Genomic DNA, 114,609 nt, shown 5'->3' on the forward strand with positions numbered 1-114,609 from the left:
CGCTCAAACATGGTCCGAAATCACAATGGATTTCATCACACACCTGCTACCATCCAATGGGAAAACAGTAATTTGGGTCATTGTCGACCGGTTATCCAAATTTGCCCACTTCATACCGTTATCGAATAACTTCACAACCACCACTCTTGCAGCTATCTTCCTAAAGGATATATACCGCCTTCATGGCCTACCCAAATCCATCACATCAGATAGAGATCCATTGTTTTTGAGTCAATTTTGGACACAACTATTCAAACAGCTTGGTACAAAACTCCAACACTCGAGTGCATACCACCCGCAAACCGACGGTCAAACGGAAGTAGTTAACAGGTGTCTCGAATCCTATTTCCGCGCATTCGTCCATGATGAACCGCGTACATGGCAACGATACTTGTATCTAGCAGAGTTTTGGTACAATACCAGTTTCCATTCGGCAATTCAAATGACACCTTTCAAAGCAATGTATGGAAGAGATGCCACGCAAATCCATGATTATACACCGGGATCAAACCTCATAGCCTCCATTGATTCTTCCCTATTGGAAGATCAACAAGTGCTCGATCTGTTGAAAGAATCTTTACAACAAGCACAAAACAGGATGATGAAGCAAGCTAACAAAAAACAGATAGACAAGCAATTTGAAGTTGGTGACTTGGTATACCTACGCTTACGTAACTACAGACAACATTCTGTCACGGCACGGGATAACCAAAAGCTATCTAAACGTTTTTTTTGGACCTTACAAGATCTTGGAACGAATTGGTCCCGTCGCTTACCGCTTGCAACTTCCACCATCTTCTCGTGTCCACCTGGTCTTCCATGTCTCATTACTAAAAGCTAGCCATGAGCAAACAGTGTCAGAAGAATTCCCAAATGAATGGCTATCCGACGCAACCATCAAAACACCAAGTCCAGAAAGCATTCTCCAACATCGACAGATGAATGGTTGCACACAACTTCTGGTCAAATGGGCCAACCAATCCATATCGGAAGCAACCTGGGAAGACGAACAGGAGCTCACACTACGTTTTCCTGAATTCAATATAAGACTCGAGGACGAGTCTAATTTCAACAGGGAGGGAATTGATACAGCCCAGCAATTACCAGTCCAAGCGACAGCCCAACTTCCCCAAGCAGGAATACTCAATCGACCCAAAAGACCCATCAAGAAGCCTATCCGATTTCGGGAGTGAATCAGCTTTGTTTACCAAGTCAAGGCAGTTAGCTAGGATGCTCTTTCTTTATTCTATTTAGCATGTGTTCCTAATAATTGGGTTCCACTTCCAGGAGTAACCCACGTCTAGAGTAGTTGCTCTTCTTTTTCTTTCCAGTAGTATTTAAGTAATGTAACCATGGTTTTAATGATATTCAGAAATTTGCTCCAGTTATTGTTTCAGTTTCTAATTTCTTGGAGGTTGACCACCTCGAATACGGTTCATACCAAACATGCAATACGATCTTTTAGACTTAGTCAATGGTTGATATTTCATCAAGTGGAGCCATTACTCAACTACACAAGTAACCGACATAGCAAGCATATTGTCTTCGCCGGGTCTTCAATCATATGATGTATACTTAAAATTACAAATTCGGGTCTTCAATCATATGATGTATACTTAAAATTACAAATTATTTGGTGAATAAGTGATTGAACAATAATATTTTTAGTTTACAAATTGTTTGGTGATGTATATTGTATATCAAGCATATTATATAACAATATGTTTATCTATAGTTTAACAACATGTAACATCCGATTTTGAGGTATGCTTTATTTTAATTTAAGATTTAATTTTGGGGAGTCACCACGACGTGGGAAGGATGGCTACGATGTGGTGAGACATTTTCCAGTCGTGGGTCTTTTTGACTCCCAATGACGTGGCAAGGAGGGCCACGGCGTCGCTGCCGTTGACATCTTAAACCCTAATTTTTTAGGTTTTGCACATATTTAAAGAAATGAGGAAGCTAGGGTTTGCTCACCTCAACATTTAACACCCTCTTAAACTCAGAAGAAACCCTAACTTATTTTCCATCATTGTTGAAGCTTTCTTGAGAGCTTTTGAGAGGTCTTGAAGGAAGAAGAACGAAGAAGTAAGCCAATGATCAACAAAAGAGTTCCTATCCCCCCCCCCCCCCCCCGCCAAAAAAAAAAACTCAATTTTGGACCCTTGTAAGTGTTCAAGGTCCTGCTTTTATATTATATAGTACTAGATCTTGTATTTTGTACCATTTTCTTCTTGATATTGTTAGATGAGATGGTGAGATTTCATAAATGTTGCAACTTTATGAATCTATGGATCATTTGGAGTAGTTCATGATTTGGATCTGAAGTTTGGTGGGTTGTTTGAGCCATGCATAAGATTTTGGCCATCAACCCCCATTTTGACCTAAGTTGAGTCCAAGACATGCATTAAACATACATGTCTAAAAAGCACCAATCTCTAGGATGGTTTTAATGTCATCAGCCCTTCTGGAGAAAATAGGCTTGAGACTTAAGGGATTAAGTGCTTCTTGATTAAGTCAATGCCATAGTTATACTTTATAGACTATATAGACTTGGGATCTAGACCTCTTGGTGGGTTTTAAGGTGTCACACCCCCAAACCAGAACGACAGAAACGTTCGGGGCGGAGGACGTCATGTACAGTGTAACATCCCGTTTAAAATAAGATAATTAAATAATGAACCCGGAACCCCGAGAAGAAATGTTTATTACTATTTAATATTATTATAATCCAAAACCAAATAATAATTAGTTGGGAGTTAGTTTCGGGAAGCCAAATGAATCTCCAAGGGTTAAAGTGTAATTTTGGCACTTAATTTGTAAAGATTTTCATAAGTCAAGGGGTGTTTGGTATTATTTGGACTTAATATGTAAGGATTTATGGAAGCGGGGACTAAAGAGTAAATTCTAGACCTTTGTTGAAAAGGATTTGTGGAGGGAGGGTTGTTGGGTAAATTACGGATTGGACTTGAAAGGGATTTTTGAAGCTAGTGTAGAAATGGAAAATTTGGGATCGAAATTGAAAGAAAAAGAAGGAGGAGGGACCAGATGTGTAGTTATGGGGTCGGGGTATATAAACTCGTCACCCTCTAAACCCTAACCCTAATGGATGTTGCAGCCGCCAACTTCACTTTCACGCTCTTTCAACTTCGGCGCCGCACCACCCTATTGCCTCCCTTCACCACCGATGATGCCACCATGTTGTTGCCGATCGACGGACGACCACCAGAAGCTGCCATTCTCCTTCTTCTCTTTCTCCAGCCGCCATCACAAAGCCTCACCTGCTATCACCATGTCTCTTGCCGATTTTATCATCGAAACACCGCCATCACTACGTCGTTGGACGTCTTGTGTGGCCAGAAAATCACCGGGACTGCTGCCCTGTTGCACTTAAACGGTGAAGACATAACTGTCGCCGCCCATTTTCGTTGAAGATCAAGTTATCGCCGGAGATGCTCTTCTGCCACCGTGAAATGGTGGTTGAGATCGGGGACTCGTGAAGCGGATGCGTTGTGTGGCTGTAGCAGGGAAGAAACGCCTACGTGGGCGGCTGCCAAACGTCATGACCGTCGTTATGTTGTTGCTGCCAGAAAACCCTAGAAAGAAGACCATGGTTGTCGGCTGCAGCCATGGTGTATGCCGCCTCAAGGACAGCCATGACGGTGTGTATGCTACTGTATGGTGTTAATTTCGTGTGTGTGTGTCGTGTGTGGGTGGATGTCTTAGCCAGAAACACAATAGGGCCACCACCACCACTGTGAGGTGGTGGCTCGCACCTAAGAACACCGCCTGCCGCCACAGACTGGCTATGTGTGTGTGTTTTATTAGTGTGTGTGTGTGTTATTTGGATTATGTTGTAATGTATTATAATCGGCCGAAATAATAATAATAAGCTTATAACCACCACGGGCCGCCCTGTTGGGTGGCGATGTGCCTCGTTTGTGTTTTGACTCGTTTTGGGATGCTTGGATAAAATGGGCCCAATGAAACCCTAGTGGGCCCAATGAAAGCCCTAATTGACCTAAAAGCCCAAACATTGGCTAATATTGAGTTGGAAACCCTAATTAGGGTTTGGAAAACCCTAATGTCATGAAACCCTAAGTTTGGGATTGATCGGGACCGCACGGGAACTATTTATTAAACCTAAAATAATAATTAATAATCATGTGCAAATTAACCTAAGGCAATATTAGACTTAATGGATTAACTGCTTAATAGGTTATGTAGGAACACTTAACCCTAATCATCATTTCATGTAAACCCCATATTTTCACTTGTGCCTTGAGTTGGGCCTTCCTATTGGGCTTTGGTGATTGGACTATTGATGGGCTATCCAAAAACAAGTAAATAGACCAAAATTATTAGATTGCTTTAGGATAAGGCCCATGTGAAGGACTTGCACCCATTTTAGAAAATTGGGCCATAGGTGGGCCATAATTGGACCTTAATGATTATGTGATATTGGGCCATGGGAATACCAAGAGTTTGGACTAGAATAATTGGATGGGCTTTAAGGTAAGACCATGTAGAGGTTTGGGGCCACTTTGGAAAATTGGGCCATATGTTGGGCTTTGGCCCCATTACTTGACTTTTGGGCATTTGGGATGTGAGTTAGACCTTGGGCTTAGAACCTAATTATTAATTGGGTATTGTTTGATGTTGGCAGTTCGGGAATATGTCAACCAGCAGTTGGAGTTTCATCCGCACGACTTCAGCAGTGCCAGGTGAGTTCTCCTCACTATACTAACAGGGTCGAAGGCACCAATGTCGGCCCTTATCGGATTTGCATTCGGGTTTATTGCATGATATGTTTATTGATTTACATCCTGGTAGTTAGGATGGTTGTTATGTTAGAGATCGGTTAGATCAGTATCCTAGATATAGGATGGTTGATATGTTAGTGATCGGTTAGATCGGTATCCTGGTAGTAGGATGGTTGCCATGATTAGTGATCGGTTAGATCTGCATGTTTACTTGTTTATATGTATGTGCACATGTTTGTTGGTTTGTGAAAGGGTTGAGGCAGGTCCTACTGTGTGCAGTAGGCCAAGACACCATGGGCTGATCGGGTAGACTACAGGCCCGGGCCGAGAAAATCTAGTCAGACTGTAGGCCCAACGAATGGTCTGGATAGGCTGAAGGCCCCGAAGAGGCCAGTCCAGATGTGTCGAAGGCTCGCAGAGCAGTCTAGATAGACTGAGGACCGGGAGTCGGTCCAGTCAGACTGATGGATCATTATGCATGCTGTTTGCTTATATGTTTATATGATATGGTTATATCTGTATGGCGTTGTTATTTTGGGGGTAACTCACTAAGCCTTCGAGCTTACATTTATCGATTATTGTTTCTGGTACTTATGATGATTGCGGGAAGGCGAAGGCGTGATTGTGCACCTCCTTATATTTTCATGATTGATTTTGTGGATACTCTGATGTTTAAATTATTTTGAAAATAAACTGTAATAACTTAATGGTTTTAAATGTTTTAAAAAGTTTTAAATTGGCATGAATTTTATGGGTGTTACAAGTTGGTATCAGAGCCCTGGTTTGAGTGAATTGGATAAACACTTATGTGAATCCAATCTCAAATTAGGATTTGAGAGTTTTTGCAAAATGTTTTTAAAAAAGAAATCATAATAAAAGAGTTGGGTTAAGGGCATGGGCTCGATCTCTTGTCATGTTCTTGTTTGATTGTTGGTTTGGGATCGGGAACGTGGACCTTGACTTAACTTTGACTTTTAAGGAGTATGCAAGTGTACGATCAGTCGGAGCTCACGGATAGACCCCAAAATACCTTACAGATTATTTGATTTATCTGATATGTTAGAACATTATACTAGTACTAGTCTAGGGATCTTCAGGAATCGCATGATAGAAATGCCTGATTATATGATGTCTGGTAGGGTTTTTCCTTGTATGAAATTGACATCATTATTGTAGTTGCTTAGTGTATGCATCACGGTTGTACATAATTAAGATCTTATAGCCTGAGAATGTTTGGTTTGGCCTTTTTTCCTGTTCTTGTTTGATGAAGGGATTAGGTTAGGATCGGGTATTTGAAAGTCTATAGGGTCCAACGTTATGTATGGATAGCATACACAAGTGTTATAGGGTTGGTGGAAGTTTCATGGGTGGGTTGTGAGAGGCTAGGAGGCCAGTTATGATATATTTAGCATTCCTCTAGTTGTGAGGATTGAGTGCTAGTTATGTTTATGTATATTGTTAGGGTGTTGTGGTGACATTTAAGAAAAATATGGGTAGGTGTGGAAGGTAGTATAGGCCCGTACTACTAAAAGCACACAGGACCCATACGCGTAGCAAGGAAGTTACAACCCCTGGGGTTTAGTTGGCAGTTGGTTCCCTGTTATTGTATGGATTATCAGAGATCTCTCTGGTGTATTATCAGAATGGTGGTTACGAGACATCTTGAGACTAGATTCGGGTTAGGATCGGGAGTTGGCAGCTAGGATAGGCCAGTATTGTTAGAGGATCGTGTGAGTGAGATCATCCAGGAGGAGGTGATCGAGATTTCCCGAGGAAATTTTCAGAGATGTTTAGGTCTATTAAGATGGCCATGGTTGAGTATTTCGATGAGCGTTATGCAGCCATTGTTGAGATAGTTGTCGCAGCAGCTACATCAGTTGTAACGACGACAACGGGAGGAGCTGGTCGAGCTTTCTAATACCGGGACTTGTTACTGGGACATATTCTGATGAGCAAAGGGTTGTAGTTATTTGTGATCACAGATATGTTCTGTAGTCATTAAATTCCATTGGATGAGCGGGAAAGGCTAGCATAGGAGTTTCTGGATTTGAGGCTTCGAGGGTTTTGCTCGAGGTCGGAATGCGAGACGCAGGGACTCTGGAAGGGAGTGATGATTATGTGCAGCTAGAAGTAGAATGGTTAATTGATGGAGTGGATTGTTATTTTATAGGGCAAGGATTGTACCCTTTCAGTTTTCGAACTCGAAGGAGTGAGTAGGCTTGTGACCCCAGGGTCAGGTTGTATTCCAGCTCGGGGTCAGTTGGTCGCCGAGATTGGCGACAGTAGTTCAGGGCTGGTGAGCGCGGGTGGGTCGATGTGACATAAGTATTTTGTGAGGTCCAGTTCGCCTTGGATCTCTTATATTAGGCGGTAAGGATTGATTATGCGATTTATTGCACTTTTGGGATTGTAGACTATGTCTTGGGAGTAGTTGTAGCCCGGTTTAGGGCAGAGATTGCTTCAGCTACTACAGTTCAGTTGTGAATGATTGAGTTGGTGAGTGAGTCAGGGTGTGAACTTGTAGGATTATGAGCATAACATCATCCAATAGAGTACATGCAACCCTAATTACTTTGATCTAGGTTTTTCTAAGTAAACATACAACACTGAATACCAAAGTAACAAACCCTAATTGACTAGCATACAAATCTGAAAAATTACATATGAATAGGGCTAGAAATATTATATTGATTGTTATGTAGCAATAACAATCACAATCCTTCTTGATCCTGACTTCTGAAAGCTTAGTGTCCCAAGTGTTGCACCTCTAATAGAGTCACAAACACCATTAGCAACAATATGACTTATGAGAGGGAGGAGGAGGCACAAAATTCCTCCAAGGGCTCTCTTAGAGGGTTAGGGACGAATTTAGTGGCCTACATGGTTCCTTTTATAGTTAGGCTTCTAGGGTTATCAACTTGGAAACCCTAATCCAGTTGCTTAGTCCTTAAGCAGCCCAATGGATCCTTCTGGAAGTCCCTTGGACGATTTCTATATGGACTCTCATCTAGAATTCGTCCATTTCATCCTTTTGGATCCTATGCCTAACTTTGTAACTATTTTATAATTACAGTATCGCTCCCCTTTATTTAATTAATCTCTTTTGACCACAAAATCAATTCTAACTTAATTCTTGATCAATATTAATTAAACAATGTGATTTCTCCTTTAATATATTATTCACATAATATATTCATAAATTATAATTAATCCTCGTTCTCCTTAATTCATCCTATCAGTTGCTATGGTGAATGCAACTCAAAAGGACCATGCTCATAATCAGGTCAAGTACATACTAAAATAATTATCAGCTTACACACCTAATCCAATAGAACCTTGAATGAAATGATTTCTAGAGCCTGAGAGCGGGAGACTTGTTTGGAGCATCTTAGGAAGAAGGGTATTATGTGGGAGGTCTGCGAACAGGGTCCCACATGATGGTTATTCAGCATTATCAGATTCAGTGGTTTTACTAACCGTTATTGATTGGTGGATGAGGCACCAAAGGAAGTAGCTCCTTGTTGAGGTATTAGTTGGACCATCTATCCTTTGGTTTTCAATATTGAGTGTGGGATCATTCAAGCATTAGAGATTGTTGGTTTCACTAGTCTTGACTCACATACTTATGTGAGCAAGTAATTAGTTTTAATTTCCTAAGTACCAAGATTTCCATACATCACATGATTCAAATCATATGATTCCAAGCTTCTGTCCATTTGAAACTTGGGCAATGGGAATCTTTCCTTACTTAGAAATTACGACACTACCATAAATAACATGACTAAGAATCACATCCACTTAATATTGCTTACAATAGAAACACATAAACATCAATTTTCACAAATGACATTGTAAGGAGATATAAATAAGACAAAACTCAAAATTTATTTTATTTATAAAAAGGTGTGGAAAACTTATCCTTACAATGCAAATTCAAATGAAAACTATGCTATTACATATTCCTAAGCAATCTATCATAACTCTAAGCAGCAACTCAAAAATCCGATCATCGAATCATGCGATCGAAATCCATTTCGTCATGATCATACTCAGCTCACTTCTTCTTTTAAGCTTCCTTTCTTTTCTTCGATCCTACAACAATCAAAATGCAATTTTATCACATCATGTATTAAGAATCTCCAAATAGGAACTTAATAGAGTTAGATAGTGGATTTACCTGAAGCAGAGTCATACATCTTGACTCTCCCGTCTTCGTGATCTCTCGGGTAAATCTGGCAGCTTCGCATCCAATGCCCCTTCTCTTGGCAATAGAAACAAATGGATTCTTTTGGAATGGTACACGGGAAAATCTCAGACTTAGCCTTTCTTTTGCGTAGAGAAAACTTTTCTGGACTTCCAATGTTGCCATTGTCCATGGAAGTATGGGAGGTTGATTAACCAAACAAATTTGCTTGACCAGTGAGCCAAATCATTGTTGATTCAGCGACAATAAGAAAATATGTAAGATCAATGAGGGTCACATAATGGTCCATCATATAGTACTCTCTAATTAACTCACTATATGATTCGCGAAGTGGTTGAAGAACCAAGTCAACAGCCAACTTCCTTGAGACAATGACACCCAACATTCCCAACTTGTCAATATGTGGCTTCATCACCAAGACGTGTGCACACATAGAATTTCCATTTTCGTGTTTACTTGCCAATAGGGCTTGAGTGATCTTGAACTTTTCAAGTCTTTGAACTTGTGGGTCAAGGATAATAATTGGAGGAGGTGGAGGAAGTGAAGTTCCACTTAACCATAAACAAGGGATTGATCTTTCACCTTGATCATTACGTAGACTTCCATTTTTATGAGGAAAACATTTTCCAAAGGATTTGGGAAGACCATAGTTGTCATAACTAGACATCTACAAGATGGGAGAAAATTTAAGTTAGTTGATTGAGTCCTTAATAAAACACTCAAATGAGATATTAAGGCTATGATCCAACACAATGTTCTACAACTCGGAAGAGGGATGTCGTAATCCAACTGCAGAATATTTGAAGGTAGGTAAATGACGATTTACCAATTTCCACCATGAAAAACAAAAATTGAAAACTAGGTTTTAAATGAATTGAAATTCCTAGATCTTTTGAGATTCATTGAACTTTTCAATGGCATGTTTAATCTCGATTATGCCCTTCATGTTTGCAACTGAGATGCCGAGGATCACAAGGTGTGGGTAACCATGCAAATTAGCTTAGAACTCTCAAAGATGTCCATCACCTAATTAATGTGTTGGTTAACCACACACGCTCCATTCATCTATAATAGTCTACGAGCTACCCATTTTCATCCTTCATTGGTCCCATATTAGTGTGTCGGTTAACTACACATGCTCCAGTAACGACCAACAAGGTGCAATGTGTAATTTCATGGATTAGCACCAATTCCACATTTTTCCCAAAGTAACTAAGATTTGGGAATTTGTAAAAGTGTTTAGTTACTTTGTATTTCATTATACTTATAATGGAAGGTTGTGTCCTATCCTACCCGTTCGGCTAACGACCCTCCATTAGTCAAGAGTGCGGTGGGTAAGAGTGGATACACATTCAATCGCCATTTTATAGAAAATTTCCTTAAACACCCCTTATAGACCAGCTTCGTGAAAGAGGCCTACTAACGGTAAGACTGACTCTTTACTCATACATATACAATATTAGACTTTTAATTTTATATAGTATAAAGATGTATTTTACACTTTAAAATAATATGTGGTATAATTTAATAAAACTACACTTTTAATTTAATTAAATATAAACCATATCATTATAGAGTCATTAAGTCTCTTTTAATTATACACTTAATTAATTTAATAAAACCATAAGGGTGTAATTTGAACTTTTCAAAATACCAGGGTTTTAAAATTTAATATTTCAAAATTAAAACCTTTTAATTAAATTTTAAATTCCAAAACTTGAGGACAAACATAAAAAAAATGATTTTAGGCAAGAAAAATGAGTTTTGGAAGTAATCCTCAACAAAATCTAGCAAGAAAATCGAAATTCTCGACACAAGAACCTAGGACTCGTCAAGTACACTATGGAAATCGTCGTGTAGGACCTACTCGTCGAGTCCATATATAGACTTGGCGAGTCAGCCAGTCAGAAGGCAAAAAAATCAATTTTCTTGAACTTTAGCAAATCACTTTTGCATCTATTCACTAGAAAAACGGCCTAGACTCTGATACCACTGTGGGATTATGAGCATAACATCAATCCTATGGTGTACATGCAACCCTAATTACTTTGATCTAGGTTTTTCTAAGTAAATATACAACATTGAATACCAAAATAACAAACCTTAATTGACTAGCATACAAATCTGAAAAATTACATATGAATAGAGTTTGGAATTTTATCTTGATTGTCATGTAGCAATAACAATCACAAACTTTCTTGATATTGACTTCTGAAAGCTTAGTGCCCCAAGTATTGCACCTATAATGGATTCACTAACACCATTAGCAACAAAATGACTTAGGAGAGGGAGGAGGAGGCACAAATTTTGTCCAAGGGCTCTCTTAGAGAGTTAGGGATGAATTTGGTGGCCTAGAGGTTTCCTTTTATAGTTAGTTTTCTAGGGTTATCAACTAGGAAACCCTAATCCAGTTGCTTAGTCCTTAAGAAGCCTAATAGATTCTTCTGGAAGTCCCTTGGACGATTTCTATATGGACTCTCATATAGAATTCGTCCATTGGATCCTTATGGATCCTAAGCCCAACTTTGTAACTATCTTATAATTACAGTATCGATCCCCATTATTTAATTAATCTCTTTTGACCACAAAATAAATTCTAAATTAATTCTTGATCAATATTAATTAAAAAAAAATGATTTCCCCTTTAATATATTATTCACATAATATATTAATAAATCATAATTAATCCTCTTTCTCCTTAATTCCTCCTATCAGTTGTTATGGTGAAGGCAACCCAAAAAGACCATGCGCACAATCGGGTCAAGTACATACCAAAATAGTTATGGGCTTAGACACCTAATCCAACAGAACCTTGAATGAAATAATTTCTAGAGAGGGTGGGCGATCAACAAGAGGTCTAGAGTTATGCAGAGATCATAGTCCACAGATTGGATCAGGAGTTCGAAACCCCAATTGGCGGAGAACTGGCTATACGGGAAAGGGCACCAGGACGGGCCCAAATTTATGCACAACAGACTTAGAGCGGTCTAGATACACTGAAAGCCAACGGGGCATACCAATCAGGCCGAAGGCTCAGAGAACGATTGACAGGCTGAAGGCCCGAAGAGGCAGTCCAGACATGTTGAAGGTTCTGAGAGTGGTCTAGACAGATTGAAGGCCCGGCGAGGTCGTCCTGTCTTGCTGAAGACTTTCTATGTAATCCGTTAGATCTAGCGGTCACATAGTATGGGAAGTGTTATAAGACTGTGGGGTTAGTCGTAGCATTCACAAGCGATTAGATAGTGTGGGAAGTGATGTAAGACAACGGGATGATTCGTAGCATTCACAAATTCTATCAGATCATTAAGCCAAGGTGGGCTAGTTCGTAAGTTGTGGGTAGACCACAACATGATTGGAATCAGGAAACGATAGGTCGTTGAGGACCGGGCATGATGCAAGACTACAATATTCCAGTAGCGTTCACTTTTCATATTTGATTCAATGGCGACAGGTTGTCAGACTATCATGGTCGGATAGAATAGAAGGATTGATGGGGGCATGAGTGGCGATATAGCTAGGGCAGTTATTGTTAGTCGAAGCTTCCTTCGGGAATCGCGTGGAGTGACTGTAACGCTCGTTGGTTCAGCAACCGGGAAGGAATCCGGTATTTCGGATAAATTTCTGTCAAGTATGAGTGTATTGCATGGAAATTTGGTCAGTGACTCTGTCTTCTAGTAGGAACCTCAGGTTATCAGAAGTTGAGTAGCCAATTAAGAGATAAGTGCAATGAATTCGGCAATGACTCGGTGTGGGCGATCTGTCAGGGACAAGACCATCTCGATACTTCAGATTTCAGAGTGAGTAAATGTGATCATATCGTAAGGAATTCATTTATCTTCATGTTTTAGAACCCTACGAGGGTTGGTTACAGTTGCCTTGGAAAGGCTAGGGTTATGCTTGTAGTTGTGGGTGTGTTGTCCAAGTTTTCTGCCATGTAAGGAATGATGGGAAATGATTTCGAGGACGAAATCAAATTTAAGTGGGGGAGAGTTGTAACATCCCGTTTAAAATAAGATAATTAAATAATGAACCTGGAACCCTAAGAAGTAATTATTATTATTATTATTATTATTATTATTATTATTATTATTATTATTATTATTATTATTATTATAATCCAAAACCAAATAATATTCAACTGAGAGTTGGTTTTGGGAAGCCAAATGACACGATTTGAATCTCCAGGGGTTAAAGTGTAATTTTGGGACCTAATTTGTAAATATTTTCATAAGTTAAGGGGTGTTTGGTATTGTTTGGACTTATTATTGTGTGTGTTTTTTTATTAGTGTGTGTGTGTGTTATTTGGATTGTGTTGTAATGTATTGTAATCGACCAGAATAATAATAATAAGCTTATAACCACCACCAGCCGTCGTGTTGGGTGGAGGTGTGCCTCGTTTGTGTTTGACTCGTTTGGGGATGATTAGACAGAATGGGCCCAATAAAACCCTAATGGGCTGATTCAGCAGGTACGTGACCGGTTGCGGGTCGTGCAGAGCCGTCACAAAAGTTATGCTGACTGACGACGATCAGATATTGAGTTTCAGGTGGGGGATTTTGTGTTGCAGAAGGTGTCTCCCTTGAAGGGAATTATCAAGTTTTGGAAGAGGGGCAAGCTAGGGCCTCGGTTTATAGGCCCGTTCAAGATCACTGCCCGGGTGGGCAAGGTGGCATATCGCTTGGATCTGTCGGAGGAGCTTATCCATATTCACAACACATTCCACGTGTCTCAGCTTCGAAAGTGTGTCACTAACGAGTCCGCAGTCATTTCATTGGACAACATTCAGGTGGATGAGGGCCTGAACTATGTCGAGTAGTCGGTTGTCATATTAGATAGGAAGATAAAGGGTCTCCGGAACAAGGAGGTGAAGCTGGTAAACGTGAAATGGCAGCACCGAAGAGGCTCCGAATGGACTTGGGAGCCGGAGGAAGAGATGCGGGAGCATTATCCCGATCTATTCACAATTACGGACTTCGAGGATGAATTCTAGTTCAAGTGGGGGAGAGTTGTAACACTCTAAATCAGGTATTACTTTGAAACCATTGAAGAAACCTAATTTTAGCATATTAGTCCCTTAAGTACGTTGGGCGTACTTATGAGTACGCTTAGCGTACTACACATGGTTGATCGCATAGGGGCAACACGTATGCTGGGCGTATGTGTCGGATGACCAAACCCTAATTTTCAGACATGAGGCCTATTTAAACATCCTTAAGTCCCTCAGAGGCCTCTACAACCTTAAAATGACCTTCTACTATAGAGAAAACTTGTGAGATCATTTTTTGAGCTTAGAAAGGGTGTTGGTGGCCATTTTTAGTGACATTCAAGAAGGATAAGTTGTCAAGGATGCTTGGAGTGTCATTGAGGTTCAAGAATCCGCATATAGATCACCTTGAGGAGCTTTTGGAGGTATAAAGCTTGTACCCTTACAATTTAATCACTAGATCTAGCTAGGATTTTCTAGTTTTGTACCATTTGTTGATTTTGGATCTCCTTTTGTGAGTTGAACAACTCCAGAGGATGGAAATGACAGATCTAAGGTCCTTTGGTCCGTTTGCAACATTAAAATGGAGTCTTGGTGGGTGTTTTGACCTCATGCATGGGTTAAGAACCTTAAAAGGCTCTTAATGGGGGTGTTGGGAGCATATGAGACATGCAAAGGCATAAAGTTTCCAACTTTATGCCCTAGATCGTCTTAATAAGCTTAGATCTAACCTTTGGACATAAAGGAATCGAGTATTAAGCACTTGATGGAGAAAGTGATTAATCTGTTAGTATGTTGGGCATAACCTAGCATACGTTGCGCGTAAGTCCCAGAGACCCAACACGCTGCGCGTACCAGAGTAGTACGCTAAGTGTTCGCACCATAGATGGGCTTGTATCTATTTTGGGCCTTGAATGTTGGGCCTCAATGGCTTATTGAATATGGTTATATTTTGGGGATAGTGGGCCATTTTATCTGTTATGATTGGGCTCTATTAGGCCATGAGGCCCATTAATGATTTATGAACATGGACTTTCGGCCCATTAGTAAGGAAAAGAATAGTTGGGCCTTGTGGAGGGACTTGAGGTTTGGGTTTCCCATTGAACGTGTTAAATTCTAACATTGGGTAATGTTATTGTTTAGTGCGGGTGGTTACAGACTGTCAGGAGAGCAACTTTCAGATTCGTCAAACAAAAGGTGAGTCTTCTCACCATACCAATGGGTCTAAGGCACCAAGGTCGGCCCATTTTAGGTTATGTGGATTGTTGATTGATTATGTGTTATGATAGCATGGCATTTGCATGGAAGACCACATGGGGGTTCCCATGACATTTGGTATAATACCTAGGAGGGTTTCCAGGGTTCCCTAGTATATCTGCTTGTATTGTTTGCATTATGTCTTGTTTGGTAGTGAAGATCTTGTGGGGGTTCCCAACGCAGGAAGACCTTGTGGGGTTCCCAAGGAAGGATGACCATGTGGGGGTTCCCATGACAGATAAGACCACGTGGGGGTTCCCATGGCACTAGGTCCTGGAGGGTTTCCAGGGCTTCCTTATATGTTGTAGGCATGACTTATGTAATATATGTAGCCTCTATAGCTAATATGATATGTGATATATGGACTGTGTAAGCGTGGTATGCTCTGGGAAACTCACTAAACATTAGCTTACAGGTTGTGGATTTATTTCAGGTACTTCAGATCCCAAGGGCAAGGGCAAGGCGTGATGGCGTGACTTGCATTCTCTCTCAGGCGTTTTCACGGGACACTCTGATGTTTGGAATAAAAGTTGTATTTTACTAATGTTTTGAAACAATTATAACTAGATTTCTTAATGCATGGAAATATGTTTGATTATTCAAAAAATGAAAAAAATTTCTTTGTAAAATTGGGTCGTTATAGCTTTAGGATAAGGCCCGTGTGAAGGACTTGGGCCCAATTTGGAAAATTAAGCCATAGGTGGGGCATAATAAGACCTTGATGATTATGTGATATTAGGTCATGGGAATACCAATAGTTTGGACTAGAATAATTGGATGGGCCTTAAGGTAAGACCATGTAGAGGTTTGGGCCCAATTTGGGAAATTGGGCCATGTGTTGGGCTTTGGCCCCATTACTTGACTTTTTGGCATTTGGGGTGTGAGTTGGACCTTGTGCTTAGAACCCAATTATTAATTAGGTATTGTTTGATGTTGGTAGTTCGGGAATCTGTCAACCAGCAGCTGAAGTTTTATTCGCAGGACTTCAGCAGTACCAGGTGAGTTCACCTCACTATACTAACAGGGTCGAAGGCACCAGTGTCGGCCCTTATTAGAATTGCATTCGGGTTTATTGCATGATATGTTTATTGATTTACATCCTGGTAGTTAGGACGGTTGCTATGTTAGAGATCGGTTAGATCAGTATCCTTGTTATAGGATGGTTGTTATGTTAGTGATCGGTTAGATCAGTATCCTGGTTGTAGGATGGTTTCCATGATTAGTGATCGGTTAGATCTACATGTTTACTTGTTTATATTTATGTGCACATGTTTGTTGGTTTGTGAAAGGGTTGAGGCAGGTCATGATGTGTGCAGTAGGACAAGATACCCTGGGCGGATCGGGTAGACTACAGGATCGAGCCGGGAAAATCTAGTCAGGCTGAAGGCCCAAAGAACGGTCTGGATATGCTGAAGGCCCCGAAGAGGGAGGTCCAGATGTTTCGAAGGCTCGAAGAGCGGTCTAGATAGACTGAGGACCGAGAGTCGGTCCAGTCAGACTGATAGCTCATTATGCATGTTGTTTGCTTATGTGTTTACATGATATGGTTATATCTGTATGACGTTGGTATTTTGGGGGTAACTCACTAGGCCTTTGAGCTTACATTTATCGATTATTGTATCAGGTTCTTTTGATGATCGCGGGAAGGAGAAGGCGTGATCGTGCACCTCCTTATATTTTCATGATTGATTTTGGGGATACTCTGATGTTTAAAAATAAATTATTTTGAAAGTAAATTGTAATAACTTAATGATTTTAAATGTTTTAAAAAGTTATAAATTGGCTTGAATTCTATGGGTGTTACATACAATATCACAACAATTGTATAATAGTAATCAAAGCAAACACAACCATTACATTGATAAAGTGAAATATTTACATTTGTTCGATACATATTTTGTATGACATCAAAATATATAACAAAAGTATAAAAAAACGCGACTCTAGAAGCCCCGTCTTCTCAAAACTTGCAGGTGTACCTGTCTACCGGGTCCCTAAGAATACAAGTAGTTTTGAAAGTGTATCAACATTTAAGTTGGTGAGTTCATAAGTATGTTTTTGAAATGGAAAATATTGTCTTTGTTCCTTGAAAATGTTATAATGTACTTCCAGAAAATCCAATATGTTTTAGTGAATGTAATGTAGTCTCATAAATAGATAAACCTATTTATTGTATGTTCCTTATAATTGTATGTTGTATTAGTGTACTCAGTACTGGAAAATAGTATACTGTAACTGTACTTGTATGAAAACCTTTGTATGTATGCCTGGATACCACCAGTTGCAGTGTAAAATAGTGTACTTTAGTAGTGTTTGTATGAAAACCTTTATATGTATGCCTGGATACCACCAACTGTAGTGTAAAATAGTGTACTTTAGTAGTGTTTGTATGAAAACCTTTGTATGTATGCCTGGATACCACCAGTTGTAGTGTAAAATAGTATATTGTAGTAGTGTTTGTATGAAAACCTTTGTATGCATGCCTGGATACAACCAACTGTAGTGTAAAATAGTGTACCGTAATAGTGTTTGTATGAAAACCTTTGTTTGAATGCCTGGATACCACCAACTGTAGTGTAAAGTGGTGTACTGTAGTTTTATTAAATAAAATAAAATAAAACCCTTGAAGTAGTGTTAATCCCGTAAACAAATGTTTTAGTAATATGGTTGTGAGTTTCATATAACCATGATGTCCTAAATAGTGGCATTTGCGACGTTCTTAAAGCGTCAGAATGTAATGAAGTTTGTCACCCCACTCATGTCGGCCTAACTGTAGCTAACAGTTTATGTGCGGGGTTTTCAATCCCCTATAGTTCTACACACAAAGTCACGCTCTCCCTCCAGGAGACTTTGGCTATACTTTATAGGACTTAGACATATACCCCGATGGGTACAATTGAAGTAGTGCCTCACAACCCTGTATTTACTAGTTTACATGTAGTGTTGTAGTGCTTTATTGTACTTGAAAAATATATGTATTACTTTGTAGTAGTGTACTTTATAAATGTAAAATAATTAAACTTAAATAATCATTTAGTACTGTATCCTTGAAACAATGTATTAGAGTAGTGTTTCCCAAACTATACCTATTATAGTTTTAATGTATGTTCTTGTATCGTTTCTTGTACTTAGTAAAATAGTGTAGTAGTTCACAAACTATACCAGTTATAGTTTAAATGTAATGTTCTATAATGCACTACAAACTATACCAATTATAGTTTAAATGTAATGTTCTATAATGCATTGAAAACCTTTGCAATTCAACTGTGTGTATGAAGTAGTGAAAAGTACCATTTTGCTCGACATGTTACAAAATGGTTAAAATATACATAAATATATTCTTAAAAATTGTAGTGGTAAATCAATTTAAATCAACTGCAAAAAGGTTTTGAAATCATTCGAAAGTTAACACATGAGTCCTTGTGTTTTACTTGTATTCCCCACTAAAACATTAAAAATAGTGAAAATGTAGGGGTATGAACTCACATCTTTTACGTGTTCGAGTTGAATAGCGAGACTGAAAAGATGACCCTTGGGCTAGCGGCGGTGGAATGAACAATATCCTAATATTATTTAAGCACGTAATCATATTTAAATTAGCAAAATAATGAATTAAAGTGTTAGACAAAACTTGATTTATGCATGGAATTTCTTGAAGGAATTACCGAAAATTGTATTGAAGTGTTGAGGAGGGTTTTTGGTAAAAGCTCTACCGAAATCCTTGATTTTGGTTAGGGGTGAGCAAAAACCGAACCGACTAAAGAAAAATCGACAAAACCGTAATAAACCGCAACCGAAAAACCGAAACCGATGCAAAAACCAACGGTGTAGATTTAATTTTTGCAAAAACCAAAGGTCAACGGTGCGGTGCGGTTTCTATCCTAAAAACCGGTCCACCAAAACCGAACCGCACCGCAAGCGTGTATACTAATAAATCAATCAATATATATTATATACATGCTATTTAAAATAGTTATAAACAATAATATATTTATTATATGTTTATTTTGTGTTTGTATAAGACTATATGAGGTGCAACAGAAACGTTCTATTGTTAGCCAAACGTACTAATCGATTACATGTAATAAGCTTGTAACAAATTAAATCAAAATCAACCAACCTTCAATTATTAATTAGTTTGTGAGAGTGGTCACAAGTTGTATTTTAAGCGACTTACAATTTTTGGTTATGTAATTTTATTTTGAGCTGAAAATTAATGTATTAAAAAAACAGCACAATACAAGCTTATATGCACATGGTTTTCAGTTCTTACAGTTTTAAAAAACCGCACCAAAAAACATAAAAAAAACTGCACCAAATTCTTAACACGGTTTAAAAACCGAAACCGCACCGATACAAACCGAAACCGCATTTAAAAACCGAAAAACCGAACCATTGCAAAACCGCACCCAACGGTTTTAAGAATGCAAAAACCGCACCATGCGGTTTGCGGTTCGGTTTGGTTTGAAAACCGCACCAAACCGCACCATGCTCACCCCTATTTTTGGTCCTAATTCCTCAACCGAGATCCAGGTTCTCGGTTCTAAGGTGTTCTCGGTCTTAAATGTGTTCTCGGTCCAAGGTGTTTTCAGCTAGCTTGAAGATTTGAAGATTGTTCTTGGTGTTCTTTGTGAAAATTATGAAGATTTGAAGAATTAGCAGTTAATTTCGGTTGGTGGTTTTACAACCACTTTTAGAAGCCTATAAATGAAGCATTTGAGATAGAATTTGGTGGCCAATAAACACACACACATTTTCTCTCAAAAAATCGTTCTTTATAAAAAAGGATCATGGTAAATTTCGACAGATTCAAGATATGTTCTTGAATTGGTTGTTGTATCCTTAAGACAGACTATTCCAAGGAAATTTTTGCCTTAGGACACTGCAGAAGCAGACTTCAATCTGTACAATTTCGTGATTATATTTTTTGTGTGGTCTATATTCAAATATGTTTTCTGTAAACTGATTCTTGTATATTACATATATTTGAATTTCATTTGTTTTAGTTCTATTGGTTTTGTTGATTGTATACTTCTGTCATAACTATCTCTCTCTCTCTCTCTCTCTCTATATATATATATATATATATATATATATATATATATATATATATATATATATATATATATATATATATATATATATATATATATATCATAAACCTCCACTTATAATTTTTTTAACATGATAATTTTTTTACTAAAAAATTAACAATATATTGTATATATCAAATCATAGAATAACTGCAATAACAATAACATATTAATGGTTGATTCGTTGATAGAAATGCATCTAATATCAGCAAACAAGTTAGAGTTACTCTATTTGGCTAACAAAGTGTTTAATAAGATGTTTTTAACAAGATAATCACGATTTCCATCCCATTTATATCCTAACTTGTCGTTCTAAAAAAATACTATTGGCAAATTGTCATTTTTAAATTTACTTTTCAACCACCATTATATATATATATTAATTACCAAAATTGGTTTGTGAGGCATTTTACTATTCATTTCAACTTTCTTTTTTATCCGTCCATTCTGCTATGCTGTCCTTTATTTAGTCTATGATCTTGCCACGTTACATATTTCTTTTTTTTAATTCCAAATCCAAATTTACTAAAAGCAAATCATGTTATATATTATCAAGCATTGAATATTAAAGGTAAAACAACATTCTTTTTGTTAATAGTCATTTAAATTCTGGTCATAAATTTTTTTTATATTTACACTTTTCACCTTCAATTAATTTTTATTTAACAATTTTCACCCTTATAATTTTAAAATTAAATTATTAATATTTTATACATTACGATTTACTCATTTATTATATTTTGACCATTGACATACATTTTCAATAATCCTTTTTCGAAACACACTTTTAAGTCTTATTTCCGTCCGCCTCCTATATACTAGGAATTCCGCAGCATCGCGCGGACGTTCCAAACCCTAGTTAAATATTAACAAACAATGATAAAAAAAATATATTTACTATTATTAGCATTATCATAAATAAATCTATGATGCTGATTTCTCTTATTAGATAAACATGCAATTTCTTTTATAGATCAAGATGATATGAATCTATGATACTGATCATTCGGAATTAAAATATTTTACAATGAAGTGATCAATGTTCAAATCTTACAATCTATTGATTCAAGTTTACAAGTTCTAAAATATGTCATACACAAAAGTATCTTATGAATTTAATTTATAGTCAAATATATTATTACAGCATATAATAATTTAATAGTTGTACGTTTCAAGAAGAATGATGGGGCATTTTGGTTGCTGGGATATTTTAAGAGGGCATTTGATACACTTAATACTTTTAAAGTTGGAATTTTACAGAACTAAAATTTAAATGAATAAAATTTCAAAGAGATTAGAATTTATGATTTATTTGGTTGACATAAATTGTTTGGAATTTTGATTTGTTCTTTGTTTGAGTTAATTTTATTAAATAAAAGATGAAATGTTACTGTATTGTATAAGACTTTTGTGGTATAATTTTATTAAATAAAGTTAATATAAGACTACGTGGAAAAAAAATTAGAACAAAGATATTTTATTAAGCTATTAAGGAGCTAAGCTAAACAAAAACAATTACATCAAGAAAATAAACTCTATCTATCTAATTTTTTCAAACATATTATCTTTAATTTGTTGATTTTTAAGTAAAAATCATACTTGATGTTAATTTCATTTTAATATGATATATAGTTTTAAAAATAAAGGACAATAAATTTATTATATGATTGTAATGTTTATTTGATTATGTTGACTTCAGTGTCTTTAATAGATTATATATATATATATGAGTAAATTACACGAATGATCCCTATGGTTTGGGGTACTTTGCGCGTTTGGTCCCTAACTTATTTTTTTAACTCGGAAGGTCCCTATTATTTGTTTTTGTTACACACTTGGTCCCTAATGTTTGTTTTTGTTATGCGTTTGGTCCCTGTCTTACCTAAAACGACCATTATTTAAATATGAAAAAATGGTGGGGTAGGTAAGGTAAGGTGAGAGGTGGAGTTGGGGGTGTGTTTATTTAAAAAAATCAAGGGCAAAATAGTCTTTTTAGGTAAGACAGAGACCAAGCGCGTAACAAAAACAAACAGTAGGGACCTTCCAAGTTAAAAAAATAAGTTAGGGACCAAACGCATAAATTACCCTAAACCATAAGGACCATTCGTGTAATTTACTCTATATATATATAATTTTTTATTTTACATATAAAATAAAATAAATGGCCTAGTCAAAAATAATTAATAATTAGATTTGTATTACTATTAAGAGGGAAACAAATTATTATTAAAAAAGGGGATAAAATATATAAATAAAATAGACGATCAAATGGTTAGGAAAAAATAAATGGTTGGCTAAAGCTTCAAAGATGATATACTAAAATGATAATGATTGTATCAAAGTATTTTAAATAGTAAAAAAACTATAAAAATAACTTCTATAAGAGCCTTTACACTATTTTGACAATTTTAATAACCGTCACCAAATTATATATAGAAAAATTAAATTAAATTTCATTTATTTTCTATCAATAAAACACACAACACATTTCTGTTTTTCTTTTTGTTCCTTTTTTCTTTTTAATTTGATTATCTTCAAAAGCAATTTTGAACCACATATTTTTCTGAGTGTTGTATATTTCGTTAAAGTATATAATATCTTTTTTTGGAAAGAACCCAAGTCCTCGACAGAAAAGTATATAATATCTTATTGAACCAAATATATGAATAACCAACTAACTTATAATTATTAATTATCCCACCACTAGAAACAATCGACATATCATCAATTGACATCATAACCGATTAATATACATAAAGACGAGAGATAGCAAAAAAAATAAATAAAAAGATAGGACATGCTAAGTCGAAATAAACTCCATACAAAAATTCATCTCATATGCAAAATGTCTCGAATAATGATAATAATAATAAAAAATATTAAAGAGATCAATATATATTTTTTTCTTTTGTTAAGATTGAAGGTAAGTCTCGTATGAGGCATAAGGTGGAATTAGAAATAGCTAGAAGTAAATTATATTTGAGCGTTAAAAAAATAATAAAAAATCATAGATGAAAACATTATTATTACTTAATTGTTTCAAATCAACCGTTATGAAAAAAAGAACAAAATTTATAAGAAAAGTTACAAATAAAAATGTTATATTCAAAAGTTGTATTAAGATTACAGATAAAATATTACTATCATTGTGTGCTGTGTTAATGAAGGAAGGTAAAGTATGGGGGTTTTAAGGAAGTCAAATAAGGAATGTGGAATGTGGAATGTGGATGTATGTATTTTAGTTACAGTGAGTGGAGATACAGCAAGGATCCATCAACGAACACCGTCCAATTGAAAATAACACTCTTTCTTCCCTTTCTTTCTTTATGCCCTAAAAATGTAAAAGCTGCTGATTATGATTCGCAATATCCCCCATTGGACTCAATTTATATACGTCGGTAATATTCTCATTTTCAGTAAAACTTCAATTCACATTTCGATTCTTCAACCCACTTGATCCTATTATTATATCCCCACTTCATGATCTGCTGTTTTTCACACTTCTTTGATATCTTCACTCAACACCGGTCGTCAAATCAGAATCAGTCCCTGTGTTGTACCTCTCTATTAATTGCTCCGGTGCCGGCTCCGTTGAGGTCTGGTCTGGAGTGAGATGAGAGTGTGAGCTGCTTTCCATTATAAAAGTATAAACACACTCTCTTTTGTATTTGACAATCGGAAAGCCCACAGAAAGTCGGTTTTTTGTATTTTTCTGTTAGGGTTTTGATCAATTTAAATCTTTTAAATTCAGAATTCTCTCTCTTCCTCTCTCTCTTGTGTTTGTTTGTGTCTGCCTGTCTATATAGAGATAATCACGCAGAGGAGAGGAAGAATACAAACAAGCTGAGAGGAGAGAGAGATTTGAAGGTTTTGTTGTTCATAGAGGATGAGGGTGTTGTTTGTCTTCATTTGCTAATTTCCTGCTATTGCTTTGGTCTCTTTCTTTACAAAACCCCCATCTGTAAGAATCAGCGCCACATGGTAAAATGCTCTTGCCACGATTTGAAAGCTATCTCACTATTAAACTACTCACTGTATCATCGTTTTGATTCCAATTGCAATTTCAATTGATGATTCCTACGAAACTCATGGGTTCTGACAAGGATTTGAAGGTCTTAGAGAACAGTGCAACCGTGTTCAATTTGGCGTTGGTGGTTTTATCTCTTCTGATTGTATTGGTGAGGAAGATTGCGGTTTATACTTGGCACACTAGAGTTACAAAGGAGGAAGCTGATGAGATTGGGAGTAGGGTTTCTGCAGTAGAAACTCAATTTCTCAATGTCGAAATCGGTAAAGTTTATAAAGCATCAGTCTGTTGTTGCTTTTATGTTCTCCTTCTACAGGCTGTGGTTTTATGTTATGATGGTGTTTGTTTAATTACAAAATCTGCACAAGGGGAAAAGGGTGTGAGCTTGGAACCTCTGTTCTTGCCCGCATCACAGTTTTTCGCTTGGTTCGTTTTGAGTTTTTCAACACTTAGTTGTAAGGTTAAGAGCCTTGAAAGACTTCCATTACTTATAAGGGTATGGTGGGTTACCTCTTTTATGATCAGTTTACTTACCCTTTATCTTGATGGGAAAGAATTTGCAATTGAAGGGCTTGAACGCTTGAAAAACTCCCATCTTCTAGCTAATCTTGCAGCAAGCCCAGCTTTGGGATTCCTGTTTCTTCTTGGTCTGAGAGGCGCTACTGGCATACACATCATTAGAGGTTCGGGTCTTCAAGAACCATTGCTGGTTGAAGAAGATGCAGGGTGTCTGAAAGTGACACCATATAGTGAGGCTGGTATCTTCAGTTTAGCCACATTATCATGGCTAAATAATCTTCTTTCGATTGGTGTAAAGAGGCCACTCGAGCTTAGAGACATCCCACTTCTTGCTCCTGAAGATCGCTCTAAGTTCAATTACAAGATCTTGAACATAAATTGGGAACGTTTAAAGGCTGAAAATCAAGCTTCATTAGCTTGGGCTCTTCTTCGATCATTCTGGAAAGAAGCTGCCAAGAACGCGATTTTTGCAGGGTTATACACACTTGTCTCATACGTAGGCCCTTATATGATATCCGATTTTGTTGATTACTTGGGTGGAATTGAGCATTACCCTCACGAAGGGTATATCCTTGCTGGTGTCTTCTTTGTAGCAAAACTGATTGAAACTTTAACCACACGCCAGTGGTACCTTGGTGTTGATATTTTGGGAATGCATGTGAGATCAGCTCTCACAGCCATGGTTTACAGAAAGGGACTCAGGCTTTCAAGTTCAGCTAGGCAAAGTCACACCAGTGGTGAAATCGTAAATTACATGGCTGTTGATGTACAAAGGGTAGGTGATTATGCGTGGTATCTCCATGACATATGGATGTTACCAATGCAGATCATTCTTGCCCTTGCAATTCTTTACAAGAGTGTTGGTATTGCCTGTATTGCAACCTTAATTGCAACCATCTTATCTATAGTTATAACCATCCCTCTAGCACAAGTCCAAGAGCTCTACCAAGATAAATTAATGGCTGCAAAAGATGACAGAATGAGGAAAACATCCGAATGCCTTAGAAACATGAGGATTCTGAAATCACAAGCATGGGAAGATAGGTATAAGGTGAGGCTGGAAGAAATGCGAAGTGTTGAGTTTAAGTGGCTCAAGAAGGCTTTATATTCTCAGGCTTTTATCACTTTCTTTTTCTGGAGCTCACCTATCTTTGTAGCTGCGGTTACTTTTGGAACATCAATCTTGATTGGTGGACAGCTTACAGCTGGTGGTGTTCTTTCAGCTTTAGCCACATTCCGGATTCTTCAAGAACCTCTTAGAAATTTCCCTGATTTGGTTTCCATGATGGCTCAGACGAAAGTCTCGCTTGATAGAATCACAGGGTTTTTACAGGAGGAAGAGTTACAAGAAGATGCAACAATTGTATTGCAACGAGGCATGTCAAATGTGGCAATAGAAATCAAGGATGGTGAATTCCAGTGGGACTCATCTTCTCCAAGGCCCACATTGTCTGGTATTCAGATGAAGGTGGAGAGAGGGATGCGTGTGGCGGTTTGTGGCAGTGTTGGGTCTGGGAAATCAAGCTTTCTTTCTTGTATTCTTGGTGAAATCCCAAAAACAACCGGTGAAGTAAGTCCCTCCCAACTTTGTATATTCTTAAAGTTGAAGTATTTTTTGCATTCGTATTAATATTAACATCTTTCTTTGTGGTTTTTTCTGTTTTGATTCAGGTTAGAATATGTGGATCTGCAGCTTATGTATCTCAGTCAGCATGGATACAATCAGGAAATATAGAAGAAAATGTGTTATTTGGTAATCCAATGGATAAGGTCAAGTACAAGAGGGTACTTCATGCGTGTTCATTGAAAAAAGATTTGGAGCTTTTCTCACATGGAGATCAAACCATCATTGGTGATCGAGGTATAAACTTGAGTGGTGGTCAGAAACAAAGGGTGCAGCTAGCAAGGGCGCTTTATCAAGATGCTGACATTTATCTACTTGATGATCCATTCAGTGCTGTTGATGCACACACGGGTTCAGAACTTTTCAAGGTTTGAATCATTAAAAAGAGTATCAACAGTCTATATGTTGTTATTCAAAGTTTTGAGAGTGATCTAACACTGGAATTTGGTTTTCCAGGAGTACATACTGACAGCATTAGCTACTAAAACAGTAGTTTTTGTGACTCACCAAATTGAATTTCTGCCAGCTGCTGACTTGATTCTGGTAAAACCTTCTTCTTTTTCTATCTTTAATGCATTTGGTAACTATGCATGTGGATCTTGAGGGTTAAGAAATGTAGATGAAAATGGCTAACCCTAGTCACCTTTATACAAATGTTTCCCCTTGCATTTTTCACCTTAGGGTTTGTTTCTGCAACTCAAAACCATGAACGTTCAATCAAAGAGGAATAAACTATATAGCGTTAACTGTTTTCATGGGGTGAAATGCATAATACTTGTTTGTAATATTCTTGGTTACATCATAAATATTCAGGCTAATCTTTTGTTTGAATGATGATTTGATTTTGATGGTATACATTTGCAGGTTCTTAAAGAAGGTCAAATCATTCAGGCTGGAAAATACGATGAACTTCTGCAAGCAGGAACCGATTTTAACACATTGGTTTCAGCCCACCAGGAAGCAATTGAAGCTATGGATATCTACAATCACTCAGACGATGAGTCAGATGATAACCATGGTTTGATTAAGAACTGTGAGTCAGTTGTAAGCAGCATAGACACTACTACAGCAATGGTTCCAAACGAAAGCACATCCGCTTCAGACAAAAAAGCCATCAAAGAAAAAAAGAAAGCAAAACGTTCACGAAAAAAACAACTGGTTCAAGAAGAGGAAAGAGAACGAGGGAAAATCAGCATGAAAATTTACCTCTCGTATATGGCTGCAGCCTACAAAGGCTTATTAATCCCACTTATCATCATTGCGCAAACTCTATTTCAAGTCCTTCAGATTGCTAGTAACTGGTGGATGGCTTGGGCTAATCCCCAAACAGAAGGGGACACAGCTAGGGTTAGTAATTTGGTCCTTATCGCGGTTTATATGGCCCTTGCTTTTGGGAGCTCCTGGTTCATATTTGTTAGGGCTGTTTTAGTAGCTACATTCGGTCTAGCTGCTGCACAGAAACTGTTTATGAAAATGCTTACGAATGTGTTCAGGGCACCCATGTCATTCTTTGACTCAACTCCAGCTGGACGTATACTAAATCGGGTACAAATGAATCATGATTTATCGATTTAATTTTCGGTTTTCTTTCATTGGTTAATAATGTTTTATGTAATTTTCAGGTGTCTGTTGATCAAAGCGTTGTGGATCTTGACATTCCCTTCAGACTTGGTGGATTTGCTTCAACAACAATCCAGCTTCTTGGTATAGTCGGGGTGATGACTCAGGTGACATGGCAAGTGTTGCTTCTAATTGTCCCAATGGCAATTGCTTGCTTATGGATGCAGAAGTATTACATGGCTTCATCGAGGGAGTTGGTGAGGATTGTTAGCATACAGAAATCTCCAATTATTAATCTTTTTGGAGAATCGATTGCTGGAGCAGCCACAATTCGGGGTTTTGGACAAGAAAAAAGGTTCATGAAGAGGAATCTTTATCTTCTTGACTGCTTTGCTCGCCCCTTCTTCTGTAGTATTGCAGCTATTGAATGGCTTTGCTTACGCATGGAGTTGATTTCAACATTTGTATTTGCTTTCTGTCTTGTTTTGTTAGTCAGTTTTCCACGTAAAGCTATAGATCCCAGTAAGTTCTTCCTTCCATTTCCATAATTCTTGTTGTGTTTGATCATTGATGTGCAAGTGCAACTTGTTCTTATTTCATGTTTACTTGTTAATCAGGTATGGCTGGGTTGGCTGTGACTTATGGGCTTCAATTGAATGCACGTTTATCAAGGTGGATACTTAGCTTTTGCAAGCTTGAAAACAAGATTATTTCCATTGAAAGGATTCATCAATATTGCCACATTCCAAGTGAAGCTCCCCCAATCATTGAAGGAAACCGTCCCCCGCCCTCATGGCCTGTCGAAGGAAAAATTGAAATCATAGATTTGAAGGTATTTTTTTTACAGTTATTGGCATGCTAAATAAATAGAAAAAAACGAACTTTTTTTTTTATTTTTTATTTTGATATGGTTTTAAAGGGTAATTTTGTAATTTTTAGGTCCGTTACAAGGAGAGTTTGCCAGTGGTGCTGCGGGGAGTGACATGCGAATTCCCGGGAGGGAAAAAGATCGGGATCGTTGGACGTACGGGAAGCGGTAAATCAACTTTGATTCAGGCGCTATTTCGACTGATTGAACCAGAAAGCGGGAGAATTATTATCGATAATATTGATATTTCCACTATTGGCCTTCATGATCTACGAGGCAGACTTAGTATCATACCACAAGATCCTACCTTGTTTGAAGGCACCATTAGGGGTAACCTTGATCCCCTTGAAGAACACACAGATCAAGAAGTTTGGGAGGTTAGATATATATCATAGATATCTACTTTCACCTTCAAGTTGAACATGTTAATTTAGTTGTTTGTAATGGCATCATGTAATATTTTTATTATTTTGTTATATGAACAGGCACTTGATAAATCTCAACTTGGAGATACGGTTCGTGAGAAGGAGCAAAAGCTTGATGCACCAGGTATTTATTTATTTTGTACCAAAAAAAAAATAAAAAATAAAAGGAGGAATGTTTGGTAATTGGTATGTGGTGATGAAATTGTTGCAGTTCTTGAAAATGGTGATAATTGGAGTGTGGGTCAGAGACAGCTTGTGTCACTGGGGAGGGCTTTGCTAAAACAGGCACGCATCCTGGTGCTTGATGAAGCAACTGCTTCTGTGGATTCAGCAACTGATAATTTAATACAGAAAATCATCCGAATGGAATTTAAAGACTGTACTGTTTGTACAATTGCTCATCGCATCCCCACTGTAATCGATAGTGATCTTGTCCTTGTTCTTAGCGATGGTATGTTCATTTCCATTTCCATCATGCGTTTTTCTGTCTTTTATGCTTTTAAAAAAGTTGCTTTTTTTAAAATGTTGATGTAAGATTTTGTAATTGATATTGGTTTTTCCTTTTTTATAGGGCAAGTTGCAGAGTTTGATTCGCCAATCCGGCTATTAGAAGATAAATCATCAATGTTTTATAAGTTGGTAACAGAATACTCATCTAGATCAAATGGTATCCCAGACTATTCATAATCATACAAATGTCAACTTGGAAAGGAATATACACACCCTTTGACACAAATCAAATGGGGGACCATGGACCATGGCACGTGCACGGGCCCACCTCAAGCTTATGTTGACCAAAGTCAAATCAATGAGGTACCCCGTGCCCGTGCCAAAATGGTACATTCTAAAGAGCCGAGTCTATGAATCTTGTGAGTGATTCGCATGTTGTTGACATAATTTTGTAACATAAAATAAACCTGGACTAGAAACAAAGTTGGAATTTTTTTCGGTAATAATAATTAGTGAAAAGAAGCATTTAGCAACGATCTATTTTTGTTATATTACTAATGATTTTGCTGACCTTTTGACTTTTAAGTCCAAAATCTAATTTAAGGGATATTCATATGCCTTTAAACTTAATAGAACCTGTAACAGCAATTGGGTAGGGTTTGTTAGAATTTGGAAATGCCAATAGTCAAGACTTCATTTGAATAGTAGCATGGTCATAGTACATAAGGATGAGGTTTTACAAAGCAAACAACATTGGACTTGCAATGTGGTGTTGATTTGGGTCATGGAAATTTCTGGCATCTCTTGTTCATTATAATTTTGCATAATTATTTAATATATTTTAGAGTAGTTTCTTCATTCATGTTCGTATATTTGGTATTTTATAGAAAGATGCTCCATTTTTTTTGGTGGGTTTGGGAACATATTCAAAACATAATTCATGGTGGATGGAAAAAAAAATACTTAAGTTAGAGAATTGATGGAAAGAAATTTTAGATTTCATCAATCATGATAGTTAATGTTAATAACCTGTGTCGACATAAAAACTTGTCACGTTTAACAATACATGTTGCTATGGAAATTGATTATTTTCTTATTCTTATTAACGTCACTTTTTGTAAAAGGTTGTTAAAGATACTTGGTTTTGTTTTTTAAGATAATTAATTTTAATAACCCTGTGTCGACATGAAAACTTGTCACGTTTAACAATACATGTTGCTATAGAAATTGATTATTTTCTTAAAACGTCACTTTTTGTAAAAGGTTGTTAAAGAAACTTGGTTTTATTTTATAAGATAATTAATTTTAATAACCCTGTGTCGACATAAAAACTTGTCACGTTTAACAATACATTTTGCTATGGAAATTGATTATTTTCTTAAAAACGTCAATTTTTGTAAAAGGTTATTAAAGAAACTTGGTTTTATTTTTTAAGATAAAGAAACTTTGTTTTATTTTTTAAGATAATTAATTTTAATAACCCTATGTCGACATAAAAACTTGTCACGTTTAACAATACATGTTGCTATGGAAATTGATTATTTTCTTAAGAATGTCAATTTTTGTAAAAGGTTGTTAATGAATTTAGAAAAGTAATCTTTAAGTTTCAATTTTGGACCAAGGTTATCTTATCTATTGGTAGGACTGTCTCGGATTAATACGGTATAAAGAAAATTCGAGTTAAGATGATATTTATTCTCATATAAAATCTAACATTTCCGTTTCATTTACATCAACAATGGTGAAAAGAATTAGGAAATCACACGAGTCAAATAATTATGTTTTATGGTTAAATCATAAAAAGAAACTTTTATGATTTTATCTTAGATTTGACAATGGAACATGTTTTGAATGAATCAACCTTGATCCAAACATTTTTACCAAATTTTAAAATTTGATCCAAACTCATTCCATTACCCGTAAGATCTTAAATAATCAAACTCATATCCTTATTCAAGTAATAAAACTCTCGAATGAATGGAAACTTTGAGAAGGCAACCAAACAAGATTCCTATGATATCCACCAATATAATCTCTCCAAAACAGGACTGGCCCTTAGGAGTTTAGGTGGGTTCTTATGGCCCAAAAAATTTAGGTGACCATGATTATATTTATATATCTAACATATAAATACATAAATTTCTTAGTTATAAAAAAAAGCCGTAATACCAAAATATTATGTGAATAAAAAAGCCCAATTATTAAATTCATAAACACAATCAAGAAGCAGTGCATGTAAGCACCACTTTTATTCCAACTTGAAACACATTTCAATAGTCATTATTCCGACTCTTCGAAGTTGGCGAGTTGACGTTAATCAAACTCTTTTTGTGAGTGTATGTGTATGTAATATGACTGAATGGTCAAAAGACGATTACAAAGAATGATTCGTAAACAAACTGTCCTAACGATAACATGATTATTCTATGGTTATCTAGTATTATGAAAGCAGTGATCGTAAATGTTAAACCTATAAATCATTTTAATTTTCCAATCGAAATCAGCCATCACTATCTTTCATGCATTTTCCAATTGTAAATGTTAAACATATGCCCATGCATGGATCAATGTATCATGTATCAGAGGACCTGAGGACCAGCGTGAACGAAAGTGTATCATTTTTCTTGAAACAAAATCACCCAGTCGTTCCTCAACAAAATGAGTCAAGGTTGTTACCGAAACAAAGATCAAATCTACACCCACGAACAAGTGGTGGTAGAGTTTGGCGTTGTGCTTGGTAAAGTGAGATGTGGGGTGCTAAACAATGCTCTTGCAATTTTCCATGAAGAAAAAAAACAAACTTTTTTAGTATGTAGAGCGCATTGACAAGTTGTCAAGTGGTGTGCAAAATGATGTCGATATGTAAATTGAATTGTTTTTATGTTTCATGTTTTTTTTATTATTCATTTATTTTTTTAATTTCAAGTGTCTTATCTTTTATTATCATGTAATTGTCTTTTTAGTTTGATGAAAATATAAGTTTTATATTAATTAAATTGTTTTAAATTATAATTAAAAAATATATTGTTTGGAAAACCCCCTCAAATGACAAGAAATTGAAATGGTGTGGCAAAAATGAGGTCATATATATGGCAGCAAATACAATATGACTATGATATGGATGAACACCACTCCCCTACTCCTATGTTATATGCCACTTTGCAAAATGAATTTGAAGCTTTTAAGAAGGGGTTACCAATTTTCTTGGAAAAGATTTATTATTGGGTCAAATGAGTGAGCTACCTACACTTATATACAACTTCAAGATTGCGGTGAAGCAAGTTGTTGGAGTACACCAAGAAGGTGGAAAACAAAGTGATTATTGGGTATTTCAATGTATGCTTTTATAGATGTTGGTTAGTGGTAGGATATTGGTTAGAGGTGCTATTGATAATATAATCGCTATGATGTTTCATAGTCGATTAGTGAAAGGGATATCTTCAGAAAAGTTCCGATGTTTTGGGCAAATTTTTAATAAAGTTCTAATTTTATTTTTTGAATAAAAAAGTAATGACTTTTTCACATTTTGAATAGAAAAGCCCAAGAAACCGGTTAATTTATTCACTTTAGTTTTTTTTGACCTGTTCAGCAGGTCATGGGACCAAATTGTTAATTTTTCGAAAATAAAGGGATTTTTTTGCAGATTTCATCAAAATTTTTATATAATGTATAAACATATTTTTTACATATCTATATCTATTTTTACGTATTTTTGTATTTTTTATATTTTTATAAGTATATATTTATGTATTTTTATGTATTTTAAATGTATAAATGTATTTTTTACTTATTTATATGTATTTTTTTTAACCATTTTACATATTTTTTATGTATTTTTATGTGTTATTTTTTTTATATATTATGTATTTATATGTATTTTTATATATTTTTTTTACGTATTTATGTATTTTTTAAAGCTTTTTATATAGATGTTTATGTATTTTAAGTGTATAAACGTAGTTTTTACGTATTTATATCTATTTTTAAGTATTTTACATATCTTTTATGTATTAAGTATTTATATATTTTTTTAAAGTTTTTTATATAAATGTTTTTGTATATTTATGTATTTTAAATGTATAAACGTATTGTTTTACGTATTTATATGTATTTTTTAAGTTTTACATATATTTTTTGTGTGTTTTTATGTGTTTTTTTATGTATTATGTATTTATATATATTTTTGCGTATTTATGTATTCTTTTAGTTTTCTTATATAGATGTTTATGTACTTTTATGTACATTAAATGTTAAAGTGTATTATTTTTACGTAAAAAATATATAAACACGTAAAAATAATACAATTAAACATTTAATATACATAAAAATACATAAAAATCTATATAAGAAAACTAAAAGAATACATAAATACACAAAAATACATATAAATACATAATACATAAAAAACACAAAAAATATGTAAAATAGTTAAAAAAATACATATAAATACGTAAAACAATATGTCTATACATTTAAAATACATAAATATACAAAAATATCTATATAAAACACTTAAAAGTATACATAAATATGTAATACATAAAAAATATGTAAAATACTAAAAAATAGATGTAAATACGTAAAAAATACTTTTATACATTTAAAATACATAAACATCTATATAAAAAGCTTAAAAAATACATAAATACGTAAAAATACATAATACATATAAATACATAATACATAAAAAATTACACATAAAAATACATAAAAAAATATGTAAAATTGTTTAAAATACATATAAATAAGTAAAAAATACATTTATACATTTAAAATACATAAAAATACGTAAATATATACATATAAAAACATAATAAATACACAAATACGTAAAACTTGATATAGATATGTAAAAAAATATGTTTATACATTATATAAAATTTTTGACGAAATCTGCAAAAAAGTCCCGTTATTTTCGAAAGATTAACAATTTGGTCACATGACCTACTGAACAGGTCAAAAAGGGCTAAAATGAATAAATTAGCCGGTTTCTTGGGTTTTTCTATTCAAAAGGTGAAAAAGTTAGGACTTTTTTATTCAAAAAATAAACTTTAGGATTTTATTAAAAATTTACCAAAAATATCAGGACTTTTATGGAGATATCCCATTAATGAAAATTTATTAGGGGTTTTGGGAGAATAGGACATAGACATTTTTCTTTGCATTTTATTTTCAAATAATTTGAAAGACTTTTTTGTCTTTGTATTTTATTTATTGAAAGCTTATATTATTGCAATAGGTGTTACATTAATTAGTAAATAACCATATAATAATTGATTTAATTATTAGGATTTTGGAAAATTATAATGGATATAATGATTTTTAACCAGCAAAAAGATTTTTTTTTTAATATTTATTTCCAATAATACTTTTTATATGATTTTGTTCTGAAACAATTTTATCATAAATCCATTTTCCCATAATTTTATTTATTTATTAATATTAATAACCTATATTTTTAGGATCTCTAATATGGGAGCATCTCTACATGCTTTAATTACTGATATCGTTATGAGTTTGTTCTAAGTGCATTAATTACTCAACATCATTCCAAGTCTCCCCATTGGTCTTTTTCATCTTTTTTCATAGATTGGAAAATACAATCGAACATCATAGACGAAAATAGTCTACTACAATAGAAGTATGATGAGTTAAGAATGAAACAATGATATTTTTCGTATTCACAATGATAATAACCACATTTGTATGTATTGAATGATGTTTCAACTGATTCATTTTCTTGGACTTGTTGGATGACCTAATGGACATTTTCTTGATAACAAAGAGATATGAAGTGATTATCTGTATGAATTATGTTTTATTTTAATTTTTTTTTTATAGTAATGGGATAAGGTGTTAGGTAAAACATATAATACCAATTTTAGATGAAGAGTTAATAACAATATTAAAATTGAATTGAAAAAAAAAGCAAGTTAGGTGACATAGGGTGAGAGAATTTAGAATTATTGTTGTTTTATTTTTTCTTAAAAAAAAATCTAACGCCTCGTTCCCGAGTTTAACAAAAGAAAAGAAAGTCATGAGAGAAAAGAAGAGAAAGAAAATGAAAACAAAATTTTCTTTTGTGTTCCCGAGTTGGAGAGAAACGGAAAGAAAATGAATAATTTTGTTATTTTTTTTTCCAAATCCTCCCAAATCGGAAGAAAAATCAGGAGGGAAAGTGATCCTTTCATTTCACTCCAATTTCTTCCAATTATCTTTTTTAATGAAACTCGGGAACACCAATTTCTTTTATTTTATTTTCATTTCCTTTTCTTTCTCTCAACTTGGAAACGGAGTGTAAATATCCCATTTGTTGCAAAACCCATTAGACAATATTTCACTATTTTGCAAGGTCCATTGTGAAATGACCAAACTAATATCCTTTTGGGAGATTTGGTGTCATCAGGATTCCGGAGGGTTTGACATAAAATCCATGAGTATTGATTGGCGTAATTTGTTAAATATAAGATAATTTTATAGAATATTTAATAAAAATAGATATTTCTGTCATTTTTTTCTAGTGAAAAACTCAAAAGTTTTTTTTATCTTAAACTTGTAAAAGTCAAAATTAACCTCAAATTTTTTGTAGTGAAAATTACAAAGATTTTGTTAGTTTTGACTTGTAAAAGTCAAAATTAACCTCAAAATTTAGGGTAATACCGTAATAGAGTACTGATAATAAGATTTAGAAATTAGAACCTCGAATTGAAAAGTGGCTTTTTATACACACTCAGGCGCAAGTTAGAAGAGGCCTCTGTTGGGTTTTTCATCGTATCACGAATCTCTTCCCCTTTGGAGTTTCTCTGGATTGGAACGATGCAGACGATCTCGAGAAGATTAGCTCGTGAATCCTTCCCTCGGCCGGCGATTTACTCTCTCAAATCGCTTTACCCTATTTCTGATCAGTGTAATTTGTTTTCTATCGGTTTATTTCTAGGGTTCATTTAACTGTTTTCTAACGGATTTTGTTTAAATTTAATTCAACTGATGTAATGCAGATTATGGTGCTTATGACCGGCGGTACGCGTCTACGCTTGCTACCAAAGGCGTCGGACATTTGGTCCGAAAGGGTACCGGTGGAAGATCATCCGTTAGGTATTTCTGTTTCTGTATTTATTCATTGAAATTTGAAAGCTTTAATCTCATTAGTTCATGAGCTTGGTGTATTCGTTTTTGGATTTAGAGGAGTTCGAAAATTTGTAAATCTTCAGTTTTAAATTTGGGACAGCAGCTCAATTTGCTTTAGCTGCCCGTAATTGGTTTAACAGTATAAAAAGCTACTCTATCTTTAGTGCCTTTTTGGCTCAGCAGCTCGATCTTAATTAGTAGCCCATAATTTTTTTAACAGTATGAAATTGTTAATAGATGTCAAATCCAGTAGTTGAAATTGTAAATAGATGTCAAATCCAGTAGTTGACAAATTCAAAATGTTAGTACCAATCTTATTATGAATGTAATACTCTTTGAAATGATAGGGTAAGACACACTTAGCAAGCATTTTTATTGAACGGCTTACAATCAAATCATATTTGAAGTTGAAACCTAATACATTTGACATTCAAGTCAAACTGCATCTTCTTTCTTGAAACTATACTAGTAACAATCGTTTTCTTCTTTTTAAAGTCTAATATGATTTGTATTTATTTATTTTGTTGGCAGTGGCATAGTTGCTACAGTTTTTGGAGCTACTGGTTTCCTTGGGCGTTACTTGGTGCAAGAGCTTGGTTAGTGGAATGCTGAACTTAGTTTACTTCTTTAAAAGATTATAAGATCATATTACAGATAATGCAATAAACCAGTATATCATAGAAACTTGCAACATTCTATATTGAACTGAATATACTTTGATAAAATTGTGTACTGATATTGAATTTGTATTTATTTGCAGCTAAAATGGGATCTCAAGTGCTTGTACCTTTTAGAGGTTCTGAGGATGCACCTCGTCATCTCAAACTGATGGGTGATTTGGGACAGGTAATTTATAATAACATTAGTTGTTTTGTTAGAATCTGTGATTGGTTGCTTACTCTTTTTAACTCACACAGATTGTTCCCATGAAATATAACCCAAGAGATGAAGACTCTATTAAGGCAGTTATGGCCAAGGCAAATGTTGTTATCAATCTAATAGGTGCATACATGTTTAAGAATCTTGTTTTTTATTGGGTTTCCCTTGATTACTTGTCTGACATTTAAAACTGTTTTTATTTTTTATTTTCTTACAGGAAGGGAATATGAAACTAGAAATTATAGTTTTGAGGTGGTGAACCATCATATGGCTGAACAACTTGCAAAGGTATGTTTTTGCATCTCCCTTTTGTTTATAATAATAATAAATTAATAATAATGTATTCATGCTTTTAGATGGTTATATGGTATATGCAGATTTCTAAAGAACATGGTGGAATCATGAGATTTATACAACTTTCTTGCTTAGGAGCCTCTGAATCATCTCCCTCCAGAATGCTCCAAGCTAAAGCTGCTGCAGAAGAATCCATCCTACGTGAATTGCCTGAGGTGTGATTTTAGCAGAAATATATGATATGAGACATTTAAGTGCATTCTTAAAGAATAAGCAAAGTAATTAATTAATTAATTAATTAATGATTTGTTTATGTTCAGGCCACAATACTGAGACCTGCAGTGATGCTTGGCACAGAGGATCGGCTCTTGAATCCATGGGCTCAATTTGCAAAAAAATATAACTTTCTTCCACTTATTGGGAATGGATCCACCAAGTATACGACTTAATTCTCTTCCCTCTACTTGATAAGATGAATTATTTTTCTCAACAGTTTGGTAAATATTTGTTTTTTTGTACAGGATTCAGCCTGTGTATGTTGCTGATGTGGCATCTGCAGTTGTTGCAGCCTTGAAAGATGATGGTAGCAGCATGGGAAAAGTATATGAACTTGGTGGGCCAGATGTGTATACATTGCATCAATTGGTGATTGATTCTCATCATTTCTTTTCTCCTGTTCAAAATTCAAATTAAGTTTTGACTCATCATAATTTTTATCTTTATTATTTTTACAGGCTGAACTTATGTACGAAGTGATTCGAGAATGGCCTCATTATGTTAATGTCCCTTTCCCAATTGCTAAGGTATGAAATAGCAACACACTTCCATTTATTTGTGTATTATATAATATATAGCATCCTAATTCTGTTTTGTTTATGTTATATTATGACACACAGGCAATCTCAAGTCCTCGTGAGTTGTTGCTAAATAAAGTTCCTTTCCCATTGCCAACACCATCAATCTTCAATCTGGATTTGATTCATGCTCTTTCCTCGGATAAACTCGTCTCACAAGATGGTTTGTGTTTCAACTTTAAAATTCGATTCTTGATTTTATTAAGATTATTTAACTGATAATTCTGGTGTGTTTTGCAGCTCTAACATTCAATGATCTTGGGATTGTGCCACATAAAGTGAAGGGATATCCTATTGAGTTCCTTATTCAGTACAGAAAGGGTGGGCCCAATTATGGTTCTACAGTCAGCGAAAGAGTCACTCCAGAATCATATCCTTAAGTGGAGTTGAGTTTGCTTCCATCTTTTTGATGTATTTCTTTTCCCCAATACAAACAAGGGAGGAATAAAAAGATTTCATGTCTCATTTCTTGAAGCATTTGAATCATTTGTATAATTGAGATTTTCTTTTTTACACCCTCCTGTTATGTTAATTTTAGAAAGAAGCCAACTGAAATTGTTTTTGGCACCTCATCCTTCTTGAGAATAACATGCATATGTTTTTATCCTGAATATTATTTATGTGAATGTATGTTGCCTTTGCGACAAATCTTTATGTGCTAGAGACTATTTTATGTCAAACTAAAAACTTAGGATTTATTGTCTTAATCTTTGCTGATGACACATGTCTATTTTGTGAAAAAGTTATCTAATTTGTCTATGTGCTAAACTAATCCAAGATGAAGTTCTTTGTGCTTAATCAAACAAATATATGATTGTTGAAGCTAATTGATATTTGTCAAGTTGGGAGAAATTGTTTGCTTAAGTTTATTTGCATGAATGATCTTAATATCCATCGCTTTCAATCGGTTGTTAATTGAATTGGATCTATTTGAATAAGGTTAGATTGACCGAGTCAAAAACAACTTTGTATTATACCGAGTAAAAAACATATTAGAGAAGACATGACGAGTTAAAGGTTTTTAAATTTGTATTAATAAATGAATTTTTTTGTTATATGTCAATCTCTTATTGATTTGTTACATTTTGGTTATTTTTAATTAAATTTTTTCCATGACATTTTATGAGTTTTATTTATTTATTTATTATTGATTTTTATTGTTTATGTTATAATAATAATTTTCTTTCAATTTATTCGCTTTCCTTAACAATTGACTTATTTTTCTTATAAAATTCAAAATTCTCAAATTCAAAGAAATCCTTAGAAAGTTTTGATTCGTGACAATTCTTTAAAATATGTCAATAATTTTTTTTTATTTATATAGATTAAAGTACTTATTTATAATGTTTAATGTTTACATCTTTATATTTAATATTTTTTAATCAATCCATATAGTATATAAGTCGTATAACTAGTATGACATCAAACAATTTAAATCTAACTAAATCATATTTAATCTCTTCTTACCATACTCAATAAGAAACATATAAAACAACCTTATTTTTAAAATAATGTTATGATAACTTTTATTATTTGTGTCTTATATTACTTGCAACTGGACATTTATTCTATTTGGTCAATTCATTGGTTATATGTTGTGATAACTTGTCAATTTGAATGCCAAAACGTTTAGAATATTTTGGGACAAAATTGCAAAAATTGTTCCTGTGGTTTGTCAATTTCTTTGGGTAAAGTTCAAAAAAAAATTTATTAGCAAAAAATGTCCTTATTTGATGGTTTAGCTGTGGTTGGTCTATATTTCGTTAAAACTTTAACATTTAGCCGTTAACTTTTTTTAAAATGATAATTCTATCTTTAGGGACCATTTTTGCATTTATCTCTTTTTAGCAAATTACAAGGACCATTTATACAATTCTTCTTTTTAAGTTTATTCAATTATTATATATTAATTCTTCTTTCTTTTAACTTTATTGAACTATTATACATTAATTTTTTTTAATTTTATTTTTATTGGATTAATTTTTTTTATATGATTATTATATATCAGTTAATTTTATTTTTAATATATAAAATTTATCTATTAAAAAATATTATATTATTATTTTCTTTTAACAATTTTTTTTTAAAAAAAATTTATTGGTTATTTTTTAAAAAAATTGTTAGATTTTTTATTGGAATATTACATTTAATTTATTATATTCTATATATAATAAATAATATTTTAGGGGATCATTAATTTTTATGTATAATATTAATTCTTTTTAGATTGTTGGTTTTATCACAAAGACTTTGAAATACGCAAAAACACCGCATCCCATTCTCGAAAATCTTCGAGACCGCCGCTAATCACTTTCATCGAAGGTTCGATGGAAAAACTACCAACATGTTTCATCCAACGCCGCTATCCTGTAGCCACCTGAGATAACATCTTCACAATTCGTCGGAATCCTTTATGTTTGCCACTAAGCCGATCATATTCCACTAGAATTATCACTATTTGAACCACCAAGAAGTCCAACCCAAATACCCCAGTCAGTTCCTCCATTTGTTGGCTTTTACCAGCTTACACCACAAAATCATACTACCTGTTCAGCTCCTCCATTCGTTGCCTTCCACAATCCATGCACAACCTTATATCATTGAAATTTTAAGTCTACACTACGTGAAACTGAAAAGATCTAGCGGCGGATCTGGTGGTTTGAAAACCTTATATCGAACATTGTCGCCATTGACGACAATATGGGTAGTCAATTGGTGTAGTTTTGGTTGAGAATGACAGATTGTAGGCAATGATTGATAATCTCGAATAAGATGATGTGGCGGTGCAAGGTGGTAGAAAGCAACGAATGGAGGAACTGACCAAGGGTGTTTTGATCGGACCTTCTGGTGGTTAACACAATATTAGTTGTAACTGGAAAATGAACGACTTAGTGGAAAATCTGGAGGATTCCGACGAAATGTGAAAAGGTTGTTGTCGGTGGCTGCTTGCAACGTTGTGTGGAACAAGAATCCAGTTTGCCACTAAGTTGGTCGTTTCTGTTACAACCAATATTGTGTTAACCAGGAGGTCCGATCCAAACACCCCTGGTTAGTTCCTCTATTCGTTGCTTTCTACCACCTTGCGCCGCTACATAATCTTATTGAAAATCTTTGATCGTTCTCTACAATCTGTCATTCTCAACCAAAACTACACCAATTGACTACCCACACTTCCGTCAATGGCGACAATGTTATAAGGTTCTGCATAGATTGTGGAAGACAATGAATGGAGGAACTGATCAGGTAGTATGATTTTGTGGCGTAAGCTGCTAAAAGGCAACAAATGGAGGAACTGACAGGGGTGTTTGGGTTAGACTTCTTAGTGGTTCAAATAGTGTTGGTTCTAGTAAAAAACGATCGACTTAGTGGCAAATATAAAGGATTCTAACGGATTGTGAAGAGATTGTTGCAAGTGGCTACTGGATGGCGTATTTAGGTGAAACAGGTTGGTAGTGTTTCCGTTGGACCTACGATGAAGGAGATTAGCGGTGGTCCCCGACTATTTTCGACAATGGGATGCGGTGCTTTTGTGTATTCCGAAGACTTTGTTGTAAAACCAATAAATTAAAAAGAATTAATATTATACATTTAAATAAATTAATGATCCACTAAAATATTATTTACTATATATAGAATATAATAAATTAAATGTAATAATCCAATAAAAAATCTAACAGTTTAAAAAAAAATCCAATAAAAAATTTAAAAAATAGTGAAAAGAAAATCTTAATATAATATTTATTAATATATAAATATTATATATTAAAAATAAAATTAATTGATATATAATAATCAGACAAAAAAATTAATCCAATAAAAATAAAAGTAAAAAAGAATTCATGTATAATAGTTCAATAAAATTAAAAAGAAAGAAGGATTAATATATAATAATTCAATAAATTTAAAAAGAAGAGTCGCATAAATGGTCCTTGTAATTTGGTAAAAAGAGATAACTGCAAAAATGATCTCTGAGAGTAAAATTATCATTTTATAAAAATTTAAAGTTAACGAAATATGAACCAAAACTACAACTAAACCATCAAATAAGGATTTTTTTTTGTTAGTAAATTTTTTTTTGGATTTTACCCAAAGAAATTGGCAAATCACATGACCATTTTGCAATTTTGTCATATTTTGGTAGAAATTTATATGTTTATTACTTGTCTTACGTGATAGATACAACTTGCTTGCTTATGTGTAGTTTCTTAGTAATTGTTAGTTGGGTATGTAATGTTCTACAACTACAATTTGGTATGTAATTAATTTAATTGTCGTACGACTAAATATTAATTTTGTATCTTGATTTGTATTTGTTAATTTACGTGATAAAGTCAAAATTTACCAATTATGTGAAAATGTACGTGCTCATCCACCAGCCATTTGAATGCATTGTCTCGTAAGAAATATTAATATTTAAAGACAAACAATATCAAGTGTTTGTAGTTGAACACACAAAACAGCGGGGGGTCTACATCTTAATGTGAATTGTGAAGAGAAGACATGAAGTGCATTAAACTATCAATATCTATAGTAATGCTTGGATCATGATTAAACCATACAATATTATTAAAACTGAATTTAACTTCGACTAAATGGACATTAATATTTAACAAGTTAGAGTATTTTCATAATATTATAATTATTACAATTATATTTAACATATTAGTGGTCTACAAAAAATGAAAAAATAAAATAAAATAAACACAACGTATCAAAAACATATTAATGTCATTTTAACTCCTACCTGAGGCAACAGAAAAATTAAGGCTCCTTAAAAACCTAAATTTTACAAAAATCCACTAATATATGAAAAATATTTTATTATAATATTTTTAGATGCCATGAAAATATTTAGACAAATTACATAAACAAACTTGGAAAATGTAATCAAATTTGTGAGGTAAAACAAACAAAATTCACAAGATCGAATCCCTCTCACCTAATTGAAGCTGAGATGTGAGAATTTGGATCATGATTCAACTATAAAAAAACATTCATTTAATTCCGTTATGATCTTATGGACGAACGATCTTCAAAAGGATGCACTATTCTTCCATAGTGTGACAAGGAGACGTTTTGATTTCCCATTTTGATAGTAGCTCCTGCCTCTTTTGTTTTTTCAACTTCTAAGTTTTGGTGTTATACATTCCTTCTCCTGTTCTTAATTTCCGTGTTTATGATCCAATTCTCCCAAACATCAAAATTGATATCATACAGTACAATATACAATTATTTGGGTTTAGGAAGCTAATTTCTTAAATGAAGAAGATTAATCAAATAATAATATGAGTGTATAATATGGACTAAAAGTTTTGGGCTCCTATGAACAATATGCCTAGGACAGTCGTCCATGTTATCCACCATCTGGAAATGGCATGCACAAAACTAACATGATATTATTCACGAAAATATATTACCTAAAATTAGTTATTGGTTTATGCATTTAGCCTTATTTTTTAAATCTCATTACCATCATCAAAAAAACAAAATTATAATATCTTAGTATGACCAATAATCCAATATACTGTATTAATAAACAAACTACTACAAAGTTATCAAAAAGTTATCCCATGTTTAATAATAACGAATGCAAGCATAATGTAATTTTTGTTTCAAAAGACAAGTATTTTCGTTTATATGAATATTGTATTCTATCAATTTTTTAAGGTAAACGTCATTTTAATTTTACAATCATTCGGACAAGATATAGAGTTTTATTACACAAAAATCATTATTAATAGAACTAGTTTACAATGTTATTTTATTCTATATAAAATGACAAATATATATTTTTTAGTATATTACAATGATTGAGAGATGCTAGGTGATATAATCTAAAATATATTAGTATTACGTTTCTAACTTATATTTTACGGTAACCGACACTATGCGGGGAAATAGGCATGAAGCACCCGTCACGCTAACTTATACCATTATACTAACCTACGCCTCTCAGGTTCTTCTTCTTTGGACTTTTGCACAGCCTCACCCTAACTTACGCCTACGATGATAACTTACGCTCCTCCGGTTCTTCTTGGACTGACTGCACGCAATTGATGCAGTAAAACCAAAGTGCATATATTAATATGCAAATCCCTCGTCGGTCATCATCACCTACACTTGAATCTTCTCTTTCTCTCTTTCTCAATAGATTTATATTTCTCTCTCTATAATTGGATCCTCAAGTAAGTATCATCAATCACTTCGTGTTTGATTCTGTTTTCATGACCTCGATCTGCTGTCATTGACTTGTTGATTTCAATCAAGAGCGAACTGCATTCACTTGAAAAATTTTCCGTCAATTATAGCAATGTTGCTAATCTGATCTTACTCTGGTTTCATTCTGTGCTTCGATTTTCGTTTTGTCAGGTTTAGTTTTCCTTTTTTTTTTTCTTTCACTTTGTTTTAGATTCATTCTCTTGATTCATTGATTGTTTTTTATTGTTATGTATGTGTTTATGATTTTGTTGATTTGAAACCTAATGAGACGCCGTTCACCGGTGACTCCTTCAACGGATCATATGGAAAAGGGGACTAATAAGTCCCAACAGTCTCGTCTCTGTGTATTAGGGTTACTCTGTGCCTTCTTTTGGGGTTTCTTATTGTACTTCCATTTTGTTATTATTGGTGGTAGATCTTTTCAAGTTAATCCCATTTCATCTGAGTCTAGGACTCTTGAACCTATCCCCGTTAGTCGTCCAATTCCGGAGGTTGATATCGACCATGTAGAGAATTATGATAAATCTGAGAGTAGAGATTTGGTTGTAGCTCAACTGAAAACACCCAAACCAGAGCCTGTAATTGAACCAAAAACTGATGATCTTGATAAGCCAGAAGTTTTTCATTCCGATACACCTCAGCCTAAAATCACCCAACCAGACCCTGTAACTGAACAGAAAAACGATGATCTTAACAAGCCGAAAGTTTTCCCTTTTGTGAAGGCATTGAAAACCACGGAAAACAAAAGTGATCCATGTGGTGGGAGATATGTATATGTTCATGATCTTCCTCCAAGATTCAATGAGGATATGCTTAAGCAGTGTAGAAGTCTTAGCAAATGGACCAACATGTGTAAGTTCACTACGAATGCTGGACTTGGACCTCCATTAGAGAACACTGAAGGGGTGTTTTCAGATAACGGATGGTATGCCACAAATCAGTTTGCAGTGGATGTTATTTTCAGTAACAGGATGAAACAGTACGAGTGCTTGACTAAAGATTCATCCCTTGCTGCTGCCATCTTTGTGCCTTTCTATGCAGGTTTTGATATTGCAAGATATCTTTGGGGATACAATATATCAACCAGAGATGCTGCTTCTCTTGATCTTGTCGATTGGTTACAGAAGAGACCTGAGTGGAGCATAATGGGTGGAAAAGATCATTTTCTTGTTGCGGGTCGGATCACATGGGATTTCAGGAGATTAAGTGAAGAAGAAACCGATTGGGGGAATAAGCTTTTGTTTTTACCAGCTGCTAAAAACATGTCAATGCTTGTGGTAGAATCAAGTCCATGGAATGCGAATGATTTTGCAATTCCTTATCCCACCTACTTTCATCCATCAAAGGATTCTGAAGTGTTTGCATGGCAGGATCGGATGATGAATCTGGATAGGAAATGGCTCTTCTGTTTTGCTGGTGCACCACGCCCTGATAATCCTAAATCCATTAGAGGTCAGATTATCGATCAGTGCAAGAATTCAAATGTTGGGAAGCTTTTAGAATGTGATCTTGGAGAGAGCAAATGCCATTCCCCTAGTAGTATAATGCAGATGTTTCAGAGCTCGGTTTTTTGTCTGCAACCTCAAGGCGATTCTTACACAAGAAGATCAGCTTTTGACTCCATGTTGGCTGGTTGTATTCCTGTTTTCTTTCATCCTGGTTCTGCATACACACAGTACACTTGGCATCTTCCCAAAAATTACACAAAGTATTCGGTTTTCATCCCTGAGGATGATCTTCGTAAGAAGAATATCAGTTTAGAGGAACGACTGGGTCAAATCCCTGTTGACCAGGTCAAGATGATGAGAGAAGAGGTCATAAACTTGATCCCAAGGCTGATATACGCAGACCCACGTTCAAAGCTAGAGTCTCATAAAGATGCTTTTGATGTATCTGTTCAAGCGATTATCAACAAGGTGACACGATTGAGGAAAGATATGATTGATGGGCGCACTGATGATGATTTCATTGAAGAACTTAGTTGGAAGTATGCATTGCTAGATGAAGGTGAGTATGTGGGTGTTCATGAATGGGATCCCTTTTTCTCTAAACCAAAACCGAATGATGGAAACACCGATTCAGACGGGTCTTCAGCTGAAGTAGCAAAGAATTCTTGGAAAAACGAGCAAAGAGATCACTCATGAGTCATGAACAACTTTGTTCAGAAGCATAGAGATGTAATGGATTGGAGGAGAGTTATGTTTGGTTAAATGTCGTTTATACATGTCATATTAGAGGTTACAATCTAATCTATTGTCTATTCGTTCAGTTGTTGAAGCAGGATAAACTATAATTTTGCTACTAATATATAGTTTGTCATTTTATCAGGTTTGTGATTCTTTGTAATGATAATATATACACATACAACATGGTATTGCATGAATTATTGTTTCTTTTTCAATACCATTTAAACAAGAATGCCCAAGTTTACCTCTGTTTATCTTTATCTAGTATGCCCAAGTCTACCTAAAGTGTATTTAGATATTTACGACCTTCTAATTTATATTTTTATTTATTTTATTTTAGTAGTATAGATGTTGTATCCATATGTCGTAAAGAGAAAAGGTGTTGAAAGGTTAAACTCACCATCCATATATAAAAGTCAGTCAATTGTACACATGGCAGTTTTGGGGAGGTTGAGGTTTTAGACAGACTAGTGTATGTATGTTGTAGGGAAGAAAGTAGAAAGGTCATCTCCAGGCTGTAAACGTGTTTAGCACCAGTATATTGGTATTGGTGTATGCAATTAATTGTACACATGGCAGTTTTTGGGAGATTGAGGAAGGGAGGTTTTTGACTATGTTGAGGGAATCTCCGGTCTCCAGGTTGTAAACGTGTTTAGCACCACTCATTGATATTTGTTGAATAAAAAACATAAAATTCCAATTCAGAAGTGGTGATTAGGGGGAATGGGGGATTTGAACTTGGGGAGTGCTTACCATGTTATCCTCCACAACCACTTTATTGTTCAGGCCCCATTGTTTTGTAGAGTTGAACAGACCAGCCCAATATTGGGCGATCTTTTTTGGTCTGGATTTGGTCTACATCAGTTTGGTTCCGCTTTTTGCATTTGTATTTGCATTTTTTGGATCAGATTTAGGTTTCTTTGGTTTGATTTCGGGTTTTTTCTCCACATGGTCTTTTTGGGAGGTTTTATCTCGTAACATTAACTTATAAAAGTTCAATATTTCCTTAATATAAAAACTTAGATATTAACTTATAAAAGTTCATTACATAATTTGGAAAATAAAAAGCATATCATCCAAACAACATATCTATACGGAATTTTCAAAAATTGTAGATGTTGCTATATGGATAATCTTGCTCGGGGTTGCAATATTCTTGGTTGGTGGTGGTTTTAGACAGGGTCCTTTCAAACATAAAGGTTGTTCGAAGATGAAAGTGTCTCATGAAACATAATAAAAATCCATTATTTTTTTATATATACTTCTTCAACAACAAAACTTAATAAAAGTCAACTAATTTTTTATATATATTTTTTTGACTTTCAGATATAAAATTACAAATGATATATCAAGATCAACATTGAAAAACGAATAAGCATGATCGTCTTAGATGATTTCCCTTTTACTAAATGTCTTCATCATATTTTGTTAATTGATATTTATAATTACATGCCTTACAAAGACAAAGAATGCCTTTATATGTTTCTTGTCAACCTCTACTATAAACATAGTATCATCAAGAGAAAGGATGCACCATAATATATAAATGTTTGTCCTTTTCAATTCAATGGGCAAACAAAATTTGTGATTTTAGAAGGAACTCAAAACTAATGATATCATTTAAAACTTGCATGCTTACCATACATATTTAGGGACTATAAATGAACCAAACGTCCGATGAATTGTTCGTGAACCGTAAGGCAGAAAGTTCGTTTATTTAATAAATGAACGAACATGAACACAAGTTCTCGTTCATTTAGTTAAACGAACGAACATGAACAATGATCTCATTCTTTGAATTATGTTTGTCAACGTTCGTTTATATTATTCGTTTATTTAAATTCATTTTATGTTCATACATGTTCAATTGTCTTTGATTACATTACTATATTATATGTTTGGGGTAATCTGCGTGGTTGGTCCCTAGAAAGAATTTTTAACTCGGGTCATCCCTACAATTTGTTTTTGTTTCAAATTTAGTCCTTTTTTGACTTGAAATGACCACATTACCCTTCTTGATATTTTTAATTAGATTTTATTATTAAATTATATTTAAAAAACATTAATAAAATAAGAACCCCATCCCACCATCTCAATAGTCACTCCACCTGGTCATCGCCGGCACCTGCAACACAGTCACCGCTTTCGGTATCCTCTACTACCACCACTACCGGTCTCCTCCACCGCTACTACCCAACTTATAGCGACCGTCTCTGAAAAAAATTGAAACCAGAAATTTGTGTTTTTCTTTCATTGACATCAAAAGTTTTTGCCCTTGTATCTTGTAATCACTCGAGCAAACACCCACAAGCTCCTATTTAGCTGTCATACATCAGTTCTTGTTAGCAAAACCAACAAAACAATATTTAGATACCATATAAAGCTAAACAATGATTCTGATTCCCGATTCATATACAACCCCTTTCCGATTTCTAATTTCCACATACAAAACCCTAATTCGCAACCCTATAAACCATATTATCATCTACCAAATTCCTGATTCGATAGTATTTGCTCCACCCACCACCAAATTCTAGTTTGCAAAAACTCACCTAGAAATTCATTACTTTTACTCCAAATTCTCCATATTGCATACTTGCTGAAGTCGTTTTTGGCAATCAAGAATATGTGATCTCTAAAAACCAGATACGACACCAAAGCTTCATTTTAAACCGAAGATAAAACATATGCAAAGCTGATTTTGCAACTAAAGGGAACTTATCTCAGGCCATCCACAGAACCTGAAACCAAATCAGTACATAAACATTGACAATCAATTTGTCAATAGCAAGATTATCGAATAACCAGTAATTAATACTCGATTATTGCAAATTAACCATCGATGTTTGTTTACTAGCGAAATAGAGAGGGGCAGAGTACATCGACGGAGTAGAGAGAGGTCGATGGACGATTTTTGGACAATAGTGGTTGGTGGATGCTGCTTGACGTTGACGATGGGGCAGGCGGGCAACAATATTGTGGTGAATCGCAGGCTTGCATTGATATTTAGGTCACAAAGGGGTTATTTTGGGGTTCCATCACCGATAAAGTGAGAGGAATCAGAGGCAGCTTGCCAGTGAAGATATGAGAGGGAGGAGTTTAAGTCGTCGGTAAGGAGGGTCAGGGAGGCAAACTCGATAGTGAGGAGGTGAGGATATGAGATGCAAGGTGCATATTCCCAATATGAATTGTTTTAACAAATACCTTTTCTAAATAAAAAATTAAAAGTAAAAATCTGAATATTAAATTGAAAGGGTAAAATTATCTTTTATGTTTAATAGGGACAAAACGTGTGATAAAAACATATAATATGAAATTATGGATGGTACGAGTTAAAAATTCTATCTAGGGACCAACCACACAGATTACCCCAAACCATAAGGACCATTCATGTAATTTACCATATGTTCAATTATGTTTGTTTATCTCCGTTGTTTATGCTCGTTTAGCATGTTCACGAACATGAACAATTTAATTTGTTAAACGAACGAACATGAAAAAAAGACAACTCGGTCGTTTATCCGTTCGTGTTCGTTTATTTGTTCGGCTAACTTAAACAAACAAACATTAACAAACACGTGTTCGTGTTCGTTCAATTCGTTTACAACTCTATACATATCTAATATTTTAATTTGATAAACCAATTCATCAGAATGGTTTGATAAGCATGGGGTTATTTGTGTTGAATCATGACAAAAACATGTTAGTATCAAAAAGCACATGCTTATTAATAAACTTAAGCTCATAAAAGGTATAATGATGAATAATACATATTGTGAGTGACTCGTATGCCATAGTCTTAAATATATATATCATTCATAATTATGAATTTCGTCTCTACGCTTAAGATAAAAAGGAAGTTAGAATGTTATAAATCACTTAGGTTGCGTTTAGTTGCGGAAGAATAAGCTGTTTTTCGTAAAAATTTCCAAGAAAAATGAAAATTTTGAAAACGCTTTTAGTTTGTTTATTTTTCTAAAATTTTCACGGGAAATGATTTTTTTTTCTAAAATTACAAAGTTGGAAATTTTTGAAAAACAGATAATCATTGTTTTCCACATTTTTTCTAATTTCAAAAATTTTCTACAATATAAACACATCTATTCCCACCCCACCCACCTCTACCTACCCCACCTTAACACCCCCAACCCACCACAACCCTACCTACCACTCCCAAGCCTACCCACATCCCTACAAAAACACCCCCACCCATACATTCCACCCCCATAAACACCCATACAAACACACCCTCAACACCACCCCCCCCCTCCACACACACACACACACACACCCAACCACCCACCTACCCACCCCCACAAACACACACCCACCTCTAACCCCGACAAACACACACACATGCACACACATACCCACCCTACCCCACAAACACACATCCATACATACACACACGCACACTCCCACCCAACACCACTACCATAATCACCGACCTACCATCACCATCACCACCACCACTACCTCATCACCAACACCAGCACCACCGCCGCCGCCATCACCATCACCGCCACCTCATCACCAACACCAACACCACCGCCACCCCCATCTTGGGATGTTTGAACTTTTGAACGTTTTGATTGAGAATAATGTTCAATCCATGAGATCCTAATACTAATATGATACAAGCTCACTGGAGAAGGGAAATCTCCCAAAGAAGACAAGAGAATGAAACAATTTTCTGGTGTTTTTCACTCAAGTACCAAGAACGACACTTACAAACAATTTAAATATGCATGCAACTACGGGAAACTAGGGATAAACTGGTCATGGACATTGTGGAAAATAAACATGCTGCTGACTCATGCAAGTGACTCTAAAATCAAGGATCGACTAATTCAACTAAGAGATTTCTCCTGCCCATGTGCTCTTTGTTATTCTCTGAACCTTGCAGGCCTTCGAGTGCTCCTTTTGGGCCTTGCATAGTCACCTGATGGTTTGGTAGTTTGTGGGCCTACATCCTCCTGGTATGGGTTCGTATCATCATATCTCGTGTCTTTATTGGAGTCTTCATTATATATATATATATATATATATATATATATATATATATATATATATATATATATATATATATATATATATATATATATATATATATATATATATATATATATATATATATATATATATATATGTGTGTGTGTGTGTGTGTGTGTTTTGATAGTAATCAAACCCAAAATGAGAGTGTGCATCAACCATTAGGCTAGACCAAACATGAATAGACCGGCTCAAATATATATCAGATTAACACTTCATTAAAATATCCATGATCAAACTGTCAACAATCATGTATAATAAAAACAATAAGTTAGTTACAATATAAATTGACTAATTTGTGAAAGATAAATATTTATTTAATGTGAGATTAATCCATTTGGTAGAGATTTTGCCTTTTAGATTAAATATCCTGGGTTTTAATCCGGACCTTTGATGATTTCTTTTAATTTTATGATACTAGTTTGTAACCACTAGCCAAGGTTTAATAATAATAATAATAATAATAATAATATCAGATCAACATGATTTAATGTCTTCCTGAAGTAAAATGGCCAATCCATATAATATTTTCTTATGACATTAATAATATAAAGTAATTGGTTAGCAACTTAATTTTTAGCAAACATATATCTATAGATGCTATACTACAAAAATAGTCGATAAGAGAGATACACCCTAACTTCTATAATTCTTAAAATATGTCATCATACTTGATAAATGATTAATTATAGTATCAAACCACAAAGTTTTGTATTACATTTTTTTTACAAACCATATAAACAGTAGAAGGAATATCATAACAAGTGTGCCAAGTATTTTTTGGACCTTAAAATCAAATTGGTATTATACTTTTTTTTTTTTTTTCCTAATCGTTCAACAATTATTGGATAAAAATTTCATAGTTAAACTTAAACCTTATGTACGTCACACTTCTCACTTTGTAGAGTTTTGTTTGTTTAATCTCTCAAAACTCAAAAACGTGCTTTGCCACACTTTTCACTTTATAGTCCAAATAAAGCTCGATGCAAGAAACGTGGTAGGGTAATATCTCACAGAAGAACAAAACTCTCCTCCATATGCCCAAAAATGTGCATTTGCTTGAAAAAGACTATTGAAGACAATGCTGATGAGATACAAAATATTTCACCCCTTAGCAAAAGCCGAAAAACAAATACAAAAAGAAGAAAATAACACATATAATTGCTTCTAACATTTCATTTAAAAGTCCAAAAACCAAAAACAGTTTCTTTTTTTTTTATATGAAAAAACTAAAGAAAAGAATTGATGCTGGTTTAATTTATCGTTTTTCTGAATCTGAAGTCTGAACCCAGCCAGAACCACTCGTAGTCGTAACTTACTAGCCCAATTCTGGCCAATTCTACTTTTTTAGGAAAAAAATACTCTGGAGGGAGCCTGACGAGAAATAAATGTACAACAATAAATATGATGGAGCCATTTTCCTCATTAATAACTACTGTACTACACATATGTCTCTCACCACTAACCAAACAAACATCCTTCCTTAAACCCTACTAGCCTACTACACTTATTGCATATCCTTTTATGTTAAAGATACATGCTAAATCACCAAAATAACCTTAATCCTTACCCAAATTTTGGTTCTAAGGGTCGGGTAATTAAGTATTAAGTATTAAGTATTAAGTAAACCAAAAAAAATCTCGTGAAAACCAAGCTCCTGCAAGACACCCCCACTCTCTCTCTCTCTCTCTCTCTCTCTCTCTCTCTCTCTCTCTCTCTCTCTCTCTCTCCATGCAACAAAAGATCCTCGTGATGAAGAGCTCTTAATTTTCACGAGTTTTATCTTTCTTTCTCAGAGCCTTCAAACATTTGAATTCTCTTCTTCAGTTTCAATTCCATTCTATTCCTCCTAGTCCAACACATAACATAAATGATAAATACCCCCCAAATCCACCATTTTCTTTTCTACACATTCCACACCTTCTTCAATGGCAACATTCAAAACCACCTTCCTTTTCTATTATTCCATTCTATTACTATCCTCCATCTTTTCCACCCAAACCACCTCCTCCCCTGATCACCAACCCCTCAAAACCTACATCATCCAACTCCACCCACAAGCCATGTCATTATCACCCTCTCTTTTCAAATCCAAACTCCATTTCCACCTCTCCTTTCTCCAAAAAATCATCAATGACCCTCCTTCCTCCCGTCTCTTATACTCATATCGATCCGCCATGGACGGTTTTGCAGCCCAGCTCTCAGACTCTGAGCTGCACTCCATGCAAAAACTCCACCACGTTATCGCAATTCGACCCGACCGAGTCCACAAACTCCACACCACCTACTCCTACAAGTTCCTGGGCCTAAGCCCAACGATAAAAACCGGTGCTTGGGTCAAATCCGGGTTTGGACGCGGGTCCATCATCGGGGTACTCGACACCGGGGTATGGCCCGAAAGCCCGAGCTTCAACGACCAAGGAATGCCACCTGTCCCCACCAAATGGCGAGGCCTTTGCCAACCTGGAGACAGCTTTAACACTTCCAATTGCAACAAAAAACTAATTGGGGCGAGGTTTTTCAGTAAAGGTCATCGGGTCGCTTCAGTGACTCCAACCGAAAACGAAGTGTCCGAATATTTATCTGCCCGAGACTCCCATGGGCACGGGACCCACACTGCGTCAACCGCAGCGGGGTCCGCGGTCCCGATGGCGAGTGTCCTCGGGAACGGGGCGGGTGAGGCGAGAGGCATGGCACCCGGGTCGCATATCGCGATATACAAAGTGTGTTGGTTTAGCGGGTGTTACAGTTCGGATATTTTAGCAGCAATGGATGAGGCAATTAGAGACGGGGTTGACATTCTTTCGTTATCTCTCGGTGGGTTTCCGATTCCGCTTTATGATGACAGCATTGCAATCGGAAGTTTCCGGGCCATGGAGCATAAGATTTCCGTCATATGTGCCGCCGGGAACAACGGGCCCATTGCAAACTCGGTGGCCAATGTGGCTCCGTGGGTTGCAACCGTTGGTGCTAGCACACTTGACCGGCGGTTTCCGGCGGTGGTTCGTATGGGCGATGGAAGGTTTTTGTATGGTGAGTCTATGTACCCCGGGAACCTACACCCGGGTTCCGAGAAGGTTCTAGAAGTTGTTTACTTAAATGGCGGAGACAGAGGAAGTAATTATTGCTTTAAAGATTCTCTTCCGAGAGATAAAGTCGCCGGGAAAATGGTGGTTTGTGACCGGGGTGTCAACGGGCGGGCGGAGAAAGGGCAAGTTGTGAAGGAGTCTGGTGGTGCCGCCATGATTCTGGCCAACACCGAGATAAACATGGAGGAAGACTCCATTGACGCCCATGTTTTACCCGCGACATTGATCGGGTTCACAGAATCGGTTCATTTGAAGAATTATATAAACTCTACAAAAAGACCAACGGCTCGGATTATATTCGGTGGGACCGAAATCGGGAAAACCAGAGCCCCTTCGGTGGCTCAGTTTTCATCACGGGGTCCAAGTTTCATGGACCCCGTGATACCTAAACCCGATATCATTGCCCCAGGTGTTAATATTCTAGCGGCATGGCCACAAAACCTAGGGCCATCGGGGCTTCCGGAAGATTCTAGAAGGGTCAACTTCACGGTGATGTCGGGGACATCTATGTCATGCCCTCATGTCGGCGGGCTTGCAGCTTTGATACGGGCCGCACATCCGAAATGGAGCCCGGCCGCCATTAAATCCGCACTTATGACAACAGCCGACACGACAGATCATTATGGGAAACCTATCATGGATGGAAACAAACCGGCTGGGATTCTTGCTATGGGGTCTGGACATGTGAATCCGGAAAGAGCTATACAACCTGGATTGATATATGACATCAGTCCAAATGATTACATCGTTCATTTATGTGGCATCGGGTATACAAAATCACAGATTTTCACCATTACTCATAGGAACGTGAGTTGTCATGATATGATGAAGAAGAACAGGGGTTTCAGCCTCAATTACCCTTCCATTTCTGTGGTTTTTGGATCCGGGATGAACAGTAAGATGATCAAAAGACGTGTGACAAACGTGGGAGACCCCAACTCGGTTTACACAATCAAAGTGGTTCCACCAGAAGGAGTCAAAGTACGTGTGAGACCAAGGAGGTTGACATTCTCACGTTTGAATCAGAGTTTGAGTTACAGAGTTTGGTTGATTTTAAGAAAATCATCAGGGTCAAAAAGAGGGAAGTTTGGTCAAGGGCAGTTGACATGGATGAATTTGAAGGATGACAAAATCAAGATCCGAAGTCCTATTCTAGTCACAAGGTCATCTAACAAGAACAAGAATCATATGTAGTAGTAGCAGCCTTAGCCTAGGCAAATTTTATTTTAAAGTATTGCTAGATTCTTTATCATTTGATAAAGATCCACAACATTCGATATAAGGAATGTATTGTTCCATCATCCATGCCAATATATTCAAAACCCCATGAATGATATAATATATAATATAATATCTCGAAAGAATTGAATTTCAAACTTTATCCGTAGATTGTACTCATAATATCTCAAATGTGTCACATTTCGGATGACCTAATTACAGTAAAGGAAAACACAGGGGTAGGGTAAGGTAGGATATATACATTGCCTTTAGCTTTTGATGAACTGCAACCCATTGACATTGGCATAACGCTCCATGAACCTCATGAACCTGTCCCAATCTCGTGGAGTCCGCATCACGTACTTGGCTTCGATCCCTGCGGGTCTTCCATTAACGAATTTGGCACTGACATCAACTGACTGGAGTGTCCCTTCATCATCAATCATGAAAAAACCAGTAATATCTCCAACTTCACCAGATGAGTCAAACACAGATGGTTGGTCAAACTTGAAAATCGCCATACCATTAGTCCCATCCCTTGATTTCGTTAGCTTTACGTCTGGTATCGTCTGTTCATCTTTACCTGGTATGAACTGGATTGATGGTTTCACCATCTGTATAGTGAGTGTAAATGTGCGACAGTTGTTCAATCTGTTGGGATTTTGCCTTGAAATCGGTATGCTCAATGCTTGACCGGTGAATGCAGATCGCGAACTGTGACAAACAACTCCTGATATCATTCCTGTGCACAAACAACAGAAAATGTATCAGCTACAATACAAAATCGAGTTTTACCACTATTTTTCATCAACAAACAAGAGAAAATCTACAATTTACAGATTCGTGTTAACCCTAGTTGATTAATCAAAATTAAACGCATTACAATATACAAAGACGAGTGAGCTAAATGGAAGCGCCATTGGAGGTAAGAAGTACCTGGAAGAAATTGAGGTTTTTGACAACAATGAGAGACCGGTGATGAGAACGCCATAGTTTGCAGAGTCGCCATTGTTGCAGATGCCAGAGAACCAAAGGTGGTTTTATGGTAGTGCAATTGTGGGTGTGTTCAAATGGTAGCCATTCAGTTGAAGGGATAAGGGAACTGCTTCTTCAAAAGGAAAATCAAGTCGAGTGAAGAGTAGCTATGCATCGTTAATGTGTACGTAACGCATATACAGTTGTATCTTGTTTTGGATACTAATTAACTTTGAGATATTGTAAAGTCGTTAATAATGTTTAATCTTGTATACCAAATCTAACAAATTTTTCCTTAATTTGACCACAATAATAAGCTTTTTGATTTTGATTTTTTTTGTTGATATCTAGAGAAAACAAAATAACATATATGTTAAATTATACATTTAAATACACGCCAAATACAAATTTCTTTGAATAATGTCTAACACTCTAACCTAAAACATTAGTACAAACGATGGATAAATAAAGATATCAAAAAGTTCAAGTTCTTTTATAAAAAATAGAAACTAAACAAATTGATATAGAGTTGTGTTGCATTATAAATAAATAAATGATTATTATTATTATTATTATTATTGTTATTATTAAATAAACCTAGTTCTCATAGTACAACGAGTAAAAAGACAAACAGACAACAAGCTACGTCGCAAAACCTTTTTGTATGATAAATCCAAATTTTTTGAGTACATGAGTAAATAAGTTATGTGTATAATACTAGTAGTAGTATTTTCGTTCCTTGCGGTGGAAAATTTATGTATACATAAAAAGTTAATTAGAAACTATTTATATTATCTTTTTTGTTTGAAATTGCTATCAAAATATGTCTAGAACTTTTTTTTTTTTTTTTCAAATGCTATCAAAATGCTATTTTTTTTTCAAAATATATGTTAGTTAAGAGAAAAAAGTTGGTTTGAAAAAAATTAAAACTTGTGATCAAATATATGTTGCGAAAAATATAGCATGTATAACAAACAAGACATAACTTTCGGTAGGATTACAATTAATTATAACATAAAAATGCTTTCATTAAGATGTATTTTTGATTTTTAGAACGAATATCTAAACAAATACAAAAGAAATCTTAAAATATATGTATAAAAGCGAAAATGCAAATTTTTCTATAAAATATTAATTTTGTGAAACGATTTGATAAAATAGAATGCATAAATTATTTTTTGTAAAGTATAAAAAACAAATTAAAAAATAGTCTGTAAAAAAGAATATCTTTAGAAAAAAATACATAAAACACATATAAAAGAAAATATTTGTAAACAAATAAAAAATGATTTCATATAAAAAGAAAGTTATAAAAACATTCTAAAAGAAATTTGGAATACATTTGTAATACAATCTAAAAACTATGTCAAAATGTAAAATGGCATAATAAAAAATAAAAAGTTTGGGTTAAAACAGTAAAAGTCAAAAATTAGGGTGTTAATCATAAATATAAATGTTTTATTTGTTAGTATCTTAATTTAGAAAGTAGTTAATTTTGGAAAGGTTTTATAAAAGAGTCGTTTGAGTTGGGAAGTCAAAAGGGTTGAGTTGATGTATTGACGCGTAAAATATACCTTTCTTCACTCTTCTCTTATTCCTTCATCCCGTTGCTCTATCCAAACACTGTTCTATGTCGGAGACATGTTTCTTTGAAGAAGAAGAAGAGGCTTTTATTTGGAGGGGACATCTTTCACACCATCTTCTTCTCTTTTTCTTCTAAGGACACCACCATTTTTCTTTCTTTCATTCCCCGCGTTCAAGAATCCTCTGTGTTTCGCTCTTCGTCTCTTAGGTAACGTTCTTGATTTTTTTGTGTGTTTTATTGATTTTGTTAGGTATATTTAATTAGGACGAGATTCTTCTGTCTCTCTTCATTTCATTACTAGATTTATCGAGTTACTTACTAGATTTATCGAGTTACTGGGTTGTACTTTTATGCTTTGTAGTTGTATGACGTCTGGTTGCGGTGTCAGTTTGGTTCACCGTCATCATTGATCAAGAAAAAGAGTAAATAACTACAAATCTTTCCCTTTGATCTCTAGGTAGTGTGTTTAATTGTATATTTTCAATAATGACGTGTTTCAGGCCAAGTGTGTGGTAAATATTTATAACCTCTCTAGGTTTTTTCTCTTTCCCCTCACTTTTTTGTTCGCTTTTTGAAACAGGTAACCTAACCGTAAGCATCCATCAAACGAAGATGATTGTTCAACAATTGGTGATGTCAATAAATGTAAATAGTTTTGAATTCCAAAAAGGTATTGTTTAGTTGTAGTCTTGTAATTTGTTCTTGTGTGCAATATTGATGATTTTAACGTCACCATGTCATTTTATGTAATTGGAATTAATAAATAAGCCAACAAGATTCATAATTTGTACTTTAATATATGTATGGGTATGTACAGAGTGAGGCATGTATAAGATCCAATTAAAAGTCGGTTCGACGACAAGTTAGGGTCCAGGAGCAGCATCCCTGGGTCCGGGGTTTCCAAAGGGGCAAACTTAGAGCTGCATTTAGAGACAGAAGAGTTACCCTTTTTAGGCTCCAAAGCGAGTCTCTTAGGGTTTGCATACGTTCATAAGAATCATGTCGATAGGAATGCTCAAGTCTCTGCCATACTTCAGATGCAGTTGCGAGTCCAATAGTTTCCGCCATGGCTATTTCAGCTGTCAAGGATGAGTGAATGATAAGGAACACACATTGATCATCTTCAATCCATTTGGCATAGGCCGGATTAGGAACCGGAGGAGTGGCAGCAGCGGAGACGATTGTCTTGGCAGGGCAGGAGGGGTGTCAAGGATGTGACCTGAGAGTTTTTGGTAGGCAAGAAGGGGGATGAGTTGATTGCGCACTATCAGGTAATTTGAGGGGGAAAGTTTTACAGTGATTATGTGGAGTATTGTGTGTTGAGAGAGAGAGAGAGAGAGATAGATAGATAGATAGATAGAGAGAGAGAGAGTAGTATCGGAAGAGGAGCCGCCTGTCATGATTAGGGATGAAGAGAAGGGAACGTAACCTTAAGCTGATACCATATAAGGGTTACCCTAATTCACCTCAATAAGGTGATTGTGTATATATGATGTATATATAGTACAATGAATAACAAATACACACTAAAATACATGGACAATCTTATCTAAAACTATACATCATAATATTTGAATATTATGTGATCTTATCGCTAATAGGGGTCTAGGGGAACGCCCCTAGCGAGGTCCAAGGGGCAGAACCCCTGGCTGGGTTTCGTAATTCTTGTGGGTGATTATGGTAAAACCGACGAAATCGCCAGTTTTGGAAATCATTGATTTCTTCATTAAATTCCGGATTTTCCTGACTTGCTTCTAAAGCAACCCATGACGGAAAACCCTAAATCTTGTTTATTATGTAAACGACTCTTTTCTTTGAGAAGAGGCACGCAATCATTAGTTCTTTTTTTTCTTCAAACAAACATAGAATCCTTCTAGCAATTTGGCTTACGATTTCTATGCCTAGATTCGTAAGTGTCCACTTGGATTATCTTTGGTTGAATTTCTTGCAACCCAAACATAAGGTAAAAATATCAGTTCGGAAAGTGTTCACACGATCTAAGGGGTATCCAAATCTCCAACATAAACCCTAATTCCTCCAAAATGCACTTTGGGTGTTTGATGAAATGTCTTAATTAAGTTAAAGAGCATTTTTGCTTTGTTTTGAGGATGAAAATGTTCTTGGGTTAAATTATGTAGAGAAAAGTAAATAATCACCAACAAAATTAAAATATCAAACAACTTATTGAGTTATTAGAGATTCAATTAGGAATAGAAGTGCACTTTTGTTCTAACCAGAAGTCGCATGTAAAGTTGTGTGTTTCTGTTTAATTAAGTTAAGATGAATTTGTTGTGTTGATTGTTAAACAAATACTGTATAATTTACATATTTGAAACAATTTTTGATTGTCATTACTACAAAATATCTAGACTTATGTTTGTAATTTTCTTACTACAGGATTTTAGAGATTGAAATTTGATTTTTGGGGGCATGTTTATATCATCACCTCTCCTCTTATTTCTAAGATTCTAAGATCAAAGAATTATTTATTTACTTTCTCCTGCAGATTCTCAACCTGATATTGTAACAACACGGCATCAGTTTTTCGATAAAGAACTTTTATCCTTTGCAGAACATGAAGCCTTTGATCACCCTGTTACATGTAAGTTTTTAAAGTGTATTGTTTCCATCTTTTCAAAAATAAAACTTGAATGAATTGGATTTTTGACAGATGTTTAATGTTTCTCCTGGTTAGCATCTTGTCTCTTTACTCAACAAACAGGATGTGGATGAGGTTCTTTCTGAAAAAAAAAACTATATTCAGTAGTTTCTTATATCAAGATATTCTACTTTAATTTTAGCATTATACCTTTAGTTATAGTGTTACATTTTCAAGAATGAACTTATTAAGAAATTATACTTCTTATCTTTCCAAACCCAACTTATTAAAAAACAGTTGAGAGCACCTAGAAATATGGAGAAAAGCTAAATGACTGACCATTATATGATGCCAAGGTAAGAAACCAAACTATACATTGTTGAGTACTTAGGCTATGTTTGGCGTACTAGCTGAAAAGTTAGTTGTTAGCTGAAAAGCTAGCTAATGGCTGAAAAGTTAGTTGTTAAATAAAAAGCTAGTTGATAGCTGAAAAGCTAGCTGATAAAAAAATATGTTTGGTAAAACTAGCTGAAAAACTAGCTGAAATATATAAAATTATATAAAAGGACATGTAAGAATATGTGTTTCTATAATTAATTAAGGAGTGTATTTGATAAATTTAAAAAAAAACTCCTAAAAAGCTAGTCTAAGTAGCTTTTCAAAAAGCTAGATTATAAGCTAATTTTTGGTTTACCAAACACGACAACATAAAAAAGCTCGAAAAATAAGCTAGCTTATCAACTAGCCGTGGTGCGCCAAACACAACCTTAATATACATGCAACTTTCTTGACTTTTGCTATCAACTGTGACAATTATACTCTCAATACTACTTAATACTACTGGTGCACAAGGACTTGATTAATAGAGGGATACAAGAGCTTGTTAAAGAATTTGAATAAGAAAGCAAAACATCTGTAAAAAAATATGTTTTTAACCCCCTCCAGTTAAAAGTGGTTATATTATATCATATGCATGTGTTACATTTTCTTCGCCAAAGAAAGAAAGACACGACACAAGAACGAAAGAAAGAAAAGTATTTTCATTTCAAACTATTTTCTGAGATGAAACTTTTTTTCACTGTAAATGCCTTGCTAGGTCATCATATTAATATACTTTTGATGGTGTTGTGATGATATCAGCAGATATCAAGTTGTCAAAGTCTATCATTATAATTTTTTTTAATTTCCTAACATCATGTTTATATTTTATTGATAATCTAATATGAATTTTCTTCCCGTTTCATAATGTAGTAGGAGCTTATGGTACTGAAAAGTTTATAAATCATGATTTTAAGGAAACCATTTAGAAGTAAAACACTATTCTTGGATAAGTGTTTTTAATAAATTTCCATAATAAGAAAAAAGTTGAAAGTACGATATGTCATACATGTGTAAAATGAAGATTAGCAGTAGGAAATGTGAGGTGGGAGATGGATATGTCATACATGTGTAAAATGAAGATTAGCAGTAGGAAATGTGAGGTGGGAGATGTCAGGAAAATTGTAGCAAACTAGAGTCATTTGGTGTTGAAAATATATACATTCATACATAAGTACAAAATACATAAAATAGCATCCTCCTTATGCTAATATTGTTTGGTACCAAAATATTTTTATTATAAAGTGGAGAATTAAATAAAAAAATAATTTTAATTGTAAGATTTTTTTTTACAATTATCAAAATTTATTATTGACTATCATTATACACTTATTATAGTGGCAATGTACTTCCGTTGGTTTGTTTATTTTAGCATTGGACTTTTTAGTTCTTGCTACATGATTTAGTATTGTCGTTCAAGTACTAACGAAGTATGATGTTATAATATAAAAATAACTCAAAGTTGATTGCCAATTCTTATGTTTAGCCCTTACTCGATCTTTCTAATTATTTTTGTTTCCCTTGCATCATGGCATTCATGTATTACATCGGTAGCCCTTACTCGGTCTTTCTAATTATTTTTGTTTCCGTTGAATCATGGCATTCATGTATTACATCGGTGGCCCGGTTATTCTTTTAAAACACAAAATTCATATCATCAATTATAATCACAACATTCAGGTTATACATTCTATTTATCATTCTCTTTATATTATTTTACATATTTCACACATCCGTAATTTAAGTTAATTTATGATTAATTGTATTTATTTTTGTATCAGAGTTAGAATTATGAGTTTTTCTAGTCTAGAAATGAGTAAATAAGAATTTTTTTTTTCCCGTAAAACAATAAAAGAAGCTAAAAATCTTCTTTCTTTTTTAGAAACAGATTTTAACACATCGATACCTAATAGCATATATAATATTAAAGCAATACTTATAGTAAACAATAGTATAAATTGACAACAAGAACAAATAAAAAATCTTGAAGATCAAATAACAAAATTAATCTATTAAATATGTCTCAGTAAATAAAAAATTCACCAATAATTATTAATAATAAAGAAAACAAATCTGGATATACTTTCGAAGCCCTCATTAATAAAAACAAAATTAACAAAGATGCTATACGAAAAACAAACTTTACATTATCAGAAAAACATAATTTGAAATATAACACTTTAAAAAACTTATTTTATAGAAAAAATAGGGAAAATAACATAAATGTCCTACAAACTTTTTAGGGTTTACCCATTTAGCCCCTAAAGTTTTTGTCGGGCATTATGGGTCCCTAAACTAGGATATGACCTACTCTTTTAGTCCATGTCAACTTGTAATAGCCGGTTCAATGAACTTTTAGACAAAAAAAAAAAAAAAACTCACATTGTGCCCCTATAAAGCCAAAAAAAATAAGTTTGGGGATCAATTCGTACCAAAAAACATTCATTCTTTTCTCTAAAGCCGATTCACACTGAATTTTGTACCTTCCCAAGAAATCGATCGTTGCTCTTTTTTCCGTCTTCACCCTCAATCGTCACACCCAGTCACCGAATATCACATTCCTCTTCCCTTTTCAAAAAATCAATTAACAGGAAACATTCCCAACATTTTTGATGAAATGAGAGATCTCGAATCTTTGGATTTGTATGTGAACCATCTTGATGGAAAGATTCCTTTGAGCTTGGCTGGGTTAATTGCGAGTTTGTTGAACGTATCATACAACCATCTTACAGGAACAATCCCGATAGGACGTCAACTTCAAACCTTCAATGAATTTAGTTTATCGGAAATCATGCACTTTGTGAGGCTCCTTTTCCAGGCGGACGACAAAAAACTAATGATACCAAGGGAGCTAATGACGATCATGGCGAACCTGATGGCACTGATTAAATCCTAGTGATATGTATGATCGTTGGATTGGCTGTTGGTTTATGGATCACGATTGGCACGTTGATTGTCAGCAAACGATGTAGAGATGCATATTATCATTTTCTAGACGAAATGAGGATCAAGCTCACAAATTTCATTCTTCTCGTATCCATGTGCGTAAGTCATATCCCATAATTGTAGTTTTTCACTTGAATTCATTGTTACAATTACGAGTAAAATTATTGGTTACTTTATAGGTTTTGAAATACAAACAAAAGTAAATGTATACTCTCAAAGATTATATCTGTATATTTCTTAAAATTTTATTCATCTAAATTTGATGAAAATAGAAGTTTAGAAACTTTACACATAAAAGTGTTTTGGTAGGAATAAACCGGAAGAAAAAAGAAAGATTTAGCCATATTTATATAAGATTTTTCATAAAGTTATCAAATATTTCCACTTTTTATAACACAACCATCACTTAAATCATTATTTGTTACGAATTGATTCCTGAACTTATTTTTTTTTGGCTTTATAGGGACACAATGTGAGTTTTTTTTGTCCTAAAGGGTCACTGAACCGACTATTACGGGTTGACATGGACTAAAAGAGCAGGTCATATCCTAGTTTAGGGACCCATAAAGCCCGAAAAAAAACTTTAGAAGCTAAATGGGTAAACCCTCGAAAGTTTGTAGGGCATTTATGTCATTTTCTCAAAAAAAAAAATATTATATATTATGGAAAATTTATAAGAGAAGAACATATACCTATAGAATCAACTCAATGAAATATTATTATACCTATAATAAATAAACAACAAATAAAAAATCGATTATCTAATATTAAAGAAATAGCCAGATTAAAAAACAAATATGTTCATATATCAACAATTCAAGTAATTTTAAAAAGTACTTTTAGTGATTTAGATACTCCACTAAAATTAGAAATAAGAGACGATCATATAATTAATAATCAAGAAAGTATTATTGCAAACGGAAAATGTAATTTAATAGAATGAAAAATAAAACTTAATATCAATAAAATTTAATATAGCTCAACATAAAAAATTACTTGAAAAACATCTAAAAATAAAAACTAACAAAGAAGAGTCACTTACTATTAAATCACCTTTAACATAGTAAAATGAAAAATAAATAATAATTATGAGCAATAAAACTCAAATATACTAATTCCGATAACAATTATAAAGTTAATTTATTTAAAAAATTATGAAAAGATTTAAAGTTAATTTATTTAAAAAATTATGAAAAGATTTAAACTGTTCAACATAAAACTCAAAAGAAAAAGAATCAGCAGTAAACAAATTAATGTCTAAAAATCTAAACCGAATTGCATCTCAACTAATTAAAATCGGAAAACTAAGAATTGAAATTAATCATTTAAGAATAGTAATAAAATTATTTACGTTCCTAACAAATTCGGATATTCTTTTTATTTATTATGATCAAAATCCCGAAGCTAAAATTCAAGAATGGAGTAATAAAATGGGAATTCAAATTCAATTAACCGATGAATTATGAAATTCACATCCAAAAGGTTTTCTAAATTATATTATTCATAAAACACAAGGAAATGTGTATAGTTTCCTCTCATCTCTCGATGAAAACAAAACGTTGATGATAGCTACTACAGACGTTATGGAAACATTTAAAAATGTGCTAAATTTCCTTATTCAAGAATTTATAGGAAAACAAATAGAAGATAAAGCATCCCAATAAGCCTTTCAATAAGAATCAACTAATTTACGAATTTGTACCATGTGTTATTTATATCCCTTCATATGTAAATATTCTGAACGTTACTACAATCTAGATTCCACTAGGAAAAATATTACATTAGATATGTTTTATAAAAAATTACCATCATTAGTAAGTCAAAGTGTACTAAAAGATTTTGAAGAAGATTTAAAAGAAAATAAAATAGCAGATACTTTGGGAGCACGAATTAAGTAACTAAAAGCATGGATGCAAAAGAAATGTTTAAAACAAAAAACAAAGCAAGATGAAAACATTAATTTATGTTGTGAAAATCTTTCTATAAAGTTAATCAATATGGTTGTAAAACACTAAGCGTTGACGATATAAAAAGAAGATTTGGAAAACACAAACTTATAAACCTACGTATAAACAATATTACAAACACGGTGAACGAAAATATTTTCGTAACAGAAACAGTGTAAGCAAAAATATAAACCTAAAACAAATTATTGCCAATCTAAAAAGAAAAATTATAAACGATATGTCAAGAAGACGGATGTAAAGCTTTTGAATGCCCAATAAGGAATAAAATGGAACGGGAAACCAATTTAAAATTGCTTATGATCTAAGATATGAACCTATAGAAGATTCAGATGTAGACTCAGATATAGAAATCTATGCATACACAACTGACTTTAATGTTTTGAAACAGATACAAATGAATGAATAAAAGAAAACGAATATTAATCCTAATAACACATTTATTACAACTAAAATACAAAATAAAGAATTAATCTCATATATAGATACAGAAACTACTTTATGTTTTGGAAGAAAAAAGATATTAAAACATTGGGAAAATTAGACGTTCAAAATTACAATTGCTGACAAGTCAATACACAAAATTTGGTTTGTAGGAAGAAACATAGACATAATAATTGAGAAAACACCATTTAAAACCCCCACAATATATCAACATGATTTAGGAATATATTTAGTAATAGGAAATAATTTCCTTAAATTATATCAACCATTTATACAAACAAACAATCATATAAATCTTAATCACACTATAAAAGGTGTTATGAAACATTATGATCTTATAAAAATAATAAAACAAGAAGTTGGTTTTCAACTACAAATATTACTAACATTAGCAAAATAAATTGCTGAAAAACAACTAGAAGAAGTATTCAGTGAAAACCCTCTAGATCATTTAAAAAATAGAAATAATCAAGAAATAGTAATATTATTAAAAAATCCTAATGATGAAATTAATGTCCCAAACAAAATTTCATATAGTATAAGAGATGTAACTGAAAAAGAAGAATATATCCAATTATTAGAAAAAAGAATCATTCGATCTAGTACAAGTCCTCATTCAGCACCAACATTCTATGTAGAAAATAATAATAATTATAAAAAAAATGAATGACGCTACTATCGGAGACTCTTATAAATTACCTCGAAAAGAATATATTTTAGAAAAATTAAAAGGAAATACACATTTTAGTACATTCGATTCAAAATTGGGATATTGGCAACTACATTTACATGAAAATACAAAACCACTAACTGTTTTCTCATGTCCTCCTCAGAAACATTATGAATGAAATGTCCTTATATTCTGTTTAAAGTAGGCACCAACAATATATCAACGATTCATGGATACAATCTTAAATGGTGTAGATAATATTTGACTTGCATACATTGATGATATAATTGTTTTCACAAATGGAAATGAACAAACACATATAGATGCAGTTATCAAAGTTTTACAAAGAATAAAAGAGAAAGGTTTAGTTTTATTAAAAAAGAAATCAAAACTTTTACAGACTACAGTTGAATGTTTAGGTTTAAAAATTGGAGAAAATGGTCAATTATCTTTAACAAACAATATACAATAAAAATTGAATATGTTTCCTAATAAGCTTAAAAATAGAAAACAAATACAAGCATTCTTGTGTTTAAATTATATTGCAGAACAAGGATTTTTAAAAAATTTAACAAATGAAAGAAGAGTTAAAAAAAAATAAAATATCAAAAAAATACCTTGGTCTTGGATCGATACAGATACTTCTTTAGTACAAAATATAAAACAAAAAAAAATCCAGGTTCTCCCAGCATTATATAGTTCAAAAACAGGAGATTTTTTTTATTATGGAAATAGATGCATCAGAAGATACATGGGCAGGTTGCCTAAAGCAATTATACATGGAAAAACATTAATGGGACTAGATAATGAGGGACATCTCATATATTACCCATCAAAAGCATACAATGATATGGATATATCATCAAAAGTATTAAAAACAGACAAATATGAGCAAAAATTATGTATGTATATATCGGGAACATTTTCCCAAACAGAGCAAAATTATAGTACACATGAACAAGAAACACTAGCTTGTCTTCGAACACTGAAGAAATATAAGGTCGAACTTTTACAAATAACATTCGAATTACGAACATATTCCAAATACCTACTAGGATTTTGGTGTAACATCCCCAATTTCACGGCCGGAAAAGACCGGTTTGTTTATGCTTTGTTTTAAAATCAGAGTAATCTTTTAAAGAAAACAGTTGCGGAATTTGTTCCCAAAACAAAAGATGATAAGAACTTATCAAAACATTTATTTAAATAAATGTATTTTCATTAAATAACAAAATCTCGGGATGTCATGTTCTGATACAAACCAAAAGCATAAACAGTATAAAATAGACCTTACAACAGTTATGTATAACTACTGATCTATAATCCAAAATCTCTCGTCAAGTCCACCAACTTATACTCTTGTGCCATTACCTGTAATGCAAAGAAAATTGAGTGGGGTCAGGCTTGGGATGAGCATATAGGGTTTTCAACCCACAATAATATATTTATTATATTCAATCATCAAACAATCAACCCAATTACCCATCCTCATTATCTTCTTTATTTTTTAAGGTTTTACCCTAAGAATCGACTAGCATTCCTTCATTCATTCCTAAGGATTTACCTAAGGAATTGGCACGAAGTCCATTGCTGCAAAAGTTTATCTATTAGGTACTAAATCCATAGCTATCAGGCGCTAACTCCATAGTCACCAAGGTTCACTTAACAGGTGCTAACTCCATAGTCACCAAGGTTCACTTTAAGAGGCTCTAACTCCATAGTCACCAAGGTTCACTTTAACATGCGCTAACTCCATAGTCACCAAGGATCACTTTAACGGGCACGAAGTCACATCGTCTCCCGGGTTTATCTAATAGGCACTACGTCTCATAGTCACTAGGGTTTACTCATACCATCTCTCATCACACACCAACTATTCCATCTACCCATGTTCTACCCAACATTTTTGTAGATATAAATTACATATATAGTTTAAGTCATATACAAACCTGTATAAAACATTCATCCAACATCCATCTCAAATAAACAAACAATATATAAACACATAACACGTATTTCATAGCAAATACTTCATATCTATGTGTTAGAAGAAAGTAACTACACACTCACACCAAACATATACTTAATACATTCAAACAATACTTGTATTAAAATCATGTTTATGAAAGGGACTATACACTCACATGATTAGATGATGCTCGGACATCACTATGGCTTGTAAAAGTAGTATTCTTCGGTAGATCTGGATGATCTTCACAAAAACCGGCTTCTCGCAAGCAGAGCTTCGGCTCAGAAACTCTTTTCTTCTCGGGATCTTCGGGCTTCGGGACTTGCTTCGGGTCTCGGGATGATATCGGGGCTTCGGGGGGTTAAAATAGGGCTTAGAGAGAGTATCGGGAGTGGGAGAGTAAGAGATGAGCAACCAAACTCGACTGCCCCTTGAATTCTATTTGTAGGGCAAAAATGTTAGGTTCACCTCGTGAGCTACATATGCTCACCTCGTGAGCTACATATGCTCACCTTGTGAGCTCGATACGTCATTGCGTTCATCATGGCCACTTGCCCTGGAAGATGTCCATCATCTGTTCACCTCATGAGCCTTTAATGCTCACCTCGTGAGCTTTGACACAACCTTGGGGTTCACGCCCCAAACTTCAGAAATTCATAACTTTCGCATACGAGCTCCGTTTTCGACGTTCTTTATATTCACGTGTAGGTGAGATTATTCTTTACAACTCTCGTTTAGACTCCGTTAGCTAATTTTGACTTTATTTTTATTATAGTATTTTTAGTAGGCCGGGACAGGAAAACTCCGTTCGAAATTCATAACTCCTTCATTTGAACTTCATTTTCGTCTGTCTTTTCTCCGTTGGGCTACTTTCAACGATATCTTCAATTCTCGTTTAGATTATTTCGGCTAAATATCGCCTAATCTCAAATTCGAACTTCGGGCTGTACATTGCTAAGCCGAAACTTCGAAAAATCATAACTTCCTTATACGAAGTCAGATTTGGGCGTTCTTTTCATGCACGCTCTCGGTTTAACGTATTCTACGACTTTCATTTAGATCGCTAAGGCCAAATATTGCTCTCATGTAAATTCACTATTTACGTCGCGCTGTGTTGTGTCGGTTCTGTCGCGAAACTTCGACATGTCATAACATCTTCGTTATAACTCGGATTTCGGCATTCTTTATATGCATGGAAACCTTGTGACATATACTAAAACTTGGTTATGATTATTCATTCTAAATGATCTTCTATCAAAAAGTCATTTTTAACGCTTATCGTCTCTAAATTGACTAGCTCGGATCTACGGGCATTACATTTTGTGATATAAATTACAAGAAGATTATTGCCGAGGAAGATTGTTTCATTAGCAATTACAATTACATTAGTTTCATCCTTATCTCAGGTACATAAAAAGCAAAAAGAATCACATAGCATACACATTAACGAGAGAATGGAAGCCATCATGAAACAAGTTCAACATCAACTAAAACAGAAGCAAAAACAAAAGGTGTCTCTACTCAGACAGCTCAAAACAGTAAGACAAGAAGAAGACCAAGTACAACAAACACTTCAAGTATTATCATCATACTCAACAGCTAAGGAAGAAGCAACCAGTAGCTCAACCACAAAGCACCTAAAAGAAGACATACAAGATATATAATCCGATAACTGTCAACCACAAGAAAAAATTCAACAAGACAACAGAAAAAACATCCACTCCATCAATTCCAAAAGACTTTCCAAAAATTCAAACCGAAAACAAAGACGCAAAAAAGTGATATGTAATATTCAACGGTCCAAACAAAGGCATATACGAAGACTGGGGAATAGCTAACTCATACATCCTCGGATAAAATGTTATCCATAAAAGTTACAAAATAAAGTCTGAAGTAGAAACAACCTATAAGGAATCATACAAAGCAGTCACTATGGATCACGTTCAATATTCCTCTAAAACATTTCTCCTTAACCCACAAAAACCAACGCCCATCCCAAAATTGTTAAATCAACTAAATGCAAAAGTATCTCTTGATGCAATTCTATCCACCAAAGAAAAAGAAGCCATAAAAAACCTACATCCCAAAAGTTTGCTAAACTATAGGATATCCTAATATCATACACCGAAGTCCATTCTTTGATGCGCTTTTACCCAGTAGCCAGGCGTCTAGGCCCAAAAGTAGTATTTCTAGTAGATCTAACCGATCCCATGACTTTATGGGACTACTTTTTACATGGGTTTATAGATATTATATACTTAGAAGGAACTAATTTACATTACATTAGTGAATTTCCATCACCCGTTCAATCCATAATCCGAAGCTACAAAACAAGGTTTGCTAAAACAGAGCGGGGATTATTTATTAAAATGTATTCTAGTTATCCAATCTTTGATGAAGACTCTCAATTACTTGTCCCAAGTATAATATTTGCAAACATGGGAATAAGCAATGGTTCTAAACCAACAACAAAAGATGAATTTCCACATGAATCACCTACACACGACCATTTAATTTTTGCATTGGCATGTGTTTATCTTTCATCGTCCCGAATAGGCAATGGAAAAGATCAAAGATCACGATTCAGAATAAATTATGCAAGAAAAACATTCCTTATCTATTCGTTAATTGATAATGAAATGACTCTAGACACGTTGAAAGCATTAGAAACTTTCGAGAAGGAAGCCCTCCTCACAACCATCAACCTAGGCTCCTAAAACCCTAGAGTCTGAACTACGAGGACGCACTATAGGTTACTAATGCTACCAAAACTAGGATGATTCAAAAATAAATCCAACAGCTGATAATGACCCCAAATGCAATGTAACACCCTGTTTCGAATTGTTCCCAGTTTGAATTGGTGATCGGAGGGCTGGGTATTATCAGGCTTTGGAACCTTGAGGGTTCAAGTTTTGGACCTATTTGGAGTTAGAGAATGTATCTTGATTGCTCAGGTATTCAGTTGGAGCTTTTGGACCAAAGGGTATTTCGGTAATTTATCAGCTCGAACTTTTATGGAAAGTGGATTTTAGTTCAGGATATTTTACGGCAGGAAGGAATAGATAATAGTGTTGAGTGTCTCGATACCTTTCTATGGATATATGAATGGTTGGAATCGGAGTTCTATCGAGTGAGTTATAGCCTTCGGAAGAATTAGGGTTTTAGGAAAAGTCCAAGTACGCGGGGCGTACCAAGGTGGTACACAAGGCGTACCGAAGAGAAGGAACTACGCGATGTGTAGTTAGGAGGACCGTGTAGCGTATATGCGAGGTTGGATTTGGGTGCGCGACCTCGTATGCGAGGCGTACTAGGGTCAGATTGAAAACCCTAATTCAGGGTTGTACCTTATACAAGCATAATGTTAAGCCTCCTTCTTCATTCTAAGTCAGCCCCCACCCTCTAAAACCCCAGAAATCATCCTTAATCACTCATGGTGGCATTTTGAGATAGTGGAGTCTATTTTTTGAGTGTTTGGTCCATTTCCAAGAAGGTAGAGTTTGATGAAAAGATGGGGATCAAGGAGAAGCTTATGGATCTGGATTTTGTGACTCATTTTCAGCTTGATGAAGGTATAAAGCTTTGAACTTGATCATTGATGTCTTAGATCTACCATTTATGGGTTTTGGTTCATTTTGGTCCCAAGTATAAGATCTAGTTGTCTTGATTTCATTCCAGGAGCTTTGTGTTGCCCCTTTTAGTGTTTCTGAGGTTCAAGGTCTATAAAGTTGGCACCTTTAGAGTTTAAGACCATCTATGTTGGATTTTGAGTCATTTCCATGAAAGTAGAATGCTATTTGGTCTTTTTAGGGCATGCAAAGTCACCAAGTCAGTAACTTTATGGGTTTAGACGTTATTTAGGACTCAAATCTGTGGTTTGGACTAATGGTTTAAGCATTAAGTGCTTAATGGAAAAAGTGAGATTAAGAGGGAAGTACGCTGGGCGTATAAGCTAGTACGTGCATCGTACAAGCCATTAAGTGAGTACGCACAATGTCTAACTGAGTACGCCCTACGTACTCAGTCAGATTGGACTTCGCGTTTGCAGGCCTCAGGTTGGGCTATTTCTTGGACTAAGCTACTGTGGGCTTTCGTGGGCCAATTGGGAACAGGTTTATGGACTAAGGAAATTATTGGGCTTTAGGATAAGGATTGGGCCCAAATTTCCAAATTGGGCCATAAGTGGGCCATAATTGGGCTTTGATGATTATGAGATATTGGACCATCGAAATGCCAAGTGTTTGGACTATAATGAATGGTTAGGACTTAAGGTAAGACCATGTAGAGGTTTGGGCCGAATTTGGAAAATTATATCATATGTTGGGCCTTGGTTGATTATTTGGCTTTTGGGCCTTCGTTTTTAACCAAGATAGGTTAGGGGTAAAATGGTCCTTTTACCCCAAGTGTGAATTTATGGTTATGCATTGAAACCCAAATGGTTAATTGGGTGTTGTTTAGATATTGACAATCTGGGGATTTGTCTGCCAGCAGCTAGAGTTTTATCCGCGGGACTTCGGTAGTGTGAGGTAAGTCTCCTCACCATACCAATGGGTCGAAGGCACCAATTCCGGCCCATTATGTGATTTGTAGTATGCTAGTTGATTATGTGATGTGTGTATGCTAGTTGTTTATGTGATATGTGATATGCTAGTTGTCTTTATGATACTTGCATGAAAGACCCTGCGGGAGCCCGTGGCACTTGGATATAAGACCATGTGGGGGAGCCCATCACATTCCAGGTAAAGACCATAGGGGAGCCCATGACACTTAGATATTAGACCATGTGGGGGAGCCCATGGAATTCCAAGTAAGACCATGGGGGAGCCCATGACACATAGGTATAAGACCCTATGGGGAGCCCATGACATCCTGGAGTAAGACCATGGAGGGAGTCCACGACATCCTTATATGTTTATATGCATGACTTATGTGATTGATATGGTTTATGTGATTATGTGGATTATGTGGGGTATGCTCTGGGGAATTCACTAAGCTTCGTTCTTACAGTTTTGTTTATGGTTTTAGGTATCATCGGCTTGGAAAGGAAGGGCCCGACTTGATCGCAACGCACACACCTGTCTTTTCCGTAATATGTGATTTTGGGATGAACTCTAATAAATGTTTTTAATTAGCAATGATTTGGAATGTTGAATTAAATGATATCTGTGTTTTAACTATAATATAAATGAAATTTTTACCCTTGATTTTTGGGTCGTTACAAGTTGGTATCAGAGTCTTGGTTTGCCGAATTCAGACATATTTTTGGGTGTGTCTAAACTCAAACTGAGGATCTGTACAGTTTTCAAAAGAAAAATGTTTTCTAGGAAAGAGTTTTCTAAGACAAGAAAGGGTGTGGTGCATGCAATCGACCAAGCTCAAGTAAGTTTTCTCCATAATATGCATATATGTTATCTGTTATGGCTTGATTTATGAATATGTGAATCGCATGATAGTTAGGGCTAAGAGAGATGCCTTTATATGTATGTTGTATGAGCTGGTAGACTTGCATGCTAGTGCTGATTAGTCAATGATGGATTGACATGATATGTGATGCTTGTAGCCTTAGGGGTAATGGATGCTATGTTGGAATGGGAATGACTATTCGTACTAGTAACTATTAAGTGTATACTTATTTCCTGTTCCTATTTATTTGTGAATAGCAACATATTTATTTGTGAATAACAATGTATTCATATGTGAATGACTGTATTTATTTCTGAATAACATTGTATTCATGTGTGAATAAGTGTATCTATTTATAATTAGGGGTATTCACTTTTTTAAGAAATGATAATTTTTACACTAATTTTATTTTTATTGATGATAAAGGCATTAGATTATTTGTAAATTGATATTTATTCATTTGTGATTGGAGTCGTATTAGGATTTTTGAATAAAATTTTCATTTTTGAATACAAGTGTATTGATTTGGGATTGAATTTCTATTTATTTTTTGAAAAAAAAAATGTGAAATACGAGAAAAAATTGATTTTTTTAAGAATTTTTTTTTCAGTTTTAAAATAAATTTTGGTAATTTTTTATATTCTATTAATAAGAAAAATAAAAATTGAATATTTATTTGTTTTTTGGTAATTGATCCTAAATTTAAGGGATTTGATTGAATTTTATTTTATTTTAATTTAATTAAAATATACAATTACAAATATACCCTTATATATTGATTGGTCAACTGTTATCACGTTATCAACCTTTTAAGTGTTCTCATTTGATCATTTTCTTATATATATATATATATATATATATATATATATATATATATATATATATATATATATATATATATGGAAAAGTGAATATACCCTTAAGGGTATATAAGCTTAGGTATCCAAATTTATTATAATACGTTATTTTGTATCATATATATACATTATAATTGTCCAATATTCTTATAATTCAACTTATAACATTATTACTTCTAAGATTTGTATAAATTTCACATTTATCTTACTCTTACATATTTTTCATTTTCAACTATAATATATATAGCATAGTAGGTGTTTGGTAAAAAGATGTGATGTAGGAGAAAGATAATAGTGAAATTTCGAAAATCTTAATTGTAAATCAAGTTAAGAATTGACGTTAAAAAACATTATAATGAATATACCAAACAAAATGATGTATTATGGTGGGTTTGGGTACCTAAGCTTGTATACCCTTAAGGGTATATTCACTTTTCCCATATATATATATATATATATATATATATATATATATATATATATATATATATATATATATATATATATATATATATATATATATATATATATATATATACACACACACGAAAATTAATTAAAATATCGAAGCATTCAAGATTTTATTGATTTTTAAGACATATAAATATACATAAAGAGATAAAATGTTTGCATATTCAAACTATCATTATTTTCCAGCACCATTTTTATCTCCTAAAGCACGAAATCATGCCTCAAGGTGTGTTGCCAGCCTCAAGGTGTGTTGCCACCATCACCGCTATTAATAGCCACTCCCATATTTTTGGACATGTTATCGGCCCTTTCTTTATTATTAGCTACAAACATACCTAAATGCTTTCCTCTTGTCTGTCCTTTGCCCAGGCCTTCAACTTTTCCTCCTAAATTATTGATTATAGTAGCAACAAGTTTGACACCAAGTTTAGCTCCAATGTAATTTGTTCTCGCGTTTTTAAGTGCAGCACGTATATTTACATTTCTGCAAGATTTCTTCTCCCCTCCAACGATCTTTCTACCACAAACCATTACAGTTGTACAAATTAACAAGTAAATAACTAAAACAACACAAGTCTTAACAAACTTCATATAGGAATTTCTTAATCGTCTATCGATGACTTGAAGTAAGTGATAAAAATATAACATGTATAAATAAGGAGTTAAGATGTCACTAATTTAATATCACATTTAGCACGTAATTACACTAACGAGTTCCGTGTCAAAATTCATACATAAATATATTAATTTTTTGTTTCAACTTTATACAACTAACATGTATGATTTGATAAAATCATGGAAAACTTTTTTGTTCGTTTTCCTCTATATTAAAAACTTAATTTTGTTCATATGATTTTATTCATAGAATAGTATTTGTAAACCCTACCATTTAAGTTGTCCACAGCAAGTGCACGTTTTCTTCCACAAAAGTTTAAACATGGACATGTTATGAAAAATTTAGATGTGCAAAAGTTTAAACATGGACATGTTATGAAAAATTTCACCTCTGGACTCTTAGGCCTTGTTTGTTTTATTACAAAAATATTTTTTGAGCACTTTTCCTTTTTGGGTAGATGTTTCTCAAGTGCATATCTTCTTCCGCAAATATAGAAAAAGACAAAAGATATTTAACCACTTCCAAAACAAACACCTTAGGCTTCCATCATGAAAACTAAAAAAATATCCAAAACTATACCTTTTTTAATTATTATTATTATTATTATTATTATTCAACAAACTAACTAGTCAAAATTTCGTTAATTTAATTATCATTGTACAATAAGATGCAAACGGACAACATTCATAAAAAATATCAAAAACGAAACCTTATTTCAAAATAGCTTTAGACAAATAAAATAAAGGGAACATACATAAATTTGTCTACGGTAAAAATATTTTCAATAACACATTTGTTAAATTTTAACTATATTATTTTAATTTGCACAACGTACATATATTTGTCTATAGTAAAATATTTAAAGCATTTGCATGTATGCACTCACATACGTGTGCGTGTATATATATATATATATATATATATATATATATATATATATATATATATATATATATATATATATATGAATACGTTCATGTGAGACGGCATAATTTTGTGAGACCGTGAGACGCATTTTTTTATTTTATTTTTATTTTTTTAATTTTTTTTAGTTCATTCAAATTCCGAAAATAATATTTAAAAAAAGAATTTTTTGATTTTTCCATTTATATTGCATTTTAAAATTATTTTTAGAATATGTACAATGTAATATTCTATTTAGAATATTTCAAGTATTTTTCAAAAAAAATAGGATTTGTTTTTATTTTTTTTAGTTAATTCAAGTTCCGAAAATAATATTTAAAAAAAGAATTTTTAGATTTTTCCATTTATTTTGCATTTTAAAATTATTTTTTAGAATATGTCAGTGTAATATTCTATTTAGAATATTTCACGTATTTTAAAAAAAAATGGGATTTTATTTATTTATTATTTATTTTTTTTAGTTAATTCAAGTTCCGAAAATAATATTTAAAAAAAGAATTTTTGGATTTTTCCATTTATTTTGCATTTTAAAATTATTTTTAGATTTGGTCTCACGATCTCACAAAATTAGAATGGTTTCAAATGAACCTGAACCTATATATATATATATATATATATATATATATATATATATATATATATATATATATATATATATATATATATATATATATATAGAGAGAGAGAGAGAGAGAGAGAGAGTCAAGATCAAATAAGAAGAAAATTTTTGGTAGGAAGGTAAGAGGTTTTTTTTCTACATATTTTTTTCGCGAACAAACAAAATGAATCATTAAATGATTCATTGTAAGATGATTCACAAGAAAAAATTCTCAAAAAAAACATCTTGATGATTCATTTATATAATGATTTTGTTGTTATTCACTAAAATTGTCATAAAAGTAAATTTTTTCTTAATTTACTTAAAAATGAATCATATAGATGTTTTTTTGAGAATTTTTTCTTGTGAATCATCTTACAAATGAATCATCTAGTGATTCATTTTTTTGTTCGTCAAAAAAATATGTAGAAAAAAAACTTCTTACCTTCCTACTAAAAAAAAATTCTTACCGGATCTATATATATATATATATATATATATATATATATATATATATATATATATATATATATATATATATATAACACACACACACATAACATCTCGAATTTATGAGGTAGAAATTTCATTTTTAATTCAACCAAAGTATTAATTATCTTTAACTCAACATTCAACATCCTTTTTCAAAATATTCAAAAGTAATTTATAAGGTAACAATTATTAGAGTACAATCTCAGAACCATCATAATGCGAAAACATGGGTGGTTGCGCTGCGATCAAGCCAGGTCATTCCCTTCCGAGCCGGAAGTAGCTGAAACCAAAACTATAAAATCATAAGCACAAAGCTTAGTGAGTTCCCCAAAGTACCACATTCCATACATAATAATCACATATTGGGCCCCCTCCCTTTATCGAGCCTCGCCCAACATCGGGTCCCACCCGACATCGGACCTCGCCCGACATCGAGCTCCACTCGGAATATAGTTATGTCGGTCATCAGGCCCCACCCACTACACATATAATCATATAAACATATAATCCTACAAACACATGCAATAATCACAAAGACAATAACATATCGTACAATTATAGAGCCCCGCCCGGCATCGGGCCTTGCCCGGTAAGCATATCATCACATAACACATGAAAGAGTCATGCAGACATCTAGCGTCCTAACATAAAAACCATGCTTTGGCATTGGTGCCTTCGACCCGCTAAACTCAGTGAAGAGACTCACCTCAAGCTGCTGAATCGCATAGACAAGAGCTCGAACAACCGATCTGGAAAATCATCACGCTAACAACAACAAATAATACCAAATAAAAAATTGGTCCTCAACCCTTAGCTGGAAACCTAGTTAGACTATCCAATACTCAAGGTAAAAGTCCATTTTACCCTTTCCCCATTTGGCCGAAAAATCCGAAGTCCAAACCAAAAGCAACAAAAGCCCAATATTGCCAAAGTTGCAAATTGCACCCAAAGCCTATCATAGGCCTAATCCAAGAAGGCCCAATTTCCTAAAAGGCCTAAAATATCCATTGGTCAACCTTGGTCAAACTTCTGGTCAAAGGCCAAGGGTAAAAAGGTCAACAAATCTAGAAAGCCCAAACAGACTAAGTACACCCCATGTACTCAGTTGGTATGCCCATCGTACTCCGAGTTGACTTAGTACACACTGCGTACACACCCTACTCACATTCCACTTAGAAAAGTTCTTAATTCCTTAATCCAAAGCATCCAATACTCAGAACTTGTTCCAAATCATGCCTTAATCTATAAAGTTGTTAACTTTGAGCTTTTGCATAGCTCAAAGGGTCCCAAATCCAAGTTCTAACTTTACAACTTCAACAAAGGAGCTAGTACACATGAATGGGTTGATATCATCCATCAAGATTGTATTTTTATGCATTTGGGACACCTAAAACGTCCAGATCTAGGGACCATACTCCTGGAGCAAACTCATTCTTATAAAAGCATTCCAAAGATACAAAAAATATGCCACAATCCACCCCAAACTAGATCTACCCAAAGAGATGACAAGATTAAAGCTTTTTACCTTTAATAGGTTACAAAAGATGAGTAACTTCTAGATCTCCAAGCTCCACTCCAAGTGATGATTCTTCAACAAGCTCCAATTTGTCATGCACAAAAACACTCCAAGATTCCTCAACATGGCTTAAGAACTCCAAGATGGTGGCTAAGGGTTGAAATTAGGGTTTAGGAGGTATGGAGGTTGATAAGAGGCAAGGCTCAATGAATAAAGAAGCTTAAATAGGGTAAATAACCTACAATTTAGGGTTTCTAGCTGAAGGGAGTACGCCCCGCGTACCCCTGAGTATGCCCGGCATACTCAAATGTCACCCCCGACCAATACACCCACTACCCTCGCATACTCGATGACTACGCCCCACATACTAAACCAAGCTCCAAATTACTTGAACTTCAATCAGCTATAACTCCTTCGTTCTACGCCCTTTTCCAACGATCCTTATATCCTCAAAAAGGTAACGAGAAGTTCTACGCACGTAAAACTTCTCGAACTAAAGTCTAATTTCCATAAAGGCCTAAACTGACACTTTACCGATATACCGTTTGGCTTCGAAACACAAACCGAACTCCCAGATCATGTAAATTCCATTACCCACGCCCAAATGGGTCTAAATCTCTTTTCCTCAAAGGTTAATGATACCCGATCTTCGGTCACCATCCTGCATTAGGAAACGACTCAGAACAAAGTGTTACAACTCTCCTCTACTGAAATTAGATTTCGTCCTTGAAATCACTCCTTACCACCCTTCTAGGAACCACCGCTCTGATCAAAACCTTCTAGTGCTGGACAAAACACTGATCCCATAATTGTCGATCCAACACAATATTGTTAAAATCCCGGAACCCCATCACTTGCCTAACCTCCACATAGGTGGAACCAATTCGAAATGCATTCACAAGAGTCTCGACCAAAAGCCAACTCAGTATGTAACTCATAACCATAGATCTAAGGATTTACACTTGCATTTCACCTTAAACCTTTTGATCCACCACATCCATTCACTAAACCGGGGTGTAAAATCCCCAACCACCGCTGAGACTACCAGTCTCACACCTAGTCCAGCCACCAGGTTCCTAAGAGTCCAACCAATGAGGCTACCCTAGCCTATGCACCACACTATGCCATTCCTTGGCCATGCAATCACCCTACTAAAATTATAATCCACTTTTCTTGACCCAACCGGTCTTTACTAGGTCTCATCGACATTGCCATAATCATACGGGCCTCGCCCATGGGTCTCACCTAGTCTATACAAATGAAAGGGCCATGCCCACGGGTCTCACTCCATTTAGAGCTACACAAGCCCAACCTTGCCTCATACCCCAATAGTCATCTTCTCATAAATAGGGATATATTCTCCGACAATACTATACGCCTTATCTTAGACACAAGTTGATTCTCTTTCATACCAACGACCACCCTAACGATGGTCTACCTTAATCTAGCGAATGTGTAGCGCCCCGTTTATTTAAATAAATTAGTAAATGTAAGTCCCGGACTAATTTGTGTACAATTTTAGAAGTCGGGGGTTAAAAGAGTAAGTTTCAGATGTAATTTGAAAAGGGTTTTAGAATTGGGGGCTGCTTGGTAATTTTTAGGATCTAAATTGAAAGGAATTGGGAGTGTTGGGGGCTGAAGTGAAAAATGACGGATTTGTTTTGAAGAGTTATGAGAAAGAGGGACGGGAAGTGTCAATTTCGCTTGAAGTTTGAATGAACACGGGATTGAACCCGGTGGTATATCATTCCCTTCATAAGGTCATCACTCCCAAAACCCTAACCCTAACCTTCTAGTAGCTGCCATCACCTTATGACCCCCCAACCGCCATCTCTCTCCTTCGCGTCCATTTTCCGATCAGATGAGGCCGCCAGCGACCACCGTGCCATTGGAACGCTACTGTGACTTCCCGATATCGTGGTTAGAAGAAGCGAACTCCACCTCCGGTGAGCAACTCAGCCGCCATGCGTGAGCACCACGGTCGCAGTCGCCATTTTGTCGCGCTTTTCCTACCAGCCGAGCCGCCTAGCGTAACAACTTTTATCTTCGGACGAGGGCAGTCGACAACATGGTTTCCGGGTGTGTGTGAGTCATCATTTTTCCGCCATCCTCCTCCTTCTTCTTCTTTTGCTGTCGATGCTCAGGGTCCGACTCGACTGTCCGATGTCGTTCTGACCACCCTTCGCCATCATTTTCCCAACAGACGAGTGGTTGCCACCACTCCGAGCAACTAATGTACGACGCTGTTGCCGCCTCTCCGGGGTTTTGCCATCGCCAAGCAACACTAGGTGGTGGTTGTGTTACTTTTCCAAGCACAAGGGTGGGTGTGTGTTATTTCAGTGATGTATGATTGGGATTGTTTGATCGAAAAGCCGGGAATAGCCACCGCCACCACCGTGAGGTGGTGGCTACCCCAAGCACCGCCGCCGGCCACCATGGTGTGGCTATGTGTGTGTGTGATTAGTTAGTGTGTGTGTGTGTGTGATTAGTTTAGTGTGTGTGTGTGTACGGTTAATTGAGATTAGCCTTGTAAAATGTAACTTGAATTTTGGATTAATGAAAAGAATCAAAACCACCACCGTAAGGTGGTGGCCGCCACGGTAAGCTGCCATAGACCACCACTACCCGAAGTGGTAATGGATGGTGCCCCACTATCAAACCCTAATTGTTAGCATGGGCCATGTTTGGGTGGAAGACCCTAAATGTTAGCATTTAGGCCTTGGACCTATTTGGACCCATTTTTGGGCCATTGGGATTGGATTGTGAATTAAGCCCAAACTATTCTAGGCCATTTATCTATTAGAGTAAAGGACTTAATGGACTAACTCCTTAATGGGCTAATTGAGAAAATCCAATATTTGAGAAATTATCAGGACACACACGAGAATTATTTAATAAGTGAAATATTAAATAATAATCATTGGCAGGATTAATCTAAGCAATAATGGACTTAATGGATTAAGTCCTTAATGGATTAAGTACTTAGTGGGATAAGCCCTTAATGGGTTAAGTGAGAAACACTTAACCCTAATTGTCATTTTATGTGAAACCCTAATTTCACTTGGGATTTGTGTTAGGCCATCCAAGAATAATTAAATGGACTAGAGTAATTAGTTGGGCTTTAGGGTAAGGCCCATATGAAGGATTGGGCCCAATTTGGAAAATTGGGCCATAGTTGGGGCCTAGATGGTTGTATGATGTTGGGCCCCTAGAATGAGACATGTTGGACTGGATTGAACAATTGGGCCTTAAAGGAAGTCCATGTAGAGGTTTGGGCCCAATTTGGAAAATTAGGCCATATATTAGGCTTTAATCCCTAGTTGACTTTGGGCCTATGGATTGGGCCTTGGGCTTGGGTAAGCCAAGCTAGGTGTAATGTAGTAATTATCCAAAGCATGTATTTATAGTTATGTGTTAGAACCTAATTATTAATTGGGTGTTATTTTGGTGTTGATAGTTCGGGAATCTATCATCCAGTAGCTGGGGTTGAGTCTGCGGGACTTCAGCAGTGTGGGATTGGGTCTACGGGACTTCAGCAGTGTGAGGTGAGTTTCCTTCCAGTAGGAACGGGTCTACGGCCACAATGCCGGCCCGTTTAGTTAGCAGTAGTTATGGACTCCAGTCCGATGCAGTAGTTCATTATGCTTGGTGTCATTGTGATACAGATGAGTTATGTGTTCCGGACTATGGTCTGATTCAGTATGCAGTATATGTGTTTATATTATATGTTATGATTATGTTATGCTATGTTCAGTTAGTTCCGGACCTCGGTCCGATGCAGTAATTAGAATGTTTGATGTCTTTTTGATTCAGGCATGTTTTGTGTTATGTGTTCCGGACTCTGTTCCGATGCAGTATGCACTATATGTATTCATGCTAGTTGATATATTTACGATATGCTATGTTTAGTTAGTTTTCGGACTTCGGTCCGATGCAGGGGACGGGGTCCCAGTCAGTTCCGGACTTCGGTCCAATGCAGTTAGTTCCGGACTTCGATCCGATGCAGTTAGTTCCGGACTTCGGTCCGATGCAGGGGACGGGGTCCCAGTCAGTTTCGGACTTTGGTCTGATGCAGTGGGCAAGGCCCAATATGTGTTTATATGTTATTGTATGGTATGTGGTAGTTTGGTGGAGCTCACTAAGCTTCGTGCTTATATTTTCAGTTTTGGTTTCAGGTACTCAGTTTTCAAAAGAGGAGCTCGAGAAGATTGTAGTGCACACACCATTTGTTCAGCCTGGGATGTTTATACTCTGATATATTTGATAGTTGTTATGATATTTTGATATACATTGTTTATGATTCTTATATGACGTTGATGAATATGGTTTTATTACTGATTTAAAACGAAATTTTTAGACTGTATTTTTGGGATGTTACAGAATGCTACGATCTCACCACAGACTTACAATTGCCAACGTTCCATAGCTAACCAATCTCGATGATTGCAAAACTCTTAAAATCCATATGAATACTCCCCAGAATCTCAACAATCCTGATAATCTCGATCCCTTCCCATGATACCACACCAAAACCTTAAGTCCTCTATACCAGTGGCAAAGACTATAATCCTTGATCGGAACTGGCGAATCTTCACTCCAACTTCCCATCCTCAGAAGGATCTCTGAGTTCTAACCATCTTCAACCCTTTCGATTATAAAATTCCCCTGACACTTCCAGTGACCAAACAACTCATGCGACTTCCACCATCATCTTCTTGCTACCGCTCCTTGTTGGATTAGTGTCTAAGTCCATAACTGTTTTGGTATGTACTTGACCCGATGATGCATGGTCCTTTTGGGTTGCCTTCACCAAAGCAACTTGATTGGAGTAATATATATATATATATATATATATATATATATATATATATATATATATATATATATATATATATAGAGAGAGAGAGAGAGAGAGGATAATATGATTTATTAATATGTTATAAGAATAATATATTAAAAAAGAAATCATATTTGTTTAATTAATATTGTTCAATAATTAATTAAGAATTAATTTTGTGATCAAGTGTAATTAATTAAACTAGAGGGACTGAATTGTAATTATGTGATAGTTACAAAATATGGTAATGGTTATCCTAAATATAGGTTGAACGAATTCAAGGAGATAAGGATCCTTGAAATCGTCCAAAGGATAAAGGATAAAGGTTTTCAAGGCTTATCTTATGGTTGCTTGGTGGGCAAGCAACTAGATAAGGATAAGGACTAAAACCCTAATCTTTACACCTATATAAACCCTCTAAGGCTCATGAATTCGTGTATGTCTTTCCAAGAAGTCCTAAGGACGAATTCTAACCTCTCTCCTCTCTCTTTATACCTTCTCCATTTGCTCTTGGTGTTTGTAAGTCATTAGAGGAGTGACACTTGTGACTCTAAGCCTTCCAAAGTCAATACAAGGAGATTTGGGATTGTTATTGCTACATAACAATCAAGGTAATATTATAAACCTATTCTTATGTTAATATGATTACTTATATGCTAGAATTAGGGTTTCTTTATGTGTTCACAATGTTGTGTATCTAATAGTGAAAACATAGATCCAATTCTAGGGTTGCATGCACACATAGGATTGTTTGTATAAAAACCAACAGTGGTATCAGAGCCATTGGTTTTGTTTTCAATTAGTATTATACAAATGTATGAACTTGAAAAATTAGGGTTTATGGCCAATAAACCCTAGGAAGCTTGGATTTTCGAAATTAGGGTTCTTGAACCGTGATTTTCGAAATTGGTTAGGGTTTCCTAAACCCTTTCCTTAGCCACCAAGTTTTCGAATTCTAGGGTTATCCAACCCTTGATTTTCGAGATTAGCCTCCTCCCCAAGATAAGATCCTAATTTTTAGGGATTTGGATTATCCCATATCTTGTAATTATCATTTAATGATTATATATGGTAATTAAAGATTATGAATTATCCTATCCCATGATTTTCGAAATCTATAGAGATATTTAAGGGATTAGGATATCTTAATTGTTTAACTGGTAATTATCCTTTATGATTTAGATAATCCCTTATGATTTAATAATTTAAATTAATAGTTTAAGATAATTATTAAATCAAGAGTTTTAATATTTGAAATTTTAATTTAAATGGTATTAAATTTCGAAAATTTTAAAGTGAGATTGAAACCTAATTGTTTTGAAAAGTTTCAAAAACTTGCCCTCAAGTTTTGGAATTTAAATTTAGATTAAAAGTTTAATTTTAAAATGTTAAATTTTAAAACCCTAGTATTGAAAAGTTCAAATTTCACCCTTATGGTTTTATTAAAATTGATTAAATGTATAATTAAGAGAGAGTTAATAAATCCATAATGTTATGGTTTACATTTAATTAAATTAAAAGTGTAATTTATAAATTAAACCACCTAGTATTTTAAAAGCATAAAATACACCCTTATACTATGTATAACATTAAAAGTCTAATATTATATATGTATAACTTAAACTGCTAGTCTTACCGTTAGTAGGTCTCATTCACGAAGCTAGTCTATAAGGGGTGTTTAAGGAAATTGCCTATAAAATGGCGATTGAATGGGTATCCACTCTTACCCACCGCACTCTTGACTAGTGGAGGGTCGTTAGCCGAACGGGTAGGATATGACGAAACCTTCTATTATAAGTATAATGAAGTACAAAAGTAACTAAATGTTTTTCAAATTCCCAATCTTAATTATTTAGGCAAAAGTGAATTGATGTAATTCCATGAAATTACACTTTGTGCCCTTGCGAAGACGTTAGTGGAGCGTGTGTGGTTTACCGGCACACTAAATGGTTCTAAGCAAAGGTAGCAAAGGGTGACTCAATGTTTGTCATAGTTCGGTGGAGCGTGTGTGGTTTACCGGCACATCGAATAGGTGACTGTAACATGTGAGGGCACCATGTAGTTTGCATGGTTATTCACACCCGCTTTGTGATCCTTGGCATCCCAGTCACAAACTAGAGGGGCATATCGAGATTTAAACATGCCATTGAAATGTTCAATGAATCTCAAAGGATCTAGGAGTTTTCATAGATTTAAAACTTAAATTTATTTTTCGTTTTTCATGGTGAAAATTAGTGAATCGTCATTCACTTACCTTCAAATATTCTGCAACTAGATTACGGCATCCCTTTTCTAGGTTGTAGCATATTGTGTTGGGTCCTAGCCTTGGAATTTCATTTGGGTGATTTACCAAGGACTCAATCAATCAACTAACTATAATTCGTTTTTCTCCCGTTTTGTAGATGTCAAAGTTCGACAAATATGGTCTTCCCGAATCCCGTGGAACAAGTATTCCACATGAAGATGATATTCCACGATTCGATCGAGGAACAAGAAATTATGCTTCACTTCCTCCTCCTCATCCAATTATTCTCCCTAACCCACAAAATTGTAAAATTGAAAGTTTCAATATCACTCAAGCCCTTTTGGAAAGTAAACATAAAGAAGGAAAGTCGGTGTGTGCACACGTCCTAGGGATGAAGTCGCACATTGATAGACTAAGAATGATGGGATCCGTTGTTAGTGAAGTGATGGTTGTTGATTGGGTTCTTCAGTCACTTCCCAACTCATATAGTGAGTTCGTAAGAGAGTACTATATGATGAACCACGACGTGACCCTTATAGATCTCACCTACATGCTTATTGCTGCTGAATCAGCAATGGTTTGGCGCAATAGAAAAGCAAAGTTGATTGTTGAATCTGCCTTCAAGACCTCTATGGATATAGACAATGGCAATGAAATACATGAAATGATCGAAAAGTTTGATCATAAGATAAAGGCGATGTCTAAAGTAGTTCCATGTGTTGTTCCAAAAGAGTTAATTTGCTTTTATTTCCAAGAGAAGGGGCATTGGAGACGAAGTTGCCCTAATTACCTAAGAGATCTAAGAGATGGGAGAGTCAGAAAGTATGGCTCCACTTTAGGTAAAGTCCACTATATAACTCCGTTAAGTTCCTATTCATTGATTCTTAATACATGATGTAATAAGATTGCATTTGAGTGTTTTGCAGGATCAGTGAAAAGAAAGGAAGCTTGTTGAGAAAGCAAGATGAATCTAATCACCAAGAGATGGATCTCGATCGCATGGACTTGAAGATTAGATTTTGAGCTTAGATAGTTATGATAGAGTTGTTAGAAATTTTCATTTTTTACATAGTTTTCAATGGATTTTGCATTGTAAGGACAAATGTTTTTCCGCTGCTTTTATAAATAAAATAATTTTTTTTTTGACTTATTTATTTATTTGTTTACTTCCTTGCAATGAAATCGTTATGAAAATTGATGTTTGAATATTTCCACAATGAATGGATATGATTCTTGTTTATGTTATTTATGGAAATGTCAAGAGTTTACCAAATATGGAGAGTTTCTCATCGCCCAAAGTTTCAATTGGACAGAAATTTGGAATCACGCAACTTGGTTGCATGATGAATGAGAAATTTCATATTTGGAAATTAGACTAATTCTTTGACAAAGTGTCAAGTGAAGGACTAGGAGATCGAGCACACAAGGTTGTGTGTTGATCAAGTCCAACATAATAGTAACAAAGATATTCGTCATGATTTACTAAAGGTTTAGTAAATATGATTATACTTACAAGATTAAGTGTAATTCTAAATTGATTAAAGGGTTTAGATCAGTAGTAGAACAAATAAGAAGAATCAAGTAGGCAGAAAGATAAAAGTTTCTCCATTCTAAAAAGAAGGGAGAGTAGCTTTTATGCTTTATGATAGGTCCTAATGATTAAGAACCATATCTCAATTGATCCTCGAAGTGAGTCTTAGTACAATTGTATGTTTAAGAAGAGAAATCAAGGATTGAAGAAATGGTTAAATCAAGAAGTCTATCATACTTCGTTACAATAACAAGTCTTAAAGTTAAGATTGTGACAATGAGTGAAAAGTATGAAAGGTTTATAACATTCATCAAATGTGGAAAGTTATGATGTCTTGAATAAGACAAAGACCGACTAGGACTAATTTATGAAGTGTTTTGATAAAAGCTACACTAACTCTTGAATATTTGTTTGTCAAGAAATGGTTGTTGACAAGAGAATCTTATATGTCAAGGGGTCAGTGGGAGTCTTAATGGTCTTGAAAGGTTTCAAGAACAAATCAAATAAACCTTATCGATCATCACTAGCACACGAGTTGAGGTTTACAACCTATCGTGTTGACATTAGTTTGTTTCTGTGCCAACCCAATCGAGTTAATTATGCATGTGGATCCTATGAGTTCTCATTTGAATGCATAAAAGGCAAGGACCTTGATCAATGGAAAGTACATTGATAAGAAAAGGTGAGCTGCTTAACGACTTGGAAGACATGGTGGGCAGCTGTGCTACCATAAGGCAAGAAATCGAGATTAAGAAAGTTCGATCCATATGAGTTTGAATTTGTCGTAAACTTTGTTTCTAACAAATTCACATGGATACGAACAAATACACCGTTTAAATCGAAGTGTCATAAGATTTCGTCCTTCATGAAAATGATTGTGAGGAAATGCTTTCACTAAGAAAGATTTAAGAAGATAGTGATTGTAAAATTGCATTCTCGAATTCGATTATGGTTACGGTATCCCTTTCCATAATTTGAATTGTGAGGTTTGGCAATTAGTCTTAAGTGTTTAGACACACATATGAACTATCTAAGGCAAAGGTGTATAAGTTCAAGAAGCCTTGATAAAATATTATCAAAGCACTAAGTATGAGAAACATGAACTTAATAAATTCAATAAGCATTGTTTTTCTGAAAGTTAAGCTGTTTCTGAATACATGTCGAAGATAGTGGGAGCATAAGTGTTATGTTTATAATAATCATCATGATAGTGGGAGCATAAAAGTTATGATTATATGATTATTAAGGCACCTATTGCAAGTTGGCAATATTAATTATAGAAAACAAGAGTTATACCTTGCAAAGTCGTAAGGGTTGTAATGTTGTTTTGCTATAATTAAGGGAGAGATTATTATGCTTCATTTCAAATCTAAAGGATTAGGTTGAGAAATGTTAATAAATTTAGTCAAAGGTAAATAGTGTGTTATTAAATTTTCGATTATGATTACAACATTCCTCTTCACAATTCGAATTTTGAGAACATAGCAAATAAAACATTATGCGTCGTGTCCCATACGCTTCGAGTATAGGATCGATTGCAAATGCTTTAATGTTTGACCATTCTAAAATTTTCCAAATGTCTAGCGCATTTAGAGGGAAAAAGGACTAGAATCGGTTTAGACTAAAATAATTAAACAACTATCAAAGGACAATCCAAGTTCGACGAGGATTGGTTGCTTGTGAGTAGTTGGAAGTATAGTATTGGAAGATATGGAAATGTTTTCATATTGGATGGACCATATCGACATTATTAGGAATAGATAAGATTCTATTAAGAATAAGTTGTCATATGGAAAATATGGAAATGTATCCACATTGGGAATTGAATATTGATAATCTATGACTAGATTAGAAACTTTTATGCAAAAGGATGTTCAAAGGAATGTACTTTGAGTGAGAGACATCTTATCTAAGGAATTGTCTTGTAACAATTTCCGATAAAAGACTTTGTAATATCATTGGCAATAGTCTTTGTGACTTTTGTGCAGTGACATTACGAAAGTATAAGTTGCATAGAATGTTAGAATCTAGCATATTCTATAAGTAGTAAGAATTTGATATTCTTTCACTTATGAAAAGGATTTGGAGTTGTGAAATGAGAATGATTGGAAATGTGCTCAATTTGTCTATTTCACAAAAGTAAGAACCATAGGTAAACATTGTGTGCATGCTAGGAGCATGGGACAAGTGTAATAATTCAAGTAAGAAGTTGATTACCCGAAACGACAAATAATGAGTAATCGGTATGGTGATAAATAAAAGGAGTTTTATTTATACTCAAAAGTTTGAGGCCATATGGGATTAGTATTATTCTTGTGTTTCACTTTGCATGTTTTGACTTCCAGAATAATTGAGTTTATTAAGAATAATCGAATTATTCGAACGGGCCACAGTCGTTCATATGTTGGAAGTAGATATGAATGAAGACTGTCATGAATTGGTGTGTGGATTGTCTAGAAAAGTATTAGACATAAGCAAATGTTTGCTGCAACGTTCATGAGTGCTTACGAATATGATTTGAGCATTTGATTAAACCCACGCTCACTTGGATCGCTCCATGAATTGTATCACAAGTGATTTGTGAGACGATAACATCTTATATTCTTGAAACCGAGATGTGTGAGTTGTATCTTGCGAATCGGTTGCACATTGATAATATGTAAACGCACTAGTAACTTGGTGTTATAAAACATATTGTTGTGTGTGATTTGGTGAGTGAGTGCAAGCGAGCATTGTATCAAAGTTTATCCGTTCCTTTTATCCAAAGTAGGTTAAAAGCAATATCTTTGGGCCCCTCGATGGTTTAGTGATGACATACATAAATGCTCGGCCGGGCTAGGGCTAATTTGATTTGTTCAGTTAGTCTGTCGTCATAAATCAGAAATCGAGAAGTAGTACAAAGAGAATGATTTGAAATCATGTCTCATATGATATCTAGAATGGAGGAATATATGATCCCTTATCTAAGGACACGCGTATCTGATATGATCAGAGTTGACAGCGGCTTTAGAAAGCTACGATTGCAGATCGGGATCTGAAGTCATACGCAAAATAGTTATTAGACTTATCCAAGTGGGAGACTGTTGGATTAGTGTCTAAGTCCATAACTATTTTGGTATGTACTTGCCCGATGATGCATGGTCCTTTTGGGTTGCCTTCACCAAAGCAACTTGATTGGAGTAATATATATATATATATATATATATATATATATATATATATAGAGAGAGAGAGAGAGAGAGAGAGAGGATAATATGATTTATTAATATGTTATAAGAATAATATATTAAAGGAGAAATCATATTTGTTTAATTAATATTGGTCAATAATTAATTAAGAATTAATTTTGTGATCAAGTGTAATTAATTAAACTAGAGGGACTGAATTGTAATTATGTGATAGTTACAAAATATGGTAATGGTTATCCTAAATATAGGTTGAACGAATTCAAGGAGATAAGGATCCTTGAAATCGTCCAAAGGATAAAGGATAAGGGTTTTCAAGGCTTATCTTATGGTTGCTTGGTGGGCAAGCAACTAGATAAGGATAAGGACTAAAACCCTAATCTTTACACCTATATAAACCCTCTAAGGCTCATGAATTCGTGTATGTCTTCCCAAGAAGTCCTAAGGACGAATTCTAACCTCTCTCCTCTCTCTTTATACCTTCTCCATTTGCTCTTGGTGTTTGTAAGCCATTAGAGGAGTGACACTTGTGACTCTAAGCCTTCCAAAGTCAATACAAGGAGATTTGGGATTGTTATTGCTACATAACAATCAAGGTAATATTATAAACCTATTCTTATGTTAATATGATTACTTATATGCTAGAGTTAGGGTTTCTTTATGTGTTCACAATGTTGTGTATCTAATAGTGAAAACATAGATCCAATTCTAGGGTTGCATGCACACATAGGATTGTTTGTATAAAAACCAACACTCCTTCCCTAGCAAGGGTAGTGATCGAGCCCAAAGGTTCTTCCATAGGAGACTACTCATCCTACCAGAATAAATGCTAACATGACTGAACTCTGACTTCTTTGAAGAACTTACCAGCTAATCTGACCATAGACCTCCCAAACAATACCCCTGGATTAACCGCTATTAGAGAACAGAAACAACAACTGAACAAACTGAAACCCGCTCAGCAAGATACGACCCACTAATGACTCTTGGCATGCAAAAAAATGGCATATAACAATTCTTGATGATATAGCCCAAGCAATAATAAAGAACTAAACCAAAGATGATGCTTACCCATACCCAAAAAATATTCCAAAGCAGTATAAATATTGATAATAATCGAGAAGAAAGCAAAAAATCAAATCTTCGCAAAAACATCTGATGAACTCTGGCCTCCCCTAACTGACATTGCAATGCTCGACTCCTCGCTGATGGGGCTCCTTCTATATCCTCACGATTTACAATGATCCTCAAAATAACTAGATCATGTGCACTCACTGCTCCACCCCTCAACATTGGACAATCGGCCTTCTTGTGACCCACCTGGTTTCAATGAAAACACATTGGATCCTGCCCAAGGGGGTAATCCCGACTAAAATGACCCATCTGACCACAACCGAAACATCCTCGGCATGTCTCACGATATCCTCCCTCATGGGTCCTCCTACACTTGGCACAACTGCCCCGACCCTGATTACCTATCGAACATGAATCCTGAGTCATGGGCCTCTTTACCAGGCCCATTGAAATATGAGTCTGCTCTGGTTTCCTTTTCCCGAGGTTCTCTAAATCAATCTCATGCTCCCGCCTCTAGAAATCATATCATTCAGGGAATCACACCCTGACAGACTCATGAACTCCCTGATGTCATCCCTCAACATGTTATGATATATCACTTTTTTTCATTTCCTCGTCCACTGCATACTGCAAAATCAACAAATCCCTCTCATGGAACTTGGCAGTGATCTCTGGCACAATCTCAGTTGTCTAGTGAAGATTCTGAAACTCCCTTGTCAACCGTTGCACCTCCAAAGCTAGTGCAAAACCAGCCCTGAACCGGGTCACAAACTCATCCCAAGTCATCGTCTCCAGGGCTTTACCTCCCAAAGCGAAGTCTACCTCCTCCCACCAATCTCGGGCTCTGTCCTACAGAAGACAAGAGGTAAATTTGATGTTCGACCCTCGGGGCAGAACTCGTCTAGAAAGTGTTAGCCATATCCGCTAACCATAGCGTACTAGCAATTGGGTCCTTCTCCCCAAAGAATGCGAGAGATCGACAAACATGAAACTCATGGAAAGAAAGAGTGCGAGCTCCAATAATAGCCATATCCTCAGTACAGAAGGTGCCCAGATGCTCATCCAAAATCTTCCAAAATCCCCTCCTTGACCGTACCAAATATCATAGGAGTCTTCTCCAAAATATCACAGGTAATCTCCGACGAGATGAACTCATGCATCCACTCATCAATCGGCTCAGTACCTACACCTGAACCTGAATCAGAACCTAAACCTCCTTCCTAAGTGCTCATTGTCATATAGGAAACAACATGCAAAGATCATATTATGCCCACGAATCCTCATCCCACAGGCTTTCTAGATTCTCCGAAACTCTCCCCAATTCGAGTATAGATCATGTGCTTTCAGTAGTACTGGCCCAATACTACCTTCCACACCTATCCATACTTTTCTCAAGAATCACCCTGAATCCTCTAAGTCACATTCTCAACTAATACTCCAATTGCTCGCTAAACAATAAAACTAAACCCACTGAAGCACATCCCAGGATTTACTAGGTTCCCAACCTCACCCTTCCATCAGCTACTAAAGAACTCTCTCCATAATGTCAGTTAACCACCTCATGAATACAATCATATAAAACAAAGCTTAAATAATCGTTCGAGTAAAAGACTCATCCCTATAATGGTTGGACTCAGACCAGAGTTGTGCACTAGGGTCAAATCCATCACTTAGAGATTATTCAACCTTTGTCACATGTAACTTAACATAGTCAATTAATAGCTAACTCACATCACTTAAGAGTTCCACAAAGCACAAAGCAAGCATCATTTGGGCATGGAAAATCTAACTAGCGTATAAGCTAATCAAACTGTTTTATCCAATTATCTAAACACCATACTAGAATGCAATTCTAAGAGCTCAAACAATCAGGCATATAAAGACATATCTCCAAGCATGAAATCCTGAGCAGATCCATAGCCCCAATCTAGCATGCAACTCTCATAACGTATAATCATAATAACCATGTATGGGTATTCTGCGAATCACTTACTTGAGCTCGGCTGATTGCATGCACCACACCCCCTTTGTCATTACAAAAATCCTTTTAGAAATTTCTTTCCTTTTACAAAAATCTTTTTAAAAACTCGTTTTCTTTTTAAGGAAAAATTATCAATTCCTTAGTTTGAGTTCTGTAACGACCCAAAATTTAAGACCAAAAATTTCTTTTAATAAAACATTACTTTAAGCAAAGACATCATTCCAAAACATAATCAGACTAATAACTTTCAAAACACATGTTTATTATCAGAATAAACATTCCTAGGCTGTCTAATCTATGGTGTATGCCATGCAATCACCCCGAGCTCTTCCCTCCGCTACCGGAAGTACCTGAAACCAAAACTGCAAACCGTAAGCACGAAGCTTAGTGAGTTCCCCACCCTACCACATACCATGCATAATCACATACTGCACATACTGGACCACGCCCGCTACCTTGGGCCTCACCCCCTACCTCGGGCCTCGCTCGCTTCAACGGCCCCGCTGCTCCAGGCCCCGTCTTGCTACGAGCCCCACTCGGATACAGATCTGTTTCACTTAGACCCCGCCTGTCCCAGGGCCTCGCCTGCCAACAAGTAATAACACATAAACGTATCACAACACATAATCTAAACTCATACGACTGATCCTGTCCTAAGGCCTCGCCTATCATGGGCCTCGCCCCTGTCCTGCTACTGATGAGCCATGGAACCCCGTCCACGCTCCTACTCGTAGTGAGATACGGGCCCAGCCCACCCTCACTCCTTCCCTAACTTGGGCCTCACCCCTGATCTGCTACTAATGAGATATGGAACCCCATCCACACTCTGCTACTTGTGAGATACGGGACCTCGCCCACACTCACCTCCCTACCAGGCACATACATGTATCACACAGACAACAAGTATAGACTATCATATAAACAATCCTTGGGCACCCGCCCGCTATTAATGGACCTCGTCCTGAATATCATACTAGCATATTGTGCCTAGGGAAATCCCCCGGGCCTTCTACTCATAACTACATGGGTCGGCATTGTGGCCTTAGACTCATTCACACAAAGGGAAACTCACCTGCACTGGCTGAACTTGCTGATGATCGCACTAGCTGCTGCCCGGCAACTCAGTGAACTCCTGCTCCCCTTGCTCCCCGAACTACCAATATCAATGCAACATTGAGTCTAACTGACCCCCGAAAGTCAACCAAGTCAACCCTAGTCAAAGTCAAAGTCTTGGTCAAGGTCAACCTTCCAGGTCAACCCTACTCGCCGAGTCACCCTACTGACTCGCCGAGTCTATATATTCAGAATCCTTCCCTTCACGTCTCGACTCGCCGAGTCAGTCCGTGACTCGCCGAGTCTACTAATTTCTGAGTCCTGACCTGACCAACTCACCGAGTCTCCACCCGACTCACTGATTCGAGTCTCAACTCGAAGGGTTTGGGGTTTCGCAACCTGACTCGCCGAGTCCAAGAACAAACTCGTCGAGTACACGGCAATCTTCATCTGACTCGACGAGCTGTTCATCCCACTCATCGAGTTGCTCCTCACCTTCATGCTACTCGCCGAGTCCATTCAAATCCCCTTACATGCAGAGGGCTTTTGAGTCATGCATGGACTCCAAACTGTAGATCTACCCTTCCCAAGCCTGTTTCTCACGTAAATTTGCAAACTTTACGTGTAGAGAAGGAGATCTAGGCAAAATACACCATAAACTAGGGTTTAAGGCAAAGAGGCTTCATAATCAACTCAAGGGCTGCTACTTTATGCTTCTCAAGACCATAATATGCTTAGATCTGAAGTAGCAACTTCAGATCTAGCTTCTAACTCAAAATAATAACATTATGGCTAAAAAGCCCCAACAACCACACATAGATGTAGGTGCAAAAAGGGTCCAGGAACTAGTTTATTACCTCCAAATGCTCAGAATGAACTCACAATCCCAGATCTATAGTCCTTTCTTGCTCCTCCAAGTTCCTCTTCCTTCTCCAAGCTTTAATGGACCTTCCAAGGCAACAAATGGCTCAAATAGAGGATATGGCGGCTAGGGTTTGGTGTTCTGGGTTAGAGAGGCAGTAAAGGAACCCTAAGGAGGAGAATGAGGTGCTTAAATAGGCTCCAAGTCCTGACTTGGCCTTTAAAATTAGGGTTTTCTTTCCTTTCTTGGCCTTCCAGACTTTGGGTGTTACAACTCTCCCCCACTTAAACTAAACTTCGTCCTCGAAGTTTGCTATGATCCACCGCCTGCGATCTGCCTCCAATACCCCACCAATTATTCCAACACCAGGTTCCTACCTTCGCTGGCCTTCCGCTCAGTCATTCAGACTAACGTCAATCCTTGCGGATAATAATCTCGGGTCAACCCTGACCCTGAACATTCTGAAAACCCAAAATAATCAACAGTCAATCCTTCTTGTACTCTCCGAGTACTACAACTGAACCCATAGGGGTTCACCCCTTCTTTCCTTGTGCGATTCCCTTGCCTTCCGATGGTAATGCTCCATAACCATCTATTTCCGCTGCCACTATGAAGACCCTGTCTTCACCAAATCTATTACTCCCGCTACTCCGAGTACGGGTCCTTACCGCCAGTATCCACTGGGCATTCCTTCTACTATCATTTGGTGTCGAGCACCCCACGATCAACTATCTGAATTCCACCATACGTTGCATACTCGCACTACTACTGACTGGAAATTCTGCTATCCCTTATCTGGCTTCTGGATGAACTGAGACCACCCTGGTCCCTACCAACCTATCAATATCTGGATTACCGGCTCCCACCGATTGCTAACCCAACACAACTACTAGTCGCTTCCGGGGACTTTCGAAGAAACTTCAACCACCTATACTGCATAATCTATTCTACCATGCAAGCACTACAATTCCCAGGGATCCCCGATCCCCTATCTTGACTCTAAGATCCCTACCAGGTCCCACCTGTGCTGCTAAAACTCACGGGCCTCGCCCACGGGTCTCACCCGCCCCTATCCTTCTAATCTCACTTGCATAGCTACTCTCGCACGGGCCTCACCCACGGGTCTCACCCAACCATACTACTGAACAATCCTGCTCTCAGGTCTCATCTACACTGCTACTCTCATATGGGCCTTGCCCGCAGGTCTCACCCAACTATATCCTAGAGCGGCCTCTCCCAAGGTCTCACCTCGCAAGGGCTATACAGGCAAACTTCCCATCCATTACCCATTCCTGATCACTATCTGAATGCTAGGAGATAAGGGCCTCGCCCCAACTCCGCCAACGAAGCTACTACGGACTACTACGGCTTACCCGCAGGCTTACATTACCTTCTATCGTCGTCTGCTAGTGAATGCTACGGTTGCCCCGTAGTCTGACAACACTATCCGCCACTGACTGCTAGTGAATGCTACGGCTGTCCCGTACTCTTACAATACCTTCCACCACTGATCGCTAGTGAATGCTACGGGTTCCCCGTAGTCTAACAACACTTTCCACCACTGATCGCTGCTGAAGAAGGTGGAGGCTCTCACGCCGCTCTTCCATGCTCTACATGCTGTCTCTGCCACGGTCTACTAACACGAAAGCATCCCATGCTATCTGACCTCAAGATCTTCATTCCGACTCACACACGTCCTACAGGCGATCCTTCAACCTGAATTCTGATCCACATACTCACCATCATCATTACCCACACGAACTAATGGGGAGTTTCTCAAACTCCCGACCCTGAACTATTCAATCCATCAAACGCTGAACTACCTCTTTTCCTTATCAGAAATCGCGTACTCGTTCTGCATTTGCGTGTTCTCACCCTTGTACACTTGGAGGATTCTCCCACACTTCGATCCTGCTTACACCTCGCTGCTCAAAGAATAGAAATCCCAATCCTTCCTACTATTCCATAATCAATCTGCTGAGGAATCCCAAGCTTACCATAGCTAGGGATCTAACCAGTCCATTTTTAAAACTTACACGGCTCCGAACTAGCAAGACATACCGAGTCCCTCCAGGCATGCTACAGTTAATGCATCCTAAGCAACCTCCCTCAATAAGTCACATCCCCTAACTACCATTCAAATATCCGAGGTATGCAGATAGCATATAACTCGATCACAATCAAACCGCTCAAAAATAAAATACTAATACTGATAATGATGCGAACCATAACAATATAATCGTGCACAAATAAAAGAAATGAAAACGGAAGTCGCATACCTGCAACGTCCGGCACTGCTCGCGTCTCCAAGGTAGCCATCTGAAAAACCCTGCCTCCTACCGCAGGCGCTTCTGCACAGCCCTGACAGCCGTCTGTGATCCTCAAGGTTGCAGGGGAAAGTGCTATCACCCGTCCTGCCAAAAACAAACTGGGGCACTGGGCCTTCTTGTGGCCCCGCTGATTTGTAACGCCCGTAGATTCGGGCTAGTCAATTTAGAGACGATAGGCGTCAAAAATGAATTTTTGATGAAATATTATTTAGAATGAATCATCTTAACTAAGTTATAGCATATGTTACAAGGTTTCCGTACATATAAAGAATGCCGAAATTCGAGTTATAACGAAGAAGTTATGACCTGTCGAAGTTTCGCGACAAAACCGGCACGACACAGCGCGACGTAAAAAGTGAATTTACGTTAGAGTGATATTTAGCCTTATCAATCTAAATGAAAGTCATAGAATACGTTAAACCATGAGCGTGCATAAAAATAACGCCCAAATCTGACTTCGTATGAGGAAGTTGTGATTTTTCGAAGTTTCGACTTAGCAGTATGCAACCCGAATGCTCGATTTGAGACCGAGCGGTTTTTAGCCGAAACAATCTAAATGAGAATTGAAGATCTCATTAATTGTAGTAAAACGATAAAAAGATAGGTGAAAACGGACGCCAGATGAAGAAGTTATGATTTTATAACGGAGTTTTCCTGTCCCGGCTTACTAAAAATAAATAATAAAAATAAAGTCAAAATTAGCCGACAGAGTCTAAACGAAAGTTGTAGATCGTAGTCTCACCTACGCGTGGATATAAATAACGTCGAAAATGGAGTTCGTATGAGGAAGATATGAATTTTTGAAGTTTATTTAATAATTTCGATATTTAATTTAAATAAAAATTGGCCGATATTATCCATGGGGGGAGTTAGCGACCTTATCGTCGTTACACCCTGCGTAATCAAATTTACGCCCCGCGTAAATCGGGCTTCAGCCCCCTATAAAAGGAAGTCGAGTGCAGCCGATTCAGTTGCTCAATTCTCCCGTTTTCTCGCGTTTTTGCATCGTTTTTCGTGCAAGAAATATCCCGAAGCCCCGGTATCATTCCCGAGCCCCGAAGCAAGTCCCGAGGCCCCGAAGATCCCGATAACTGCAATTCCCGAGCCGAAGCTCTGCCCGCGAGGAGTCCGGTTTTTGTGAAGATCTTCCAGATCTACCGAAGAATACTACTTCTACAAGCCATAGTGTTGTCCGATCATCTTCTGATCAAGTGAGTGTGTAGTTACTTTCTTCTAACGCATAATTATGAAGTATTTTATACGAAATATGTGTTATGTGTATATATATTGTTGTTTATATGTATGAGTGTGTGGTTACTCTCTTCTAAACACATAAATATAAAGTATTAGCTATGAAATACGTGCTATGCGATATATATTAATTGTCTATATGAGATGGACTTGGAATTGATGTTTTTATATGGGTGTTAAATGATTTAAACTATATATGTAATTTATATCTACAAATATGTTGGGTAGAACATGGTTAGATGAAATAGTTGATGTGTGTTGAACGAATGTGATAAGAGAAAGGTGAGGATATAATGGTGATGATAATTAGGTGATGAGAAACAGGTGATGATAATTAGGTGATGAGAAATAGGTGATGATAATTAGGTAATGATAAATAGGTGATGTGAGATGAGAGGAGATACCATAACCTTGACCGGCGATGTGGAAATTTGGCGATGTAGTCATCTACCAGAGTATAGATGGCGACCACGGACTATTCTAGATGACCCCGTGGAAACACCAGCAGGCTCATAACCTGTAGGTGATGAATTACGAGTTGAGGCGATGTTGTGGCTACGTATTCATGCGATGATACTCTAACCCTTACTATGAATTACGAGTCCAGGCGATGTTGTGGCTATGTATTCATGTGATGATAGTCTAACCCTTATTATGACTTACTAGTCCAGGCGATGTTGTGACTACGTATTCATGCGATGATCCTTAGGAAAAAGTCCTTAGGAACAAACATACAAGGAAATGTGATGTAAGGAGATGAGAGGTAAATACGATGTAGGAGATGACCCTTAGGATAATTCCTTAGGGAAGGTACTTAAGAAATAAATGGAGATAACGGGGATGGGTAATTGGGTTGATTGTTTGATGATTGAATATAATAATTATATTATTGTGGGTTGAAAACCCTATATGCTCACCAGGCTCCCAAGCCTGACCCACTCAGTTTAATTGTATCACAGGTATCGATACGAAGCTGCTTTGCACTGAGAGATTAAAGGAGATGTAAATCATTAGTGTAATTGAATGTAAGTTCTGTTTATGCTTATATGTCTGTATCGGAACATGACATCCCGAGGTTTTATTATTAAATGAAAATACATTCTCTTTGAGAAATGTTTTGATAAGTTATTATCATATCTTGTTTTGGGAACAAATTCCGCAACCGTTTTCTTTAAAAGATTACTCTGATTTTATAAAACAAAGCATAAACAAATCAGTCTTTTCTGGCCGTGAAAATGGGGATGTCACAGCGCTGATTGCAGTGAAAACATATCAAGTCTGATCCATGAGTGGTGGTAACAGTATAATCCCTGCTAAAATGACCAGTCCGACCACACTTGAAGCAGCTAGACTCACCACCGCTACCACTCCTGCACGCACCCCCGTGCGCCCTGCCACACTTCCCGCACTGGCTGCGATCCTGGTAATCCCTCGATCTCGAATCCGATCCCTTGGGCCTTTTTCCCGAACTCGCGGCTACCTGAACCTCATTCGGCTTCCTCTTCCGGATATGCTCCAAATCAATTTCCCTCTCCCTGGCCCGAGAAATCATATCTTCCAGCGTCTTACAACCGGACCTGTTCACAAACTCCCTGATGTCAGCCCTCATCATCTTGTGATATCGGGCCTTCTTCATCTCCTCATCCGCGACATACTGCGGAACAAGAAGGGCCCTTTCCCTGAACTCAGCGGTGATCTCCGCCACAGTCTCAGTAGTCTGCGTCAAATCCTGAAACTCCCGGGCCAACTGCTGCACCTCAATAATTGGCGAAAACTGATGGGTTTTAGGTAAAACAAATAAACTAGAAAAACAATTCCTAAGTTCACATGCAGCCTACTTTGGATCTATGTTTTATCTATTGAACATACAACTTTGAATTGCAAAACAAGAACCCTAGAGGAGAGAGGCTATAATCGAAATTTACAACCTAGGGTTTAGTAATTACATACCTTTCAATTGTTATAGTAAACAATTGATAATTCCCTTGATCTTGATCTTGATCTTCTTGGAAGCTTAGCACCACAAGTGTAATGCCTCTAATGGAATCACACCCAAACTAGCAAGAAGTAAAGTAGAAGGAGAGAGAGGGAGTATGCAATTTTCGGCCCTAAGGGTTTCTTCCAAAGAAAGAGTGACCAAAATGTGAACCGGGAGGCTCCTTATATAGTTGAGGGATCTAGGGTTTAGGAAAAACCCTAATGCTCCTTGCTTAGGGCCTAAGCAAAGCCAAAGGCCTTATCCAAGCCCCCTTGGACGAAATCCTTAGGGTTTCCCCTATAGATTTCGTCCACCTCCTTCCAAGGAGGTTCTGGAGCCTTCCACTCAACTATTAGATAATTGCAAACTAGTCCCTACACTTTATAATTAATTCTTTTAACCCCAAAATTAATTCTAATTAATTTCTGGCTAACAATCAATTAAACAAAATGATTTCTTATTAATATATTAATCTTTTAACATATTAATAAATTCATTTATATTAATTTATTAATCTTATAATAAATTAATATCTCTCCTTTCATAATTTCCTTATCTGGTTGCTAGGTTTGAGGGCAACCCAAAAGGACTGTGCTTCTATCAATTCAAGTACATACCAATTATAGTTATGGGCTTAGACACCTAATCCAACAGTCTCCCACTTGGATAAGTCTGTAACTATAATTTCTAGTATGCCTTCTAAATTTGACCAGCAAATTGTAGCTTCCAAAAAGCTGTTGCTGAACTCTGACCCAGTCAGTTACGAGTCCTAAGATAAGTGATCATATAATCCTTCGTTCTGCAAGATATCCCCAGACATAAGACATGGAATACAATCAATCTCTTAGTCCAGAATCTATGTTTCCCGATTTCTGATTTGTGATGATATAGGACTTCTAATCGAACACATCAATTAGTCCTGGCTGGGCCCAGCACATAAGTCAACACCAAATCATCGAGGGGCCCACATATATCGCTTTTCCGATTAGGGAAAAAGGAACGAATAAACATTGACTCATATGCTTGTATCTTTTACTCATCAAACCATACATGACAATACGTTTTATAACACCAAGTTACTGATGCGTTTTCGTATCACCAATGTATAGCCGACTTGCAAATTACAACTCATATATCTCTGTTTCAAGATCATAGAAATTATCGTCTCAGTATTACTCGTGATGAATTCCATGAAGTAATACTCTGAGCGTGGGTTTATCCAATACTCAAATCTCAATTTCTGAGTACTCATGAACGTTGCAGCAAATCAATTGCCATGTCTATCCTTAGACAATCTACAATCCAGTTCATGACAGTCTTGATTCACTACTTACTTCCAAAAGTACGAGCGACTGTGGAGTTTGAATAATCTTATTATTCGGGAAGTCAAAACATGCAAAGTGAAACGCAATAATAATATTAATCCTATATGGCCCCAAATCTTTTGAGCGTAAATAAAAACACTTTTGTTTAAACACCATATTGATTACTCATTATTCATTGCTTATAGTTTCAGAAAATCAACTTATTACTTGAATTATAACCATAATTGTCCCATGCTCCAAGCATGCATACTTTGGTTTCCTATGGTCCATACTTTGTGAAATAAATCAATTGAAAAACCTTTCCAATGATGCTCATTTCACAATTCCCAATCCCTATTATTAGTGTTAGAACACAAGGTTCTTGCAACTACTAGAATATGCTAGATTCTAACATTTTATGCAACGATCCTTTCGCAAAGTCATAGCACAAAAGTCACCAAGACTTTGGACAATGAAATTACAAAGTACTCTATCGGAAATTGTTACAAGATAATTCCATAGACGTGAAGTCTCACATTCAAAGTACATTCCTTTGAATATCCTTCTTGCATAAAAGTTTCTAATCTAGACACAGACTCTCAACACCCAACTCCCAATATGGAGACATTTCCATATTTTCCATATGACAGCTTATTCTTAATAGAATCTTATCTATTCATAATAATGTCAATATAGCCCATTCAGTACTATACTACTCACAAACGACAAATCCTCAGTGAACCTCAGATTTTCCTTTGATAGTTGTTTAATTATTTTAGTCAAAACTGATTCTAGTTCTTTTTTCCCTCTTAATGCCCTAGGCATTTGGAAAATTTTAGAATGGTAAAATATTACAGCATATGCAATCGATCCTATACCCGAAGCGTATTGGACATGATGCATAATGTCTCACATAAAGAAGTGATACTTTATCATCCTTCTGCCATAATATTTTATGTGTCCTGTTCCCACAATTCGATCTATGAAGAGGGATGCCGTGATCATAATCGAATTTGAGAATGCACTATATATCCTTGACTAAATTTATTAACATTTCTCGATCTAAGCTTTAGAATTTTGAAATGAATTATAATATTCTCTCCCTTAATTATAGCGAAAACAACTTTTCAAACATTACAACTTTGCAAAGTGAATCTTTGTTTTCTATAATTAATATTGCTAACTCGCAATACTTTACCATAATAATCATGCTCCCACTAACATGATGATTATTTTCTTACCAGCATAACACTTATGCTCCCACTAGCTTTGACATGTATTCAGAAAACAATTAAACTTCCAGAGAACAATGCTTATTGAATTCCTTAAGTTCATATTTCTAATACCTAATGCTTTGATAAGCCTTTATCAAAGCTTCTTAAAATCATACACCTTTGCATTAGAAAGCTCATATGTGTGTCTAGACAAATTCAGAACTTATGTCACTAAGTCCCAAATGTTCAGACTAATTGTCAAATCTCATAATTCGAACTATGGAAAGGGATGTCGTAACCATAATCGAATTTGAGAATATAATTTCCACAATTGCTATCTTCTTAAAATCTCTCTTAGTGAAAGCATTTCCTCACAGTCATTTTCATGAAGGAGGTAATCTTATGACACTTAGATTTTGTGGTGTATAAGTTCCTATCCATGTGAATTTGTCAAAACCAAAGTTTGTGACAAATCCAAACTCATATGGACTGAACTTTCTCAATCTCGATTTCTTGCCTCATTGTAACACGAGTGCCCACCATGTCTTCCAAGTGGTTTATCAACTTACTTATCAATGTACTTTCCATTGATCAAGGTGCTATGTCTCTATGCATTCACATGAGAACTCATAGAACTCACTTGCATAATTAATTCAATTGGAATGGCATAGAAAAGGAGTATGTCATCCACGATAGGCTATAAACCTCAAGTCATGTGCTAGTGATTATCGATAAGGTTTATTCTTGATTAGTTCTTGAAACCTTTTTCAAGATCATTAAAACTCCCACTGACCTCTTGACATATACGATTCTCTTGTCAGGAAACTTTCCTCCACAAAACAAATATTCAAGAGTTAGTGTGGTTCTTATCAAGACAAAACACTTCACAAAATTTGTCCTAGTTGGTCTTTGTCTTATCCAAGACATCACAACTTACAAATTTTAAATGTGCAAGAATAAGAAAACTTTTCCAAATTCCACATTTGATGAGTGTTATAAACCTTCTTGAGACTTGTCACTCAATTCACAATCTTGGAGTATAACTCTAAGACTTGATGTTGGAACGAAGTATGATTGACTTCTTGATTTTAACCATTTCCACAATTCTCGATTCCTCTTCTTATACATGCAAATGTACTAAGACTTACTTAGATGATCAATTGAGATATGGTTCCTAATCATTAAGACTTATCATAAAACACAATAAAAGTTACTCTCCCTTCTTCTTAGAATAGAGATACTTTTATCTTTCTGCCTACTTGATTCTTCTTATTCGTTCTGCCATTGATTGAAATTCTTTCAATCAACTCAGAATTATATTTAATCTTATAAGCATAACCATATTCACTAAACTTTAGTAAATCATGACGAATATCTTTATCACTCTCGTGGTGAACTTGATCAATGTACAACCTAGTGTACTTGATCTCCTAGTCCTTCTCTTGACACTTTGTCAAAGAATTGGTCTAATTTCCAAATATGAAGTTTCTCATTCATCACGCAATCAAGTTGCATGACTCCAAGTTTCTGTCCAATTGAAGCTTGGGCGATGAGAATCTTTCCTCATTTGGCAAATTCTCGACATTTCCACAAATGACATAATTAAGAATAAATACATTATTGATAACAATACATCAATTTTTCATAACGACTTCATTGCAAGGACATATAAAATTATTCAAACCAAAAAATTTATTTTATTCATAAAAGCAGTGGAAAACTTGTCCTTACAATGCAAAATCAACTGAAAAACTATGTATTTATTCCTAACAAATCTATCATAACTTTCTAAGCTCAAAATCTGATCTTCGAATCCATGCGACAGTGATCCATTTCTTCGTGATCAGACTCATCTTGCTTTTCCATCAAGCTTCCTCTCTTTTCTCTCATCCTGCAAAACATTCAAATGTAATCTTATCACATTATGTATTAAGAATCAATGAATAGGAACTTGATGGAGTTAGATAGTGGATTTTATACCCAAGGAGGAGTCATAACACTAGACTCTCCCATCTCTTAGATCTCTCAGGTAGATAGGGCAGCTTCGTCTCCAATGCCCCTTCTCTTGGCAATAAAAGCAAATGGACTCTTTTGGAGTGACACAAGGAACTATCTCAGAGTTTACCTTTTCTGGATCTCCAATGTTATCATTTTCAATGTCCATTGAAGTTTGGGAGTTTGATTCACCAGGCAAATTTGCTTGATCAGCACGCCAAATCATTGCTGATTCAGCAGCTATAAGCAAATAGGTGAGATCAATGAGGGTCACGTCGTGATCCATCATATAGTACTCTCTAACGAACTCACTATATGATTCGGGAAGTGACTGAAGAACCCAGTCAACAGCCAACTCACTTGAAATCTCGACACCAAACATGCTTAACCTATCAATGTGTGACTTCATCTCTAAGACGTGTGCAGACACAGGTTTCCCATCTTCGTGTTTACTTGCCAAAAGGGCTTGAGTGAGCTTGAACTTTTCAAGCCTTTGAACTTGTAGGTTTGGGAGAACAACGGGAGGAGGTGGAGGAAGTGGAATCAAGTTAGTCCATATGGTAGGGATTGATCTTTCACCTTCATAGTGGAATAGACTTTGAGCAGGAATATTTTTTCCTTTAGATTCGGGAAGACCATGGTTAGATTCAGACATCTACAAAACCGGGAGAAAATTCAAGTTAGTTGATAAGAATCCTTGATGTAACACCTAAAAGAAACATCGAGGCTAGGATCCAACACAACATTCCACAAATTGGAAGAGGGATGCCGTAATCCAATTTGTAGAATATTTGAAGGTAGGTAAATGACGATTTACCAATTTCCACCACGAAAAACGAAAAAGAAGGTTAAGTTTTAAATGTATTGGAAACTCCTAGATCTTTTGAGATACATTGAAACTATTCAATGGCATGTTTTAATCTCGGATTATGCTCTTCTATTTGTGACTGGGATGCCGAGGATCACAAACAAGATGTGAATAACCATGCAAATGTGCTCGGTAACCTCATTGTCTTTATCATTAACCATTGATGTGCCGGTAAACCACACACGCTCCATCAAAATGACAATTATAAGATACCCATTACTACTCTTTATTAGTGCCTTTTAGTGTGCCGGTTAACCACACACGCTCCACTAACGACCAATAAAGCATAATGTGCAATTTCATGGATTAGCATACTTTTCACATTTTTTCTAAAGTAACTAGAGTTGGGATTTTATAAAATAATGTTCTAGTACTTTCTTTAATAACATTATACTTTTAATGAGATGTAGTTGACCTATCAAATCCGTTCTGCTAACGACCCTCCACTAATCAAGGAAGCGGTGGGTGAGAGTGGACACCCATTCAACTACCATTTTATAGGCAGTTTCCTTATACCCCCCCTTATAGATTAGCTTCGTGAATGAGGCATACTAGCGATTTGACTGACCATATTCTTATACATATATAATATTTAACTTTTAATTATAATATATATATAAGGTGTGTTTTAAAACATTTTAAAACTCCAAGGGTTTATATAAATTTTTCGAAATTTAAACTATTAAATTTTAAATTTAAGTAAACCAATTAATTAGATTTAATATTTATCTATTAATTAACTTTTAATTAATTTATTAAATCTTTTAAGGATTATCTAATTAAATTAAACAATTAACTTAATCCTAATCCATATCCCTTCTAGATTTCGAAAATATGGGGATAGGATAATTTCCTTATTTATCTCAATAATACAATAAGGCAACTATTATCCAAAACAAAGAAACCCTAAAAGAGGGAGCATATTTCGAAATTACAAGGGGAAGAGGCTAGGGTTTTTGAAACCCTAACCCTAATTTCGACTAGGGCTCATGGAGGCTAGGGTTTTCGAAAACCCTTTGCACCAAAACCCTAAAATCGAAAATTTTGGCCTTTAGGGTTTAATGGCTATAAACCCTAATTTGCAATTCAACTATTATAGCAATTCAATTTAAAACAACAATGGCTTTGATACCACTGATGGGTTTTAGGTAAAACAAATAAACTAGAAAAACAATTCCTAAGTTCACATGCAGCCTACTTTGGATCTATGTTTTATCTATTGAACATACAACTTTGAATTGCAAAACAAGAACCCTAGAGGAAAGAGGCTATAATCGAAATTTACAACCTAGGGTTTAGTAATTACATACCTTTCAATTGTTATAGTAAACAATTGATAATTCCCTTGATCTTGATCTTGATCTTCTTGGAAGCTTAGCACCACAAGTGTAATGCCTCTAATGGAATCACACCCAAACTAGCAAGAAGGAAAGTAGAAGGAGAGAGAGGGAGTATGCAATTTTCGGCCCTAAGGGTTTCTTCCAAAGAAAGAGTGACCAAAATGTGAACCGGGAGGCTCCTTATATAGTTGAGGGATCTAGGGTTTAGGAAAAACCCTAATGCTCCTTGCTTAGGGCCTAAGCAAAGCCAAAGGCCTTATCCAAGCCCCCTTGGACGAAATCCTTAGGGTTTCCCCTATAGATTTCGTCCACCTCCTTCCAAGGAGGTTCTGGAGCCTTCCACTCAACTATTAGATAATTGCAAACTAGTCCCTACACTTTATAATTAATTCTTTTAACCCCAAAATTAATTCTAATTAATTTCTGGCTAACAATCAATTAAACAAAATGATTTCTTATTAATATATTAATCTTTTAACATATTAATAAATTCATTTATATTAATTTATTAATCTTATAATAAATTAATATCTCTCCTTTCATAATTTCCTTGTCCGGTTGCTAGGTTTGAGGGCCCTTTCCCTGAACTCAGCGGTGATCTCCGCCACAGTCTCAGTGGTTTGCGTCAAATCCTGAAACTCCCGGGCCAACTGCTGCACCTCAATAATTGGCAAAAACTCCACCCTGAACCTAGCTGAGAAATCGCTCCAAGTCATCGCGTCCAATGCGGCATCATCACCCAAAGCATTACCAATCTCTTCCCACCAATCCCTCGCTCTGTCATTTAGAAGACAGGAAGCGAGTCTGATCTTGTCCTCCTCAGGACACCGGCTCGTACAGAACGCGTTGGCAACATCAGCCAACCATCTGCTGCTAGCGATGGGGTCCCTAGCCCCATGATAATCTGGTTCCCCGCAAGCCCTGAACTCCCGAAATGTCAAGGTACGCGCTCCCATCAATGCCATCATCTCAGCATGGAAGGCTCCCAGCCTCTCATCCAAAATCTCCAATATACCCTCCTTGACCGTGCCAAAGATCACAGGAGTCTGAGCTAGAATACTGCACGTAACCTCAACTGATATCAACTCTCTCATCCGCTCCTCGAGCTACTCGGCCCCTAAACCCAAGCTTGATCCCTCTCTGGCGCCTGATCCACCCGCTGGTCTCTCTCGCAACGTCACCATCCTGAAACATATAACATAACCACTACCAGAATACTCCTCACTGCTGCGAGACCAAACATACTCACTACCAAGTTCCCGGCCTTGTCTCGGCCTTTCCCGAATCGAGTACGGATCCTCTGCTTGCAGTAGTACGGGCCTATACTACCTTCCACATCTATCCATACTTTCCTCAAGAACTGCTTCGACTCCACCAGGTCCCTTTTCCACTACTACTGCTCCCAGCACTACCTCATCCTAGGCTTACCCTAGGGAAACATCTGACTCAACTCAAACCAGTCCTCAGCTGCTGAAGGTCTCCTTGTGATGCCAATTAGCCATCACCTGGATACCATCACATGTGACGAGGCTCAGATAATCCTTCAAGTAAAGACTCGTCCCTACAACGGTTGGACTCAAACAAGAGCTGCGCAATAGGACCAAATCAAACACTCTGAGATTATTCAACCCTGATCACATGTAACGTGTCGTATCCACCTAATGGCTAACTCCCATCACTCGGAATCCCACAATGCACAAAGCAAGCAACATTCAGACAAAGGGAAAAATCTAACCATAACATACTCAAGCAATCATAATATCATACCAAAAATATGAACTAGCATGCAACACAAACTCATAAACTCAGGCATAACCTAAATAGGCTATCCTATTACTGTCTAAGCAATACTATCATGCAGCTCAAAAGCACATATAACAGGCACATAAGGCATCCTCCCTAGATCCTTAGTCCTAATCTAGCATGCTGTTCTATTAACTGATAATCAAAACATAGTCTGGTATGGGTATTTTGGGGTACTTACTTGAGCTCGGTTGATTGCATGCACCACACCTCTTTTCTCTATTCAACGTTCTTTTCTTTCTGAATTCTTTTTGCTTTTCTAAAACTGTTTTCTTTCTCAAAACTCTCTTTTTACAAAACTGTCTTTTCATTTTGAAAACTTCTTTACCAATTCCTCAGTTTGAGTTCAGACACACCCGAGAGCATGTCCGAATCCCTCAAACCAAGGCTCTGATACCAACTTGTAACGACCCAAAATTTAAGACCAAAAATTTCTTTTAATAAAACGTTACTTTAAGCAAAGACATCATTCCAAAACATAATCAGAGTAATAACTTTCAAAACACATGTTCATTATCAGAGTAAACATTCCCAGGCTGTCTAATATATGGTGTGTGCCATGCGATCACCCCGAGCTCTTCCCTCCGCTACCGGAAGTACTTGAAACCAAAACTGCAAACCGTAAGCACGAAGCTTAGTGAGTTCCCCACCCTACCACATACCATGCATAATCACATACTACACATACTGGGCCACGCCCGCTACCTTGGGCCTCGCCCGCTACAACGGCCCTGCTGCTCCAGGCCCCACCTTGCTTCGAGCCCCGCTCGGATACATATCTGTTTCACTTGGGGCCCGCCTGTCCTAGGGCCTCGCCCACCAACAAGTAATAACACATAAACATATCAGAACACATAATCTAAACTCATCCGACTGATCCTGTCCTAAGACCTCGCCTATCATGGGCCTCGCCCCTGTCCTGCTACTGATGAGCCATGGAACCCCGTCCACACTCCTACTGGTAGTGAGATACGGGCCCAGCCTACCCTCACTCCTTCCCTGACTTGGGCCTCGCCCCTGATCTGCTACTAATGAGATATGGAACCCCATCCACACTCTACTATTTGTGAGATACGGGACCTCGCCCACACTCACCTCCCTACCAGGCACATACATGTATCACAAAGACAACAAGTATAAACTATCATATAAACAATCCTTGGGCACCCGCCCACTATTAATGGACCTCGTCCTGAATATCATACTAGCATACTGTGCCTAGGGCAATCCCCCGGGCTTTCTACTCATAACTACATGGGCCGGCATTGTGGCCTTAGACCCATTCACACAAAGGAAAACTCACCTGGTTGAACTTGCTGATGATCGCACTAGCTGCTGCCCGGCAACTCAGTGAACTCTTGCTCCCCTTGCTCCCCGAACTACCAATATCAATGCAAAATTGAGTCTAACTGACCCCCGAAAGTCAACCAAGTCAACCCTGGTCAAAGTCAATGTCTTGGTCAAGGTCAACCTTCCAGGTCAACCCTACTCGCCGAGTCACCCTACTGACTCGTCGAGTCTATATATTCAGAATCCTTCCCTTCACGTCTTGACTCACCGAGTCTACCAATTTCTGAGTCCTGACCTGACCAACTCACCGAGTCTCCATCCGACTCACTGATTCGAGTCTCAACTCGAAGGGTTTGGGGTTTCGTAACCTGACTCGCCGAGTCCAATAACAAACTCGTCGAGTACACGGCAATCTTCATCTGACTCGACGAGCTGTTCATCCCACTCGTCGAGTTGCTCCTCACCTTCATGCTACTTGCCGAGTCCACTCAAAGGACTCGCTGAGTCCATTCAAATCCCCTTACATGCAGAGGGATTTTGAGTCATGCATGGACTCCAAACTACAGATCTACCCTTCCCAAGCCTATTTCTCACGTAAATTTGCAAACTTTACATGTAGAGAAGGAGATCTAGGCAAAATACACCATAAACTAGGGTTTAAGGCAAAGAGGATTCATAATCAACTCAAGGGCTGCTACTTTATGCTTCTCAAGACCATAATATGCTTAGGTCTGAAGTAGCAACTTCATATCTGGCTTTTAACTCAAAATAATAACATTCTGGCTAAAAAGCCCCAACAACCACACATAGAAGTAGGTGCAAAAAGGGTCCAGGAACTAGTTTATTACCTCCAAATGCTCAGAATGAACTCACAATCCCAGATCTATAGTCCTTTCTTGCTCCTCCAAGTTCCTTCTTCCTTCTCCAAGTTTTAATGCACCTTCCAAGGCAACAAATGGCTCAAATAGAGGATATGGCGGCTAGGGTTTGGTGTTTTGGGTTAGAGAGGCAATAAAGGGACCCTAAGGAGGAGAATGAGGCACTTAAGTAGGCTCCAAGTCCTGATTTTAGGGTTTTCCTCGCACAGACCAGACTCGCCGAGTCCCCTTGGCCGACTCGCCGAGTCGGTCACTTACTCCTCGACCCGGATCCCGCTCGGACTCGCCGAGTTTCACCTTGGACTCACCGAGTCACCCTTTAAAATTAGGGTTTTCTTTCCTTTCTTGGCCTTCCAAACTTTGGGTGTTACAAGTTCAGTCACACTCAAGAGTGTGCCTGAATCCCTGTTCAAACCAACGCTCTGATACCAATTTGTAACGTCCCGTATTTATGAGGTAAAATGTTCATTTTTAATTCAACCAAAACATT

General features: G+C 35.8%; 6 protein-coding genes across 6 annotated transcripts in view; 5 read left to right on the plus strand and 1 right to left on the minus strand.

Moving 5' to 3' along the window:
* LOC145047017 (uncharacterized) overlaps positions 1 to 1,193 on the plus strand; it is a 3,657-nt gene extending 2,464 nt beyond the window's left edge. The window contains exons 4-5 of the mRNA XM_078995264.1: positions 1 to 655; positions 747 to 1,193. The exon at positions 1 to 655 is cut by the window's left edge and continues 188 nt beyond it. Coding sequence (XP_078851390.1) covers positions 1 to 655; positions 747 to 1,193 — 1,102 coding nt within the window. The remainder of the gene's footprint in view (positions 656 to 746) is intronic.
* Positions 1,194 to 23,535: 22,342 nt separating this feature from the next.
* Positions 23,536 to 30,310, plus strand: ABCC5 (multidrug resistance-associated protein 5). The gene is made up of 10 exons (XM_078997034.1): positions 23,536 to 26,420; positions 26,522 to 26,842; positions 26,931 to 27,017; positions 27,339 to 28,019; positions 28,097 to 28,556; positions 28,652 to 28,866; positions 28,974 to 29,279; positions 29,388 to 29,451; positions 29,539 to 29,778; positions 29,899 to 30,310. Exons 1-10 carry the CDS (start codon positions 24,375 to 24,377, stop codon positions 30,012 to 30,014), a joined length of 4,536 nt encoding a protein of 1,511 aa, XP_078853160.1. The 5' UTR covers positions 23,536 to 24,374; the 3' UTR covers positions 30,015 to 30,310.
* A 6,178-nt stretch (positions 30,311 to 36,488) lies between these two features.
* Positions 36,489 to 39,445, plus strand: LOC145048516 (NAD(P)-binding Rossmann-fold superfamily protein). Its single transcript, XM_078997035.1, has 12 exons — positions 36,489 to 36,684; positions 36,776 to 36,872; positions 37,437 to 37,501; positions 37,666 to 37,751; positions 37,823 to 37,907; positions 38,002 to 38,072; positions 38,162 to 38,293; positions 38,399 to 38,514; positions 38,600 to 38,723; positions 38,813 to 38,881; positions 38,975 to 39,095; positions 39,173 to 39,445. The coding sequence occupies exons 1-12, from the start codon at positions 36,594 to 36,596 to the stop codon at positions 39,310 to 39,312; spliced, it is 1,197 nt and encodes a 398-aa protein (XP_078853161.1). The 5' UTR covers positions 36,489 to 36,593; the 3' UTR covers positions 39,313 to 39,445.
* A 5,480-nt stretch (positions 39,446 to 44,925) lies between these two features.
* On the plus strand, positions 44,926 to 47,589 carry MUR3 (Exostosin family protein). The gene has a single exon (XM_078997036.1). It carries the CDS (start codon positions 45,415 to 45,417, stop codon positions 47,293 to 47,295), a length of 1,881 nt encoding a protein of 626 aa, XP_078853162.1. The 5' UTR covers positions 44,926 to 45,414; the 3' UTR covers positions 47,296 to 47,589.
* Positions 47,590 to 54,225: 6,636 nt separating this feature from the next.
* SDD1 (Subtilase family protein) lies at positions 54,226 to 56,854 on the plus strand. The gene has a single exon (XM_078997037.1). It carries the CDS (start codon positions 54,318 to 54,320, stop codon positions 56,670 to 56,672), a length of 2,355 nt encoding a protein of 784 aa, XP_078853163.1. The 5' UTR covers positions 54,226 to 54,317; the 3' UTR covers positions 56,673 to 56,854.
* Positions 56,843 to 57,790, minus strand: PSB28 (photosystem II reaction center PSB28 protein). Its single transcript, XM_078997038.1, has 2 exons — positions 57,633 to 57,790; positions 56,843 to 57,438 (listed from the first exon to the last, which is right to left on the minus strand). The coding sequence occupies exons 1-2, from the start codon at positions 57,703 to 57,705 to the stop codon at positions 56,966 to 56,968; spliced, it is 546 nt and encodes a 181-aa protein (XP_078853164.1). The 5' UTR covers positions 57,706 to 57,790; the 3' UTR covers positions 56,843 to 56,965.
* Between the last annotated feature and the right edge of the window lie 56,819 nt (positions 57,791 to 114,609).

Source organism: Lactuca saligna, chromosome 5, assembly GCF_052625555.1.
Source record: "Lactuca saligna cultivar CGN05327 chromosome 5, ASM5262555v1, whole genome shotgun sequence".
Lineage (NCBI taxonomy): Eukaryota > Viridiplantae > Streptophyta > Magnoliopsida > Asterales > Asteraceae > Lactuca > Lactuca saligna.

Excerpts from the sequence above, each read along its gene's own strand:
- LOC145048516 (XM_078997035.1), top strand. The coding sequence starts at position 36,594 with ATGCAGACGATCTCGAGAAGATTAGCTCGTGAATCCTTCCCTCGGCCG. Across the intron at positions 37,908-38,001 it reads TGTTGTTATCAATCTAATAG|GAAGGGAATATGAAACTAGA; the intron begins GTGCATACATGT and ends ATTTTCTTACAG. Across the intron at positions 39,096-39,172 it reads TAAACTCGTCTCACAAGATG|CTCTAACATTCAATGATCTT; the intron begins GTTTGTGTTTCA and ends TGTGTTTTGCAG.
- SDD1 (XM_078997037.1), top strand. The coding sequence starts at position 54,318 with ATGGCAACATTCAAAACCACCTTCCTTTTCTATTATTCCATTCTATTA.
- PSB28 (XM_078997038.1), bottom strand. The coding sequence starts at position 57,705 with ATGGCGACTCTGCAAACTATGGCGTTCTCATCACCGGTCTCTCATTGT. Across the intron at positions 57,439-57,632 it reads AAAACCTCAATTTCTTCCAG|GAATGATATCAGGAGTTGTT; the intron begins GTACTTCTTACC and ends GTTTGTGCACAG.
- ABCC5 (XM_078997034.1), top strand. The coding sequence starts at position 24,375 with ATGATTCCTACGAAACTCATGGGTTCTGACAAGGATTTGAAGGTCTTA. Across the intron at positions 27,018-27,338 it reads CAGCTGCTGACTTGATTCTG|GTTCTTAAAGAAGGTCAAAT; the intron begins GTAAAACCTTCT and ends ATACATTTGCAG. Across the intron at positions 29,452-29,538 it reads GCAAAAGCTTGATGCACCAG|TTCTTGAAAATGGTGATAAT; the intron begins GTATTTATTTAT and ends AAATTGTTGCAG.
- MUR3 (XM_078997036.1), top strand. The coding sequence starts at position 45,415 with ATGAGACGCCGTTCACCGGTGACTCCTTCAACGGATCATATGGAAAAG.